The sequence below is a fragment of the Hippoglossus stenolepis genome, chromosome 17 (assembly GCF_022539355.2).
Source record: "Hippoglossus stenolepis isolate QCI-W04-F060 chromosome 17, HSTE1.2, whole genome shotgun sequence".
NCBI classification, from domain to species: domain Eukaryota; kingdom Metazoa; phylum Chordata; class Actinopteri; order Pleuronectiformes; family Pleuronectidae; genus Hippoglossus; species Hippoglossus stenolepis.
The window spans coordinates 1,654,433-1,791,932 of record NC_061499.1 but is presented as its reverse complement, the minus strand read 5'-3'; the positions used below and the strand labels follow the sequence as shown (position 1 = coordinate 1,791,932).

Genomic DNA, 137,500 nt, shown 5'->3' with positions numbered 1-137,500 from the left:
TCACTGCCTCGTTCTCACTCCCACAGCAGCAGCAGAGTTCCAGAGAACTTTCTAATTAGTGTTGGGGCGAGCTGTCTGAAATCACAGAGGTGTCATAAGGTTGAGAGTAATTAAATTGGACCAGAGAATTTCAGCAACAGCTCTGTTTGCTCTTCAAACCTCCTGAATACCAACGTGCAGCCGCAGAAGCTAAACTCTGAGCTGAGTCCCTCGTTAACCTCGTTAACGAGCAGCGGCTCTAACGTCAGACAGGACGTCAGCTCGTCAGCAGCAGGGACCTTCAGCTTCTCACCTGAGGAGACGTCACGGCTCTGAAAACACCTTCGATTAGATGCACAGAGACGTTTACTGCCTCTGTGGGACGTCTGCAAATCCTCATCTGTGAGATTTTAAAACAAAAGAGTGAAACATTCAATTTGAATATGAACTCAAGACTGAAGTGATTCAGCTCCCGTCCCTGTAGCGATCTGCTGTGTGTTGTTCTGACACGTGTAATAATCCAGAAACACTTCACATCACAGAGACGGACTCACACTCTCATGATTCACTTTGTTCTCAGGCCTGCAAACATCACACAGGCGCTGAAGTAGCATCTCGTCTGAGTGTAAAACCATCCAAATCTAATTACTATCAAACTCACATCTCTGAAGATGAATACAGGGCATTTTTAACAGTTTTAAATGAGCAGATAAAATAATAATAATACAGAATAAATGAGCGAATAGTGAGCTGGGACCAGGCAAGCTTTATTGGTATTAAAGTTAACGAACACACGGCTGCAGATAAAAACTTCACTCCTGCAAAGTGATGGAAACAAACAGGTATCCAGTCAAAGAAAGCAAAGATGTAAACTCGAATGTTCTCTACTCGTTACAGCGTGAACACGTATTTACACCCAGGTCACAGTCCGGAGAAACGTGTGTGCGTTGAACCACGGAGGCGAACGATTAGAAAACTTCGTCCGCTGCGTCGGAGCTCAGCGTCTCGGCTGCGATTTGTCTCGGGAAGAAGTCGGCTACGTGAACGAGTCTCTGCGTCGTGTGAGCTCACGACACAGAGCTCAGCTTTGGCAAATGTAAATAAACACCAGCGGAAGCTGTCGGCTGCTAAAGGACTTTTCTACTTTTCATTTTCACAGAGCAGATATTCATAAAAGATGCTAACATCGCAGTCGCTTTGCTACGCGGTTTTCTTTTGTACCACAGGCTGTGAGCGTAACGGTCCCCCGCGGGACTAGAAACGGCTACAAACGGCGCCCTCTGCTGGGTACGATCCATAATACGCTTATAAAACAAGAGCAAAATAAAAGCTTAAGTTCGTCACTGTGCAACATTCGAACTTCGATGGGAGTCAAACTGAGAAACGTGTTAGCGACATGGTTTTTCTTTTCTGTGTAAAAAAACTAAATAATATGACACGTTTGTACGTTTGACTCGTGGCTGTTGTTCATCGTTTGGCCAAAGAGCTTTAATCCTAAATAAGGGAAAAACGTCCTACTAGTCTATCGGAGAGTAAAACAAAATGGACGACACGGCGGCCCCTAAAAGTGAAGCCAAATCATCAGAACAGGTCATAAACTCCGCCTCCTCCATGTCAGTTAGAAACCGGGTGAAACGTCGTGATTGACAGGTGAGACTTACTCTGACTCCACATGACGTCAGAAGTCCAAGATGGCGGCGCCTTCGTCCAAGATGTTTTAGCTATCGTGTGGAGACACGTCGTCCATCTTTGTGTTGGTGCAACGTTTGAGGAAACGTCTGTTTATTTATGAGGTTGAATTAAAATAAGACAAAGTTACTGATTGTTAACACGATTTGTTGGATGATTTTTGGAGCTTCGTTTAACACAAAAACACATTTGATACGTTTTCTGATATTTCCTCTTTTCTAAATATTTGTAAATCTGGATGCAGTAGAAGGTGGAATCTTGTTCTGGTGAGAGGAAGCGAAGCTACATCACATTAATAATCGATTAAAACAGGCAGTAAATTGGAATTCAAGGCCATCTGCTCCTCAGGTTTTCAGTTTGCTCCCCATGGAAGCTCATGTTTATCAAAGTGCAGCGTCTTCACCTCAAGTCCTCGACACACACACACCTTCCATGTGTTTATGAAACCGGGAACAGATCCATTTCTAATCGGTCGCTCCAGGAAGCACGACAATAAGCAATAAACCGGGAAATGTTCGTTGTCAGGAATCATGTCGAGATGATGAGGAAAAACATTTCCACCAGCGTGCTTTCATTTTCTGATTCAAATGGATTTAAGCAGAATCTGAATCCCGGCTCTCAGACGTCTGCTCCCTCTCATCTGCTCGCATCATTATCATTATATACACACCTCTCGTCTCCATGGCAACAGCACCAAAAGTCCAAGGCATCCGTTCGGATCGCACCACCGGTGACGGCGCTCCTCGTTCGGTCGGAGGCTCGATGCTCTTCTCTTTTAAAAAATCTGAAAAGTCTCCCGTCGGTGACGTCCTCGTGTTTCATTCCACGAAATGTTGAACATTACATCCCGAAGCTTCGCCCTCGAAATACAAACAGCTTAGAAAAGTCTTGAGCTAAAACACCTAAAACTTACGGTAATATTTACAGTACAGTACAGGACGGGAGCGAGGTTTTCATTAACGTGGAATTCAGCCAGTGTCGGAGAGAGGGAAGAAGAAGAAGAAGAGTTTCTCTACAGCTGGAGTATAAATCTCTATTTGAATTCACGGTTTCTCTGCGGACACACGAGTCGTGGCTGAAGGTCACGGTTACAAAGTCAAACAGTGTGAGCAATACTTATATAATACATAATATAATCGAGATATTATCTATCACTGTGGCAAGTTTACTTTGAAACTCAGATTTCCATGGACAAGGTTTGGGAAGAGAAGCAACAAGTTCTGAGAATAAAACCGTTTCTTTCCTCTAGCGTGTTTTTTGAATTCCTCCGTAAAACTAATGTTCATAAGTTAAATCACATAGAGATCGGACTGTGGGACACTTCATTGAATCATTTATGTAGAAAGTCCCTAAGCTTCCCGAACGTGTCCATGGAAAAACAAACCTACGATAAACGATCCCTTGTCATGTTCTCGAGCTTCTGACAGAAGAGCAGGTGAAGTGTCTTCCGTCCTCGGTTCTGTCCCGTCTGTGAATGGACAGAGTTTGGACATGACTTCATGTTTGTGTCTCACGCTGTTTCCCGTGGATCACGACCCTGATGGTGAACGTTCCCGTCACGAAACCTAAGAAGCTGCGTCGCTGCTCATTACTCCGTCCCCCTCAGAGCGTTAAAGGGTCCGTTGAATGTCCGTCTCCATCTCGGTGAGTCAGACCTCCGCCCACCTGACTCTCCTCCCCTCTCTCCTCCTCTCCCCCTCCTTCATGCACTTACCCTCCTCCCACACTTAGAGGGAACATGATGTGTGTGTGTGTGTGTGTGTGTTGTCTTGTGATGTTTGATCAATCTAGGCCCCCCCCCCACCCCTTTGTGTATTCCCTTCCCTGCGTATGGAGCCTAGCACGGCGAGGCGCTCATTCGCATGTGCGTGTGATAGCGGGGGGGAGGCACGGCCGAGGGTGGCGCCCCCATGGGCAGGGACTGGGGCGGGGGCCCACTGGGGTGGGGGTGCGGGTGGCCGTGGGCGTGGCCGTGGGCGTGGGAGGACCTGGGTAGGGTGGAGGCCGGGCGCAGGGGGTGTGGATAGGAGGAGGAGGTGGAGGAGGAGGAGGCCGGCTGGAGCTGGTAGCTGGCGGCCGACGAAGGCCCGGAGGAGGAGGGCGTCGGGTGGGAGGTGCTGCCGCCCTTGGGAGGCGCCTGGGGGGGCGGGGTCTGGTTGAGCTGGATGGAGATGTCGGAGGAGACGTCGGAGGCGCTGCGGCCGCGCTGCGGGGGAGGCCAGGAGTCCGGGTGGAGGAACTGGCCGCTGTAGTCGCTGCAGTCGGACATGCGGGGGCGGTAGAGGGCGGGGTGGGGCCTGTACAGCTCCTCCTCGGCGTAACGCTTCATGAAGAGGTAGACGGACATGACTCCTGCGCCCTGGACACATGGAGACACATGGAGACACACGGAGACACAGAGACACAGAGACACAGATTCATGAGATCAACTCGTCCACATGAGAAACATCGGTACCAGCGTTTGTTTGCTGATCGGAAAACTTTGATTTGACCCAATAAACAATGTAGAAAAGATGTGTATTTATGTTCTGAATTGAAGTTCTTTATTTATGTTGTATTTGTGTTTTCTTTGTATTCATAGTTTTTATATAGTTGTAGTTGTTTGGATGTTATAGCGCTTAAAACCTGTAGAGACATTTTTTATTTAATTGTTTTTAAAGTTGTTCTTTTATCTCTTTTCTATGATTTGCTCACTTCATATGCACTTATATTAATCTACTACTATTATTATTATTATTATTTATATTATGTAGTAGATTGTTAAAGTGTAAAACATCTCCTAGTCATACTGGTTTTATAACGACATCTTAGATCAGCTGATATTTCAGTATTGCATATTCTTACTCCCTAATATCTGAATCAACATCGTTCACTACAGAACCAAATTGTTCGGTTCTAATTCTGTTTAAGATTTCAAATGATAAAAGTCTGATTCTTTCTACAAACTACAGTAGTTCCATGTTTCTCCCTCACACACTGTGCAGCAAGATGTTAAAAAGACCGAAAAACCCTCTGGATCCAAAAGGAGTTTAACAAATATTTTAATAAGTTCATAAACTTTTTCTGAACCAGAGGAGGTTTGTTCTCCCTCGTGTTCTTCGTCGGTTTTATTACTCAGCTGATGAATTAAATGGTGTTTGGCTGTTTTCCTCCGGTGCTTTATTTCTCTCTCATGTTATGATTTTATGTTCTTTCGCATATTGGATGAATCTGAAGAAGCAGCAGAGGTGGATGATGAAGACAAATCGCCCACAGGGGCCATTAGGTTCTTAAACTGTGTCGAGTATAAAAGTGATATTATTAACATCCCGGTCGTAAACAGCTCTGGTTATAGTTTCTGACAGAGTCAAATGAATAATTAGGTTCCGAGGGCGTCTGCGGGAAAAGTGCAAGGACGAGATTTCATCCATGAAAACTGAACATCGGTTTTATCACGAGAATCCAAACGAACTGGAGAAACAACAGAGTCAGCTCGATCCCTCAGTGTGTGTCTGTGTGTGTGTGTGTGAGTCTGTGTGTGTGTGTGTGTGTGAGTCTGTGTGTGTGTGTGTGTGTGTGTGAGAGTGTGTGTGTTCGAATAAATTCACAATATTTTGCAGAGTTGACAAAAAGGGTTGTGCTGCTCCTGGGAAATGAACAATTATCAAAAATGTATTCATGTTTTCACCCCCGCATCCGCAGAGCGTTCACAGCTCATTCACTATTCATGCAAAACATCATCGCTACAACAGCCCTGAAAGTTGAGACTTGTGTGTGTGTGTGTGTGTGTGTGTGTGTGTGTGTGTGTGTGTCTGTGTGTGTGTGTGTGTGTGTCTGTGTGTGTGTGTGTGAGAGAGACGGAGGGAAACAAGACGTTTAAATCATAATGTTCTTTATCAAAATGTTTTACAGCGAGGAGACAAAACCAGGGAGGAAAGAGCGACGAGAAGAGGATGAGAAAACAGAGGGAATCAAGGAGGGAGACAGATGATTAGAGAAGGAAAAGATGAGAAGATAGAAGTGTAGAGGACATAAGAAGAGGACGCCTGTGAAAGACAATGAAGAGAGGATGAAAATTACAGAGAACAGAGGAGAAGATGAGTGGAGAAAGAAAAACAGAGAAAAGAGGAGATGAGAAGAACAGAGGAGGAGAAACAGTGGATGAGGAGAAGAGAAGAAAGAAGTAGATTTGAGTGAGAGAGAGAAGAGGAGAGAAGAGGAAGATGACGACAGGGAAGAGGAGGAAAAGACAAAGCGGAGATAAGGTGAAAGGACAGAAGGGAGGAAGAGGAGGAGGAGGAGGAGGAAGAGGAGGAGGAGGAAGAGGAGGAAGAGGAGGAGAGGAGACAATTAACGAACCAGAGATAAAAGACGAAAGAAGAGGAGACAAGATTAAAGTAGAGGACAGAAAGAGAGAGAGAGAGAAGAGACAAGTGGAGAAGAGAGGGATGAAAGAGAAGAAGAGGAAGATCGAGAAGGAGGAGTGGAGGAGTGGAGGAGTGGAGGAGTGGAGCCCCCACATCCCCAGTGAAGAACACTGTGCTGCGACGGAGCTGCTGCCCTCAAGTATTCAAGCTATTAACATTTATGAATATTGATGCAGGATGACGGCTCCTACGCAGTGTGTGTGTGTGTGTGTGTGTGTGTGTGTGTGTGTGTGTGTGTGTGTGTGTGTGTGTGTGTGTGTGTGTGTGTGTTACCAGCAGTTTTTGTGTGTGTGTGTGTGTGTACCAGCAGTTTGTGTGTAGCTGCACATGCTCGAGTGTATTTAGCTAAATTGCGATTGGTCGTCATCCAAACCAGATTCTGAACAATCTGTATGAGTGTGTGTGTGTGTGTGTGTGTGTGTGTGTGTGTGTGTGTGTGTGTGTGTGTGTGTGTGTGTGTGTGTGTGTGTGTTGCACATTTAGTTCTTTATCAGCATCAGTAAATGTAAAGCTTCAGCACATGTTAGTACTGAGAACTGCTCAGGGACTGCAGTGTGTGTGTGTGTGTGTGTGTGTGTGTGTGTGTGTGTGTGTGTGTGTGTATTTCTTCAACATGCATATTCAGTGTGAAAACTTGTATGTGTATTTGCATGCACACTTCTGTCTGCGTGCACGTCGACATAGTGTTATATACAAGCAGTGCACCCACATGTTCGTGCATGATTACGTGCGTGTGTGTGTGTGTGTGTGTGTGTGTGTGTGTGTGTGTGCTGTGTGTGTGTGTGTGTGTGTGTGTGTGTGTGTGTGTGTGTGTGTGTGTGTGCGTGTGTGTGTGTGTGTGTGTGCGTGCACCTCTTTGAGCAGGAAGGAGGAGGCAGCGAAGGCGAACGACCAGCCGTAGCGGTAGTGGAAGAACTGCTCTGGTTCTCTGGGTCGGTTCATCACCTCGTCATTGATGCTGGAGATGTACAAGACCAGACCCACCACCAGACTGAGGCCTGTGGACACACACACAGACACACACATGAACAGACACACACTCTTATTAGCACAAACAGAGGTTCTCCAGTGATGCTTTCACACATGAACTCAGGTGGATGTTCACACAGCTCTGGACTCTCCCTGGAGTTTGTCCTTCACACTTGACGGACGCAGCAGGAGATCCTTCAGCTCAGACGTGTTCACATCAACACAGAAACGTTGAGGTGAGTCGAGGAGCAGCAGGAGGAACGTTGAGGTGAGTCGAGGAGCAGCAGGAGGAACGTTGAGGTGAGTCGAGGAGCAGCAGGAGGAGGCTCAGGAGGAGGCTCAGAGACTCTGAGTTATCACCAGGGGGCAGGAGGAACTCCACAGAGACTCCAGAGCCTCTCACTCATTTACGTTCTCACACACAGATATTTCTTTATTTTATTTCCATCCATCAATGTGGAACAATACAAACTGCAAACAACTAGAGAATCAGGAGTAATTACTCTACAATTATAATCCCATCTGAATAGGCCTTCAGTGTGTGTGTGTGTGTGTGTGTGTGTGTGTGTGTGTGTGTGTGTGTGTGTGTGTGTGTGTGTACGTGCACATGCTCTGTAGCTGGCAGAGCTAATGATAACGTGTCCTGGTTGTTCTGTAAATAGGCCGAGAAAGCCCCAACAACAGACTGTGGTAAAGAGATAAACAAGGACACACACACTACACACACACACACACACACACACACACACACACACACACACACAGTGAATCCTCAGTATGAGTGTGTCAGAGCTTCCTCCCCTGTCGACAGACACCCGCTGCAGCTGACCTCCAAAATCCTGCAGCACAGAACCTGACTCACTAAACACAGGAAAGATGCTTCGTACTTTGACTGTCGACACGATACGAACAGGAATAAAACACACACCGGCCGACATGGAGTTTTTACAATGTGTCCGGCTGGATTTCAGCCTCTGCTCCGGGGCGTCCCAGAGGCTGCAGGGAGGTGCTCCTCCTCTTAACTGTAACTCCACCTCTGGGTCAGTCGGCCGGTGACGCTCCTGGTTCCTCCTGCAGGTTCCCAGAGCTGCAGGTTCCCAGAGCTGCAGGTTCCCAGAGCTGCAGGTTCCCAGAGCTGCAGGTTCCCAGAGCTGCAGGTTCCCAGAGCTGCAGGTCAAACTCAGACTGTTTCTGTGTTCTGGACTATTCCTAGCTGAACTGGGAATCGAACCTTGAACCACGGCAACCGTTTAAACCACTGCAATCACTGGTGTGAGGTCTTCAAACTGAGTGAACATTTTAAAAACGCTCAGTAGTTGAAGTCTTAAAGCAAAACGCCACTTGATCAGAAGTAATCTACAGGAAAATGTAACCAAGCAAGCGATGCTTTGACAAACAGAAGGAAACAGACGAGCATCTGATCTCAGATCTGTTGTGTGCTGCACGCCGAGCAGAGCGGGAGACGCTCGGTCCTGAAGAACCAGGCAGAGGGAAGCTGCAGGTTCAAGTTTTCACTTTGCTGCTCCGTGTCCCCACACGAGCAAACACGTGAAATGATCGTTAACATATTAAAAAAACTGCTGTAAAATAGAAATGTTGGAATAACAGGAGTAATATTTCCTCAAATTGCAAAACAAAAATTGAATTCATAAACATAAGATGAAATAGTTTTCTTCCAATATCACTGCAGTTTAAATACTGTATTTTCTTACTAGTCCTTTGAATTGATTTTGTGGCCTCTCTGTTAAAGACGTGAAGATTAAGAGAAGCTTCGATGCATCTGGTAACTTTTTCTCTTTCCTCAATCCAGTGTCATCAATCCTTACTTTTATATAAAATATAAATATGACAACTGGTGAAAGATTTTAACTCAGAATTAAATACAAAACCATCACGAAAGGATCACAAAAGATGCAGTTCCCTCATTTGGCCATCAGATGGGGGTGTTGTGTCTGAATGCTCAGACGCTGCATGTGCGTGAACGTGCACACACACACACACACACACACACACACACACACACACACACACACACACACACACACACACACACAAACAGCTGCTGCACATCCTCCATGTTGTGACCTCAAGGCAACGTGCGACTCACAGACACACACAGAACCGACTCAGACGAGGTTTTGGTGCAAAGTGTGTTGTTGCCTTTGAAAAACTCACTTTTAACAAAAACACACACAACGTCTGTGACCAACATCCAGTTTAAGTGTTGTCAAAATCACATCCATGGATTTCTGGGCTCAGTTGTGTCTTCGATCGGACAGAAGACGCTTTTCATTCTTCTCAGCTGGAGACAGACAAAGACTCGTTGAAATGACTTCTCCAGTCGGGACATTGAAGTTCTCTCCGTCCCTTTGTGAGCTGCAGGCGGCAAATTGATTCTATTGTGTTGTTTCTTTTAAGTGAAATTTATAACTTTTTACTTCTGTTTTGACATTTTTTCAATAAGCTTGTGAAGATAAAAATCTTTAAATAAACAAATAAGTAGTTTTCACATAAACAAACAAACCAAGATGGATGAAAACATAATGACCCTGTGGTTGTTATAATATAAAGTGTGATTAAAATAAAACGTTTTCTAAATCACATCAGGACAGAGGATCTTTGTGTTTGTTGTGTGTGTGTGTGTGTGTGTAGTTGTGTGTGTGTGTAGTTGTGTGTGTGTGTAGTTGTGTGTGTGTACGTGCGTGTGTTTTACTGCACTTTGGCTCTGAGACATTTCTCTGACATCATGTTTGTCCCTAGTGTCCAGTCAGCAGTCCTCCACGCTACGCTAGCATCTGTCAGCTAGAGAATGAGAACCAGGAGGGTGATGTCATCCTGAACGAGGCCCAGAAAACTCCCAGCAGCCACTTCACCCGCTGAGCGCCGGAGGAAACAGGAAACGTCTCAACGTGAGGACGAGACGCCGCCGCTCCGACTGGCGAAGGTCTTAAATATGTGAACGTTTTAAAATCAGAAGCTTTCTTAAGAGAAATGTTTTGTCTTCCTCTGTAACGTCTCTGTGTGTTTTAGTTCTTCCTCATTGATATTAACCTGTTGTGATGAAACTAGAAACTAGACAAACACCTCGGGCAGGATTAGACATGTTATATCTCAAACGATATCTTACGTCTTCTTTAGCTGCGACTGAAGCTGCCTTTGCACCGAGCAGCCGAATGTCTGAATGGACGATATCATTCGGCTAAATGCACGAATCTCTCCTCTTTTGAATAAACTATAAAAGCATTAATGTGATCAAACCTTTTCTCCAGTAACAGCTGCAGCTGCGACGCTGGAGCAGAATCTGACTTTGCTCTGAAGGTTTGTGTCGTTTTCCTTCAGATCTAAAAAGTGTCGTCCTGAAGAAAAGCAGCTGCTCATTACGGATCTTCTGACTCAAACCTCGAACTACAACAGAGACGACTTCCAGACCTTTTGGTTGAAACTCTTTCCTCCTGCAGCAGAATCTCAGACCCAAGCTGTCCTGCAGCCTCCTGCAGCACTGAGCAATTATGTGAATTAAATCCAGTTGGATGTTCAGTCACCGGCGAGAACAAGGAGACGTCTGACGAGCCGTCAGCCGGGAGAAGAGAAGCTTTCATCCACTGAGCTGAAGTTTTATCATTAACCTTGAAGAACGTCGACTTTTAACAAGCTCACTTCTTCTTCTTCTTCTGCTCGGATGATTTTTAACTTCTGATCAGTCTTATTGCTTGTTTCTACAGTCCTGATGAATTATGGGTAAAGGTGTGACTGGGAAAAAAGGCTTTGAAAGCTTGAATAACCCAGAATCCGACGTGTGATTGGTGTTTGAGCAGAGAGCAACAGGTTCCTGCCTCCAGCGGGAAATCACTATCTCTGAGAAGTGGGTGTTGTAAACTCGCCCCTGGAATAACAAGGTACAACAGGAGCGTAGATTTCAGAAGAAAGATTCAGAAAGTACGTGCACCAGTTTTCAGATCCACATTCACGAGGTTTTAAATCTGGAAAACCAACTGATGCACTGGGAGATGAATCTGAAAATGTGATTGAGAAACACTGGGGTTCGTAAATCGTTAAAAGAAATAATGTTTTCAAATGAGAAGAGCGCACTCTTGAATAAAGATAAGAAACTGCTAACACAATGTTTCTGTTTCTCCGACAGCTGTGCACCGACTGTCGTCTCCCAGGCTCCGTCAGAACGACGCCGTGAGGACGGAGAAGAATTGGAAAATATGGAATCAAACCATGACAGGAAACGAGTCTGTGGTAGTTCAACAAAAGTATGAAGTGTTCTGCAAGATGTGATTTGTCTGCAGACGACTCCATCTCCAGACTGAGGAAGGTTTTTACCACGTTCAACTTTCAACAGAGATCGTGAAACAGCTTGAAGCTCGGCCTCTGACTAACGAGTCCGTACCTGACAGGATGAAGAAGATTCCAGATACGAAGGCGAGGATGGTGCGCTGAGGCCGGATGTGTCCGATGTTGCTGATGACGAAGGCGGTGAAGACGAAGAGCAGAGAGACCATCGGGAAGGGAGTGGCGGTTCGGACCATTTCTGCAGGAGGAGGAGGACGCGATGAAAGTCGTGCATGTACGGATATAAACCACAAATTCAAGTATATTAAAGTTTTTAAAATGTGAGGATGCACGTGACTTACTGAGGATGTTGGCCGTGTTTTCTGTGGTGATCTCGATCTCTGGCTCGGTGAAATATTCTGACGCCACACATCGGCCCTTCTCCGGACCTGAGAGGGAAACAGAACGACGGAGGTTATTCAGGTCGTCTTCAGGTCACGGACCACAAGAAAATGTTAGTTGGAAAACAGATAGAGGGAGACGAGAGGTGGAGAGAGAGAGAGAGAGAGAGAGAGAGAGAGAGAGAGAGAGAGAGAGGAGGACAAGAGGAGAGGGAGAGAGAGAGACAAACAGAGAAACAGAGAATGGAAGAAAGAGAAAAGACGGAGGTTCAGGAGCAAACAAGGTCTGAGCCGAGAGAGAGAAGGGAGAGCTGAATACAGACACAACATTAACCTCAACACACACACACACACACACACACACACACACTCAGTTGTTTTGTTATTTGGAAGTCGTACATCAAATTTCAACCTGAGGATTGAACCCACAACCTCCACGTTTCCCCAGCTTGAGCCATTTGGTCTGACCCCTCACTTCGGGCGTCTCACCTCAGTTTTCTTACAGACTCAGCTGCTCAGTTTGAGCTAATACCAAGTTTGAATGGTGGACGATGCTAAGTTATGTTTCTGTGGTTGTTTTAATGTGTTTATATCGTTAAAGCTTGTGACAGGTGATCTGCTGTAAAGCCGTTTGGTGCACGGTGATATTTAAAGGATAAATCACAGGGTAATAAGTTTGGATTAGTTTAAATAAACCTTTGTTCAGGTTTTCTTGGTCTTTCAGTTCGAGCACATTGTGTTTTCACGACTTTAATCTGAGTCTAAACAAGATTCTCTTCAGGCTAAGTGGCTTAAAGGAGGTTGGATCATAAACGGCTACGACAAACGTTCATGTTGGAAGTTGGAGTTGGAGGAGTTTTTGTAGCTTGAGGGTTGCAGGCTTCCTACTTGTGTTCAAAACTCAATATCCAGAAAGAGAGCGAGTCAAAATCTCTCAGAAATCGAGCTCAGCCGCCTCCGAGCGCCCTCAGGGAACAAGACTCTGAATTACTTCAGGCCGACTCTCCGCCTCTCCAGTAGGTTTGCAAGTCCGGCATCCAAAGTAAAAAATCATTGAAATGTTCCAGGAAACGAGGGTCAAGCGTCCGAGCACAGAGCTCAGGGTGTGAGAGAAGCTCGGCAGACTGGAAACAGCCCGACGGCCTGTCGGGCTGTTTCCAGTCTCAGCTTCCACCGACACAGAGGCTGTCGGGAGCAGCGTGTGCGTCCACATCAAGCTGCCACACGGACCGCGGCTTAAAGAGAAGCATATGGTGGATCAGATATGATGTAGAGAAGAATATGTAGGAGTGCTGCTGCAGTGTCCGAGCAGCAACACAACACACACACACACACACACACACACACACACACACACACACACACACACACACACGCACACACACGCACACACACGTTCCAAATGCCACCAGCCTCTTCCTCCTCTGACCTTTTGTACCAGGCGTCAGACAACAGGGAAACACAAATATGGCCGCCTCCCTGGAGCCAGACCATCATGACCCGACACACAGAGACAGCCAGAGCAACAAGGACAGTCAGTATCCGTGGTGTCCACCCCACTGAGTGTGCACGGGTGTGTGCACGGGTGTGTGCATGAGTGTGTGTGTGCAGGAGTGTGTGCACGGGTGTGTGCATGAGTGTGTGTGTGCAGGAGTGTGTGCACGGGTGTGTGCATGAGTGTGTGTGTGCAGGAGTGTGTGCAGAAGTGTGCAAGTGTGTGCGTGAGAATGTGCATTAGCGTGTGCAGGAGCGTGTGCAGGTGCAGGAGTGTGTGCGTGAGCGTGTGCGTGAGCGTGTGCGTGAGCGTGTGCGTGAGCGTGTGCGTGAGCGTGTGCGTGAGTGTGTGCGTGAGTGTGTGCGTGAGTGAACAGTTGAGGCAGCAGCCTGATCTCTAAAAGCAGAACCGAGGAAGACTTGACCCACTTCTTACTTTAGATTTGTGGATTTAAACATTTAAAACACAAACAACAAACTTTGGCACAAATTGGCATCGATGGAATTTAAATTATCTTCTGAACAACACGCTAGGGAACAGACGTGTACCCGACCTGCCACGAAGCAGACCCTCCACAGGCCGGAGTGCAGCGCCATCTTGACCTCGGTGGTCTGGTTCTGCTGCAGGATGATTCCCTCCTCCATCAGCAGCCAGTAGTCCGTCGACACGGCGACGCCCACCAGCAGCAGGCCGCAGGCGCCGAACACCGAGGAGAGCAGCGTCAGAGCCCTCGTGCTGAAGGAACTCATCTGGGGAGGAGAGGAAGACAGTCGGGTTTCAGCAGGAGGCAGCCGGGTGAGGAAGAGGAGGAGAGAGATGAAGTTAATTAAAGAGAGACATGTCTACTTCAACCTACTGTCTCCAAAGATGAAGAAGAAACGAACGCTACCATCTGTGCTGGTAGATTTTTATATGTCCTTACATTTACATGGCATGTTTTATTTTTTAAAAAGGTTTCTGTTGTAGAAGAAAGAAAAGTGGAAAACAGAAGAAAGATATTCAGAAGTACTGACTTTATTTATTTAAGAAGTCGGAAAAATTGATTAGCTGAATATGCACGATCAGAGTGTGGGGGGGGGGGTAAACTTTGATTTGAATCCGTCTTGACTTTCATTGACTGCACCAGTTAAATATGTATGTGATACTGAACAGGAGGGAAGATGGAGGAGGAGAGAAACAACCTCGTATGAACTGGATCAAGTGAAAAATACCAAAACTGAGTTTAATACCAACACCAGTTATCATCATCATCTTCATCATCTTCATCACCACAGAGGACGAGAAGATAAATATTCATAGTATAAGTATTTGAACTTCCAATCACAGGTTATAGAAATCTTTCCTTTTGAGATTCACGACGTTAATGATTCGATTTCACCAAAGAACAGTGAGGATCTTTGAAAAGGACGAAAGCTTCTTGTTTCAGCTCGTGACCCTGAGACAGAGGAAGAACTCAAACTGATTCTCACTGTGTCTGGGAGGTTAAAAATAAATAAATTTAAATCTGCAGCAAAGTTCTGGTTCTTCACGTCATGAACAAACGTCTCATGATCTCCTGCTGGTTTCCAGTTTGTCTGGATTGCAGGTAACGTGCAGTGCAGTCAGGCGCTCACTAGGTGGCAGAAGTGCTGCCCCTGCTGTGCATGATTTCAGCTGCTGACACACTGAGACACACAAACACACACACACACACACACACACACACACACACACACACACACACACACACACACACACACACACACACACACAGACTCGATCCGTGCAAACCAACATCTGTAAAAACCCAAACGCTGCTGCTCACACAGATTTTGACCCTGAAGGGAAACGAAGCTCGTTCCCAGTTTCTGAGAAGAAGTGAACGACTCAGTTTCAGCCTCAGTGCAAACCAGACATTAAAGCTGCAGTGGATCCGTGTGTATAGAGTTTAATAAGAAGGACATCAAGGTCAGGACGCCTCCTGCATCAGCGCCGTCCTCCTCGGGTCTTCTGGGTCGCCCACCTCAGCAGAGACACCCCCCGGGCAGACCCAGAACTCTGGAGGGACCCATCTGTCCCGGGATCTCCTCAGGGAACAACAGGAGGAGGCAGAACGTCGTCTGGAGCCTCCTGCTGACCTTGCTGCCGCCACCACGACCTCTGATAAGTCAAACAGACAGATGGACGGACTCAGTGTGAGAAGAGCCAGATGTTGGGAGACGTCCAGAGGCCCGAGCGCTGCAGGTCATCGGTGACGTAACTCCACAAGCAGTTGTGTAACAGGAATTTTAGGACAGATTCCGACCGCCTGTTCTGCGTTAACACGTTTTCTCAGTTTACTTTTCAATAAATATGCAAAGTTCATTTTCGCTTCTCGGAAAAATGATGTTTACAGTTAAACTGAGTATTTTTCATGTGGCACTAATAATAAATTGCATCCAAAACCGGAGGTGGAAGGCGGCTCAGCGCCTTTTAAAATGTTATTTACACGTCCGATAAAGACGAAGCAGATAAGACGGCGGCGTGGAGCGAAATTAAGTCTGCAGACAAGATCAGAGCTGAACAGATAGGAGGCAAAAAGGAAGTGGCTGTCAGGCGCCGAGTGACCTCATCGCTGAGGCGAGACGCTGCGGAGCACATTCAGCCGTGTCAGGGAGGATTCGCTCATTCAGACATGAGTCACCTGTTACAAATACACGGTTTAAAACGCTGCCTCGCCTCGGGTGAACCAATCAGAGATCCCCCCTGCGGGGAGACGATGGCAGATACACACGAACTGTATGAGGCGGTGCTGATGTGGATACAGAGGTTGAAAACACAGACATGAACAAAGACAGCTTCAGCTCTTTAAAGGTCGTTAGTTGAACCAAATATTCATACTTCAGCAGCCGGAGCGACTTGTATCACATCTTTTCAGGCAACACTCAAATGTTAAAGCAGAGCTCAAAACCTCCAGGTAGCATATGGAACGTGCAGCAGATCAAACCGGAGGAGAAAGTCACGTGACTCTCTCCGCTCTGCAGAGTCAAACACGATGACATCACGAGAGACGTCCAGCACTTAAGACGTCAGCGCCTCGCGTCCCCTGAACAAGACGGAGGTGACTTGTGCTTGCCTTGTGTAAATAAGCATCCGTCTCAGTGATGGAGCTGCCAGGTCCAACACGAGAGGCCGTCAGACGCTGCTGAGTCAAAACACACAAATCCATCGTGGGCTCGGAGAGAGAGGAGCGAGGAGCGAGGAGCGAGGAGCGAGGAGCGAGCACCTGCAGGACGCAGATAAACCGTCTCGCCCGGAGGCCTCTCACCGGGCTGCGTTCAGGCCGTGTCACATCCTGTTGACTTGAACATAGATAATGTAGAGACTTCCAGACTCTACGGAGGGAAGCAGGCGGCTGCTGTGTTTGGTGAATTGTGAGATTTAACTGCTGTTCATCTTTAGAATGAGGAGAAGAAGAATATTTCACGGTAGAAGTGACGCTCAGAGGAAAAAGGTTTAAAACCTGATGAGGAAACTGTTTCTATAATCTACGTTCCAACAAGAAAACACAGAAACACTTTGTCTCAGGAAACAAGAATCTAAACCCAGAGGAAAACAAACAGGACTTTCTGATAAATTCACATTAAAATCATACAATAAATTATTCATACAATCTAAAGGGTAATATTTATAAAGGTACACTATTGGTTTAAAGGTAGATAAAAACATCAGGTATAAATTCCAGTCACAAGCCGACACTTTACTTTCCAGTCACTGATCCTGGTCCAGTGGAGAAATGTTGTTCTTCTTCAGCAAAGTTCTGCTACAATCAGATTAATAAACCTGGATTGAGACGTAAATGTAGAACAAGATCTGTTGTGACGGGTCAGTGCACAACACACACACAAACAAACACAAACAAACACAAACAAACACACACACACACACATACACTCACACGTTTGTTACGATATCTGGCAACAAATGGGCTGTGATGAGTTTTTCTATGTAGTTTAAGCCCCGAGACTATAACCACAATTCCCAGGTTTGCACCAGCCGCTAACTAACTGTGTGTGCGTGTGTGCGTGTGTGTGTGTGTGTGTGTGTGCATGTGCGTGTGTGTGTCTTTGTGTGTGTGTGCAGGGACAACCCAGGAGAAGGGGCGATGTAATAAATTACAGATGAATGGAGCAGTGGTGCTTAAGAACAAACAGTCAGAGGTAATGATGTGGGAGGAAGGACTGAGGGATGATGAAATAAGAAAATAGAACGTGAAGAAGAGACGGAGGAAAGATAGGATGTTCCAGAAAGGAGAAGAAGAAGAAAGGAATGAAGGAAGGAAGGTGAAGGAGAGTAGATAGCAGATTGAAAGCACAGGTCAGAGGCAGGAAATGAGGGAGGAGGAGGGAAACAGATAAAAGACAGAAGAAAATTAAAGAGGGAGAAGAAGTGAAAGAGAGGGGAAGCAGAGGTATGAAGGAATGGAGAGAGAGAGAGAGAGAGAGAGAGAGAGTGATATAGATAAGAAAACCAAAGGAGGGAGGAGAGGAGGAGGGGGGAATGGGAGGATGAAGAAAGCCTCGTCAGGAGCCTGATTAAAGAAGATAATGACTATTTCAGTGCTGACAGAGATGAAGGTGGAATTTTCTTTTCAAATGAAGAAGAGCTCCTGTTATCAAAAGAACAACTGAAACTCTCCTTCTGTCCAACACCACGTGTTTCACTTTCATTCATCCTCCTGGTGGAGCAGGCGTCATGTATCTCCGTGTCCCATCTGCTAACACGGAGGAGGCGGGGTTTACGACACGTCACTCTCAGTTACGTCGTCTTTGTTTAAAATATCAAGAATATAGACCAGGGAGCTGTCCACCGCTGTGGTGCTGAAACCCTCACTGATCTTTGAATTCACACGATAATGTGGTGAATCCTGTTGTTGTGTTGATGTGTTCGGTTCCATCAGCATCTAGTGTCCTTGTGTCCTGGGAGAGGATCCTCACATGTGACTCTCTGAGCTTCATTCACGGCTCAGAGAGTTTCTCTGTAGTTTGACTCTTGTCGAGTTAAGAAAAAGAGGAAGTTGCTCCTTGTTAACGTCTATGAGACAAACTGCGATCGGTGAATATGGACTAAACTATTAAAAAGCACTGTTCAGTGTTGCTGTAGCTTCTCGTCTCCTACCAGCTGTTTGTATTCATGTAAGGGAGGAAACAGATTTGGCGAGTTCAGAGGTCAGAGGTCACCTGCATCGTGTCCTAGAAGACACAGAGAGGTTCTTTCTTCTTGTTTAAGGGCCTCTTTGTTTCACACGTCTGTTTCCATTTGATTTGTCTGAGTTCTCGCTGTCGCCCGTCACCTGAATGTTTGTGCCTCTGTGTAAAGTCGTGGTGTCGTTGTTGTGATGACACCAGAGGCCTCGTTCCTCTAAAAGTAAAAACTGAACATCGCAGAGATTTAAATTTAATCCACCGGCTTGATGCTTCGTTACAAAACAACCGGCTCCTCTGCACAATTTTAATTTCTGCTTGGATTCATTATTCATTTTGTTTAATTCTACCGGAGACGTGGAAGTCCAGCTTAATGAATGGGTGTGCGTTGCTAATTAAGGCATCAAAGGAGGCTCGTCGGTGTAGGAGTGATAATAAGTTCCCTTTATCAGGAGCTTTGTACACATGAATTAATCCAGGAAATAGGCCATTTACTTAATAAAGAGCCCATTGTGCTGGATAGTCAGGGATGGTTTCTATCCACTAGCAACAAGCCTCTTTACTGGTGGTGATTGTGTTGTGTTTGTGTTGCTGATTGTGCGTTTGACGTTATGAATAAAACCACATTTTCAGTCCTGAAACACAAACAGGAAAAAGCAGTAGAAAACGTTTCTCTCCATCTATTTATCTATCTATCATTTTCTATAACAAAAACCTAAAGCAGTGACACTGTTCTGAAGCCGATTAATCTCTGTTGTCTTCTAGGAAACAGGATTTCAGTCTTGGCTCCAAACGAGGTGAAGAGATTAAAGAAAGGATTGAGAGGGGGCATCAGATGAAACAGAGATGAAAGACTCTGCGGCATCGACGGGTCAATATGGAGCCGAGCAAAGCAACTGCTGAGCTCCGCGAAACTCCACGTCCCATGGTGCCGGGCGGGACTCCACAGATGGCGTTCCCAGGTTAGCTAGCTATCGTTAGGGTGGGGGGTGTGGGGGGGTTGTTTTCTGTTGAGAAGGCAATATGTCCCTCTGTCAGCAGCGAGAGGATCGAGCCAACTGGCAGGAGAAGAGATGGATATTTAAATGTGGGAAGAACGGAGGATAAGGAGGAGCAGGAAGGACAGAGGGAAGAGATACAGAAGGAAACAGAAGAGGAAGGAAGGTCACATCCATCTGTGGGCGAGGACACATGAGAAATGGTCAGAGGGATTATGTTAAGTACAGGGCGAATAATAAAAGGAAGTTAAGTCGGGACGAAATGAGGAAATAAAGAGAAAGGGGGGCGGAGAACGAGGAGCGAGGGAGGACGGAGGAGCTTTTCGAGGAAAAGACGTTTTTGCTCCTAAAAAGGACAAAAAAAACTTATCTGTTAAAAATAGCGTCAAATTTTCTGGAGATGAGACATTTTGAGGAACAATGTTTAACCACGTTCAAGAAGGTTCTCGTTCCTCAAAGCAGCACTTAAGAGGATGAAGGCCTTCAAACAAACCCTCGTGTTGTAGACTGTAGAACCACTGCTGCACTCATAAAGATAATTAGCTTATGTGGCGGGTAAGAAAACACACACACACACACGCACACACACACACACACACACACACACACACACACACACACACACACACACACAGTGAGGAAACAGAGGGAGAGGCTGATGATGTGCTGAGGAAAGAAGATAAAGGAGAGGGAACAGCTGGGAAGAAGAGGAAACGCAGGAAAGACCTTGGCCCAAAAACTGATGGAAGTCCTTGTACCACACACACACACACACACACACACATACACACACACACACACGCTGGCAGGCAGTGTTACGTGTGACACATCCTACACGCGTGTGCATGTGCAGAGCAGCATTCACCCAAAAAAAAAGAAACAAACATACACGTGTCCGTTCACTCAGTTCAAATGTTGTGTAATTTGAACATGAGGTCACATTCATCATCGACGGGCCTGAAGGTGAATCGACCTTAATGTGCACGAGACACTGATGATTCAGCCCAACGAGCCAACAGAAGAAGAAGAAGAAGAAGAAGAAGAAGAAGAAGACTTGACTTTGAATACTTTAATTATGACATTTGTCAAATAAAACCTAATTATCAACTATGTGAACAGAAAGGATAACTCCTTTCATGCACACACACACATCATACACCAACACTAGAGTTAAATGTTTCCTGCTAAAATTTAAAACCAGAGACTGGTTGTCCCCAGTGAGCACAGGACCTGTCCAACACCCACACAGCCCTGAAACCTCCAAATTGCCCGTCAGTGTGAATACGATGTTCTATCTTCAGCCGAGCTGCCACCAAACCCTCAGACAGCGCAGTGGATCAATCCAGCCTCCCCAGCCATTTGTTCTTGCGACTTATCAATCGCTATTTTGCATTAAGATAAAATTCATCAAAACCATTGTGTGTTTTCCTTGCTGTGTACCGGTCCAAACACAAAGTGGCAGAGAAAACCTCTCTAAACCCCCACCCACTCCGCAGCTGTTCAAATGCCCGCTAATCGGGGACAGGACACTTAAGTGTTCTGGTCTCTGGCAGTGAGCAGAAGGACACCCTCAGTGCTTGGGTCAGGTGAGCTCTGTATCTGTTTGTAGCTAGAGCTCCATGTATAATCCTCCATTGATGTCTGCCATCCGTTTCTCCACAGGAGGTTTTACAGGACCCGCCAACTGCCACTAGGAAGAGTCTGAGTCAAACACCTCAGTCCATCTCGACTCCTGACTCCTGCAAAGGCGGTTCAGACCTTCCACAGCTGCAGTACAGCTGTTTCTCCAGAGGTGTTAAGCGCCCAGTGCTGGAGTCTGAGGTTAGCAGTTGGCCGCTCTCTCTCTCCACTCCCCACAGCAGGACTCACATCAGGATAGGAAACCTGTACCCTTTACTTTTGTCCACTGGTCAGCCTGACTTTGGCTCTGGGCGAAGGTCCGAGGCTGGGGCAGTGACTGCCACCTGTCCACGAGCTCCAGCACTCTGTGGATCTTATCCCCACCGCCAGCCTCTCAATGGATGTCCGTGTCAGGTGGCCCAGCTTACTATACCTGCCTCCCTGAACTTGTTTTACCGTATTGATGTTAGACCGAGTCAGCCAGGAACCCATTGTCAAACAGTGGCTCTCAAGAGCCACATCCAGGCGTGGGGTCAGGAGGCCTAGTGAGCTGAGAGTCCTCAGGCATCTATCACCGAGGTATATAACAACTGAGTCCAGTCATTTGTGCTGAGGAGGTTCATCAGAACAGCTGCTTATCATCCGAGGCCCGGTTCCAGAGCAGCAGGCGTGCACAGCCGACACACATGGGAGCCGACAGCAGCCTCTGGGCTGCCTGCAGTCTAAACAGCTGTCCGGAGATGATGTCCGTTAACCCATGTCCCCTCTGCCACAGGGAGGTACAAACGGACGCCGCACCAGTGATGACCTGACAAAAGAGTCCACCAGCAGCCTCTGCAGTTGTTCCATGAGTCCGGTGGAGGGTAAGCACCTGAGTCTGTGCCACAGGATGCTGCAACCAGGTTATTGACTATCAGAGTTCTTCCTGTAGGACAGCTGGGTAGCAACCATTTCCATTTAGACAACTTTGCTTGCCCTTCCCCAGCACTCCTCCCAGTTCTGCCTCTTATTTCTTTACTGCCTAGATGTACTCGAGGACTTTCAACCTCTTATTCCCATGTCAGGTTACCAGGAGACGGGGTATTCTCCTCGTCCACTGACCAATCACACAGGCCCTCTTTTCCCAGTTCACCTTGCTGTTGTAGCCTTCCATATACTGCCAGACTGCCTCTAATTCTGGATGTCCCCTGACCCTGGACAGGACGTTCGTCATCAGCATAAGCGATACTATTATAGGGCGCAGCTCAGGCAGACGAGGCCTGTCAGCCGAGCCCTGAGCCGACACAGGAGAGGTTATGGCCACGCGTACAGCTGGCCTGAGATGGGGCATCCCTGCCTGATCCTCTTAACTGGTACGGTCTGCTCAGCCTCCCCACCTTCACCACACAACACGATCATTATATAATAATTTCACCCAGGACAGAAAGTGCTCCCGACACCAAAGCCTGCAGTGGCAACAGGAATGACCTCGACACGATCAAGCTTTCTGGTCAATGGAAATAATGCCAATATTAATATTATATGTTGTACACACAAAAAATGTCTCTCATTAAAACAAATTGTCCTTCATTGACCTACCTGGTAACAATACGATTGGTCAGCACCAATAAATACTTCCATAAAACCTTAAACCTATTCGCTAACACCTTAGATAAACCTTATAGTCACTACATAAAGAGCGGTCTCAGTTTTCAGTAGGTTAGATCCCCTTTTTTGGCAGGAGGATATGACAGCCCGTCTGCAGGAGGCTGGAAAAGTCCTTTCCCAACGACTCCTTCAAAACATCAGCAGGTCCTGTCCATAATACCCAGAAATGTTGTAAAATCTGCGGTAATCCGTCCAAACCTGGTGCCTTGCCTGCAGCCATCTGTGCCACTGCAGTGGTCAGCTCCTCAGAGTGATGTCGAGCTCAGGTGTCTCGTTCACCTGGACTCAGCTGTGGAGTCCTGCAGCAACTCGGCAACAGCTTCCCCACATTCCTCTGCCCAAACAGGTGGATAGAAGTCACCGTGTCTCTCATCTCGGCTGGTTCCGATGTAGGTTCCCACCCGCAGCCGGAGACACCATCTGCTTCCTGGGCCACGGACTCTCAGGTTAAAAAAGAAAGTGGTAGGTCGTCTATGTCTCTTAATTGTTTGAACGGGCTCGACCAGAGCTCCTTTGGCCTTCTCCTGGAGAAAGGAGTTCAGTTGTTGCCTTTCACTAGTAATTGCTCCGTGTTGGTAGCTCCTCTCCAGCTCCTTTATATCTGCCTCGAGCTGCTCCATTGCTCTTTTAATGTTTTCTGTAGAGTAGAGGTGTACTGCTGGAGAAGACCTGATTGACCTTGCGACCTCCACCACTGACTCAGGAGGAAACGACTCTTTCTTGGATCCCCAGTTGGCCCAGAACAGTTTAAAATTCCCACAGAAATTAAAATCCTTTAAGAGCTTAACATTAAAATGCCAGAAGGATCCAGGCTTTCTAGCAGGAGATAAAGCAGCTCTACTAAAACTAAATGATGGTCTGTGAAACCAACCGGTGGATTTGACAGTTTGTCACACGGGTGATAAAGGGCGATATGTAAATCTGTCCAGCCGGCAGCAGTGACCCTGCCGTCTGTTATTTTGATCAGGTATACTGCCTGGTTGAAGGATGTTTCCTCCTCACGCGTCCACTAGATCTGCCTCTTTTACCGTCTGGCCCAGAAAAGACGAGACTGAGGATGGAGCTCTGTCTGTTCTGTCTAAAGTGACGTCCTGCAGCAGTTCAATCCCCATTATTACACACTCCTTGACCAACACTACCAACTTGTTTTTAATACTGTAAAAGTAACCGTTCAGGACCTTGGTTTGTGCATACACGTTGATCAAATAAAATAATATTGTGTATTTCACTCTATAATCAGAAACCTGCCTGCCAGATCTCTGTGATAAAATGTTCATATTTAATGAATGAGAAAATAAAACAGCGACTCCAGCGCCAGGTTAGAGCCATGGCTGAGTACTGCCCCCACCATACTCCCCAGTCTGTCTCATTCAGGCAATCGCTGTGGGTCTCCTAAAAAGAGAACATCCAGCTTTTTCTCTTAAAAGTTCTGATACTAGAAACCTTGTGATACTTCTACCCCGTTCATATTTAGTGAAGCTGCCTAATGCCAGTGAGGATAAAGAATACAGCGTAAAGACAAACAGGTATACACAACAGATAGAAAACACCCAGTGTTGAATGATCATGGTCAATTTTATTTACAACTTTCATTCTCTTAGATCTTCATTACATAGAGACCTTTTGCCGATCACGTGCTTCCTGAGCCTGTACCTTCTTCCATCCAGGAGGTCTGTCCTACCACTTTCTGGAGGGTGCTCACTGTCTGGATGAACTTTTATATCTGGGAAGTAATCAGTTACCTCACTGATCTGCCAAGGAGTCATCAAACTCGTTCAACTCCTTTAACGAATATAAATCAGTGCTTAGGAGAGCTGTCTGTTACAGAAACATTATCAGATTCGTATTCTTCTCGACGTCCATCTCACTGACCTGACTGCTGTCTATTTCAGCCTGTACGGCTCTGCCTGCTGTGGGACCCTGCGTCTCCTGCTCACGTTGGCAAACTCACCTTTCTATTGCTACCGTTTGTCACTTCTCTCCCACCCTTACCAAGGACTCAGTCCCTCAACTCGGCCTCTGAGACAGGCCCAGCCGAGAAACCCTGCGCCCCAGCAGCGACCCCGCACCGGACCCATCGCAGCCGCCCGGCAGCCGCGGACCCGCCACCGCCGAACCCCAGCACCCGGACCCGCCACCACCGACCCCCATCACCGGACCCGCCGCAGCCGGCCCAGCAGCCGGACCCGCCACCGCCGGAACCCAGCACCCGACGACCGCCCGCCCCCGCCCGGCAGCGCCGACCCCAGCACCCGGACCCGCCACCGCCGGACCCACCGCAGCAGGCCCGGCAGCCGCCGGACCCGCCACCGCGACCCCAGCACCGGACCGCCACCGCCGCCCCCCACCCCAGCACCCGGACCCGCACCGCCGACCCACAGACTCGCGCCACCGGACCCCAGCACCCGGACTCGCCACCACCGACCCCAGCACCGGACTCGCCACCACCGGACCCACCGCAGCCACAGCCGGACCAGCAGCCTCAGAGGACGGCAGAACCGGCCGACCGTCCCCACGCAGGCAGTCACCCGGCGCTGCCCTCCTCCTTCCGCCCAGCGGCCCCGCCCTTCTTCCGTGCGGGCACGTAACTTTATGTCCACTTTCCACATAAACATTTCATGCTTCCTGAGCTCGCGTACACCATATAAACTGTCCTCTGTCGAACCCGGAAGACACGTCAGTGTCTGCGACTCAGCGTCAGAAACATAAACACTTGTCTCCGCAGAGACTGGACATGCTTCAGCTTCAGGTCTCTACATCCCAGACCCACCGCCCGAACCCACTCGCAAACCTCCCGAAGCGCCTCAGCCTCGCTCCAGAGCTTCATTGGGATGAACGGAGGACTCCGGACACGGTGATCGGGTGAAGCTACCGCTAGCGGGGAGACCTGAAGAAACTCCTCCTCTACTGTTACCCCGCTTTCAATGAGCTCAGTTACAGAGTCCGGATCTTTAAAGAATATCACCAGCGCTTTATTCATGCGGAAGCGTAGAGATGTTCCCGTGTCCTACCTGCTCCCCCGGCTAACAGCACCTGCTCCACTGTGGAGCTGAGCTGTGGCACCAGCCTGACGCCATGTCTCAGGACATCGGCGGCGTCCCTGGGACGCCATCCGCCACGAGACACGGAAACACACGAAACTACACTAAACGTACACTAACACTACACAAACACCACAAACAATGATCATACAATAAACACACAGTAAGATAACTGCAAAGTTGATCACACTCTTCACCTTCGCCTTCACCACTCACTTCACCATAGAAGAAGAAGAAGAAGAAGAAGAAGAAGAAGAAGAAGCAGCTGCAGTCTTCACCTCCGATGATATAATGTTTAAACCACGAGGACGTTCAATTGGTGCATTTGAACTAGTGTGGAGTACTGTAGTACTCTGTAGTACTGGGGAGATGTGGAGTACTGCGTGATGTTACCATGGCAACCACAGGAAGCGCTTCATTCATTTCCTCCATTCAAACAGAAAAACTACTACACCCCCACACCTGAAAACACGTCCACGTTAGACGCCGTCTACAAACCAATCAGAGTCCGGTACAGGTAGACTCCGCCCACGTAGGTGATGACCACAGGACGTACGTCAGACAAAATTCTTTAGTCCCTAAGTTACAAAGTGAAACCAGAACGAACAGATCAGATGAAACTATGGAACAAACACGTGAAGCTTCAGAGTCTCAGAGTCTCAAACATCAGATTTGAGGACATTAACTTTATGAAGCTGACAACCCCGCGTTGCTTCAGTGAATCCCGTGAAGAAGAGACGGAATGAAAACATCCTCCCTTGTCCCCGTTTGTTGGATTAACTGTGTCGAGGCAACAAAGACACAGGCAGAAGACACAGGACTTGAAGTGAGATGTGAGGGGGAGGCTAGGAGAGCGGGCGGTCTTCCAGCCTCCGAGTGAGTCCGACCAACCACAGCAGAGAAACTCTTGTTCTCAGATGTGGTCGGATGAGATGAACTAGTTCTGATTCTGCTCTTCAGCCTCAGAAGTCATTTCCAACACTTCATGATTCTGCTTCTTCACTGGAGGAATGAACTGCTACAGAGAACCTCCTCCTCTGTGGTGAAGGTTTGGACAAACAAGCAAACACAGAAACACCGCGGCCCAACTTCACACTGAGAACCTTCCTGCTGCTTATCAGCTGATCTTTAATCATGAGATTCACTGAGGGGACGGCAGCGTGGACTTGTTATCTGAGGACAAATGTCTCCGAGGCACCTTGAGTGACCCTGGTGGGAAATGAAGCACTCACCCTTCCATCGTCGGTGACTCACAGCTCATCAATCAGCCGCTCAAACAACTTCACTTATCGCGTCGCTCGTTTCCTTTGACCTCCGACGGCCGCACGCCAACCGACGGACACTTCTCACGTCTGGAAGTATTTTAGATCACCGGACTTTCTCACCTGCTGCGTTCTGGCTTGAATCGTCTCACTAAGACTCAGGAGGAACTTTAATTCAGGGAAAGTCTCAGTAAACCAATCCCTGATTCTACCTGAGGTTGTGGAATACTACATTTCACAAGACGTATCCATGTGCAGTTGAACAGATTAAATCCAGACTGTGTCTTCTCTTCTGAGGAGGACTGACAGAGGACTGACGGGAAAAGGCCGCAGTAAGAAGACGTACATCCTGAATGATGTGGAGAGTTTAGATGGATGAAACTTTTTCTTTTGAGCATCTTCTATGGTTTCATTAAGGTCCTGGTGGAAAGTGTTTCTAAGGGTTCACCCTTCACCTCATTCGACATTAAACACACAACAGATCGTCTGCTAGAAGCTTCATCAAAGTCCTGTCCTCCTCTTCGTCACTTTAAATCTACTGAGAAAATACAAATCTTCATGGATCAACTGCAAGAACCAAAACGTTTAGACAAACTTAAATGATTCAAGGTGATTAAATTACAATTTATGCTGCATTTTCAAAATCAACCAAGCTTCGATTCTTCAGTCAGCTCGAGTCCAGACTTCGTCACCTCATCTCATGATGGTTCGGTTCATGTCTCACACAAAACGCTCGTTACTCAGAGAAACCTGACGTTGTTATCGATTACGCACACAACTGCTACACAACGCTGGTCCCCGGTTTGTTAGTGTTGAACGTATCACGTGTCCAAACTCAACACCGCACCTGATTGGGCCTAAACAAGTGTGAAGAGGACGAGATGAACGGGTCCAGATGTTCCACAGACAGACAGACGTGACAGATGTGTCATCATGACGTCTATACTTTAATTCTCTATAACAAATAAATATATCACAGAGTTATTTTGTGTTGCAGTGAACTTCATGGTCCCGTCCTCGTTTTATTCAGAGGGAGGGAACAGCTCTGCAGATTCCTCCGTCTGTAACACACTCACTTTAATGACCAGAACACAGAGGAAAGAATGAGATGCTCCCTCCGTCTACAACACACACACACACACACACACACACACACACACACACACACACACACACACACACACACACACACACACACACAACACAATACATGTGTACTAAGAGGGATGTAGAGGGGGGAGAGAGAGAGAGATGGACCCAATAAGAAGTGCTGCAGTCTGCTGGAACAGAATCACAGGATGGGTTCCCAAGAAGGAGTTTTCACAGCATGCACACACACACACACACACACACACACACAAACACACACATGCACACACACACAATCACATCATCCTTACACAGTTTGGCTCGCCCTCCTCCCTCCTCCTCCCTCCCCCCTCCTCCCTCCTCTCTCCTCCACGCACCGCTGGCTTCACTGTTCTCTCCTCCAGACTCAACTCTGACTGTTGCAGGCTCCTGCTTCTTAATGCGCCACACTGATCCCAGAGCAGCAGCAGCATCCCTCCGCTCACAGGCGAGGAAGCAGCCGCGCGCTCACCAGCAGCCGTCAGCACACCTCCTCTCTCCTCTCTCCTCCACCGAGACGTGAGGCTCCTCGCTCACACAGCATCCTTGGCTTTTTGGTTTTTCGGTCGGAGGACGAGGGAGGATGATATTTCATGTCAACACACATGCATGAGCATCATCTTTCTTCCCTGCAGCTGAATCAGAAAGTCCTGACGTGCGCAGCCAGAGCAGCGGAGCTCGGATAGTGCGAGAGAGGCTTTAGAGCTGGTGTTGTGAGGGTGAGGAGGTGAGAGTTGGGGGGAAGGATGGAGGGATGATGGGAGGGATGATGGGAGGGATGATGGGAGGGATGGAGGCGCAGTTTAAATGGAAGCAGCAGAAGCTTTACTCACCCTGCGGAGCGGAGAGCTGCTCGGACGGTGCAAAGCGAGATCTGTGCGCACTGGGAGTCTGGACACCCAATTTGCAGGTTTCCTCTTCTCTCTCCCTCCCTCCCTCCCTCTCTCACTCTCTGTCTTACTCCTGCTTCCCCTTCTTCTCCTCTCGGTTCTCCCCCCTATCTCGCACTCCTCCTTCCCTCTCCTCCTTTACTTCGCTCTGCTCTTTCAGCACTGCGGAGAATCGCTTGAATGGGCTTCACTGTAGTTTGGGTAAAGGGAGGTGGGACTGGTGTGTGTGGAGGGGAGGCAGGGGGAGGGAGGAGGGAGGGAGGGAGGGAGGGAGGAGGGCTACAGTGATGTAGGCTGGAGGGAGAAGAAGACACTCGTGCACGCACACATGCACGAGGTCAGCGTGGCACAGGAGCGTGTTTGGCTGAATTGAGGACGCATTATATCACGCTGGCTGACAGCTCGACTGATGCAAACACACAGCAACTATTAACGTCCTGCACGTCCCTAATGAAGGAAACACACAAACGTGGGTCTGTTGTGAACGTTCACACAAATATAATAAATAACCGAGGGACATGATTGACAGCCGAGAACACGCCAGAGAAAATACATGAAGCCTCGTGGTTTCATTTGGATTCTGTTTCCACATGAAGGAGCTGAAGAATGAAAACTGTCCAGATGAAATACATGTTTAGATACAGCAACGAATTCCCTGCATGACGATGATATGACAAAATGTTACGTGTTTATTCTTACATGATATTTTTGGAATGAATTTAGAAATGTAGTCAGTTTCACTGCACATCACACGGAACTCGCTGAATTTAACAAACATCAGTTTGTCAGTAGTTCCACTTACAGCATGAAATGAAGATGATGAGAAGCTTGGTCAGAATTAGCATCATCGAACATATTAATAATCTCAACATGCGTCGGACATGTCGTCTCAGTCGCTTGAGGAGAGACGGTGATGTTGAGGTGGAATAAGACAAACTGGTCGATGGAGGACTTCCTGTTTGCGTCAGCAGCTCGTTCCTCTCGTACGGTCGTTAGCTTTTGAGTTACTTTACTTACGCTGTGATCGCTAGCTCGTTAGCTTCGTCACCGAGAGGGATCCGCCCACTGCCTCCTCCCTTATTCAGGAATACTAGGACACATGTGTCAGCTGCGTTTTCCTGAGCTTTTAAATTAAGACGCACAGATCTTCAAATGTACTCGTGCTATCATCCGTAAAGTTTTTACCGTCCACGCAGACAGTCAGCCCTCACACTTTCATCTCTCTCGCTCTCAACTTGTGTTTTACTCTGAATTCTGTGGGAAACACCGCTTCGTCATTCCAATGCAAAAAAAAAGTTATCTGTTGTACTTTTTAAAAGTATATTTAATAGTGTTGAGAAGTTTCCATCAGAAGTCGTCACGTCATTAACTTGCTGCGCCGCCGTGTGACTCGTGTCAGGACGAGAAAATTACTGATGATAGAAAACGGAGGGAAATGAAAGTGAAGGAGCCAAAGCTCAATTACCAACCGTGTGCAACTCCCCCCCCCGCCCCCCCGGCCCCCAGACCCTCAGCATGTGGCAGTTAGTGATTAATTTAACATTTATGTGCTGAGGCTGTCTGAGAAACTGACGCCTGATATAAACAGAACATTACGGAGACACTTGATTCAAAGGCTCCACAGTATTTTGTCTCCAATCATTGAAAGTGAAGCCGGCGGAGGCCTGACAGCACTTAACCCCCCCGTCTGACAGCGGCGTCGCACGACTCCCAGCTGAAGTGATTCAGGCTGATCGCACTCGACAGATCCATTTCCTAAAAATAAGTTAATATACCACAAATATATTTTTTGTTAGGGATTTGTAATTGGTGCCGATCAGCTGGAGGAAGACGAGCAGACATAAGAAGAAGCAGCAACTTTAACTTTAAACTTTAAATCTAACGACTGAATCAACATCAGCGACTTTAGAGAACTTAACGTTTTGGGCTTTAACTTTATATTAAGAACATTAAGAGTCAGAGAGGGACGCCACATATCTGCATGTGTGTGTGTGTGTGTGTGTGTGTGTGTGTGTGTGTGTGTGTGTGTGTGTGTGTGTGTGTGTGTGTGAAAGCATGGGCAACAAAGGAATTCATCCCACCTGCCAACACTAACCACACACACACACACACACACACAGTTAATATTTGCTTGGTTAGTTTGTGAATCTGTTAAAACTGGTAAATTTGAATTGACCCAAATGAAGAATTATAATCAATAATTACATCTCAGCACATATTTATGTCACTCGTCACCTTAAAGTCAATCAAGCTTCACCAAATTTCACGTCCTGAGAAATAGCCAAGTTAAAGTGATGAGACTGATTCCTGCATCGTCTCCTAATCCACACAAACATTTATTAGATTCTTTCCTTCCACCACGTTTTGGTTTTGTGTTGAACGTGAAAGCAGCTTTAAAGAGCGAGAGCGAGGAGAAGCTGAGACTTCGACACATGAAGCAGCTGCAGCACGTTCACGCTTTCATTGAGAAGCGACGCCTCTACACTGATGCTTAAGATCTACAAGAGGAACATTCGCTGAGGGACGGAGACAGTCAGAGAGACACACAACAAGAAAACACAACGCACAGCAGCTCAAATCCAAAGACGGGTTCATGACCTGCTCAGCGACGAGGGTTCTATGGACATTGTTGTTGACTTTGATTTGATTTTTAAAAGTGTTTATTTCTCTTTAACCGTTGATTTGTTGGTGTTTTCAGAATCGTCATGTTTGACCTTCTGTCCGAATTGTCCTTCGTGACACCGTCTCTATGGAAATGGTGTTTGTCTTTGCAACCATCTACTTACGGAGTCCCACAGGGTTCAATCACAAGCCCCATTTAATTCTCTACTCATTAAAACGCAGAGATATGTTTACATGAGTTGATAGAATATTCCATTTACCACATGACCATTACTGCTCGTTTACACCCAGGACACGAGTTGTCAAGGGAACTGTCGTATGTCGATGTAAATGTTGTGAAAACCCCAAAAGGAGATTACGACGTTAACATACTTACTATAATGTGACTAAGGTTGGAGTTCCCCACATGCTAGGATGATATAATTTAGGTTAATGTAATAAGAAAATACTTTTCTGCGTCTTATTCAGACTGAATCTGGTTCATTTCAGAATCTTGGTGTCGATGTAAATATGTCAAATATGTATTTTCAGTATAAATATAAAACACTTGTGACGAGGCCCAGAAGAGCGAAGGGTTAAGGAACCTCCGGCTTTTTCTGGAGTAACGTGTGACTCATAACACATAGTACCAGCGAGGGAGCACATGACCTATTTCACTGGTTATTCCCCAGTCAGACCAACTGGTCTTCAGTCAAAGAAAAAATAACTACTGGTGCAGAGTCTGTCGCAGTTTCACAGTTTCACAGCTGCTCTGAATCCAAAGTCTCTGGGTCTGAACATCGTTGGAGACATTTTGGATTATGTGAGAACACAAATCAACTGTTGATATTCTATTACAGCTCTTTGGTAAAGTGACACTTCCACAAATATGTAATTATCGTTAAATAGATCTGATCCCAGAATTAGTGCCTCACATCCCTTGATGCTTGTTCTATTGTTTTTCTGAAACAGCTTCACTGATGCTGGAGAATCTCTGAACTTATTTCCCTCCAATAATGTAAAATGCTGCCTTATTACTTTGCTCAGGCGTTTCTGTTGTACAGTTAAAGATGTTGCTGATGGCAACAGTAAATATCACAGGATCAATACCAACGTCCCTTCAGAGAGGCAGCGGTCTTTTTCAAAAGACAAACCCATAATCGATAATCATACAAAGGGCAGCGTTCAGGGGACGAGGATGTGAATCTTAAAATGGCTGCTGCCACGAATCAATACGTGAATTGATCCGATTCTAATAAAATCACAGAAGTTCCACGAGCGGGGGAAATAAACGTGTGAGCATCTGCAGGAGAGGTTTCACAGTGAGATGAAACATTCAAATAATAACATCTCAACATCTCAACATCTCAACATCTGCTTCCCCTCCAGAGAAAGATGAGACATGAGGATGAGTTCTTCTCCTCGGAGCCTCGGAGCAGCAGCAGCTCCCTGAGGACTCGGGAACTTCTGCCTCGGGCCTCCTCTAGGATCCAAACTCTCCTGGCACCAGGGTGAGGAGTGACCCACACAGGGAGTTCTGTCCTTTCTGTTTCCCCTGATGACCCTGAAACACAACACTGTCTCCAAGGTTTTTTTATTCACACATAGAAACATCGCGATTATTGTAATAAAACAGAAATGCGAAACAGTAAAACTCAGCATGGAGGAGAAATGTGAAAGTAAAAGCCGCACGATGCTGAGTCCACATAGATCCTCCCCCTTCAACGTGCTCGTCTTATTCCTTTGGGGTCCCGCTCGCCCCCTCGCCCCTCGCTCTATTTTTAGCTCGCTGCCAGGGAAATCCAATACACCAGCAGAGCTATTTTTAGCCGCCTGTACATTGATCTACACATGTGAGCAACTGCATCCAAATGAGGGATTTCTACATCAATGGACTGCAGACGCTGCTGGGGTTTTAATGAGGGACGGCTGGAAACTCAGTCGGCACTTCGCTGGCGTGAGATCAGCAGCGAAGCTTTAAACTGAGCCGTGCAGCGGTATTATTCATTTAGAAAGAATAAGAGTTCACACAGATTCATTTGTCATTTTCGTGTTTGCACAAAGTAAAATATTAACTTTTACATTTGACTGGTTTGAAACCATCTGTTTAACGTCTTCTCTCGTTTTCTTTTGCTTCGTGCGTTTTCATATTTATTTATTCACTCATGTTTCACGTCGTATCGTCTTAAACGTCTCGTTTCGCCGTCTGAAGACATGAGAGAGAGAGAGTCTCCAGTGGAAGACGGAATCAAAAGCACAGAGAAACAACAACAAAGAATCAAGCACGTTCTCCATTTGGATTTATTAATAATTCATCTTCACGTGAACGAGGCATCACTGACACGTTGGGGCCTGAAGACATGTTCGCAAATGTCACACGAAGCTACGTGCACGCTCCTGTACGCTCAGACGTCCAGGATGTGACAGCTGCATGATGTTTGTATGAGCTGGATAAATATGCAGTGTTTCTGTGTTTGTGTTTGCATGTGAACACGCTGCAGTATTTGTTTTTCACGTGTGTGTGTGTGTGTGTGTGTGTGTGTGTGTGTGTGTGTGTGTGTGTGTGTGTGTGTGTGTGTGTGTGTGTGTGTGTGTGTGTAGCTCCATGTCTGTGTGTCGGACCGTGGGGGATCCGACTGTGTCACACGTTTCCCAGAATGCCGTGAGACAAAGGTCAAGGAACATTTGAGTGATGAGAGTTCTTCCTGTTGCACGAGACAAACTGAGTCATGCGGCTGCGGCCGGTGACGATATTTGTCTTCGAACCTTTTCACGGGTTCGATTCCGTCGATGCAGAATCACGGTTCGAAAACCTTAAAGCTCATTTTAAAGTCAACAGAAGATCAAGTGTCTTGAGAAGCTCGGGACAGAACTGAGAACTCCTCGGATCCAAAGAGCTTTTTGCCCTTTTACACTAATTGTTTGGGTTTTTACAGATTTTCTTCTTCTCGAGTTTCCGGCTCCGCAGGAAGCGTCCCTCTGCTGAGGAGCTCAGATTAATCCAGTTTGATTTCTGCAGGAACAACATGTGGCGACTAACTGCTCGTGATCGAGTAACTCCAGAAAATCCAGATCATTTTCTCTTTGGATGGAAACAGAAATCGTGAGGAAACAAGATAACATCCTTTTTACACGAGGTGTTTTTTCTGCTTTAAAACACCTGGTTCAGGTTTATTCTTCGACTTGAACAGAGAATATGTAAGAAACATCAACAACACATAAACAGAACTTGTAAAAATAGCCCTGGTGTCTCTGTGTGTAGGAGGAGAGACGCAGAGTAAACAGTAGTAAACCTGGTGGGAAACCTCCACCTTTCGCTTCGGTGGAAGCTTGTTTTGAATATTTTCGAAGTCATTATCCGCCGGTTGCTGTGACAACGGTGATTTCAGAGAAATTCCAGCAGGAAAATAACGGTGGGGGGGGGGGGAAAGGTGAAGGATGGAGGGAGAGAGAGAGATTATAAAAAAATTGTGTTTAAATCAGAGGAGAGGTCGACAGTGAGCGAACGAGGGAGTGATGTGATAAGGGAGGAGAGGAAGGGAGGTAGAGGAGAGGTGGTGGGAGACGGAGGGATGAAGAAGGGAGGTAAAAAGGGAAACAGGAGTAAAGAGGGAGAGAAAGAAAAGGAAGGTGAGGGATTGAAAGAGGAGAAACGAGGGATACATTTGGAGGGAGGGTAGAGAGAGAGAGAGAGGGAGATAGAGGTGAAGCGAGGGAAGGAAACCAGGAACAGATGAAGAATGAAATGAAGACGAGGTGACGAGGAGCAGAGAGAAGAGCAGCGGGGAGGGAAACGAGAAATCTTCAACAAAACACCGAGATGAAAACACGAGTCGAATACGAACAGAGAAATTAATTATGCTTATTAGACATGACTCAGTCTGACAGACGGAGAGAAGAAGAAGACGAAGAAAGAGACAGAGCGAGGGACAGACAAATAAAAATAAAGAGGAGAATGAGTTTCTTTTGGAAACGACTCTCGAGCTGTTAAAGATCCACTTTGAAAACATGACGTCTTTCAGAGGTTCTGTGTGTTTGAGCTTTGATTCAGGACATTTGATCAGATGTAAACATTTCACTTTCCTGTCTCGTTCTTCATCTGAAGCTTAAACACACAGAACAAGGAGACGCTGAAGGAGGCTTCACATGTATCTGCTCTGGTGCTGCACTTTGTGAAAGACAAACTGGGGTTTAAGCTGCAGGATAGAAAAAGAGGATCAGGAGGGCGGGGGTGGAGGAGGGTAGTGGGGCGGGGGCGGGGGGTGACGGAGGCAGATTGACTGAAGGAGAAACAGGGATTTTGCTGCTTCGACAGTCTGGAACTGGAAGGTCAGCTGTTTCAAAAGGACAGTCAGGAAAAAACGATAACAGCGAATAACAGGGAGGCACGGGGGCGGGGGGGGCACGGGGGGAGGCACGGGGGCTGAGGTGGGACGTATGCAGATTATATCTCAATATGATGACACATGAAAATCAAACTGTGATCTGATTAGTGTCATTACATAAAGATATTAACACAAATCCCACAAATACCAAATCATCCTTCAGACTTACCGTGCAGTTTGTATTATTTCCATTATGATACCAACTGTGCACGTTGGGGGGGTGCTCTTCATCCTGAACCATTTAGTAAATGACTTTTATTTTACAATTAGCCTGACTCGCTCCAGTTAAGTCTGTATCTTCTGGATAACGAGGAACATCCTTCAGAGGACAAGGTGTCATGAGATCCTGGGACCGATGGAGCAGGATCCACCCTCTGGATTCTACGTTGTTTGGGGATGAAAGGAAACATCGGTCGCTGGAGTTTGAAGGAGCCTTCGAAATGAGACTTCCTGGTTGCGTCACTGTGACGGAATCAGTCCTCAAACGCAGCCTCTGAAGGACGTAACCTCTGAGTCAGAGGTCGTGGTCCACCCGGCTCACGAAGGAGGCCGACGTCCGATCGTCAGAGAACTCCCTCGATCGCGTCCCCAGCTCTGGAGCCTCCGTCTCTCGGGATGAAAGGATCCATTTGCCTTTGAAATGAGACCGTCTGGTCCCACTGCTGCGATGGGTCTTCACAGGCAACTCTTCAGGAGCTGCTTATACACAGACAGAGGGGACAAGGCTGGAGGGGACAAGGACGAAGGGGACAAGGCCGGAGGGGACAAGGTTGGAGGGGACAAGGACGGAAGGTCAGACTGAGCGAGTGTGCATAGATCCACACCTAAGGCCCGACTGTCCTTGAACAACCTGCGTGTGAATTATCGTTGTTTTGCTGCGTGAGCCGTCAATACTGAATTGTTCGTCTCTGCATCAATTATGATTGTTGGTGTGGAGCGAGGGAGAGGAGGGGAGAGGAGGGGAGAGGAGGGGAGAGGAGGGAGGATGAAGGAGAGGTGAATGAGAGGAGAGAGAGACACGGGAGGTGGGAGAGGACGGAGAGAACGATATGAATGGAAGTGAGCAGAGAGGGAAAGTAAAGACGGAGACGAGGAGGAGGCTGAACGTGTGAAACTCTTCATTTGAGTTGTGTCAATTTGATCTATTTGACGAACGCATGTTGTGGCATCGAACGTTGACGCGTGACGACGTCGGTGTGTTTCTGCTCCAGTGTCACAGGAAAACCTTCTATTCTCCGAAGAGTTTAGACGAAGGAAATCAGCCGGCGAGATCGGCTTAGTCACAGGAACACAAACATCATAAACACGATGTCAACACGATTTAGCGCTGACGTTAAAAGGCAGCACAGAATAACGCGAGGAGACAGGGAGGCAGAGAGGAAGAGAGGGGGGGGAGAGAGAGGGAGGAAGACACAGAGGAGAAGTGGATTTAAGCGGAGAGGGAAATTAGTCGTCTGCAGGGGGTGTGGAGGATTTCAAAGAGGCATTATGTCTTGGCTCAGGCTTTTCTCTTTCTCTTAATCCGTCCAACTTCCATTTACTGTATCGCAGCAGGGAAAGTCTCTGCAGAGGAGAGGATCCTCGTGATTTATTCCCACTGTGGCGCCGGTGCCTCTTATCGCAGAAGTTTGGAGCCGCAACGATAAAGCAGCGAGAACAACGATAAACGGGAGGAAGGACGAGACGCTGCCGGTGAAGACGTCGCCCACAGTCACAGTGCGTCGCATGTGAGAGACCGAGAACTGACGTGGACTTGGGGGGGGGGGGATGTGGTTTCATGAGCAGCAGTGGAAGCTGCACACGCTTCGGGCTGCTTCCGTCCGAGAGCTCACAAACACTTGAAGTGAAATATGGCAGCGATCAGACCGGAGGCTGAGATGAAGCTGGCTCACGTGGTCGCGGTTACGTAAGACACTGCCCCCTGCTGGTGCTTTCAATCCCCGGGGGAGTGGTAGCATCAGCTGTAAAAGGCCCAATGGCAGTGGTTGTGGGCGTGGCTATTTTCTGGAACCACGCTTTATTTTATTACCTTCCACCGACGAGGTCATGTTTTCACTCCGGTCGAAGCAATATTACACAAAAACAACAGATTAGATTCTCATGAAACTCTATAAATCTCTATAATGACCAACAGGGGGCGACTCCACTGGTAGTTTCTATAGAAGTCTATCATATAACTGTATATATATATAGATATAGATATAGATAAAGACTTATAGATATAGATTTGCTCACCTAAAACAGGAAAGTACGAAATATGATAAAGATAAAAAGGTCTAAATGGACATTAGCTTATTCTAATTAATAATGTTTCTGATACAGAAGAAGCATCTTTATCAACAGTGGTTTCACTAAGTCTTTTCAGTCTCAAGGTTAAATCGACCAAATGTCCATCTGTGCAAAACACGTACGACTCAAAATCCCACGGAAGCAAAAACAAGGAACCAGATGTCTGTGTTTTTATTTACATTAAATTATTTCCATGTAAAGAGAAGACGGATAAACAGCGTCCTGCTGCTTCCTGTGAGAGGACGCCGGCGGCCATGTTGAGCTGGCAGACGCTGCCAAAGCCTGGAGGGACCTGGAGCTCTGAGCTGACTCGTCACACACACACACACACACACACACACACACACACACACACACACACACACACACACACACACACACACACACACTTCTGCCTCACCAACAATGAACTGTTGGACAACAGCGACCAAGTGTGGACCACTGTTTCTGGGCATTTTATTAAAAATATTTGTGTTTGTGTATATGTGTGTGTGTGTGTGTGTTTGTGTGTGTGTGTGTGTGTGTGTGTGTGTGTCTGTGAGTGTGTTCAGGGTTCTGATGCTTCTGACCCATTTAGGGCGTCGTGCTCAGCCACATGAGAGACTGAATGTCTGAGTGGATGAATGTTTTCGCCCTCGGCCGCTCGGCTCTGGCACATCTGTGACAGACGCTGGACTCCAGGCTCGACCTCCAGTGTGTGTGTGTGTGTGTGTGTGTGTGTGTGTGTGTGTGTGTGTGTGTGTGTGTGTGTGTGTGTGTGTGTGTGTGTGTGTGTTGGAAATCTGAACTTGTGTGACTCCCTCAACTTGTTTAAATGTTAAATGCATATATTTATATATTTGGATATCATGTCACTGACCTTTTGAATTAATGGCTTTTCCAGACTTTGTTTGAACACCTCATGTAGGGCAGTGTGTGTGTGTGTGTGTGTGTGTGTGTGTGTGTGTGTGTGTGTGTGTGTGTGTGTGTGTGTGTGTGTGTGTGTGTGTGTGTGTGTGTGTGTGTGTGTGTGTCAGTCAGACTCAAAGATCATCTTCATTCAAACTTCTCAAGAACCAAAGTATCAAGGGAATCGTGACATAAAGGTGCAGTTGCACTAAAACACCACCAGCTGGCAGCAAACGTCAGACAACAACACATTATATATAATTACATCCCGTAATTCATTTGTAATATCAAGATCACTTTATTTTCATATTGAGGTGAGTTCATTTTCTCATTAATCACTTTAAACCTTAACTCCTTATTTTCTTTACTTTCCTCTCTTGATGTTTTCTTTGCTAAACGTGAATAAAGAGTAAAGAGTTGAACTGGATGATGATGAAGAGGGTTTTTAAATGTATAATATTACTGTTCTAATATCTAATATCATTTTGACATCATCTTTTCATTAAATTCTTTCCCCTTGACTCTTTCCTCAGGATGTTTACACATCATCGTTTCTGTTTCTCTGGTTCAGACTAAAGACGAGAGACGAACACGTCCCTCGTCTTCATCAATCACTGCGTCCTCTGTTGGTTTTAATTTCATATTTTACATCACGACAAACAGGAACATTTCACCTCCTGTCACACACACACACACACACACACACACACACACAAAGCCCCCCCCCACACATGAACCAGGTCCCTTTGTTCTCAGCCGTCTGGTAACGACCCCGTTACGAAACTCAAGCTCATTAACTCGTCTGTTATTGAACATGTCTGTGTTGCAGCAGCGTCACGTGCACGGACGTGACCTCTCACAGGAAGTCACAGGATGACGAGTCGAGCAGAGACGCTGCTATAATGTGATCGTGGCTCAGATTGTGACTGAGGAGAAGAGAGATGCTGAAATGATTTCGCACAATCTCTGCTCTGCTCAGTGCCATCGATTAAACGCTGCTTCTGCATCCTCACATCTTTTTAATCTTTCATTACAACGTTTGCCGGTGGAGGAGTTTTGGAAGAATCAATAATTTTGTGCCAAGACTGTTCGTCTGTCTGTGATTATTTGTCTCACATGTCCACTCATATTGAATTGAATTCATTTTAAGGGACAAACAGAAAAACAGTTTGTTTCCCAACATTTAATATTTTCTTCTTTCTTTAGTTTTTAAGACTGAAAAATGACAGAATCCTTCAAAATGGAAAAGGGACACAAATGGCCGAACCACAGGCCGTAAATAAAGATGGACGACATGACAGCTCCCCAAAGTGATGCCAGGGTGTCTCCACTGCCCCCTGGTGGCACAAGCACAACAACACACAATAACCATAATCCAGAAATCCTTCCAGAAGACGAACCTTCATCACATCTAGTGTCCCTCAGCTCAGTCTCTGTCTGTCTGTGTGATCGTCCTCTTGAAGCAGCTGAGTCACAGTGGAAACATCAGATCTGCTGCCTTCACCTGATGTTGTGCAAATTACATTAAATCAAAAGTCCTGTGAACCTCAGTCACAGATGAAATATGGTTCAACAAACCCAGAAGCAGCTCTGACTGCACATCTGGACGTGTGCTGATGCTGATGTGGACAGGGTCACATGTTCAGTCCACAGAGTCCAGACCTTTAAAGAAGAGGCCGCCGCTCAGTGGTCACAGTGATGTGGTTTATCAGGTCAGGAGGAAACACGGAGTTAGTCACTGAGTCAGGTGACAGGGTTCCCTCCTCTTCTTCTCTGACTGGAATAAAGAAGAACCATCTGTGCATCTGTCACCCTCTAGTGGAGCAAATGTCAAAGTGCATCCTGGGTCTCAACATATGAACTTATACAATAGAGATATGAATATGCTTCATCTGATGAACTGAGATTCTACTTTTCAGTGTTGATTCCGGATCTGATCAGATTCTCTGCAGCAGGAAACTCTGAAGGACTCTGGAATCAATACAGAAGAAAAATAAAGGCGAGAACAAACAGAGAAGAGACAAGAAGAGATAAGATAAGATAAGATAAGATAAGATAAGATAAGATAAGATAAGATAAGAATAAGATATACATATATATTATCTTCCTGTTTTTCTCTCGCTCTGTGATTAGAAATGGATTATTCCTGGTTCATGTGCAGCAGATCTCAGGCCAGCGAACCCCATCAGCCGCACGATACTTCAATCAATGTTAAATCAGCTCATAGCTTTCACAGGAGCTGGGGGGGGGGGGTCGGAGGTCAAACGCAGCTCGGTGCAGTCGGAGGTTCTGGATCCGTGGGGGGTTATTGCCCCATATCTCACAATGATCGTAATGTTAAACCTGCACTTGATATATTTATGGATCAATAGAAACGACTGTGGGAGTTTGGGTGTCTGCATTTTATTCTTTATTGTTTATTGTCCTGTATAATATAATATATATATAAGAATATAATCCTGTTTGTGCTTTAAATAGACTTTGAACATACAACTGATGTAAAGAAGAACATACCACCAGTATTTATCAAAGTGGAAAAGTTAGTATGGTACTTTACTTTTACTTAAGGACATTTCTATCTATTTATTTGTATTTTTCCTGAAGTCAAATGTTGGATTACTTCCTCCACTGCTGCTCTCCTGGATGTCAAGTGTGACATGTTCCCTTTAATTTAAATTAAAATAATAAAAGTCGTTATGAAGGAACATTTACATGCTGCAAACACAGGTTCTTCATATCAATGTGTCTCAATAATAAGTCGTTGACAGATTAAAATAAGTTTAAACTATTAAATACTGTAGGTGAATTAGAAGAAGAGATGGAGAGGAGCGAATGAACGAGTCCCCAAAGGAAAAGAATCCTCAGCTTCACAGGTTCGATGACACGGAGCCAAGAACACGGAGAAACTGACGAAGTTAACAACTTCCAAAATGAGACGTTCGCTGTTTAATGAATGTAACACCTGCCACTGCCGACAGCCACGGAAACCAAACCTCAAACAGGTCTAATTTTAAGGTAAATGATGCAGCTGCAAACATCTGGGAGTTAAAAGAGAAGAAGTGAATGTGAAGAAGAACCTGAAACTAAACGTGAGAAGGAGGTGAAACCTGGATCTGTCTTCAGCACCACGGACAGCGCCGAGTCACTGTTTTTATTATAGGAAAGAACCAAAGTTTTCTGAAAACAACAAATTACTGATAACTAATTATCTTCTGGTTGCACAAAGTCACAGGAAACTCATTTGACGACTTGATTAAAACGTATTTGTTGACGTGTGAAGCAGATTGAGACGATCAGAGCCGTTTCCTCACGAAACCACATTTAAATTCCTCTGGATTTTTATTCAGAAGCAAAATACACAGATTCGTTAATATCACTTTTCTTTGAAGATGTTAAAAGAAGGCGTCACGTTTCATTTCATCTCAGCTGACGACTGAATTCAGTTTACACAGCGACGACTCGTTCATTTGACCTTGAAGCTCTGTTGGATTTAGGATCTCGTTTCTCACGAGTCGTCACACAACCTGCTGACGTCTCCTCGCCGTGCGTCTCTGTCTGTTGTGTCCCACACGTCTGTTGTGTCCCACACGTCTGTTGTGTCCCACACGTCTCACCAGCAACACGTCTCGTGCTCTGGTGTCGCTGACGCTCAGTGAGCGAGGTCTTGTTTCTGATGCAGGTTATTCACAGAAGAGTCAGAACCACAACAAATAGAATTCAAATTGAGTTGCAGAGAAGAATTCAGTGTTTTGCAGTGATATACAAAATTATGAATAAAATAAGATAAAAAACTATAATCAAACTAATAGAATGAAAACATTTTAAAAGGATAAAAACAAAATGGTACAAAACTTTGTGGAAAAAGACGATTTTATACAAACTTATATTACGAAAATAAAAAAATCTGAGATGCAGGTTGTGAAAAGGTATAAAATATAAAACAAGGTGAAGTTTCCAGCTCTTTCATCGGTCAAAGGACAAAAGTCCAACCTGACGTCTCGGTTGTCCGGCAGCAAAGAGAGAAGGACCGATAAACAGAAGCTTAGAGGACGAAGACAAAGAGCAGTAGAAGAAAAGGGTTTGAACACGTGTGGAGAGGAAACACACGTCTTAATCTCTCGTTTCCTTTATCTCTCCTTTCCTTCCCCTCTCCTCGTCTTTCCTCTTCACTTTGTCACAGCCTCTCTATCAATCAGAGGAACCTCCTCTCGCTTCCCTGAGGTTCTCCTCGTCCTTCTTCAATATCATTATTTCCTTCTTTGTGTATCTATGTATCTCACTCAGCCTCTAATTGGCCGGATTTCCTCCTCACTTCGTCTTTATCAGCGGTGGAAACAAGGAGCCGCGTGTTTTCTTTGGGTTTTCTCTGCGGCACCAAACCAGAACCGATGGGAACCTGAATGTATCTTCACCTGGAACATCGTGTGTCCACAGACGTTCACATTCTCACAGGAATAAAGAGCTCAGAGCTCGAGTGTTTCCAGAGGAACCTTGTCAGGAGTTCTCTCTTCTCTCCCCCAGTTTGAGACAAAAGTGAGGATCAGATTCTACCTGTCGTCACATCCGGATCACAGAGTCTGAGATATCAGGAGACTCTGGTGCCGACACAGTGGAAAGGTTGTAGAGTTTGAATCAGAGCTGCATAAAGATTTATTTCTGGGATTCAGGGGGAAGTAGATGTTTGATGGTAAAGCAAAACTATGCAGGTTTCTTTTTTAACCTCAACGACGCTGACACACCTTCTTTATCCGATATGTTCCTGACTTTTCAGTTTAGTCTGAAAATCTCAGGTGTGAAAGGTTCATCAGACCAGGATCCAGATGTGGTCTGGGTCCGGATCAAACTTCGGACTAATTGCAGGAAGTTGAGACAGCATGAAACAATAGAAGTAGAAAAATAAGAGTTAACTTCCAGTGTAAAACTTTACTTTCTTTCGGGGGTTTAAATAATAACGATTCTATAGGAAATGCTCGTATAAACTCAACAAGAACAATATCTTTACAGTGAAAATGTCTCCGACCTGCAGAAGCAAAGTGATATGTTAATTAGACTGATTTAATCTCGAGCTATAACTCAATTTAATATTTAGATTTCTCCCTCCGCACTTTAATATTCAAATAAATGATCACCTGCGGTTTCCACGGGCTGCGAGAGAGGGGAAATGAAATCCGGAGGAGGCAGCAGAGTTACTCAAGAGTTATGGTTTTTAATGAAACTCTAACGACTGTAATGTTTGAATTTATCGCTTAATATCGCTTTGAATCAATTGAAGGAACGAACCCAGAGGGGTGGTCAACAGAATTACAGCAGCGGCAGGGAAAGGTAAGCAAAGGGGACCCAGCAAATCTGTATTTTTATTATGTGCAGAAATGCACGATGGGGAATATGTTCCCGATATTTATGAGATTCAGCGTCATCGCCAACACTATATGAATTTTGATGTCCATCAGCGTCGGCCTGAAATGAGCTGGAGCTCCAGTAAGTTGGATTTTCATCCAGAGCCTGAACAGAAAGTTTCACCTCAGCGTCGCCAAAGTTTCCAGCGACACAGAAAGTTTAGTTTTTAGATTAAAGTGATGACATCAGCATTTCCCTTATTGTTTAAAGCAGAATGTTTTATTTTGACATGTTTCATATGGACAGAATGAATCTGTGCTGGAAAATATGACGTCACCAACACTTCACTGTTATTCTGGGGGAATTATTGCTGGAATTTCTATTGGAATATGATTATTTGTAGTTTTCTGAATGTATCTTTATTTATTCTTTCACTTTTTACAACGTCTACACAGTGATTCTCACTTTTTAATTTCCTGGTATGATCATAGTTAGCATAAATAGACAAGTAGACAAAACACAAGCAAACTAGGGAGGAGCTGCACCAACTTTCACACACTCATAAATATCTGTTCCCTAAATATGACGTTTTCATCAAGATCCTTAAATTATTGTCTGAGAAATGAATGAAAATGTTGAAAAACAGTTGTATGATGATCCGTCCAGTAGATTTTGTGTAATTCTGCTAAAAAAACAGACGAATGCAGATGGAATCATAAATTCATTATTGGAGGTTATTAAGAAAACTTCACTTTAATGATACAAACACACAAAACTACAAACAGACAAACACGTGCTGTTAAAATGAAGTTTTCTTAATTTCCTTTGTGTAATTGTGTTGTTTTCAGTTGTGTTGAACGTTCAACCACATCGTACAAATCTCCCAAAGACCTGAACAGTTCCAGGGAGGAGGACCCCCACCACCACCACATGCTGTGTCTCTCCTCCTCAGCTGTCAGGACAGAAAACACAACATGTTGGCTCTGACACACTTTTCACAGGAAGTAGGACACAGTGGAGACGAGGACAGGACTTCTGGAGCTTTCAGACGCAGCGAGTCTCGTTTGTCACCTGATCCCACTCGTCTCCTCAGAGTGTAAACGTGGCCGAGCGGCTCCTCACACATGAATTATTCACACGCTCACACGGACTCGGAGGAGGAGGACAGGTACTTTTACAAAATGCTGCGTCACTGTATCTTTAAACTTCTGTATTTAAACTCGTCGGCAGAAAACCTGGAGCCGGGTTTCAACCTGACAGGTTCAGATGAGACACAGACCCATTTACATATGAATCCAATTAGCACAATAATCTGCATAACAAACTCATTAGCTTGAAATAAGCAATAATCAAATTAAGACATGTGGAGTTACATTATGTTGACGGACTGTATATATATACTGTATATGTGTATATATATATATATATATATATACGTCTTAATCCCATTATAATGTTTTATTGGAGTTTTCATATCATCAACAACTGAGTGTTGACGTGTTGTATGATGTCATGTTGACTCATAATCAGACTCTGTAACATGTAAACGTGAATATGGATGAAATATTCTAATAGAAACTCATGTAAACATTAATAATATAACGTCTTATCCAAAGTATTCGAGCCACAGAACCACTGGGTTGGTTTCTGGAGCCGATCGGGGTTGAATATATTCAAATAGAAACTTTTGACAATAACAACCAGGAGCAGGATTTATTTAGAAAAGCTTGAGGGAAACAAGTGCAGACTCAGGTTGAGAGGTGAGAACTTTGATGAACCTGGATTTATTTTAGGAAACGAAAATGCAGACAATACAATTCATGAACAAGAATAAGTAACAAAGATGTATTATTTATGTGCATGCAGTGAAGATGTTTGTGTTTGTGGAGACACTCGTGCTGCTGTGCAGGATCGATGCTCTGCAGGGCCGTCGCCTGGAGGTGGAACAGGAGCACATGAATAATTTGTCTGAGCAGAAACTACAACAAAGTAAAAACTCTTTTAAATAAAATATGATAAACATGAAAAAACCAAGTGAGTCGGTGGAGTTGCAGATTTATCTATTGATCCCTGAGGATGTTGAACTGTACGAGCGTGAACAGAAAACGAGGGTCAGTGAGCGACGAGGAGAAAAGGGTGAAAACCTAAACTTACATTAAAACTATTTAAAGCTGTTTAAAGTTTCTAACTTTCTCTTTTTTTAATTGTTCAAACAGTGAACATCTTTGCTGCTGCAGGGGAATCCTATAGATCTCCCCCAGAGACAAAGAATTGACTGAATAACACATTGTTACAGTAAAGACCACTTTCTTATCTACAGTAAAGATTTTACACCAAACCGGAGGAAACATCCGATATCTCTGCTCGACGGAGGAGATCTAATTCCTCGGAGCAGGAACGTGCGGCGATGAAGCAGCAAAACAAACAACATGTTGGAAGATGCATCTCCGATGACCTCGTGCACCTCGGCGCCGCTGCTGCAGGAGAACGAGGGCGCCGCCATAAATCAACCGATATCACCGAACAGCCAAAGTGAACAGAAGAGCAGAAATACAACTTCTGGTTCTTTTGCCTGTTTAGATCGAATGTTACTGGTTGAATGTGAGAGTCCAGCCCCCCCGACTGTCAGCTGTGAAAACTGCTTTTAACTGTCTAATGGGCAGAAGGTGATTCAACTGGGATGTGATGGGACCAGTCGACAGGTTATCACAGAAACCAGCTGCTGGTGATTAAACATCTGCAGAAACAATCTGTGAACTTGTTGTTCTTTCTTGATTCTTTATAATAAATATGTTTGTTGTGTGTCAGTGACATCATGTGTTTTTAGAAATCTCCTGTTACCTGCGTTGCCCCTGGATACGGGGAGCGAACTCCTCGTCTCCCATCATGCACTGCTTCGTATTCCAGGCACACAGGGAGAGAGAGAGAGAGAGAGAGAGAGAGAGAGAGAGAGAGAGAGAGAGAGAGAGAGAGAGAGGGAGAGAGAGAGAGAGAGAGAGAGAGACAGAGAGATAGACTCAAGAAACACAAGATTGAATAGATACACTTACATGAGCACAAAGAGACAAACATGCACACAGGAGGTTACATGAACATGGTCACACACACACACACACACACACACACACACACACACACACACACACACACACACACACACACACAGTTTGAATGAAAGTTTAATTAAATATCAGATCTGACAGTTGCAAAGAGTGTTAATTGAAAACTGTGATGATCAGACAGAGTCTTTGTAATATTCTTCTTCTTCGCTGCACAAATTAAAAAAGGGAAACACGGACACATTAAAACCATCCACTCCGATAATATCACCGATACTGTGAGTGTGTGTATATAAATTCATCAGATCAAAGTTGTCCTGAATTATTTAGCACCTCTGGAAACGTTCTAAGTTTGTGCGTCTGAAGAACATTTGCCTGCTCAGCATGAGTCGGTGACCGTCAGCAGGTCAGTGAGGAGACAAGGTTTTCAACCTATCGATAAAAAGCATATTATCCTTTTCTGTGCAGCAGCAGGTGAGCAGCAGGAGAGGGGGTTCGAGTGTGTGCAGACATTTCCATGATGAGAGTCTGAGGACGTGCACAGAAAATAAAACTATAGATCATGAACACGGGCACGAGGCGACTGCATCTGCAAACAGCTGGCGACAGTATATAATGCAGCATATGCTGTTTCCATCAAGCAGCTAATGAAAGTGTGTGTTGTTATTGTGATTGCACCTATTAAGAGAAGACGGCAGTTTATTAAGCCCTTTGGGGACATTCAGGGAGAGGAGGATGGAAGGAGGAGATGAGAGGTGAAGGGGCCTCGTGTACTGTTTCACACCAATTAATCATTAGCACAATAATTATGATTAAAGAGAACACGTTCTGTCTGCAGCTCCAGCAGCAGAGCACCGAACACATCACTGGATAGAACACGTGGGTTCTAACACATCTAGTAATCCTGCAGCGAGTCTGAAGGATCATGTTTGCTCGACATTACATTTGTAAACGGAAAAAGAACGAAGCCTTCTGTCCGTTCTGTTTATTTCATACGTGTCTGCTGAAAGTCAACAGATGCAGATTCAACAGCAGCAGCACCAGTGAGTCATCTGGACTGTGTCTCCTCAAGGAAAAGTGCACGCAACTAACTGTCAGAGCTCTGAGGTGTGAAGACGAGCAGCTTCTGCTTCTGCACGAACAATAAAACCTTGTTGAAACAAACGAGTGGATTCAGTCGACAGTGGTTTGACCTGTTTGTGACGTATGAGACAATTGAAGCTCCTGGTGAGTGATTCTCTCTTGCAGCGTTAACCCGGTTAAATGGGTGAATAAATGAAAAGTAAGTTCTGTGACACAAACCAACGCTCACACAGCCAGCGTGAGAAATGACAGATCTACTATAATGTTAATGTGACGGAAATCTAAATTCAAACAACCTGCACAACTGCATTAATCTTCGAAATCTTCTTAATCAAGTTTTCATGCATGTAAATGATGTCCCCTTCATCCCATTGAACGATTGGTCGGCTGTTTCTTCTTCTGTGTGACGCAGACGTGCACTGGAACATGCGTTGCAAGGAACATGCGTGTGCACAGGAACATGCGTGTGCACAGGAACATGCGTGTGCACAGGAACATGCGTGTGCACAGGAACATGCGTGTGCACAGGAACATGCGTGTGCACAGGAGAGCACAACACGGAGGATTCATCTCGATTCCTCCCAAATGTCATTATAATGTCTTCATAAGCGTAAAACCTGGAGTTCCATCTGTCTCTATGAAATAAACGGAAGGGGCTGATGCTGGAGGTCAGCTGTGCATGTGTGTGACCGTGCACGTGTCCTCAGAGAACTGAACCTGGACTCACCTCGTTGAATCAATACGACCCCGAGCTTCCCCCCATAAATCAGACACATGCTCGCCGGCTAATGGACGACGCCCTGGGAGGTATTTCATACATCACGGTATACAGCGTGAGCCTGCACGTGTGTGTGTGTGTGTGTGTGTGTGTGTGTGTGTGTGTGTGTGTGTGTGTGTGTGTGTGTGTGTGTGTGTGTGTGTGTGTGTGTGTGTGTGTGTGTGAAGAGTGATTCTTCTGCAGCAGCGTCCACCTGATCATTCCTCACTTTAACTGACTCTGGGGTAAACGACCCTCCAGGCAGTGATGGCTGATGGGAAAAAAGCCTTTTTTATGAGTGTGATCAGTGAGAGATGCCGGAGAGGAGGCTTGATAGACACTGAGGAAAAACCCACGTGTGTGTGAGTGAGTGTGTACATTGTGTGTAATGTATTGTCGGGTTCGACTCATTCACACCAACAGGAACATGTGGGGACATCCAGGCGAGGGGCGGAGCCTGTAGAGCAGCAGGGGCGGAGCCTGTAGAGCAGCAGGAGGCGGCAGAGGCCGGACATGACGTATAAACTCTGCTGTGGAAAGATCAGTGTTGTTGTTTACAGCTCATCCACACCGGCGTCGGCCCTCATCACCAGAAGATCTGGAACCTCCTCGTGTTTCCAAGTTGACGTGTTCGTCTTCTACGTGTACGGCTCCTCTTCTTCATCCTGAGATGTTTGTGTTCTTCCAGTTTCACGTCACGTGTTAGAAACCTCATCAACACGTCCACTCGCTCACTGGGAAGCTTCAGGACATTGTCCTGCTGTTTCCTCACATGGACTCACAAGGACATGCTCCAGAGGTTTGTCCTTCAGAACTGACGAGGAGACGTTCAGGAGAATACCCAGAGTTCAGTGCTCGCCTGAAAGCAGCTTCTAAATCCAACCGGCTGCAGCACTGGGTCTTCGTGTCCCATTAGAAAGGAAGAACTCAAGTAAACCTGTACTCAACTGTAATCTGTATGTTGTGAACCGTCTCCTCTGACATGTATGTAAATGACACGTTGTTCTCTTTGTGTCCAAACATCCACTAGTGCCGGCAGTGGATGGATTACCACATGTTGGCATTTACCGCTGCTGCAGTTCAGAATGACGGCGGCACCGGGTCCATTAAGCAGTTTAACGGCGGCTCGTAAATGTGACAGCTCGTCCTCGATGAACTGTGACCCCGACATTCTGCCTCCCGTCACGTGGTCCGCTCGGAGGCCTGGGTTCATGTGTTGACACGCGTGTGCACAAGGTGAGAGACATGGAGAGGAGGCATTAATCACAGCGTGCACATGTATGACAGCAGAAACACTGTGTGTGTGTGTGTGTGTGCGCGTGCTCTGTGGTAAATTCTCATTTAGAGTCAACATGTTTAACTCCAGAACCTCGTCTAATTATAGGAATGTGAAACGGCAGGCGGAGGGAGCATTAGAGGGAAAGTCCTGCTGTGAGAGGCTGTGTGGTGTGTGTGTGTGTGTGTGTGTGTGTGTGTGTACGTGTGAGTGTGTGGCCGCAATATGAAGCAGGGAGGAGAGAGAGGAAGTGTGTTTGTGTATGTGAGTGAGATTTATCCACATCTGCAGCGCTGCTAATACACACCTCGCTCAGCGGAGGCCTGTTGTTGTCAGACATGACAAGCGGCTCTATCTCGCCCTGCAGACACAAGAAGAAGCCACCGCCGGCTCCTCTCTCCTTCCCTCTACCTTTCTTTCTCTCTCTCTTTCTCTCTCTCCGTCTTTATTCTATCCGTCTCCACCCGGCCCGCCCCTCCTCTCTCTGCCGTCTTTACTTTGTTCTTTTTCAGCCTTTTGTCCCAAATCTTTTCCGTTTATTCTTCGTCTGTGTTATTTCAGCAGCCGGAGTCTTATCTTCCTGATGTTTTTTTTTTTTTAATTTTATTTTAATTTGCAGCCTCATCATCATTTCTGTTCCTCGCACCATATTTTAGGGAGACGGCAATAGTCAAAATTTGATTTATCACGGTTAATCACGTATAGTGGGTGTAATTCTGGATTTTTCTTTCATTTCATAAAAATACTCTCATCACAGATTAAGGACGAAACAGAAAAATGTCTTTGAATCTAATTAAGCAGATCACGTATCAAAGCACAGCCTCTTCATCTCAGTACAACTCAACCAGAACGACTCAACCAGCCAAATAACAAACGCATGAGTTTTGTTTCAGTTCTTTATTAAAATCTTCTTTTTAATTCTGTCCTGGTCGCAGTACAACACAGCATTGTCATCATGTGTGTACATGTGTGTGTATCTTTGCAGGTGTGTGAGTCTGTGTGTGTCTGTGTGTGTGTGTGTGTGTGTGGGGTGACAATACGGTGTCGCACAGGCAGCCATCATCGCGTACAGTCACTCAGTACAGCAGTATTAATACAAGGCCTTGAGACATTGTGTGGGGGTGTACAGGCAGAAACTGTGGCTGTGGTCCCACTGCCGGCTCAAACTGGACCAGGGCTCAGGGTCGGTACGCTTCACACACTTCAACATTAACTTCACTTTGCCTCAACAGGCGGGGGTCTCCGTCTTAGGCAGTGTTGTTTCTGACCTATGAGGATGACAGCTGACCCTTTAGGGAGAAGGTCCCGACGGTTTCAGTTGTTCTGGGACACAATTATCAAAAGAAAGCCCTGGTTCGGCCATTTTTGGCCTAAGTGGCAACCACACTGTTGAGCAGATTGACCCCTGCCCCCCCCCCCCCGACATGTGTCATATTAGTTTTTTTATCAGTTTTGTAAAATTAAGAAAGAAACTGTGTGTTTGTTGTGTATAAGTCTTTTGTTGAACAGCACAGCAGCTTGGCAGATACAACACACTATGTACGTATATCAAAGTTCTTATATATACCATATGGGTTGGTTGGCAGGGGTAGCTGTGCATGTCTTTTAATCGTAATACAGCTACTGAGAAATGACAAAAAAGCCTGTGCTGCTCTCTACGTTGTGTTTCAAAGAGGTCGCTGTACACTGCGGTATAAACGCCGGGGGTTCGATTCCCCGGGAACAGGGTCGAGAACGTGACCCCCGAACACACAAGTGAGAGTTGTGGTAAAAGCTGCTGTATCCATAAAAGTTTAATTAGTCATTAATCTGTAGCCCAAACCAAAAAGAAAGGCCCCTCTGGGTAGACGAACACACCACGACTGCTACAGTGACACGGTCATAAGACACTCGCGCACCCCTCCACGATGTCACTCCGCTGAACTCTGAGCGCTAGCTACAGTCGATAGCTAATGGAGGCGGATGGTCGGTCTTAAGAGAAAACACAGTTACATACTGGTCTCTGTTTTCGCTGGGGGTGTAGGGGGCTGGGCAGGAGGTTTGAGACAAGAAGACACAGACAAACAGACAAAAAAGACATTTTCATTGAGATAATATCGTAAATTTAGTAGACAAACTTATATAACATAGATCTTAGCGTCTTGAAATATACTTTCATATGTATTTAGATATGCTCTTTTTTTTTTTTAGATGAAATAAATATATCCACAGATACTCTTCTTTTTTTTTTAAAAACAGACCAGCTTTACATTTGCAGACGCGCACACAACACAATGGATAGACATGAGGAGAAAGAGGCGAGGGGGGGTCGGTGACTCGCTGGAGGAGCTCCGTGTTCACACCGCTAGCAGCTGCTGCGCTAACACACAATCAGCCGTTTACACTTGTTGACAGGTTCTGTTCCGGGAACAGGTTTGACACTGAGAAAGGCACGAGTCCAAATGGTTCAACTGGGGCCCCCCTTCAATACAAAAGTTATTTTTTTTCTCAACAGACTTGCGTTGCTGGCGGTGTGAAAGCACAGAAACACGTCACACTCACTTCACGCTGTTCCTGGTTTGTTTGACCAAGCTGTCGACAACTGGTTGGAATTAGCAAAGCACTGAACTGTCTCCGGTTTGGCTCAAGACGATTTGAACTGAAGAGTTTCCCTGTTGCCAGTGACTTTGAGGGAATATGAGTTCATAACACGTCATATATCAGAATTGTAATGTACTTGGAATGAGAAACAAATAAAACAAATATCCCCAAATGTCAAGATTCTAAACAACAATTTTCTCTAACGCTACCCACCGCCACAAAGATATATATATATATATATATATGATATATATATGTCGATTTTTTTTCTTAAAGAAAGTCGGACAAAACTCTACACAACAAGTTTAATGTTAAAAACTAAGGTTCTCTTTTGTTTTCTTCCGCTGAAGTAAGTTATGGCTCAGATGCAGATCCAGGCAAATAACGTGAGCTGACCAGTGGCGATGGGAAAGTTGGCTCAGGCTGAAAACCACTTTGTGCCAGTGGCTCTGGCCTCTGCACTAAAACTCCACTGACGTCCAGGCTCCTGATGCTGGATTCGAGTGATGGTGGTCACAACTGGCTACTTGGACTCGAGCTAAGTGCTTGACATCGGAGTGTAACTGCTGGTGTCAGCTCGGTGATGGATTAAAAAGCTGTAGCTCTTGGTTACGCATTTACAAGGCGAGAAATCCTTGGGGTGCTGCTGTGGCTTTCATACGCCATCAGTCAGATTCAGCTCTACTTCTTTAAGCTGCCTCATCCGTGAGTTAGCATCCGACACAGGCACAGTCTCAACACAGCACTCACACCAGATCTATTGTTGCATCAAACTAATTCCTTCCCATACGATCACACTGTCTTGCTAGCACGAGGCTAACGGCAGGCATTATACTGAAAATACACACTTTCATATTCATACTTTACACAAACCATATGGCAGGAGCAATTAGCATAAGGCTCAAAGTATTTGTTTCCCTGCAACTTCTTACACCTTGCCCAACAGCGGTAGCTCCACCGAGCGCGTCAGTCGCAATGAAATCAAACAGATATAAAAATCTATTTCTAACTGAACCCCTTCGCAGATTTAATCCTCCAGCAGCTACTGACCCTGCTCGGTTTGCAAACTGCCGACTGTGGAAGTCAACTCCGTTCCTCGCCACCAGAGATGCAACAATTCCAATCTTCAAGTGTCTTGATTGTTGTTGCAGCACACTTGTTGGCTTGACTTTACATTCAGTCAAACACGGGGAGGGAACACACTCCGCCTCCGTTGTCGTAGTTAGGTAGTTGAGAGAACTTTTCGTGTGCACCCAGGTTTGAGTCGTATGGCACAGTGCTAACATTGTATCAACGTAATACATGTCGTGATATATAGAACACCTTCAATAACAACAACAACTACAACACAGAGGTCAAATAAAGGTTTTAAAGTCAAAACATGTGAACGGAGGGTGAAAAATGTATTGCTCAAGAAATAGAATAGATGAGTTGACTTATTGGGTGGGTGTTGTGCACGTGAGTTTGTGTGTGCACCTTTATGTGTGTATTTGCATGTGCACATTTTTGGGAGATGACGGATTGCTCTGCGAGATAAAAAGGAAACACAGCAGCTGTCGTTGTACAGATTGATGTGGAGCTCTACTTAGGTTTGGCACTCAGCTTTTCATTAAGCCAGTAGAATATCAGTCACAGTTGACTTACCCTGTCGTCAAGAATACAAACACAGAAAAGCACAGACACACAGAATAATCACATCAAGGAGAGGAGCCAAGAGGGGAGAGCAGGGAAGGAGATGAGAAGATAGACGTGTGAATAAGGTGGGAAATGAGGTAAAGCAGAGAAAAAACTGAAAGACGGAGAAGATAAGGGGAGGAGAGAAAACGAGGGAAAGGATGGGGGGGGACGAAAGAGAGGAGAAGAAGAGAACGTGCATGGGCAACACAAAACAGACAAAGTGGTAATCGCCCTCTTCTCCCTCTAGACAAGAAGGTGTTGATCATACAAAACAAAAGTGCCTTGGGCGGGCATCACAGTTCTGCGGGGGTGTAAACAGTTTGTTAAGGAAAAATGAAAGTGGGGGTAAGCGATTTGTTTAAGCGAAAAAATACCAACACTGTTGTGTGTTAAAGGCTTCCGAGAGCAGCAGGCATACAGTACTACAAAGTTCCTGAGCCCTCAGTAAGCATTAAGAATCCTCTGAATACAAACTACTGCTCCGCTTCAGCATCCAAAGCAAAGGGCTGTCTCTCAGTTGCACCACTTTAATGTCTGAGTTACTTTAAGTGTGTCGGTTTACCCAGTTCGGAATACGCTGTTGCGGCGGTTGAAGTCTTTCACATACTCGCAGGAATGAAAGATAACTACAGTAAGCACGAGACTGCTCCTGTCTCCCGTTGACCGACCCGTTGGGTGAGTTTGGCTTTCTGGTTTGTTTGTGCAGAACTTTAGGAAAGGGCTCAGTGCGTGTACTGTACCAACTTGGCAGGGTAGCCAGGTTTGCTGATTCTGATCCAGATCACCAGAGTGTCCTTCTTATGACTTTTAATACCTTGTTGAAACTTCAGACCTCACTCTCCACGCTGGAGAAATGGGCCGAGCCCCTTCGGGAGCAAAGGCTCTTGGCTTTAAGTGGTAAGTGAGGAGACTGAGGAAACCTCTGGGGCTGGGGTACAGAGCGCAATCTCTGGTACTGCAGTTTGGCACTTGCCGAAGCCATGGAGGAGGACTGGAGTGCCCCCGGGGTGGAGGAGACCACGGAGGGGGAGGATACAGAAGAGGACGAGGTAGGGGGAGGAGCATGGATCGGGTGAGATGAGGACGGAGGAGCTGGGAGGGCAGGGAGTGGGGGTGGCAAGTTAGGTAAGAGGGTTGGGGGCGGGGACTGTTGCCTTCCTCGATCCCTATCCGCTCTCTGTGTCCGCTGCTGGATGATGAGGTTCGACTGACTGCCAGACTTAGATGGATTCTGTGAGCGGTCTGGCTTGGAGGATGAGGAGGAGTCGTGTTTGGGCTTCAGGGGGCCACCGAAACTCTGGCAATGGCGGTACAACTCCTCCTGGCTTCTTGAGGTTACACGGGCCCATTTGGATGAGTGGGGGTGCGGGTGATGTCGCGGTGAGTGACAGGAGGAATAAGCTGCGCGCCCTCTGCCCTTGTCCTTTGACTTGCGTTTACTCTTCTTCTCATCCTGTATGTGGAGTTTATCCACTGACCAGTATCGCCGAGGAGGGGGTGGGGTAAGAGGAGGAGGGGGCCAGTGTGATCCCGATCCCCAACTTCTTTCACCTCCATCTCCTCCTCCTCCTCCTCCTCCTCCACCACTGGACCCCCACCCAATCTCTGCTGTTCCCCACCTCTCTCCCCGCTCCAGGAACAGGTCATCTCTGCTGTTGATGCTGCCGACTTTATCCCTGGAGGGGTAGGTGCTAAAAAACCAACCTCCCCCTCCGATCCCTCCGACGGCCCTTCCTTCATGATCCTCCCAGTACCTCTCAAACTTTCCAAACTCTCCAGAAGAACCATCATCATCAGAATATATCCCGACGACCTTATCACGTTCCCGCTCCTCATCGGACATCGTCCTTCCACCTCTGCGCCGCTTCCCACGCCCCCCGGCTTTCCTCCTCTCCTGCTCAGAATCTTCTTCCTCATCCTCTCCATCGGACTCCCACTCGTGAAAGGACAACCCCTCTTTGGAAGGCATCTCACTTCTCCCGTCCCTTCCCAACAGAGGCCTTCTCTCCCCTTCGACTCCTACTCCTTCCCTGTCAGAACTTTTACTCTTCCTCCTTTTAGAGGAGACAGGCAACAAAGGCAGGAAGGCAGATGGAATAGTGTCAGAGGATGGGTTGACCCCTCCCCAGAACTTTACAGATGTCGAAGGCTTAGTGCTGGAGCCCTGGTAGTGCTTGCTGTTCCTTCGCCGTAGGACCTTTTCCTTTCCTCTGCTGTCCTCTGCTTCATCCCTCTCTTTCTCTTCCCTTCTCTCTTCGTCGCCTGGGATATTCCATCCATAGCTTCTGATGGAGCTTTCACTCTTTTTCCGAAAGGACTCCCTTCTCAGAGATGGGTATGATGGGTAGTCTAGTGTCCCTGATTTTAGTTCCTCTCTTTTTTCAGGATCTCCTCCCTCCTGCTCAGACCTCTTTCTCTCTCTCTTCCTTATTTTATCATCTTTCTTCTTCTTCTTCTTTGCTTTACGCCGCTTCCGCTCCCTTTCTCTTTCCCTATCTTCCCTCTTCTTCTTCTTTCGGCCCTTCTTCCTCCTCTTCCTTTCACGCTCCCTCTCTTTGTGTTGCCTCTTCTCTTCCCTTCCCACTCCTCCTTCTCCCCGGACAGTTATCGCTCCCCTCGCTCGCTCCCTGTCTCCCCATGATGCCCACCACTCCTGTAATTGGGCGAGCTGGCTGCCAGTTCTCTCTCTGCCATAATCTCGCTGAGGACGTGGCTTCCGTGGAGGGATCGGCGGAGGTGGCGGGCTGCACGGCAAAGAGCGTGATGACATGCGCCGTGAACGAATCTTCCTCCGTGAGCCCAGGAGAAGGCTGGACTCCTCCGTAAGCAGGTCGGAGTCATAATCGTCATCCACCGTAAGCTCTCGATCACCTGCGCGATACCGGAAACTCAGTGAGGAGTTGTAGGAGCTGTCACTGGAGCAAACGGAGGGAGAATTGGACCGGGAGAGAGAAGCAGAGGATGAGGAAGATGATGAGGAGGATGTGGAGGAAGAGGAAGAGGACGAGGCACTGGAGCAGGAGGAGTAGACACGGCATGGGGAGGAGGGGCTGGTAGGGGTGTGTGTTGGGGAGGAAAGGGGGACAGGTAATGGAGGAGGAGGTGGAGGACGCCGGCCTCTTCTACCAGCTCCATCACTTGCTCCGTACCTGCCACCTCCTCGCCTCCCGAGTGGGAGGATATTCTCATACAGGGGACCTCCTGAGCTTTTTCTTCTTGCCTGAGCTAAGCTTCCTCGTCGCCAGAAGGGAGGCCTTCGAGGAGAAGATGGGAGAGGTGGAGGAGGCTTGGAGATTAAGTGTGTTGGGCCTTGTGGGGGGCCTTGTGGGGGGCCTTTAAGAGGCGGCCGTGGCATCCCTGAGGCTTTGGGGCCTCGTGGATTAGCTTTGGGAGTGTGTTGGGGGCCCCCTGCCTGTTGGTCAGAGTTAGTCCCTAGCCCCTCTGGATCTATAGGACCATAGTAGCGCTTATATTCATCTAGCCCTGTGTCACCTGCTGCCCCTGCTCCACCTGCAACTCCCCCTTGCAAGCTCCAGTGCTGCCCAAGATTCTGCTGATACTGCTGCTGGGCCTGGAGTTCAGTGATGCCACCGGCTATTCCCCCAATGCCCACTCCACCACCGCTGCCCGCGCTCATTACTTTCTCCGGCTTTGGCCTGTTCCAGCGATCCACGACAGCAAGTCTGCGGTCATGGCGAGGTAAGAAGGTGGAGCAAGGCATGGGGCCTTCCAATAAGGGGCTGTTTGAGGGGCCCAGAGCCATCGCTGAGTGTCCTGTGGTTGGAGGTGACCCGGGGAGCATGGTGGTATAGGTCTGCCCTTGTTGCTGCAGCTGCTGGTGGTGCTTCTGCTGCTGTTGTTGATGCTGCACCATAGCAATGGCCGTCGTGTTGTTTATCGTGGCTGTCACAAGATGCTGCTGGGCCCCAGCAGGCATGGTGGTCACAGTGTGATACTGGGGCAAAGAGCCTTTGCTGCCTCCTGGTGTGGTCTCATCCTCAAACTGGCAGCAACTGTACATTCCCTGTGTGGAGAGATGAAGAGAGATTGTAATTAGAGCAGCAGGCTGCCAAGTGTGATAAGGAAGAACTGTGTGTATATGTCAGAGCGTCGCTGAAACAGAAAGCCTGACGGATTTGGAAAAAAGAAACTTATAGAGCAGCTGTGATCACATGCCCACACAAAGCAACTACATGCTAGCTTCAAAAACATTCCTGTAAAATCACCTCTCTTCATAACCCTAAATTATGAAAATTAATTCTAAAGACGACTATTTTACGAATTCCCTTAATTAAAAATTGTAAGAAAATGTAAATCCAGAATTATCTTCACCTGGTTAAACTAAAATCCGCTTGATTTAAGAAAAGTTAGTGGTTTTAACATTTTACTTTTAAAGACAATGGATAATTGGAGTCATTCTTTTTAAATGTGTCCTGATGAAAAACAAAAGCAATCGTGTGCTGAAGCAACGATGCAGCTGCTTTAAATCCCAGGATCCAGTTAAACCAGCGACGGGCTCATGCATCAAGAGAAGCTTTCGCTCGTCTGAGCTACAACTTGTGTAGTTTTATGCGTCTCCTATATCCTCTTTCTTTTCTTTATCTTTGTTCAGTTCCGTGCGTAACCACCGACTGTGTAACTTTAGCAGCTTAACACATTTCACAGAAACAGATTGCATTTCGGGGGAATCACTCTGGGTGGTTTCCTTCCACCTCGGGTTCCCTGTGACACCATATCTCCTTTAAAGGCTGACAACAGGAAGTGCAGACCATTAAATATTAATGAGAGTTTCTGGAGAATCTTTGGTCGGAGCTTACCAAGATACCTGGACTGTCAATTTCCACACTATCAAACCAAACAAAGCTCTGAGCAAACAAGGCATCAACACAATTGCAGAGGGAGATCTGTGCAGTAAGTATATATTCCTGCAGAGGAGTTCGAACAACGGGGGGAGGGGAGCAAAAGCAGTAAAACCTATTTTGTCGTTGTACAAGTTGCACGAACTGTGGCAGATGCTGCATTTGAAGAGGATCACCTCATTTTCATCGAACCTTACCACGACAAAAACAAGCTTAACGTGTTCCCAGTCCGCTCGTTTCCCAGAGAGAGAATTAAGAGTAAAATGTTTGTTTCATCTTAACTAAACTAAAAGAACAATCTTTATGTGAGCTGCTCTTTTTGTGTTGCGCCTGTGAAGAGACACACGAACGCATTGTCCTAAAAAGTGACATATATACAAAGCCTGTACATGTATACACACATTTAACCAACAACCGCCCAGCAGCTCAAACCCCGTGATGCTGTTTCCCTGATGTCAGGATCCGTCTCCGTCCTCATTAACATCAAATTGTACATGTTCAGTCTGACTCGGGGAAACGAGGACAGACACTCATTTCCTCGTGTCTTGGTGCCGTTATTTGTTGCCACTTGAGGTGAAATAAGATTCTCACTCTCACTTGGTTTTAATGAACTGCTCCAAACACCCTTTAAACACCAGTCTGGCTTTTTCCCATCCGGGCAGCAGCAGTCAACAAAGCTCCACATGAATAAACCATGGGATGAAACGTGGAAATCACGACCTCCTGGCAACATCTTTTTAAATTTTGAATCCTGTGCAGAATTAATCAAATATAAATCTGTGTCAGTTGAGCGACTCGTTCTCTGGATGCTCTTTCTTCTGCTTTTGTATCGTTGCACCTCTCTGCAGATAGATGGCGCTCCATCTGCGGCGCTGAGGGGGGGGGCCATGCAAATTACATACACTCCTAATCCTCGTATGTGGAGATAATGTATAATATCCAGCGATATCTTTCACATCTTAATGACAGAAAGTAGAAGTCTGTGTTTCCCCAGCGGGACGCGGACCTGACGGGGACACTGTGATATTCAGGACACATGACTCAGCAGTCCCAGCGGCAGCAGTGATATCACAGGCCCCAGAGCACAGGGCGCAGCGCACTGTGAAATTGGAACCTGGCTGAGTAAGTGACTGGGTTAGAGCAAAACCACAGAGGCCGGCTGCAGAGGCTTTACAGCTGGGGCAGCGTCTACGGCGGGAGATAGAGGCGAACTGGCCCTTTGCATGGAGCCGATGCTTTGACTCTCAGAATGAGGAATGCTACAGATAAGAGCGGAGTTTGCTCAAGTAAGAAAACATGCTCTGACTGTGTGCAGAGAGGTGAAGTGGTTCTCCAACGGCTCTGCTGGAAAACCCAACAGGGAACATCGGCAAAGATAATGGAGAATACGTCACAGTGGCGTGACTCGGCCATTTTGAAAGCTCCGTCAAATGCGTAATTCCAGGATCAATTGCACTTCAGTGACAAACTGTTTGTCCAAGAGGTAACGGTGGAGGAAGGAGTTACTCTCTTTGGAAGACGAGCACGGCTCCACCCAAGGTGAGGATTTGTTTAAACACGTCGTTTTGGCTAAACCGGATTGTGAGTGGCATCGTCATCGTCATCACTGCCATCAGACGCAGCACCACAGAGCAGCGTGTATCCATCACATTGCAGAGGTCAGCGTACGGGGTTAATAAAAGCCTCCTGATACAGTGTGAAGTCTGAACGGAAGATGTTTCTGTGGAAAAGCAATAATCCTGCAGGTTAAATGAGTCTTGATTGAGTTCCAACGAGTCTCCTCACGCGCAGGAGGCGTAAAGTCACAGGTGAGAGACGGAATGTTATTTCCTCTCCCTCTTTTTTTCTAAATGCAATTAGAACTTCTTTCCGCTGTGCATAAATTAGCAATTTTCTCTGCTTTGTCAGACGGGAGGAGATAATAAATCACATGTTGTCACGGCGACACGGCGGCGTCACCTTTACAACCAGTGGCACTTACACGCCGCGGCGTTCCATCACCGCGTCGTCTGACAAACGAGAGCAGCTCTTCCTGTCCGTCACTGATATTTCCTTCCTTCACCTCCCTCCGCCCCCAATCAACACCTACTTTACTCCTCTTTCCAAACCCACAGCTTTCTCCTCAGTCGGCCTTTACTTCCTCTTCTAATCTCAAAGTTTCCATCCACGTCTTCCTCACTTCCCCCATGTGTTTATTTCTAATCCCTTTGTTGATGCCTCCTCCTCTGACCTTGTTCCCTTCTGTCCAGTTGTTTCATCCCCCATCTCCTCTCATTACTTTCTTCTTTCTTATCCACTCACTCCCTCGCTCCTCTTCACCCCCGACCCCCTGTTCGTCTTCCTCAGGTTCTGTACTAAATATTTCCAGGACCCTGAGCTGAAGGACAGAAAGTGGATTGGCTCTGAAATAGCTGTGCGACAGCTAAGTGATCACTCCGCCTCGGACCCAGTGGGCTCCCCTGGTTTGCTGCCAAAGATAAACAGGAGTGATGTTCCTCCTTCTTCTTTTATCTCCTCGTCCCTGCTGAGAGCCAGAAACAAGTCACAGAGTGGCCCCTGCTTTAGTGAAATCCATATCTTGATTGTGTCTCGGTTCATCTTTGACTCTTATTTTTTTCAAGTGGACCTCATCTGCTGCAATGAGTAAGATCTTCACTTTTTTAAATTGCACGCAGGAACAAGGGATCCATCACAACATCTGCTCCTGCATAAATCATTCAGTCCTCGAGCTCTGGATTAGGAACCTGGAGCTTGTTTCGCTGATTAGTTCAAACTTCTCAGGTGGAGAGCGCGGTGAAAATCAGAGAAATCAGCTGCTGTAGTGGGTGAAAATGGAAATTAAAAAAATTGTCAAGCCTCAGAGTTTAGTCGCTTTTGGTTTTCTCTCCATCTGGCATTACTTTTTTAATGTTTTATATCTGGTAGAGAGAGAGAAGTGATAGAATAGATTATGTTTCTCCATCCGTCTTGAGGATAAATGGACCCAACACAAAGAAAAGCTGGTGTTTTATGTATTTTATGCAGCGGTTACACAAGGGCACCCGTGTTTCCAAATGATGTATGTTCTAATTTGAAGTTTTGCCATCTGGGATCCAGCTCAGTGAGAAATCGCTTCACAAACGAATGCACGAGATAATTCACCTCCTGACCTCAGAGCTGCATTCGATGCAGCTTATTACAGTTTCCATAATGAGAGGACATTGTTTGCAATTACCTCTGTTGTGTTTTCACCCCCGCCCGGTTATTTGTTAGCAAGAACGCACAAAAGCAACCGAACGGATTTACACAAAACTTGGTGGAAGGATGTGGTTTGGTGACAGACTGAAAAGTTCAAACTTTACTGCAAGTTCTTTACCGTTAAATAAAAAGATAATGCAGATTATAGTTATTTGTGTCTCGTCTCTCTTGTTTCATTTATTATCTTTTAATAGTTTTGTTGTTTTATATTGCACCTGCATTCAAGAAATAAGCGACAAAACATTAAATTATTTTTCCTGTTCCCTCTAATATTATTATTTGGCAACTTAACTTTCTTATTAACATGTTTCTGACCAACTCTTTATTAAGACTATTTCATTATTCTTCTCTTCTGCTAACCCACTACACTGGGACCTCGTCGAGGTGTACTGGGGACGAGGGGTCTCTGCTGCAGTGTCTCACCCTGCTGAGAGCCAGGAGGAAGTCCATCCCACCGGACCGCTTCACACAGTGCCGTAGCTTCCAGTACACCAGATGCTCCCAGGCAAACACCAAGAGGCTGAGGCCCATGGCCACGAGCAGCATGTAGAAGACCCCCGCCATGTTGTCGATGTCCAGTTTACTGCTCATCACCTGCAGGGGAGAGGAGATGGATGGGTGCAGACAGGAGGGACGTAGAGAGGGAGAGAGAGTTAAAGGAGGTGAAGGGAGAGAGGAGATGATAGAGTAAAAGCAGAAGAGGTAAAGAGGAAGCGTGATGGAGGGAGGGGCAGAGATGAGACAGATTTATTACTAACGAGAGCCAATTTGTCTCCCAGACAGCAGATAAAAAGTTAATTACAGCCAACAGGACAATGGAGACTCCTCTGCTGTCACATGATGTCAGAGTAGCCATCTGTGAGATTCTGGAGCCTGTGCACTCAGGACGCTGAAGCAGAGACCACAACATGCCAGTCACCCCAAATTATCAGGCTCCCATCAAACAAAGAGCTTTTCAGGCGGTTTAATTTATTCACTTTCAACATTCACAGCTCTCATCCAAAGCCAGGCTGCGTTTACTGCTGAATGAATAATCGTTCATATCAGAGGTCGTGGCTCCCGAGGGGGCATCTGCTCCCAGTGACAGCACAGACAGTTCTATTCAGAGCCGAGGCATCTTTCTGTTTGTGCTGTCGGGCGAAGTCAGAACAATATAATTTAACATTGGATTGTGAGGTTCGAATCTGAAGCCACGACAGGAAACGCCCACTGAATGCAGGGTGACATCTAAAAGGCAGAATGTCCAGAAGTGTGGACAGAACTCAACCCGCTGAGTGTGGACGCGTCATCACTGAGGACAATAACTAATGTCAAACGTCACAGAAAGACAGGCTAGCAAACTTTCTCCAATACAAACAAACACAAATCAAATGTAAGTTACGTTTGTGCAAAGAGGCAGAGACATTTGGTTTCAGACATTTCCTGTAGTTATTGTTTGCGAAGCAGCGGCAGGTTGTCGGGTCCGACTCGTTCACGACAACAGGAACATGTGGGGAACATTCACGTCTTCGTCTTCTACGTGAACGCCTCCTCTTCCTCATCCTCAATAGTGAGCATCTTGATATAACTTACAGATATAAACTGTTCCCTCGAGTTTGGTTCGATACTGAAATACTTTTTACGACAAACCAGGAAAAACTCTGGATAACATATCCTATTGATCAATGAGGTCGAAGGTCAGAGTGAGTCGTCAGGATAGAATTAATTGAATCTATTATGAATAACACAGATTCACACCTGCACATTGCTGCAGTAGAATCCGCTCCACGGACACTGAACTCTCCTGCTCGTCCCTCCGAGTCGTCCAACAGAATTAAGGTCAGACCACGTTTAGGTTCTTTCCAAAAATAGTGCAGCAGGATGAACGTGTGACAGGCTGATGGAGAAAGAAGTGTAAGAAACCGTACCTCGATCTTATCGTTGTGGCAGATCCCCGACAGCCAGAGACGCTCCAACATATCAATCTCATCTGGAAGAGAGAAAAGTGGAGGGAGAACGAGAAGGTTAGAAAAGAGGAGAAGCCGGGAGAAAATTAAATCAGGAGATAAGAGAGAGGGGGGGAAGAAGAGAAGCAGGTGTGGAGTTCAGAGGAAAGAGAAGGTGGTTCGACAGGGAGGGTGAAGGAGGGAAGGAGGAGAGGCTCCGTGGAGAATGAGTTGAAACACTGAGCACTGGAGGAGGAAAGAGGGTGTTTAGACCCCGAGGGAGAGAGAAGGAGGAGGGAGGAGGAGGAGGAGGAGGAGGAGGAGGAGGAGGAGGAGGAGGAGGAGGAGGAATCGGGTGTATTGTGTGATGGCAAAAAAAAAAAAGGGACAGATGATGAAATGCGACGCGGACGAGAGAAATGAGGAGAGAAACTGAGCTCGTGTGATGTTTTTAAAAAAGAAAATGAAACTGAAGAAAAAGATAAGATGCAGTTTAATTGAATAAAGATCAGATGAAACCAAATGAGAGTTTTTGGGCCCAGGGTGCGATAAACTGAGGAGATGTTTAAAATTACAAACAATTAACAACATCTACGCTGCAAATAAGTGCAGCAAGTACTTAAAGACTTAAAGTACAAATAATGTTCTCAAGTAAAAGTTAACTTTTGAGCTTTCAAATATACTTCAAGTATAAAAGTAATACTTGCAGAGTGAAACGTCTACTACGTCATTAACTGGGTCTATTGTGACTTCTGTTAAATACAAGAATAAAATCTTTTAATCTTTTAAAAATCCTCCTCCATCCAAACACGATTCAGGAGATTAACATCCGTTTATGAACTTTGTCATCTGTGTTCCTTATGATTTTTATTTCATTTTTGGATGTTGTGTGTATCCTCTGCATGAAGTTTTACTCTTTACTTTCCAAAACCACTATTTTGAAATCCAATCCCAGTTGAGTTTTCTGTTATAATTTGAGTTGGTACCAGATTTGAATTATCATCTTCTTATAGAGTTAAATGTGTTTGTACAGTAATAAAACAAAAGTACTTGATGACATCCAACCACTGCTACAACTCATGAGCAGGGAAATGTGAAGTCTGACTGGGGATTGAAAGAAAACACGATTAAACCGACGGAGAAGTAATGAAAATGAAAAGGTGCAAGACGAGAAATAAATTAAAGAGGTTTTCAGTGAACGTTCTCAAATGGAAAAGAGCAACAGGGAATTGGAGGCAGAGGAGCCTTTGATGAGGCCTGTGAACGGTCTGGTGTCTGCGTCGGGCCACAACAAGAGCAGAGCAGATGAAAGAGAGCAACGCACACAAACACACACACTGTCAGAAACACACACACACACACACACACACGTTGGTAACACACACTCTGAGCTGCAGCCTAACGGGACCCTCAGCGCTGGCCACTGATGCTTTAATCAAAAAGAATGAGGCAGTGGGAAGGAAAAGGAGGATCAAGTGTACAGAGAGACAGATGCAGACAGATGTGCACACACACACACACACACACACACACACACACACACACACACACACACACGCACGCACACACACACACACACAGCCAGAGACTGTACAGACGAAGATGTCCCCGTCAAAGGAAGTCCCAAATCCCACAGCTCACAGTTACAATATTAATCGACCTCCGGGTTAATTAACGCCGTCTGGAAGCGCCCGCCGCGCTGATTAAGCCGCCGTGACTCGGCCATGTTGACTCGAACATCAAATTCACTCACACAGACGCTCAGATCTCCGGCGTGCATTGTGCATGTGCCACATCTCGCCTCCCCAGCAGCCGTGTGATGGGATTCAAACGCTCCCTGACGGCTGAATCAAACCAGGCTGGACCGGGGGCGACCCTGTCCGCTCGCACGCCGCTCGCTGCTCAAATCCGGACAATGGAGGCTGATGTGCAGGATCTGATTCAGGGAGTTTCAACGAGTTCTCTGCTGATTCCTCGCCCCCCCCGTCTCCTCCTGCTCTGTATCTGCCTGTAGATACGTTAATCATGGAGGTCAGCGGCGCACAGAGCTGCTCCTGGAGGAGAAATCCTCCCCACAAAGAGCCGACAGACGGACGGACCTCCTCCCTCACCTGCTCCGAGCAGGAGGTGTCGGACTCCTCTGCACACGTGAGAGTTGCACCAGAGGTTCAAACAGAAAAGTTTAACTGTGATTTGTGAACAATCCAACTCCAACATCCTCCTGTGAGAGACGTGGGTCCGATTCAAGGCCTTTTGGTTTTCAATCCTCTCAGAGACATTGAGCAAAACGTCTCCTTGATTCAATCTGAGCAGAAAAATGCATCAAGGGAAATGGAATAACGTCTTCAGCTGGAATTCCTCCACAAGAAGAAAGATCGATGAAGATTAAAAAAGGTTTATATGAAAACTTTTATCATTATTATTTTTGACTGACTTTAACTCTGTAGAAGAGGATGTGTTTCTTTTCTTTTTTTTAATATTTCCACTAATTATTCGGAATCATTCTTGAATCTAAATGAAATATTTGAGGACGTGTGTTTGTGTGTGATTTGATCCAAATGAACATCTGGGTCTCGTGAGTTCCAAAGGAGGGAGGTGTTGAAGTTGTTATTGAATCTGTGCAACTCTCTTTCTGAAAGTTACTCATATTTATGAAGATTATTAATAATAATTTGGTCCAACAGAACCGTCTCATCTTTTCTTCTTCTCTCTCTTCTCCCCAGGAAGATAAGTGATGAGGTGACCTCGTTAGCACAACATCCTGAAATCAGTGTTATTCAGAGGAACGTTTACAAACCAGCAGAATTTAATGATTCAAAGGAAAAAATGATGCAGATATTTTTCTACAAATAAAAAGACCTGCCCTTGTATTCTGTCTTTTATTGGCTGTTGGATGTTGATCCTGAAACAACCGGCAGCTTCAGTTTGAATGTGGAACTAAGCCAAACATGAAAATCACAGAAATTGTTCTTAGAAATATTCTATTCTCCGTCTGTAAAACTCGGATCAACATCCTGGTCTCTGCAGACTCAAAGTCATCTGAACAGAAAGAGAATATAAAATAAAAAGAAATTAATTTCCCGAAGGTGTGATGCTGCTGCTCTGGTATGTACCTTTGTGCCAAAAGCTGTTTCACATTCACATTTTCTTTTTATCATTCTTTTACGTGCGAGGTGTTTCTATCGGCCTCGCTCAGTCGGCATGAATCAGCGCGAGGGGAAGCGGACCCTGGAAACGCGGCGCTGTGGGAGTTGAACCCGGCAGCTGCAGCGTCGGCAGTGGAACAGATTCCTGCTCCTGGAATCCTCCGTCACTTTGAGGACGGTTTCTTTCTCTCTGTCGAAGTCAAGTGGGACTTGACACCCGACGGTTTGTCTCTCGTCAGACAGACGTGGATCCAGCAGGCTCCTGTCTTTATGTTCCAGCAAACAGGAGGTCAGCGGCGCTTCACTGACACCGATCGACAGCCGTCGGATCTGAACGCTTTCAATCTGCTGCTGTTGCCGTGGTGACCAAAGTCCGATTCCGTTTTTTAATGTTTGTGAAGATGATCGTGGAAATCACAGATCTACACTGACGTTGGAAAATCACCTGAGATAAAAACTTTAGACGTCTTTTAAGAAACTGAAGCAGAATAAAGGCCCGTCTGTGATTTATGTCCATTTCTCCTTCTTTCTCTGTTCATCCTTTAAAACCACATTCATTCATACCAACGGTTTCTATTTGATTTAAAGGTGAAGTAACTCCACACTTGTCCGTGTGTCCGTCAGCCTCCAGCGTTTCTGTGCAGCCTGATAATCACCAACAGGCTGAATGAGTCTCCAGAGGACGACTGACCAGCCCTGAGCTCACAGAGGGAAACTGCTGCTCCGGTAAAGAGGCGAATTAAAGGGGATGATTCCAGGACCTGTGGAGCGCCACAGGGCACGCGTGGAGGATAATGGGCTCGAGTGATGTCACCAGGTTACCGCGGTGTTGACTTCCTGCCTGATCGATATATAACCAGCATATTCAGCCACATGAGGATTATTCAAACTGAATGTTGCAGCAGGTCCTGAAACGTGTTCACAGCTCAGAATGAACAACGAGATCTTTATAAACTATATAAACCTGATTTCCTTCACGACCAATGTCAGAATAACAACTTCACATCAATGCGTGGGTTGATTATCATCCTTCAAAATATATACAAAGCTTTAATATTTGTGTTTTTAAATACAATATTGGTTTGACCTACTTTTTGTTATAAGCTCTGGTGTTTAGGCCACAGAAGCAAAAATTTATTTTATTTTTAAAAATCCATCGTCAGTTTGTAACTTCTTCACTTGATGGTTGATAAAAATAATCCCAAACCTTTTGAACGTTAGACTCTGTCAGACCTGTGATCATCTGACTTCTGAAGTGTTATTTTTAGAAAACAACAGAACAACAGAACAAGTTATGAGGGAAAATGTGCTTTGACGTCACAGTGACCTTTAACCTTTGACCACCAGAATCTAATCAGGTCATTTATGAGTTTTCTGTCAAATTTGAAGAAAAGGCCTGAAGGTGTTTGTGGGACATCGAGTCCACGAGGATCTGAAAACTTGACGCCTCCGGCAAAGACTCGGCAGCATGGCGGCGCGGTGGTGTGTAGATAATGGAAGTGTGTGATAGATATGAGATAAGGTGTGTGTCCGTGCGCGTGTGTGTGTGTGTGAACAAAGGAATGTGTGTTAACAGAAATCACACCTCCCTTCCTTCTCCCTTTAATGTTCTGTAATGATCCTCCTCTTCTTTCATTCCTCACCCGTCCATCACACCTTCCCCTCATCCTCACCCCTTCTTCTCTCTCTCTCTCTCTCGTCCTCAGCTCCTCGTCCCCCCCCGAGGCCACAGAAACTGTGATGTACACATAATTTACCAAATGGTTTTCACCATTCAAAAACTGTTAATGACTGTTTTCCACAAGTGTCCATCTCTAGTAGAAACAGCGCTGGGATCTGCTGCTCTAACGAGGACGTGCACGGCCACTTGAGCCGGCAGCTGTTTGACGGAGAAGTGCCGATCTGAAGTTTCACATTTCACACTCAAAAGAGGGAAAGAGACACTGGATGCAGGAGAGTTTCCATCCATGCATTCGTACTGGTTTGAGGGTGCTGACTTCTTACCGTCTCCGACCAGCTGCAGCAGGGCCAGGTCCAGTGGTCGTTTCCAACGGGAGTTCTTGTTCAGCGCGATGCCGTAGCCTGTGGTGGCGAACACCTTGCCCGAGCCGATGGTCATCACCTGGGGGAACACAACACAAACCCCTTAAACCCCGAACACACAAACACACACAGACACACACGAGTCCCTGGAGTCAGATCCACGGACACAGACGGACTTTGAGCAAACGAGAATCTGCTTGATTTATTCCTCGGTAATTTATTTTGTCACATAAATGCAAATCATTTGGCTCAGGCGCTAATATCGGCTTCCCCCGAAAATCCCAGAGCTGCAGTGTGGGGTATTGTTTCAGTGGAGGAATTAATATAGATCCACATCAATTGTAATAATTACTGCAGCAGCGGCTGTGGTATGAGGCTGCTGGGAGCTGCGGCCTCCCACAGAGCTTATTACACATGATCACTGGGCAGGACGCTCGCTCCCTATCCAATACCAACTTATAAATAAATCAGCAGCAGCACCGTCCAAAAGTGACAATATTAACTGGCTACCGGCCGCGAGGGACAAATCTAAATGCATCAGCTGCGTTTGATTTATTTAATGCAGTCGCAGCTGTTGTGCATGTTCTCGTTTGGTGCGCTCGTCGTGCGTCTCTCTGAAGAAGATGTCGCCCACTGAGGATGTTGTAGTTTTGCTGCACACAGTAGCTCCAGGCTAACAAGCCCTCAGCTATGTCTGCCTCTCTGTGTGTGTGTGTGTGTGTGTTGCTGAGCAATGATTGAAATCCATTCCTCACCTTGCAGCCCTCGTCCTTCCTGGCCATATAGTTCAGCACTGCGGCGTCATAAATGAAGGCATCCAGTTTCCTGCAGGGGAAAATTACCACACGGAAAATGGAAATCAGTGACCTGGAGCCGAACGACAACACGCCGAAATGCAACCAGTGAGGAAAATGACAGAGATGATGGATAAAGCGAAGCTGAGACAGTGGCTGTGTGAAAAGAAAACACACGGCGGAAGCAGAACGGGCTTCTTCCTCGACATGGTTTAACACCATCGTTCAACAATCACACACAGAGAGAGAGATCCATCATCGTGGAGGTAAATCTGTCAATTCTCCTCCTGCCACAGCCTCGACAGAGCAGAATACTGAGTGCACCTCTCTTCTCTCCGTCTGCAGCTGCTTCCAGAGGCACGTTTATACAGAATCGCTCGTATTCTCAAATTCCACCAAGCTACTTATTTGGGGAAATGACTGGGGAACGCTGTAAACCTCAAAACATCGATCCAGGTCGGAATAAAAACACGTAAAAGCACCGGCTCGTATCACGGCTCGTATCTCCAGAACCTCTCCACAGCTTCAGGTTTTCATCCTGAGATACTTGTATTATTTAGTTTTTTTACTATCATATAACATCGAGATTCCCCGATATTCAATTTAACCAGTAAATAGAACATAAACACAGAATTAGCCGAGTTAAAGTCGAGTGATTTCATCCTATGAAACACATTTTATCTTCTAGCCACAACATGTTGGTAATAACATGGGACCAAGATGGCCGCCCTGTAGAGAAGAAGTTATAATGTACATGAAAGAGCTGCAGGTCGATTTCACAACCACATTTCAAGGTGAAGCAGATATTAAATAAATGATAAAAAGTCCCTTAAAGTCTTTTAACAGCAAAGTGTGGCAGATATAGAATAATCAGGATCACGTACGACACTTAACAAAACAGTTAACACAACATGTGTGTAAACATCTGGGATGAGTCTGCTACTTGTTAACGAACTCTTTAAGAAGAGGAATCGTCAGTGATGAAATATATCATCACCAATTATATCATGTGATTTGAAAGTATAAACCGTCGGTCCTAACTATACTTTAAACATTTCAGAGAGAATCAAGGAAGTCACTGATTGAAAAGTGATCAACACATTGACGTGTAAAAACAAATCTTCCTTCTCTCATTGGAGCAGAAGCAGAAAAGGAGCGATTGTGTAAAATCCAGTTCATCGTGACAGAGCTCAGTTCAAAGTGATGATGCAGATCTGAGGATCTAATGATGGGATGTAGCGACACCTGCTCCTCTACTTCACACCCATTTATATTCTCACTCCTGAAGCTGCAGTGGAAAGTCTTCCCCCGGAGCAGAGGAAAGGAGAGAGGTGAAGAGGAGGGTAGACGGTGGAGGAGGAGGGTGACGGCTAGAGGAGAGAAAAGGGTGGGGAGGGTTACAGATAATGAGGGGAGGGAGGAGGGGGAGAGTGCAAAGCAGAAGTAAAAGTTGGAGGCGCTGGGAGCAAGGAGTTAACGAGGGAGGAGGAACAGAGCAGAAAGACGACAGGAAAGAAAAAGGGATTAGGGAGAGAAGGATGTGGAGACAGTCAATGAGACAAAGACAGGTGGGAGACAGGGGGCTTTCGGCACCTCGACAGCCAAATCAAACACGGATCTTCATCCCACTTTGCTTCGACGGCACAAACGGATGATTCCCCCGTAAATAACGTGGGGATGAGAGGCGGAGGCAGCGATAACCACAGAGAGATAAACAGCAGATAATGAGCGAGATGGTGGAGAGGCTGGGGGAGTGATGTAAGAGGAACACGAAGGATGAGTGAGGATAATGTGAAAGAATAAATAAGAAGAGTTTTAATAACACGCTGCGTCGAATGTGCAGAGGACTGCGGCCGCCGCTCGTCGACGAGCCAAACGTGTGAATATGTGTCTCAACTCTTATCTGCATAGACTAACACCCCCACGCCTCCCCCCCCCGAGCGGGTGTGTACTTTACGGCGCTGCGTTGTGTGTTTTGTGGCCCCGCAGGCGGACAGTAACCTCCCCTCCTGTCGAAGACGAGCGGCCCCTGAGTGGCAGCCCATGCTGACATGGCGGGATTCTCTCCCCGCACTGCGGCTGCTGCTGCTAGCATGTATTATTCAAAACGACTTCGCTTCACTCCCACTTCTTCTTCTCTCCTCGTGTTTGGTAGCCATGATCCTGATGGGGCGCCGCAGATAACGCCAATTAGCCGAAGCCCCCGAGGCGAAGCGGAGCCGCGCCGGAGTCAGGCGAGGGTCCTGTAATTGAAACGTGGCATGGACCGCGGCGCTCCCCCCAAATTAAATATGAAAACACATGTATGTGTGGAGAAGTGGAGAACGGTTGGTTTCCATTATGAAGCCGCTCTTAAAGTGAGAGCGGTTGTCAAGCCGCCGCCGCTCCGACTCGTGGATTAAAGGAGAAACTTTAAAGGAGGATTATAAGAGTTTATTTTTAAATGAAACCGTCTCGACGCTTCAGTCACAACTTGCTTCAGTCGTGTGTGAAAGGGAGAGAGTCAGAGAACGAGGAAGGAGGAGAAGCGATGGAATATCAAAGGTGATAAGAGAAGAAGAAGAAGATGGAGGTAACGCAACCTGCCGATAAACCCAACAAAGAAGAAGAAGAAGAAGAAGAAGAAGAAGCGATGGAAACGTCTGCTCTCGGATTTCTCCTCTGCTCCTCATAACTATCATGTGAACGTTTTAAAATCTTTAATAATTGTGTATTTTTACGCTTTATAGAGTTAAACCAATGTTGCATCATACTTGTGTTTTTTACTTCCTCCAAGGACGGTTGTGTTCTAGTTGTATTTGTCTGTTTGTTCGCAGGATTACGCAGAAACCCACTAAACCCAGTGGATAGAACCAACTTTGTGAGATGGATGCATTTGTGAAATTTGCTGCAGATCTTTAATAATTGTGTATTTGGACTGTTGAGGTACGAGCTTGACTGAGGGACAATTTAGTAAAGACAATGTATTTAGTGGAGGGTTGGGGGGGTTAGGGGGGTCAGGGTCTGGCAACTTCCAAAAGATGGAACTTTTCTCCATCTATCGTTGGTTTAGTTTAAAATATCAGAACGTTTTAAAAGTAGAGATACACAGTAAGACTTAGCAAAAAGTTAGAAGTAGATACCTCAGCTCCTCTTATCAGGAATTATAAAACTATAAAACTGGAGCTTCTGTCCTCCTGGTTTATCACCTAAGCTCTTTTCAAAGGACCTAATTATCTGAACTCGTCTCCTCTCCTCTCCTCCTCTCTCCTCCTCACCCGGTCTTGAGGTTTTCGATGGCCTCCTCCACTCCCTTCTGGTTGTTGCGGATCATGTACTGGTGCATGTTGGGGTAGTTGGAGCGGATGTTCTCCTCCGTGCTGCCGTTCGGCACCGTGCCGAAGCGCAGGGGCGGGTACTGCTCCGTCGGCTGCTGGAACTGCACCGGAAGAAAAGACAGGAGGGAGGAGGTGAGAGTGATGGAAGGAAGGGGGGATGTTTAAGAGAGGTGAAGGACAAAGGGGGAGACACAAAGTCGTCCCCCTCTCAAAGACTGAGGTCGCTCGGTCGCAGTTTTCTGAACAGAGGAGGATAAAACAGATTTTAAAAAGTGTCACAGCAGCAGGATTCAGTTTTGTAGATTCTGCTGAAGCTGCACCGAGAAACAACTGAAGAGAGAGAGAGAGAGAGAGAGAGAGAGAGAGAGAGAGAGAGAGAGAGAGAGAGAGAGGAGAGAGAGAGAGAGAGAGAGAGAGAGAGAGAGAGAGAGACAGAGAGAGAGAGAGAGAGAGAGAGAGAGAGAGAGAGAGAGAGAGAGAGAGAGAGACAGAGAGAGAGAGAGAGAGAGGGAGAGAGAGAGAGAGAGAGAGAGAGAGAGAGAGGAGAGAGAGAGAGGAGGGAGGGAGAGAGAGAGAGAGAGAGAGAGAGAGAGAGAGAGAGAGAGAGAGAGAGACAGAGAGGAGAGACAGAGAGAGAGGGAGAGAGAGACAGAGAGAGAGAGAGAGAGAGAGAGAGAGAGAGAGAGAGAGACAGAGAGACAGAGAGAGGAGAGAGAGAAGAGAGAAGAGGAGACAGAGAGAGAGAGAGAGAGAGAGAGAGAGAGAGAGAGAGAGAGAGAGAGAGAGGGAGAGAGAGAGAGAGAGGGAGAGAGAGAGAGAGAGAGAGAGAGAGAGAGAGAGAGAGAGGAGAGAGAGAGAGAGAGAGAGAGAGAGAGAGAGAGAGAGAGAGAGACAGAGAGAGAGAGAGAACATTTACAGTATTTCACCTTTTTCTTCAACTCAAGCTTTTCTGATGGACAGAGACATGAAACAAAGACGTCTGTAGGACGACCACATTTTTCTTTGCTGACTCATCTGTTTCTATTTCCTTTCCAGGACGATTTAAAGCCTTTAAAGTTTTACATTATGAAAACATCACCGTGACAACAGCCTCGCACTGAACCAGATGGGTCCTGATCTACTGAGATGTTTTACTGAGATGTTTTCGATTATTGGTTTTAATTCTGTGGAAATAAAGATAAATAAAAATCCTTTTAAGAAACCACCTGTGTCTCTCTGGATTCTCCATCTGGCCAACAACCTGTTCATGACTCAATCCATCCCTCCCTCCCTCCCTCCATCCATCCCTCCATCCACCCACGCATCCATCCCTCCATCCATCCCTCCATCCATCCACCCACGCATCCCTCCATCCCTCCATCCCTCCATCCCCCTCCTACCTTCTTGTCTGACAGTCCTGACACCGTGTCGATGTACTCCTCCTGGATCATGAAGGCAGCCAGGTTGGCCGTGTAGGACGCCAGGAAGATGACAGCGAAGAAAGCCCAGACCAGCACCTGAGGAGGAGGAGCGAGGAGGAGGAAGGTTAGTCCCACAGGTGTGCAGGTCTTTGAAGATGCCACTGACGCTGTTTCCACTGCTGTGACATCTCACTGCTCCGTCTCGCCTGGAGGGACGAGTCCTATTCGTCAGCTTTTGTCCTTGTCTCACTGGAATGACGAGCGTCCCCACGTCCCACCCTCACCCCCTCCTGTCTCCATATTTTACCAACATCTTCATCTTTGTCGCACCCCCTCACCGACCACACCCCAGGTGGACATGTCTCTGCCTGCCTGTCCCATCGAGTCAGAACCTGTCGATGGCTCCAACGCCACCAGCTCGCATCCGTCACACACGACCCGTGACTTCTAACGCTATGTAGCCTCCATGTGAAGGTGTGAACGTCCATCTCAGTCCTGCAACTGTCAGATATCAAACCTCGATTTCTTTTTCTCAAGGCTGTGATAACAAGCTCTTTTAAATAGATCAGATCTTCGTATCAGGACCTTAACGTGAAGCTGTGTCTTCGGTGAAAGGATCTGAAACCACTTCCTGCTGCTGGACACACACAAGTTGACCAGAAGCACAGATAAAATAACCTCTTAAAGGATTAAGGACTTGGCATCAAGAAACGTGGATGTTCACAAGTGCTGCTTTAATCGGTGTAAAGACGCTGCAGCGTTGACTTTCAGCCAAGAGGCGAGAACGAGAGACGTTGGATTAAAGTCTCAGGAATGTGCACTTGGTGTTTACTCCCCAAAACTTTATTTGCATAATTGTCTTAATGAACATTATGAAGAATGTGAACTCTTAGCTCTGGCTAGTGAGGGACAGTTATAAACATCTTCTCAGTGAGCGGGACGGGAGAGGTGAGGGACGGACACCTCGCCTCCAGCGGCTCCCGGGGGCCCATGTTCAGCCTTTTCAAACTTTAATGTTTCACATCAATAAAAGATGGTCGTCGGTTGTCCAGAGGTGCATGCTGGGACAGTGCCTGATCCTCGTACGCAGGTAAACTGGACAAATAAATGTAGCTGATGATCGCCCATTAAATATTCAAGTGATGTTCTTGATGCTTGTGATTGGCTCTGCATATTTTATGAAGTGATGCTGCTGGAAAAACCTAGAAATAATACAAATGATGATGTTTCCTGCTCCTCTCTGACCCTCGGAGCCTCTCGAGAAGCTAACGAGCTGCTCAGATGATTGGAGCTGTCGTCAACAGGCAAATAAAGACTTGAGTTTTTCGACCCCCGTGGTTTCTTTAACTCCGAAGTCGAGAGGGCAAAGTGCCTTCAACTCGTGTCTCTGTTCATGCCACGAGTGCAGAGAGGAACAGCAGGTATTAAGAAGACCTCCGTGGTGAAACAAGGGACTGAACGCTCACACTGATTGCATCTGTAAAACTTGTTAGCTTTCTTTTTGTGTGTCTTTATTATTTAGTTCAGGGGTGTGTGTGTGTGTGTGTGTGTGTGTGTGAAAACACAGTGGAAATTAAAAAGTTGCTCCAATCAATTAACTCTTCACACAAACTAAAAACTAATGAGCTGCAGAAAACAAGCATTGAGCTGGAGAGTCAACAGAAACCTGGATGCAGTTATAGTAAAACTGAAATATCATAAAAGTGTTTTAATGTCCGAGGCAGGTGTCACTGCACAGAGGGAAAACAATAAATTGAAATGTTGTATTTAAATTTAAATGAGATCAAATATTTTATGCAACTTAAACAACTGAAAGTGTCCGACACCTGGAGATTTAAATAAAAGATCAAATTATTGATGTTAAGTTGTTGTTGAATGTGTCCACCAGTGAATCACATGAGAGTTTACATCCACATCTGTCCAGACTCAAATAATACTGCGCACAGTGAATAATACTTCATAAAAGATAAAGTGTATTTTGACATCATTACCCTGTTTTCACTTGGATTTTCACTAAACTTGTTGAGTATCAGTTTATCTCCAGATGTTTAACTTTAGGAGCAAAGGTCAAAGTCAAGGTCGACGAATGCTTCTCCTGAGATCTCTGTGCAAATCATACAGGAAACATCATGTGCGGTTCAAAAAGCCTTTTATACTAAAACAGCAGCGTCTTCAAACTTCTACGTTTGAGTGTCTCTAAAACATCGGAGTAGTGTGGACACCATCTGTTTCTGAATGAAAACACGGCGGTGAGGACGGAGCCTCGGCCACTGGGGGACTCGGGGGTTTACCATGATCTTGCTGGTGGTTCCTCTGGGATTCTCCACAGGCACAGAGTTGTTGAAGACCAGCGCCCACAGCAGCCACACCGACTTCCCGATGGTGAACTTCGATCCTCCCGACTCTGAGACAGACAAGTTCAAGTTTTACACACGTTTCATTTCTCCTTGTTGTTGTGGTTACAGCAGGAAGATGAAACCAGGCAACAAGGGCACTGGGATGAAGATGAGAACATGTGCAGAGCTGCAGCACGTGGAACCAAATCAACACATCCACATGTGAGGGGTTAACCTCACACCAGTCCAGTTGTTCCTCATGGACCTGGTTCTGTGCACGAGGCAGATGTTTTTGTACAGTGTTTATTTATTGTGATTGAAGGATCAAACTGTCGCTCAGTGAACTGGGAGACGGGCTGAACAAAGACTCAAGTCCACGCCCCCGTGGTGGGAACAGAATCAGGAGTAATGAAGATGAAATGTGGAGATTCTTCTCGTACTCACTGCAGACGGAGAGAATATTATCCTCCTGCAGTGAAAGGACAGTTCAACTCTATGCCGACGATGAAAAGATTCAGGGGAAATTAATCTATTAAGACTAATAGCAGAATTAATTTAGCTAAAAAAAAACGTAATTTAGAAAATTGAGGAGTAAAAAGGCGAATGGGAAGAAACAGTGAGCGACACTTAGCGTAGTGCTGGTGGTCGTGCAGAGTTTCTAATTACCACGACGACTCTGGGAGGAAGCTGAGAGAAAAACCCAAACACAGACACAGGAAGAACATGCAAGCTCGGTCACCGGGAATCGAACCGGCGAGGCCGACCAATCCTGATTGTTTCCAACGGTTATTGAAACCTGGAGCTGAAGAAACAAAGTCTTCGCTAAACTTGGATTCAGGACAACGAAGAGGACGCTCAGCAGAGGGTCTGAGTGTATTTGTAAAAGAACAGTTTTTGATTTTAATCAGATTGACTTTGACACGGCTTGTGAAAAGGGACCCGGCTACTTGCTGGAGCCGCCGTGTTTATTCTGTTGATTTCTATTGTCCTGATTGACCCGAGCCACTTGACCACCCCGGAGCGCACGCCGGGTCGTTTGGACTCCGAGCAATCAACCAGCAGCCAATCAAGGGAATTCAGGATAATGGGGAGGGAAATAAAATATTCCATTTCTCAACCAGCACAAGACATAAACATATAAAACCATTAAAACAACAGAGAGTTATCAAACCGTTTATTAGAAATATGATGCTGATATAAAATGTTCTTATCCCTGAGAAGCTATAACCTGTTAAGAGTTCATTTAAACATTGTGGGCTAATTAAGGTCATAAATTAAGATGATATGGATTCATGTATTTTCTTTTGAGACCTGCAGCAGGTTATGAGTTTCTCCGGTTTCCAAAAGCTGAGAAACTGATATTAAATAGTTTTATAAAGTCCTGAAAGAAACGAATAGAAAAAGAAGATTAAAAATGAAATGCAGATGTTTTCTAAATTAAAAAGCTGTGATGAACAATCTTCAACGTGTCCCAACAAATCAGTTTAATTCACACTGCGTCGACTTATTAGGAAACAATGAATAAATCGTGTAAACGGTTATTTAGAGTGAATTCTGCTGAAACAGTTCAATAAACGACAAAGTGTAGAAACGTCAAAGTCTCCGTCCGTCTCATGAGACAGAGAAAGACTGTGGGTGTCGGGGGTGTGCACTGATTGTTTTGACTTGTGTTCCATCAAAAACAAAAAAACACAAAGTGGGACACTTTGCATAATTTGAGCAAATCGCTCCCCTCAAATCAGCCCCCCCCCCCCTCGTTTGCATATCTGACAAAGTGACGAGGCGGTGATAACGCTGTGAAACGAGCAGCGGCGGCTGATTGGCGTCTGCAGACACTGGAGTGATTTCATCTCTTACTCTTGGCGCTCTGCAGGCTGCGGTTGTATCCCACGGGGCTGAAGAACTCGAAGATGAAGACGGTGACAGCCACCACCGACAGGCACATCACAAACATCATCACCCACACCGCTGGGCTGTAGGGCTCTGCAACACACACGCACACAGACACACACACACACACACGATATCAGACAAAGTTTCAGAAGTTGTCATCTGTGAAGAACAACTTTGTTAAAGGGAAAACAGTCATCTGAAAGAAAATCTTTAATGCACGAACTCAGAACTTGTTGAAATGAGAGTCTGTGATTGTTCCTTTGCTCAGTTTTCAGTGAAAACATTTTCTCAGGGTGTTTTCCCACCTGGAAGTGAAACAGGACAACACATATGTAACAAGTCAGTTCATCCGCTCGCTGATCTGCTCTGAACCAGCGACCAGGAGACGATTCTACGCAGGTTGCATAGCAACAGAACTTGACACGGCTCCGACAGCGACTTGTGAACTGTCACCTCTCACTGTGAAACCACATTAACATCACCGGAGCTGCAGCAACAAGTTGATCTGCAGCTCCGAAGATCTTTTTATGTTCTAATACCACAAAAAGTTTAGAATCCCCAACTTCTTTCAGCAGAGTTAAATTCTTGTGAAGAGCCAAACTGTTGGTGCATTAATATGAGGACAACACCCTGACGCAGAGAGAGCTGCAGGTCCACTGGAAACCAGCAGGATACTGGGAACACGCTCAGCTGCTGGTTTCACTGTGTTCACGTCAGATCAGATCCAGAGTAAATGTGAGAGCTGTCAGAAAGAGACGAGTTAAACCAGGAGGAGGCGACAGGAATGTTCGTATCCGGAGATATGGAGATCAAGGTTTGTGGGACAGCGGAAAATTGACCTGACAAACATTTGAACATCTACTTGTTGTTGTAATTTGACAGTTAAAACAAACGATAGCACCGACACAGTTGTTATGCACAGAGACGTGACGTGGAAATTAATGTTATTTACTTTTTATAAAAACATGCTTTAGTTGTTAGTTTGCAGGATCTGCGTTCAGGAATCTGTCTCGCTCCTTCACGGCGAAGCAGCTTCGTCCTGGAGGTGAAATAAATCTTTGGGTTGAAAACAGGAGGAAACGGTCTCTGCCCATCACATCCGTCTAACGGCTGCTGGCCTAAGTGCAGTGAGTGTTTTCCAAATTAGTGATTTAGGATTTCCTGCCGCCACACCGACACCAGAAGAAGCGGCAGCTGCAACGCTAATAAAACACCGGCAGCGGGCTGAGCTGCTGGATCCACTCATCAGCACCTTTGTCTCTTTTAGTGCGACATCCAGTGAGAGAGTGTGAATCAGGCTGAGCTGTGAAGTGACGGCTCCGCAGAGCAACAGGCTGAGTTTCTGTTGGAGGCTTTCAGCTGCAGAGACGAGCAGGAACCCTACTGACGGGGGGGAATGTGCCTGAAAGGTGGAGCTGTCACTCTGAGGCCGCTTCTACCCGACACTTCGTTCTGCTCAGGAGGATTTCACAGGGGAAGGAGAATTCAGAATCATGGGGTCGATGTTTTTTTATTAGATTCTTGGAAGAAAGTTGAAGAAATTGATTCGTGCCTGATGAGAAATCATTCAACACATCTTTGGGATGCTTGTGATGGATACATTCAGAGTCTGTGCACGTTCTAATTAATAAAGTTGGTTGTAATTCACCTAGAGGGCAGTAGTGAGGCGGACCTCAATGAATAGAAGTGACTGGAGCTAAATGGCCAAATTAATTATTCTACCAACAAACAGGACACACCTCTTTTATATGATATTCCATAAGGTTAATATTTTAAAATAAACATGTTCATACAACCATTTTAAAGTATTATCTAAAAAAAAATATATATATATATATATATATTTATATATATTCATATAAACCATCAGAGGCAAAATCCAAATAAATAAATACAACTTTGACGCGGACATTTACGATCTCACACGTGTGCCCCGACAGGAAGTTTGAGGAACACACGTGGACTTCAGCTGAAACATGTGAGACACCATGAACATGTGACACACCTGAACATGTGAAACACCTGAACATGTGACAGACTTGAACATGTGACACACCTGAACATGTGGTCTACCCGTCCACCTCTGGACCTGTTGACACCTCATCGGCTCATTTTCTTTTCCATCAACAGTTGGAGTCTGTGTGTGATTCTGCCTCCCAGTAGAAACACTGTGTGTTGGAGCTAATCCAGCCACACACTGTGTTTCCCTGTGGCTCAATCAGAATGATCTTGGCAGAGGGGGAGTGTGAACGATCACGTGACGCACTGCGAAACACTGAAGGTCACGTTTGATTTATCTCCCGCTGGCTGTTGATTCTAAAGAGCCGTCAGTCCTCAGTTCAGATATGAGGAGCTTCATTGAAGTCACTTCACTTCCACGCGTCCTCCTGGTCGGTCCTGTTGTTTGTCTCCCAGCGGTTTGTCCTGTTCTATCTGTCCTGGACCAGAGCAGATCTTTTTAAAAAACCCTTTAAAACCAGAGGAGAGTCAGAGGGAGACAACACATCTGGGATCTGGTCCTGGATCAGGTCCAGTGGAGCACGAGGGGCCGAGGTCGAGGTTAATGAGCTCTACATGAGCTCCTCCTCGGGGGCGTTGAAGCTGCAGTTGCTCCGTAAAGTGACGGTTTGAATTTTAATTCTTCTGGACAACACGTTCCCAGCGGGTCTGGAGATTCACACCAGTGACCACACGAAGAAAAGAGCTCGTTAACACACTAAACCAAGAGAAACACCAAGTTCCTGTAACTATCAATACCTGAAGGTAGAAATACAAAGGTTTAGCCACCAGTGGGGGGTTGATTGCAAATGCTGCTTAGACTGATCATTGCATCTAATTGAATAAAAAACAGTTGAGGGTTAACTCATGTTTCGGGGACTGAAATCTATGAGTGAGTGTAACTTGGCCTGTTGGGCGTCGGTGAATAAACACACTCGACTCATTTGTAGTTGGAGACGTGTGTTAAAAGCTGGATTCCAGTCGTGTGATGTCGATGTGACAGGTATCTGTGAGGGAGGAGTCGTCGCTGTGACAAGAGGCTTCACACGGTCGTGATAATTAACAACCCCTCAGGTTTCTTCTTTACAGAGAGGTTACAGTCAAACACTGATCAGAGACGAGTGGGAAGAACTCTTCTGTGAGGGTTTAATCCACTTTCCTTCTGTCCTTTAAACCTCCTGCTCGTCTCTCTGAGGTGCTAATGGTGCTAATGGTGCTAATGGTGCTAATGGCTGCTCTGTCCGTCTTGTTTCTGTCTCCTGTCCCTGATCACAGTTTCACAGCGAGGCAGCAGAGGAAGGATCATAAAAATGCTTGTGTCCTTATTCTGACCCCCTCTGCTGCCGTCTCTGGCATCGAGTGTCTGCTGAATATTAATCACTGCAGCATGAGCGAAGAAAAGCATCAAATAAAAATCACAAGACAGTGAGGTTCCATGGATCTTTGGAGCCGTGTAACAACCAGAGATCCTCCATCGATAAGATGAAGATCTACTTCCTGTTAGCACACGTGCCCCGTGTTCCTGAACAGATCATTTCTGATTCAGAGCTCGTTGTTCTTTAAAACATTCGTTACAGAACTGAAATGTATGGGAGTGGCCTTGAAGCCGCTTTACGCAGCTCTTCTGTTGAAGTACAAAACTCTCCCTTACACACAGAAGTATTCACATGGCGGCACACGGACACATCCTCTGCAAAATGCTGAATGGGGAAACTTCTCAGAGGCTTTTAACAGACGCCAAGGTCAAAGGAGTCCATTCAGAATGAAGAATAGATTCACTCTGCAAAGAAAAATGTAAGAATATCACAGTGATGTTTTAATGACTGCAGCATTCAGTCCAAGATTCGTGAACAAAATGTTACTTTTCTCTAGTCTTGGATTTTGAGACATTTGCTTGATAGTAATGAAAACTTCACTTATGTATTTTTATGCATTTAAAGTTCAGGTGCTTTTATTCGACCGTAGACGTTCTCCAGTTTGAAGTCAACCTGCCACAGGGGTTTTTCCTACATTTAATTTAATTCCATATTTTTGTTTCCATTGAAGAAGAGTCTTGAGGGCAGAGACGGACCAGACAGATTCATCAAGCGTCTGTCGAGTGGCGGAACAAGTTAAATGTCACCGAATATAAAGTGTGAAGATAAAAAAAAAGACTGAGACCAAACACATTCAGACAGTCACGGGAAACGTTTCCAAACCTGAAGCTGAAGAGGATGGGACTGAAAACAAGAGACTTTAGAAGGAAAACTGCTGATTGTCTTTAAAGGAAATAGGTTTTAGTTCCTCCTGGTGTTTACGTTTTATTAATTCTATATAAAATGATATCACATATTTGTACAAGTCTGTGTCTGACTCTGAGATGATGATTTCTTTACAGTCTCAAACCACTTTGATTTCCTCACTTGATCGTTTCTCCTCATCCACTCTTACTCTTCTCTGGCCGTGGTTATCTTTGTCTTTTCCCCACAAACCCAGATTACGCAGTATTGACGTGCACACACACACACACACACACACACACACACACACACACACACACACACACACACACACACAAACAGACACAGCTACAGTCGGCCCTGTGGTCCGGCGCTCTTTAGATTAAATGGTCTTAGGAGTTCGGCGTCTCCGTCCAACCGTGACGTGTTGGAGATTGTGTCCTAAATCTCCTGTGACAGATGGATGGATGTACTACGACCGCAGCTGTGTAAGTAAAAGCTGAAAGAGATCCTCGAAGATCAGGAGCGAGAGATGAAGTCTGTGAAGGAAAATGAACCGAGAGTCAAGTCTCCCCGAGAAAACGTGTCTCAGAAAGAAATCAATTCCATTAAATACGAGAAAATCCAGGGACTCAGCTATAATCACAGGTGGTGCATCTGAGGTTGTTCTGGCAAGAAAATAATTTATTAACAAGAAATAAATTATCACTGTTCTTGGGAAGAAGAAGAAAAAAGACTTAATTCATTTTCTTATAAGAAAATCACGTCTGTTTATAGACAAAGTGAGACGCATCTTTATTTACAGTAAATGTGTCTGTACTTTAGATATGAACAGCCAGCAGGGGGCTAGCTACATATTTATCTGTGAACATATTTCATGATTTAATCTTCGAAATGTATAATATAAATGTTATTTAGATTTTCAAGAGTTCAGACGTGGTTTTAACGTCCGTCTGGAGAAAGTTCGTCACTTGTGATCAGGTCGAGTTCACGAAGACTGAACGATGTTGGTTTACAGTGAGTCGGAGTCAGGAGGCGACAACACGCTGCAGATCCAAGAAGAGAGATTCAAGTAATATATCAATCCTCCGTGTTCATACTGTGACATGAACCACGATGAGGTCTCCTGGACGTGAACTCCGGGTCTGAGCAGGTTCAGCAGGTCGTTCGGTCTCAGTTTGTTTCTGCAGCCGAGTCCGAGCACTGAGCTGTTTTCACAGGTTCACAGCACAGATGGAGACGCTGCTCTGTGCTAACGAGTCTGTTTGGTTGGGTTAGCGTCTCATGTGCACAACACACACACACACACACACACACACACACACACACACACACACACACACACACACACACACACACACACACACACACACACACACACACACACACACACACACACAGACACACACGCTGAGATTAAAACAACAGAACATATCTGAAGTAGCTCTATCGCTCTCTCTATCAAAGCCCAACTCTCTCTCTCTCTCTCTCTCTCTCTCTGTCTCTCTTCTTCTCATCTCTCCATCTCTTCACGCTGGAAAATGTCTGGAATTAATCTAAGAGGATTAGTAAATTAAGAGGCACCATCTCAGCGGAGGCCAACTTTGACTGAGGCACGTACTTCATTTAGAAACACATATAATAAAAGAGAAGGAGCACATTGAGAGCTCATTTGCAAACAGAGAATAAATTCTGCATCGGCAGCTTTGCTTTTAAGATGCGAAGCCACGGGTGTGAACTTTTACAAGTGGGAGACAAAAGCGTGTCAGAAATGAGGGCCACTTACATAACGGAGGATCGGTTACAACACACTGGGTTACGTAAGATCTCAGGCTGCTGTCGCACATTAGTCCCTCGTGTTCTCCTCAGATCACAGGAGGAAGAGGATCGAGGCTCGTTCACACCTGGTTGGGTTCAGAGCTTCAGACTCTTCAGTCTGAACCTGAACATCAGGTGTGAAAGGTTCCTCAGAGCAGAAGAGGTGTTCTGGGTCTGGATCAAACTGAACCAGGGTTCTGTTGGTTTGCAGTGAAACAGTAGAAGAAGAAGAAGAAGAAGAAGAAGAAGAAGAAGAAGAAGAAGCTGCAGTCTTCACCTCCAATGATATAATGTTTGAACCACGAGGACGTTGATTTGGTGCATTTGAACTAGTGGAGTACTGGAGTACTGTAGAGTACTGTAGAGTACTGTGGAGTACTGTGGAGTACTGTGGAGTACTGTGGAGTACTGGTGCTGATGCTGGGAGTAATACCATCATGATGTTACCATGGCAACCAGATGAAGCTTCATTCATTTCCTCCATTCAAACAGAAAGAATACTACCCCCACTGCCCACACGCCCACGTCAGACGCCGTCTACAAACCAATCAGAGTCCGGTATAGGTAGACTCCGCCCACGTAGGTGATGACCACAGGACGTATGTCAGACAGAATCGTTTGGTCCCTAAATTACAACATGAAACTAAAACTAACAGATCAGAAGAAACCATGTTTTTTCTGGCTCAGTCTGAAAAGTGAACGAAGTCTTAGTTCGGTTTGTTTTTTGCTGATTGCACCAAAACCTGTGAGAAGAAAAATAACATCACAACGATGATAAAAGATAAAAATGAGAAATTCCCCTTTGGCTTGTTTTAAAAAACACGAACACAGAAAGTAGGACACGGGAAGAGAAGAGAATGTAAACACACAAGTATTTTACATCTGAAACAAACGCACCTCCACTTGTAACCTGATCTAAATCAACCTGGATCCTCTGTATATCTTTATATTTCATTTATTGACTCGTTATAAAGCTCATGTTGCACTTTGGACATTTTGAACCTCACAGATTATTGATCTTTTTCCTTGTGTGGTAAAGTTCCTGTGTCTTTTCAGAGAAGTGTATCTGAATCTCTTTCTTTATGTGTGATGCAGCATAATTAGATATTTTAAAGATAATAGACTTACACATCTGTTTTCTCTATTAGTGCACGTGAAGGATGAAGAGTCGTGTGCCTGATCCAAGGTTTTCAGATTCAACAAACTCAGGAGCTGCAGATATGATGTCAGGTTTTACTTTTGTTTCAGCCTCTGCTGAGTTCATCTGTGATTCAAGCTGTTACACAAACAAAGCTCAGATTGTGTGTTTCACACCGTGCGACACACAGTGCGACACACTGTGGATCCGGGGAGAGTCGCCTGTGGGTTCTCGGCTCTTTGTAGACGAACTTAGCGGCTCTTAGAATAATCACGAATCAAGAGTTCAAGGGGAAAACAGGAGATTTGACACAGTGAGGAGAACATCAGAGTTCACAGGAAGTGTTATCTCCAGACCTATTGTTGGATTTACTGACTTTTTATCTGTCGCTTCACGTAAACAGGAATGTAACAACAACTCACCGAGGAAGGCAGACGGCGATACGGTGCCGTTGCTCCGGGAAACCATGACGCTGATGCCGGTCTCCACAAACGGTACAGAGAACTCCACGACCTCCGACCTCTCCTCGTTGATGGTGAGCGAGCCGATGGCCATGTCGGCCCTGTTGGACACCACCTGGAAAACAGGACGTCTGAGGTTAGAGCGCTCGTGTGTGAGTCGAGGAGCTTAAAGCAGAAACCAGACACAGCAGTTGTTATGAAGTCGGGAGCAAAACGCCTTCAACAAAGCATCATCCGAACACGGAGCTGTTTGGAGAAGAAGAATCTTCCAAACCAGGCTGCGGCGCTGGCGGCTGTAATGAGGCCCTGGTGGTCAGGGGGTGAAGGAGCCCGGTCGTGTTTCACCTGGCAGGGACCAGAGGTTTCTCCACTGTAGCCGAGGAGCCCTGGAGGTTAGAGGAGCTGGCTCCCGACCAGCAGTTCATTAATCTGAGTCCTGGCCTGGTCCCAGACGTCTGTGAGAGACAAAGGGCTCGGCGTCCCCTCGCCACTGAGACGCCTCGCTCCAGACTCTGAAAGTCACAATCCTTTAAAGTCACTTTCCTCCGTCGATTTCTCCAGCGCTCACCGGGACATCGTGGCGTCTCCGTGCTGCACAGTTACCGCCTGTCAGTCAAAGGGTGCATCCTTCAGAGGACGCCGAGGAGGACCGGCGACTGAAGCTGAGCCAAAATGAGCCGGTCTGGTCTAGAGAGGCGCTCAGTGATCGGTGTGAAACTCCAGCATCGCACATCTCGCTGCTTTCCGGTGCCATTACCTCTTTGACAGTTTGTCACTGAAGCGCAATGCATCCTGGGATAGGTTGACCTTGTTTCCTGGAGATGGGAGGAGGCGTCAGTCGGAGCCTTTCCAGTGAGACAGGCCCTGGATTGAGACACAGCTCATGAGTTTGTGTTTCCTGTTGATGAGTTGAAGGTGAACCTGCAGCCGTCGGTTCACTGTGTCCGGACGAGCATCAACAGAATCCTTCTATCAGCCTCGAGCAACATAATCTCTGGACCATCGTGGATTAGTCGTCACCGTCTTAACACACCGGAGTTTGTCTTGGGAGACAAAACAGATTAAAACTAAAAACAGTGGAAAAGCAGCATTAGAGGTCAGTGTTGAAGGACGTCATGAACGTGGCGGAAACAAATAAGTGAGTGAGTGATGTTTTCTCCATTTTCTATGTGATCATTTCATTTTTTATATTCTATTTAATTTCAAATGTATTTTAAACGTCCACATGTTCTCTTGTTTACCTCTTTTCTTTTATCCTCTGCTGCTGCAACAGGTGAATTCCCCCAGAGGAGAATCAATAAATCTCATTTGATCTTATCTTGTGCACCAGTTAATGTCCCAGTGTGTTGAACTGGATCAGTGAACAAAACAACCAATATGAATTCAGTCTGATCATCAGTGTAACTTCAAACTTCCTTGATAGGATCTCATCAACATTCAATAATTCATTTAGGTGTAAATCACATTACTTTTCCTGTGTAATGCAGTAGCTGTTGTATCAGGTTTGAATGTTCCCGCTGTGACCTGAGATATTGAAGTTGTGAGAGTTTTGCTGCATCAGGCTGCAGAGTTTCTTATTCTGGTGCATCACCATGAAATGACATCATAATTTAATTACATACCATAATTAAATACGACTTCATGTTCCCGGTGATGGATGACCTGCCCAGGCAAGTGTCGAGTCTTTGAATATCACATAATTATTCTTATCCTAATGAATCACGGTACCAAACCATAATGTGATCATGAAATTAATAGGAATTAATGGCTGCTGTGGGGGGAGAAAACAGCTCAGTCGAGTTTCTCTGGAAAAACATGACAAACTTTAAAGTCGATTATTTGTCTCTGAAGACTTTAGAGACACTTTAGAGACACTTTGTTAAACCGCTCGTACGACGTGATAAGATGCTTCAGTAAAGATCAGTCGACGATAATTATTCAATTTTAATTCATCCAGGTCATTTAAATATTGGAACGCAGCTGAACCCGACACCGTCAAACTTCTTCCTCCGTGTTTCTCGTACACACGCAAACTGCGTTTCGAGAAACTCTGTGTAAAACATGACGTCACAGTTTACTCCACACAAGCCAACTGCTGGAACTACAACAATGGCGGCTGTATTCCGGTTTCTCTGCTACGTCTAATTACATCTACGTCTGCATCGCCCCCCACTTGGACCACAGCGTTTTCCTCTGGTTTATCATCTTTTAACTTATCGCCACCTACTGACTTTTTCCAAAAGGGGAGGAGGGTATCTGCAGCAGTAGACGAGTCACGGAGTCAACACCTGTGACACAGAGCGTGCGTCATCACCGCTCCGCAGACGTCACGTTGGGGAAATGTGAATGGTTCAGGAAACGACTGATTCAGAGTCATTCACGTGACGAAGGACAAACGGACCAAAGCTGAATGTATTGTGCGGGTTTAGGTTTTCAAGGGACGCACGAGGACACAGATGAAGTGTGAGGAAGTCGCGCTCGCAGTCGGTGGCCTTGGTGAAATGAACAGGATGTGAGGAGATTAGAATACAAGAGAAAAAACAGCTCATGGTAGAAATGGTTTAAATAAAGAAAATCAGGTAGAGCAACAGGAAACAGCCGAGGACAAGACGTCTGCTGCCGTGATGAAGCAGCGTAATGAGTCACTGACAAGCAGGAGGCAGCTGGGGGGGGGCCTTGTAAACAACATCAGGACCATCAGCAGACAGTGATACTATAACACAAACACACACAGATGAACTCACACAGACACACACATTGTTTCACGCGGTGCATGTGACCCCGTTGATCCTTTAAAGATGGATTTAATAAAACACACATTTAAATGTTCAGCGTCTCTTTATCTCCTCAAGACGTGAGGAAACTAAAACGTCTTCGCTGTAGAAGGCTGAAGCTAAAAGTGGACGTCAAAGACAGAAGCTTAAGACCACACACATACACACACACACACACACATGCACACAGACACACACACACACACACTGTGATAATTTGCATTCCCTGTCTAAATCCATGTTAAACCACCTTGATTAATCCATCCACCAGAGGGAGATTGGCATAATGGAAACAGCGAGTGTCTGGCAACACACAGACACACACAGACACACACACACACACACACACACACACACACTTGTGTACAAGCAGAGCCTGTGTTGTCGTCCCTCTCTCAGTTTCTCCAGCACTAATCTTCCCGACAGCCTCGCTCCATATTTTCTCTCGTCTTCTTCGATTCGGGTCCAATCCTCTCGCTGGGTCGCGTTTTAAAGGATTTGAGGAAGGATAAAAAACGATTTCACGGGAGCTCTTGAATCAAACCCCGTTTTTGTAAACACAAAAAAAGAAGGGGGGGGGGGGACGGAATAAGAAAATGTACAGGGAAAATGGAGAATTAAAAACACAGCTACACTGTCTGACAGACACACAAAGACGGGGTCACGGTGTGTTTGTGATTCCAGCTGCTGAACTTTAGAATAAACTCCCAGAGCGAACGCACACTGTCGTCTGCTTGCGACACACAACTGAGCGTTCTGCTTTGCTCCCTCACCCGTGTCGCTGTCGCTGGGATGTTTGTTTGCCGTGTGAGTTCTGTGCTGGTTCTAAATGTCCCGCTGAATGTTCCCTCGTAGGGAAAAACCCACAGGAAATCAAATATCACTAATGGAAATACACAAAGAGGGAACAACGTTTTCCTGGAAATCAGCTCCTTGGTCAAGTGGTTCGTTTTTTACATTTGTAAAAAGTATAAATCTGTTTGTGATGGAGGTTCCAGGTTCCGGCCTAATGAAACTGTGGGTAACCATGGCAACTGTTCACCACTAATAAAGTTTCATTCATGGGCAACAATTTGTATAAAGGGACCAAAATATGAGAGCAATGACTAACTGCTAGAAATACACTGGACTCACTTCGGCAGCAACAATCATTTGAAATGTTCAAATATAAATATATTTATATAAATTCATTTCTACATGTTCTTATACTTCTACCTGCTCTCTAGCAATAACCCAAGTGTAATAACTCGTATTGTCTTTGTCTCACAGGTTTTTCTATCTAAATACTTAATTAGCGTCATATTTCCACATATTTGGACCCTTTGTCTTATATTTCCCTGTTAATTAAAAAAAAACTACCTGTAACTGAACCACATCAAAGTCAACACACTTAACTATAAGCTGATTATAGAAAATCATTCAGATCCCTTTTACTGTTCTATACAATTAGACTGAAAAAGGTTTTTAAAGAACGAGCTCCAATGAGCTTGTTGCTTGGCAGCAGGACGACCCCTCACCTGGATGAATGTCACAGTGGAACGTGGTTTTAAGTGTTTTAAAGAGTTTTGAAGTGTTTTAAGTGTTTTAAAGTGTTTTGAAGTGTTTTGAAGTGTTTTAAAGCTGCAGAGACATGGTCATTATTATAATTATGATTTCAATATGACAGTAAACATTGACAACCTAACCTCTCCGACCATGCCGTTCCACTCCCCGTCGATGTTCTTCCCATGCCGGCCGTTGGTCACCAGGTAAAGGTCGTAGCTGAAGCCCACGATCTTGGCCAGGCGCTTCAGGACGTCGATGCAGAAGCCCTTGCAGCAGTGCTTCATGGGCCCGGCGCTGTCCACCACCAGGCTGCACGGGAGAGGGGAGAAAACACACAAACACAGATGACCTGGGGCTCGTTGTGAGGTGCGGAGATATTTCATCCAGGACGCCGTGACCCCCCCCCCCCCGACAGGCTGCTTGGCTGTCGTAGAAATTGAAAACGAAGCTGAGTGTTGCCGAGGGAGAGAGAAAACAGACAGACAAGCAGCTGAGAGACGCAGGACACTGAGGGAGGAAGGTATGAATTATTGGCGAGGGGCTGAGGGCGGATCGATACTGACGGTTTGGGCTGTTGTGTTCGGAGAGGCAACGCCCGACGGGTCAGACGGCTCGGGGGGGAAAGTGCTGCATTATTAAAACAGAGCGAGATTCCGTTTTGTGCAACCGGGACGACGGCTGAGAGAAACAAAACTCTGCTGAAGGACTCAGGATTCCTCTTTCCTCAGAGACGCCATCCAGCAAACACTTCAGCGCGTTTACTCAGGGACCGGCTGAGTGGCTGCAGTGTCCTCTATCAGGTCCTCATCCCGAGTGCTCGTCTGATTGTCTCTGCAGCACTTAGCTCTGCTCCGAAGCCACAAGCACATCGGACAAATTATAACTGAGCAGGAATTAAAAAGAGGTGGTGTCATGTCAAATGTTCGGAGGGAAGGGCTGAGATGTGTCAGGTGTCACAGACGAATTATATGTTCTGAAAATAAACCAGATTCGGAATGAGCAACAATTGAATTAAGACGTATTCTGACCTTAGTTACATGATGTTTGAATTTGAAAGAAATCACCGACCCTGATAATGATTGTGTGAAGTTATCAGGCTTCGCTCTTTAACATGTAAAAGGGAATATTAATGAAAACACTAAAATCTAAATAATGTCCAAATTAAAACTGAAATCGTATGGATCAGCGGAAGTTGCTTTAAACACGACATATATACATATTTTTAATGCCGTATATATTTACTGATAAGGGAACAATTCCAAACAAAGGTTTATTTACACATGAAGCACGTTTCTGTCATTAATGAGCTTTTACTTCCGCTTTGGTCTCCACCAGCCAAATTGGCTCCAGTGTGATAAATAGCTTGTTGCTAACTTTATTAGCCTGACATTTGCTAAAATACAGAAGGTTTATAAAAACTTGCTGTAAACACTGAGTCACTGAATTCATTGTCAGTGGTAAAATTGCTTATCGATTATACTTGTTTAATGAATACTACTTTATATGAGAGATGTGGTCGTCCAGCCTTTTGTCCCCCGTCTCTCTATTACATCGTTCGGGCGGTTAGTTGTAAACGATCTTTTTTAAAAACCCCAAAGCTCATTAAGTTTGATGGGATGTTAGAAATCTGACATTTATAAAGTGTGACATGTGTAATGTGGCTCTAATCTGAGCTGTGAAGCAGTAAAACACAATTAGCTTCAGGTGCCTGGTTCTGCCCCAGTGGTTTTATACGTGTTCGTTTTCAGCTTTGAACAAACCAACCGTGAGATTGTGGAGGAAAATAAAAGCTCAACCGTCTCCTCCACTGTAGTGAAGTAACACGAGAGGAGGTAATCTGTGTAGAGACGGAAAATCAATTAAGATAGAGACAAATACGAGAGAGGAAAAGATCCTTCAAGGGAGAAACAACCGGGGTCAGAGCAGGTTTATGAACGAGAGGAGAAACTTCTCCTCCAGCCAATAAAATTGATGGAGGATGAACTCGTTATCTTCCCATTGGCCGGGTCATGAGCCGGCAGGAGGGAGGCTTATCAGGGACAGACCAGCAGCCGAGGACACACACACACACACACACACACAGAGACACACACACAGAGACACACACAGACACTTACAGACACACACGTTCCTGCTATCTTCGGGCGCATGTATGAATATGCAACTTGCTGTAAATCACATTAAATCACTTCACATGTGCTGTGATTCACATTGTTTGTTCTGATTCGGCTGCTGTTTACAATCTGGATTGATTAAAAGACAATGAACCTTATTTTCCTTTGTGGTTTTTAATGAACAGTTAAAATTGTTTCTCTAATTTCCGAGCTGTGATGTGACTTCCCAGTGAATCTACCGCTGCTGTGATGCAACGTAATCTTCCTCTGTGGGATAACGAGGTTACTTTGTGAAGTTTGAATCTATTGCTCCCAGAAGGAAAGTCTTAGTTTAAGTCTGCTCCGTGTACACAGCACACGAGATGGTAAAGATTTACTGTCTCGTTCCCGGTCGCTTGGCCAGACACTTCAATTTTACAAGAGATCAGAGCGTGGAGGCCTTTTGGTTTCAGTCCGTCCACCGAGTTTCCTACTGATGGTTTATAGAAAATAACGATTGAGAGGAAGAAACGAGACGTCGAGATCCGAAATCACTCGTTAAATAGGGAACACGCTCAAAGTGCTTCAGTTCATTATCGGACAGAGAAACGAGACATAAATATAATTTTGTTCCACACTAATAAAACTGCAGGTCAGCGTGTCCTGTCCACGTCCCTTTAATAGTTTTAAAAATCATTTTAAACACATTAACTTCTCTCAGTGCATCGAGTCTGACCTGAATGAGAAAGTGGAATTTTCCTTTTATAACCATAATGGGAACTTTGATTAAATATGCTTATATGCAAACATTAGTCTGGAGAAGGATTTCATTGTTTTAAGAGCGAGGATTTAATTTAATTCTACATGCTGCATCGTGATATTAAAGTCTTCCTCCAGATGTGACAGCTGTGTTTGACATCCAGAGGTTGCGGCGGTGGTGGTGTTACCTGGAGTTGACGGGCATGCGGCAGGGCACCGAGTCCCGGATGCAGGAGCTGGTTCCCGGGTCGGCCGGCTCCACGATGACGAAGGGCCTCTCCTCCAGGGTGACCACTCGCAGGTGCTGGGCGTCATCCAGAGGCTTCAGGAAGGAGCCGTAACGAGACCAGGGGTGGTAACGCAGCCGCAGGTGTCCGTTCTCCCACCAGCCGACCTGGAAACACACCCAACACGTCAGGTGCTCGGCTCGCTGGCAACTCTTCTCCCAGATTCGGCCCACGTCCCACACCCGGTCTACATACCACACAGAATGATGGATCCGCTCCCGTTTGCCAGATCTGGGCCACAAGCAAGCCACAGAAATACTGAACGACAACCGAAGGTGGCCCCGATTAGTTTGGTGCCACCACATCTGCTCACCAACAAGTCGGTGTTGTATTGTCCCATTTGCTAATGTTCGTTTTGACCCCTCAACCTTCCAGGGTAACACCTTCACTTTAAAAGGATTCTCTGTAATATCACAACATGCTCCAGTATCATCTTAGAAACACTGAGAAGTCTCCACGGACCCTCCTCCTCTCACGTCCTACTTATTCAAGTCCTCCCCCCCGTGAGGACGTCGGTGTAACAGTTTTCCAAACTGAAGATAAAACCGTCAGTCACCTGTTGACCTGTGTTTGGTCTCATGTCTGGATCCTGACCTCGGTGTGTGTGTAGAGAGACTCGAGGGACGACGTCACAAATCACAGAACAACAAGGACGTGACAACCGTGAAGACAAGTTGGTGAAGTGTGTTCCACGTGTTCCACAGGTTCCTTCCATGGACTTAATGTACATGATGACTGTGGGAGTCAAACCCATCCTCCACAGCTCTGAGCTCGAGACAGAGAGGTGTGTGGAGGACGTCGTGGGTTGTGAGGGAAATGTAACACAACCGTGAAGTGTGTCTCTGTGCGATGAGCGTTTAACTGAGATAATTAATTTTCAACTGTGAAGATGGTGTTTTGAAGACGAGACGTTTACAGCGTCACCTGTTTGTATCAACAAATCTGTTCCCATTGACGGTGGATGTTTCTGGATGGAGGTGAAACCACAACACAGCGAACGTGTCGGCGTATATTAAATCATATTAAAGCTGCGGTGACATATATTTACACGTTATGTTCTGTATACCAATTCTCCAGTCGAGGCTGCTGGGATTCGTGAAAAACACACGTCTCACTTTGCATAGTCCATGCAGATTATTATATCAATTACTTTTTTAATATATAAACCAGAATTACTGCCTTGTGGCTGTATGCCTCAGATAACCAGTGAGGTTTAAGGCTACAGACTGTATTTCAGTAGTGTTTCATAGTCTTTAGCTGAAATGTAAATGTAAATCTTCTGTATATGACTTGATAAGAAGTATATGATCTTATTTTCTTACCCCTCAGTGTAAACAGCAAGAGGCTAAAGTCATGTGATGCGGTCGGTAACACTGAGCGTCCACCTGGCAGCGACTAGGTGCAAATATTTAGTCACAACTAATCTCCTCCAAACAGATGTTGAAACTGGATCCAGCTTTTTCTCCACGGGAGAGCACTTCCCATAATGCACTGTGAGCACACACGCGTCCTCAGAGCGCGATGGAAAAGACACAAAATGAGAGATAAACACATAATGGTCTATGTTGTACAAGCAGCAAAGGGGGGCACAGAAACACAGATATAATAGCTGCAGCAGCAACACGTCCACATCCTGCAGCATCAACACATCAACATCTGGAGCAGAGAGAGAAACACGAGGTCGACGTGAACGGCAAATTTACAGCAGCTGGAAATCTGGACTAGTCTCACTCATTGTGTCTGTGTCTGTGTTTCACTGTGTCTGTGTCTGTGTTTCACTGTGTCTGTGTCTGTGTTTCACTGTGTCTGTGCCCTCGTCTCTCGTCCTCCCTGCTGCACTCACAATACTAGACAAGCAGTCCGTTACACAACGTGATCATTTGCTCATTTGTCCTGCAGCTCAGCCCTCCAACGTGTTTTACATTAACTGAAGTAAATGCTCTTTAAACACAAAAGATTATATGCATGCACACACACACACACACACAACCACACACAGACACACACACACACACTCACGCAGGGGCTGGATCCCTGAATCAGAGCATGATTTGGTATTTTGTGATTCTCTGTTTCCATGGAGCTCAGACAGACCTCGAGTCTTTTATCAAAATGTCGTGAGACTCGATGAAAGCACCAACATTATAAATCCTATTCACAGACACTGGCGAGAGCAAAGCAGACCAGTGTTTCCAGCAGGATTTACAGCAGCAGCAGCAGCAGCAGCAGCAGCCCACAGGGTGGAGACCACAGTCAAACACCAGGTTGGGATCCCAGACTAACATCCTGGGATCACAGGCTCCAAGCTGAGGAGGAGGAGGAGCGAGGGGGCGCCGGGCTCGGAGGGAAGCCGGGCTCCTCTGGCGTCCCCACTGCTGCCTGAGTGACAGGTGGCTCACAGCCCTGCAGCCGGGACAACAGCACCGTCGGAGGGGCGTCAGGCAGAAACACCCAGCAGGGGGTCCCGCCTGCGCTCACATCTACCAACAATAGTGTCTATAAAAACATCTATTGACCGTCCTGCGAACATGTGGCAGGAGGAGAAAAGCTCCAGGAACACAAAGATGTATTTTTCACATTTACTGAAGTTACATCGGAGACGTGAATGAGTCATTTCTCTCTCTTTGTGTCCATCGCTGACATTTCCGTTACAATCCATAGTGTGGATCGATACTGGGACCTGCTGCCCAGCTCCTGTCGATCATCTGACACCGACGAGCACAGAACCATACGACAGCTGCTTCTCACAACCCCCGGACGACGGAGGGATCTTTGATTTGCTCTGCTCCGCCACGGAAGCTGTGACGCCTCATTGTAACTCAGCTCCTCTTCTGTTTATTGCAAAACAAATCAGCGCAGCAGCTACGGAGGTGAGGCTCATCACTACCTGAGCACCAGAGGACCTTTTCATACAAATACCAAACACTCAGTGACCAGAATAGCAATCGAAAAACAAGAACAGTTCCAGGCTGGGAAAAAAGATGAATCACTGTTTGAGTGGATCTGCTTCTGAAAGGCGGCAGAACACACTCAGTCATTAGAAATGTCCAATAAATCATCTTAATAACAAGAACCGGGGGTTAGTTCTCTGTGAATATGAATAAATCTGTGCAAACAGAACAGATAAGGTCCATGTTTGTGTTAGATTCTGCTCATCTGATCCAGGTTCACGTTGTAGTTGTGTTGGTACGAACCAGCCGGCGTCACAGTCAACAGTCACAGGCACTGTCGCATTTTCTTCAATTTAAAAAATAATTAAATTCTGTTGTGTGAGTATCTGTAGAAATAGAGAAAACCAAACAACGCACTCACATTTTATAGATTGTTATTATTATTGTGTATTTCAGAGGTGACGTCTGTAACCTTCAGAATCGTGTTGTGTAAATCTAGTTTTTCTCATTATTATTATGGTTCAGGTCGTGACTCCTGCTAAACAATTCAAACTTATAATATTTAACCTCGTCAGTTCCCCCGAACGCTCAGACGTCCAAGCACTCGACCCTGATATTGAAGATTCAGGCGGAGAAGGAGCAGAAAGAATAAGAAATACAGCCACTTCTCTCCCTGTTGTAAACTCTACGGGAGTGGCAGCCATTTTATGGAGGGCGCAGCACCAGTGGGGGGGGGGGCACTCGTCCGTGGGACTCCGGGATTCACGACCACGTTTAGGTGATTTCTGGCTCCGCGAGAACAAAACAGCTGTAAATCGTACGAGCTGCAGCACAAGAAGCTGCAGACGTCTGGAAGTGGAACGTCTGAACGGAGCCAGAGGAAAATGAGCTTTCATTTCATGTTCCGTCAAAAGAGTCTGATACGCTTTGACGTGTGTTATTGTTCTTATTCAATATGAAAACAGAAGAATAAAGTGGGAGAGAGAGATTTGGACAAATTGTCATAATAGTAAATAGGGGTAAATATTCCCATTAATTACAAATCAACATCCTGCCGACACTTTAATAAGGTGACGTGAGTTTCTCAGGTTAATATACTTCTTAGATAAAGTCTGATCTCTGCTGAATATGCATATAGTCAATCACTAATTAATATATTTATTGTATTTTATGAATTGAAGGTTAAAATATTGATCACAGGAGTGAACGAAGCTGGGTTACCCTTCAAATCCATCACCAATCAGAAATTCATAAAGCAAATGTTAAATATCAGCATGAAAAACACAGGAGGGGAAAATAGGAGTTGAGTTTGAACTCTTTGCTGATAAAACATTGTTCTACATCTAATTCAAACCAGTCTGTTGCAGGACGTGTGTTTTTAAAGCCGGCTCCTTCATGAAGAACGACCTGAAACATAGAAGCTGATTAACATCTCCATCAAACACCCCCCGCTGATGTACTGTGATCATTCCGTGTTGTTGGGGTTGTAACTCTCTTACTGCGCCTTTGAAAAGAGCTGAAGCGGGATCGGGCTTTGTGTGTTCAAGGATTCCAGCGCTCCTGTCATGTTGATTAAAAAACGTACTCGTGCTTTTTCTCGTCTCGCTCTCTGATCCGCTGCGTGCAGCTTCTCTGTTCGGGTTCACAGAACAAACACGTGTACTTTAACGTGTCATTGCATCATGTAACGGCTAATTTCATAAAACCCACAGAATGAGATGTTCACAGAAGGGATGTGAAAGATTAAAAAAACCACGAAAATCAAACAGGAGAAGAGCCTTTTCATTTATAATGAATCTGAACTGAAGAGGAAACACAGAAAACATTTCTTCAGTGATAACAAAGCTAATGAATTAATGCTTAAAACAATAGAAGCATCAGCATCAGTCAACCTGTGGTTCAGTTTCCTCAAGAGTTCTTGGAAATATCCACATCTGAAAACGATTCACCACAGTGTAATTTAGAAGTTTAGTATGTCATTTCTCAGAGTTGAGTCTGAAGCACAGTTTTAATTAGGAGGTTTTTAATAAGGTGCAGTGAGTAATACTTCAACACGAAGACTTCTGCATGTGTGTGATGCTGGAAACGTTAGTTTCTTCATCTTAAACACCTTCATCTTCATCAGTTTGTGTTATGAACTTCATCACTGGGAGAGGTCAGCGAGTCCACCTCCTCCGGACGGACGTGTGAGCTTTGCCCTTAGATCGATTTCACTTGGTCTGTTTCTGTCAGAGACGATTTCCCACTGGAGTTCAATTCAGTTTCATCTGTACAGAACCAAATCATAACCTATATGATCTAAAGGCACTTTACATCGTGAGCTGGAGCCTTTTAAAATGACAGAATCCAACAGATCCCACAACGAACAAACACGTCTCATTCCTAAACCACGGGTATTGATTTGAACCTCCCAGTGCAGGGCCTTAATGGGCTGCTTGTTTGGCCTGTGGTGATGCTGGTTACAGTTTTCTATCTGAAGCTAACCCACAGCGAACAGACCTGCTGCTGGACTCAGTCCACAGAACCTGAGGACACAAGCTGCTGCTGCCTGCCGGGCCCGAAGCTGACGGACACTAAAACTATTTCAGAGCTTAAATCTTTGGATTTTATTGAAATTCATCGCCTTTGTTTTCCAAGGATAAAAGCTCTCAAATAGTTTGTATGTTGTGTTTGTTTTATCTCCACAGGCCGAGAAGTAAAACTGTACGTGGAGATGAAGTTTTGTAAAGAACTTGAGGTCATTTGAAAACAAAGCAGAGGTTTTAAAACGGCAGCTTAGGTCTTGAAGGATTAAGGTCCTGGCGTCCACACACTTTTGGCCACGTAGCGTCTAATAAACCAGGGGCACAGAACCTCTACGGATGGAGTCACCTTGTCCTTACATCCTACTTAATGCACGCTAATCCCCCCCCCCCTTTGTTCAGCGCTCGCACACAGAAGCTGAAAGCGCTGAAGCACTGGACCTGCAGGGGAGAAGTTCAGCTCTGACAGGAAGGTGGAGAACGACAGAACTGTTAGAAATCCACGGCTTCACACTGTCGTCAAAGGCTGATTTGTTCCTTTTGGTTCTCGTCCTTAAAACGAGGGGGGGGGGGGGGGGGGCCTTCAGTCTGCATTCACAGGTAAACATATTGAGCTGTAGAAGGTCAGGAGCAAAATGGAGCTCAGCGGGGGTGGGGAGGTTTACAAAGGGAGACTGGAGGAAGTGAACGTGCCCTCGGAGGGACGACCTTACATCTGGTGGAGTTACTGTACGAACTACACACGGACCCGGACGGGGACGACACTGGACTGAGAGGTAGTTCTGGCTAACAAGGCTGAAAACGAGTGGAGGGTGGAATGAGATTTGGGTGAGAGAAAGTAGAGAGAGAGAGAGTGCGACGGCAGAAAGGTGAAGCGCAGCAGAGATGACTCCGCATGTGTTTGATGGGCCGTGAAATTGCGGTTTTGCCGGCTCGCTGCGATAATTAGCGGCGAGAGTGCGCGGCACAGCTGAGTACTGACCTCCTCCCATCCCCTCCCGTTGGTGTAGGAGATGACGTCGAGCAGCGGGTTGGACAGGTAGCCGTCGCTGTTGAAGGAGTAGTCCCGCCCCCCGATGGAGATGTTGGTGAAGTACCTGTGAGAGGAGACAGGGAGGGTGGAGGACATGAGTGCGTCTGTGGAACAAGGAACTCGTTGTGAAGCTGCTGTGCTTGTTATTCAGAGACGATCACATGTTTTTAATTGAGCTGCTCATTCATCCTTCTAATTTTCTGTTTTCCACGAAGCCAGTTGAGCAGGAAGATCATTCCGAGTCCCACATATCTGACTGTTGACCGTCAAACACCAGCGGAAACAGATGTGGCCAATTATTCAGACGTCTGACGGAGATTCAACAATACTTCTGCTTCATGCTTCACTTTGCATTCAGCTCCGGTTTCAGTGCACTTGTTGTAAATCACTTTATCCAAAAAGGTAAATGCTAAACACGTGTAATGTAGGAAGCAGAGCTGAGGGTCGTGTCTTAGGGTCGGGACCAGGACACATCCAGGTTCTGGATTTACGGGTTTCAGTCTGAATGTTTTAAAGATACTGGATGAAACACAACACATACAACTGTTCACACGTGTTACTCGAGCAATTACTGCTCCCACCATCACACACATTTCGGGACGAGTGAAGACAAAAGCAAAGTGTCGGAGCGCGGAGGCGACGGAGGAGATTCACGTTTGATGTTTTTTAATGAAACATCCACCTTAAAAGCATCGGGAGGAAAAACAGCACATGAAAGGTGATGAAACACACGGACGACCTCAGCGAGTGGAAACCTCCACGGCATCTTAAATAACGTCTCATCAACTGGAGTCGGACTTCAAACAGAGAAATGTGCACTTCCACAGACCTGTGATCGTGTGGAGCAAAACGTACATGTTGTTAAAGTTATAATGTCTCAGGTTCTTTATCAAAAAGACTAAAAGTCCTGTTTCTCACTGATAAATTCAAGAGATTTGATATCATCTTATCCAAAAGGATAAAACAGACTAAATCTGCTGTTTTACATATTTCTCTCTATTATATTTGTATTATTTTACTCCTTTAGTTTACTTTGACATTTTTAAACTGCTTTTTCATTTTGTTTACCTCCTTTGAATCTGCTCTTTTTAATCTATCCTTGTTTTAAATTGTGCTTTTTCATTTAAAATGGATTTTGTTTTCATTTTGTAACATCACGGTTTGTGTTCATGTGTCTGATCAGGTTTTAATTTGTTATTTGATGACATAAGAAATGGCAGCGTTCATATCTTTATACTTTGGATTCATTTCTGGATCGTGGCAGGAAATGGAGACGTGTCGTCCATCTTTATTCCCGGTCGACGCTCTACACACTGAGCGGCTCATTCACGGAGTTCAGCTCGATAAGTGAAGTTATTACATGTGTGAAGAACGAGAGAAGAAAGAGCCGCGGACGCGAATCCAAGGATGAATCGTCGTTGGGAAAGTTAATCAGCTCGGCGAGTCTTTAAGATGCTGCTACATGATCCGGAAAAATACTTTACAATTACAGCGACGGTGACCGGACTTTACCGTGAAAGAGCCTCACAACAAAACATTCCATTTACCGTGGAGACGTGAGCCCATAATCCTCACGGGCCCACGAGGGGATTACTCCGGTCAGAGGGCGAAATGTGGCTCCGCTCTTAAATCGACTTTACATTATGCATCGAATTCAGGCGGGAGCAGAAATAATGAGAAACAGCAACAGGCTGCAAATCAGGATTTTATATGCATATCCCACATATCATATTCTGTTTCATAATAATAATACGAGTGTGAGCTTATTCCTGCCATTCTACATCGTATTCAGTGTTTGGAATTATAAATATATATTTAAAAAAAATAACCTCTGCAGTCTGAATATGGACGTTTCCATCTGAGGGGCTGTGCAGAAGGTTTTTCTCGGGGGTCAAAGAGTGAAATGAGATTCGCCTCCTGCAGCAGCCGACTGAGGAGTCGCACTCCAGCGCCTCCTGGGTTCGCTCCGACTCGTCCTCCCAAAGGAGGAAGGGCTGCGCTCTTCGTCAGCCTCTTCACATTTAGAGGAGCGGTCACTTCACTAAGTGGTGGACGGGAAAAACTGATTTTCCTCACAATATGCTAATGAGCTCCTGGCGAGAGGATTCACTGCGTTGTCTGATGTGCAGAGAAGCAGGATCTCTGTGTGTGGGGGGGTATCTAGTCGGTATCTAGTGGCCGAAGATGCATGTCGTATGTCTAAAGATAAAAATCTGTAAAGTCACAAATGTATTATTAAATATCTCATAAAAACGGTTTGTTTTGGTCACAGAACAAACTGCAGAGGATGATCTAATCCTGAGGTTTCAGGAAGTGATCCAGTGGAGATGTGTTGGGCAGATGAAGGGATGTGAGTCAAGAAAGAAAGAAGGAAATCCTGATGCTGAAGGTCCAGGAAACAACAGTGACTCAGAGAAAACCTATTTCAACCATCAGATCAGGCATCTGTTTGTTGTGTTGCTCCGGATGCACAGAATCTCTAATTTCCCACTTTAATCTCAGAGAAATTCCTCCTACATTCATGACTTAAATGTTGGAAATGGTTGAACGTCCTCGTCTCCCGTCTCCATCTAACGTCTCTAAATCTCTGAGGACACTAGAGTTCATGTCCGTCCGTGTAATGACCGGACAGAGTTCGGTCTCTAAAAAGAAAACCTGCCTGATGCCGCCGGACGTCTGCGAGGACTCAAGTCTGTTTCAACCAGTTTTACCCCAGAGACACAAAATCGGCCTTTAAGCTCCGACTGGCAACAAGTCAGAAGTGACCGAGTCCCGTCTGCAGCGGCGTGTGGGCTCCAATCCCAACTTCTCTTTCTATCACCTCCTCCTTCCTTTCTTCTCAACCATCCCTCTCTGCGTCCTCCTCACACCCTCCCATCTCGAATGGAAGATAAAGAGCAGGGCGGTGAAGGAGCAGCCAGTTGGTATTGATTTACTGTTGATATCATGGATTTAATCTGGTCCCTAAACCTAAACTGTGATTGAACACATACAGGCGCTGAGCTACGGCAGCTCAGAAGGTCATTCTTGTGATAACTGTGGAAGAAATCTCGTCGGTAGATGAAATGATTTCAAACACCCGGAGTGTGACTGACGGCTAGTACCGTCCAATGGGTGCATTGCTCTCAGGCAGGCTCCACCCCCCAAAACATGGTTACCTGAAATATGGTTTTTTCAAGGTGAAGCTGAAAAATCGCTGTGATTTCATATCTTTCACGCCCGAGGAGAAGCTGGAGTGAGCGACCGGGGATGGAGACGTCTGGGATACGTGACACAGGCTGAGCTCAGTGGAACCCAGCGGATCAACGGAGGGATTCTGATTCACTTCATCACATTAATATCCACTGATTTCTACTTGGGAAAGGATGAGGGGTATTTATGTTTGTCCCGACTCGATCACACCGAGTGAAGCGTGTTCCCGACTCTCAATCCGACGCTGCAGCCGCTGCTACGAGCAGTTAACTTCCACGACAGTCAAAGAAATCAGTGAGTCACTTCGGGAGCTATAATTTCTTTACAACAATCTGTCAATCTAATCCATCTCTTCACACCGTGTTTGTGGCTATTTTCTTCCGAGCTGTTATTCTGGGATGTAGCTATTTCTTTCTGCTTGGTGCACAAAACAATGGCTCCTAAAGCCCCTTTATGCAGCTGTGATTGGTGGATTGTTATTCCCGCTGGGCGCACGTCGATGAGGGATGGGGGCTGTCGCTATTGACAAAGCATCGCTTTGCTGCAGTGTTCAGAAAGAGACGTTCCTGCAGGAGGAGCCTTTCAGCCGCCGGGCGCCGCCGGGCGCCGCACAATGAAGACGTCCACGAGCCGCAGAAAGGTCAAACAACTACGTGTTCGCTCTTTAGCAAAACTGGCATTAATTTCACAGAGGATGTCACAGATGATTAGTCTTAAGTTTTCCCCTGTGACCCGGGAGGTGGAGCGGGAGACGAGCGAGAGAGGAGTAGAACCAGAGGGTGAGAGAGAGGGAGAGAGAGAGAGAGAGAGAGAGAGAGACGCAGGGGGCTGACAGTCTGTTTCATACCCACACAACAGCAGAGTTGATTTAATCATTGAATTCGTTACTGAGACCATGCATCGCACAGAGGGAGCTCCCAGTGGAATTAGTTCCTCTTTTATTACTTCACAGGTGAATCACAGGTGAAGAGAAAGAGAAGATGAAGGGGAGGAAAAAGCAACAGAGAGGATTTAGCCACAGGAAGAGAAACGGACAGTTTGTCCTTTTTTCTGAAATCGCTTGAACGCAACGGAAAAAACAATTCTGCTGAAACACGTTGATCCAACTTCTCCAAAGTTTTACTCAGAACAACATCTGCTCCGGCTCTCAGGGGTCCGGAGAAAATCCTGTCCCCATGATGAGGTGACTGACACACACACACACACACACACACACACACACACACACACACACACACACACACACACACACACACACACACACACACACACACACACACACACAGCTGGACTCACAGTTCAGTGTCTCCACCTGTTTCTCTTTTAGACACATAATCATTTTCAGCACGAATTATAATCTTCATATTGGATTTCCCAGCTATGAGGAAGTCGTGGGTCGAACCCTCCCGGAGACAGATTGTGTCCAATGTAAATAAAGATGGACGACTATCCAGAGTATCCTGGACACAGGCGTCGCCACCTTGACCTTCTGAAGTCGTTCTGAGTCAGTGGAGCCACGTCCCACTAATTCACGGGCTCCACCAATCGTGAGTCAGTCTCAGCTGTCAATCATGCGTCAGCCGGGTTTATTACGGCGAGGGCCACGGACGTTTCTTCTTTATTTATTGACGTTCTATCGGGACGTGAGGAGGATTTAGCACTGGGACTTTAGAGAAACTGGGAAGGACAACGATTTCTTTTCTTCTAATCAGATGAAATGTATTTAAAAAGAGGAGCTGCAGCAGAGGGAAACAGCCTCTGTGCACTAATGGGTCACAGTCCTGCCTTAATAAGCACCAGACATCTCAGCTGCTTTTCCATCAGTGGAAACATTCCTGCCCCTTCGCCGCCTGTTAGGAGAAAGCTTTCTGCGTAACCATGACGACGCACCGAGAGAGCTGGACGGGAGTTGAACAGAAAGAGATGAAGAGACGGAGAGATGGAGGAAGAGATGGAGGAAGAGATGGAGGAAGAGATGGAGGAAGTTGTCCATGATTCATTTCATTGTAGTGTAATGACAACAGAGACCTTGAATCTCGATCAAGAGCCACTTCACGCTTCACGTAATGAATTTAACATTAATTCTAAATCTCTCCTCATCTGATCGCTCACTTTTATTTTCCAGGACGTGGGTGTCACATTAAAGTTGTATTATGCGTCTCTGTGTGTGAGACAAGAGGAAACTGAATAAATAACTAACGAGATGGAAATACAGTTAAATTCTGTACAAAAGTGGGAACCGACCTCTTTCAAAAAAACATTTTATACTGTGCGTCCACAAACATGAGGTTCCTCCTTCATCCAAACTAAGAACGAAGATGATCAGCTGCTCCTCCTCAGTTTGTCTTTTATCGTTACATATTTGAAGCTGCAGAATAAAACCATAATTTGATTAAGGCGAGGTATGAAACCAAAGATCTACATGATTTCAACAGATGGAAAATGGCAATAACTGTTTAAATCAAATTCTACAACAAGCAGCAGATCCGATTTGCAGTTTGGGAACATGTGACGTCACAACGTCCGAAGTGAACGAGCAGCGTTTCCACTGAAGCCTCCAACACGAGCGCTCTCTCCGATATCAACTCATCACTTTCCATGGCTGCCGTGGGTTTGAGTCCCGTCCTCTGGAACCAGCCGCACCAGCAGAGCTGTCTCTGCTCGTGTACTGAGGAGAATAATGTGTGTGTTTCATGCTACTGACCATGCACACACACACACACACACACACACAGACACACACAGTATAAGACGGAGAGGCCTTTGGTGGAATCTCAACACAAATGAAAGGCTTGTGACCGTGGGCACCAGAGGGAGGCGGCCGCCTGTCAGAGATGTAAAGGCGATGATGACTCCCGAGCGACTCGTGCACTCGGCTCTGGAGGAGACCGGAGGAGCCGTGGATCTGTGATGTGGGGTTTAGCCGCGCCGCCGTGTGTGGCTCTTTAATATTCACAAATCATGACAGGATCCATTGTGAGACATTTTAAGTTGTCAAGGGGGCCGTCACTCTGTAGGACTCGGAATTTCAAACAGCGAGGGGGGGGGGTGATGTGTTGGGCGGCTTCAGGCTGAAGCCGGCGGGTACGAATCCATCCATCATGGATCCGCTGCTAACCAGGCTGCTCCTGTTCCTGATGCTCATAGAGAATGCATGGACATGAAAGCTAGCAGCCTGCACATCCCATAGTTCAGCACTGAAGCTCTTGGTGGCTTCAACTGTGATGATACGAAGTAACGTTGGATTTGCATATAATTACAGAAAGTGTCTGTTTAAGCCCACATCACATGACCCAGAGTTTCATCTGTGGCTACAACCAGAGAATCACGACAAGTAACTCGGGTACAGGAGACGTGGAAGTGCCCGAAACCTGCATTCTGTTGAATGACCAGAAGGGGGCGACTCCACTGGTTGTTTATTTAGAGGTCTATGTGAAAATAACGTCAGTAAACAGGGTCTATGGTCTCGATCTGTGGTTTCAAGTCTTCTTCAATACTTCATGATGCTCATTTTCTAAATTATGGTCCATTTTAATATCAAATATGCTGTGATTGGTCTGAACTCTCCAAAAGAACAGACCTCCTCTTTTGGTCGGACTACATTTTGGTTCCTTGGTCTGAAGCTTGGTCCGAGGAACCTTTCACACCTGATATTCAGGTTCAGATTAAAGTCTCCAGCGTTTTAACAAAACAGAAAGAAGGATGAGCAGAAATGAAGCATCGCTCACGAAAGAAAAGGGCGAAAATATAATAAAGCGGATCAAAAATACAAAAAATACTATAATAGAGATGCTGATTGAAATACCGACGTCTCTGGTCTGTAGCTAAATAATTATTTCATGCTTTGGACAGGATAAAGAAAATCCTGCTGACAAATAAGAAATTATTCATCTGGCCGCAGGCTTTGATTCCTGAGAAGTGAAGGAAAGAGTTGAGTTGAAAACCGGCTCAGATTCAGTGGAAGCTTTCGCCTCAGAAAGACGTTTCATTACACGTCTGATCCCGACCTCAGATTCTCCTCTTCTGTCTCTACTCCATTTATTTCCTCTCCTCTCTTTTCTCTCCCTGCACATCTTCTAATTCCCTCCTTCGCTCTTTTTCAATCTGTGTCCCCCCCGCCCTCCTTGAATCTCTCTGATCTCTCCCTCTTCCCTCCGTCCGAGTCCATCAGTCTCCGTCGTTCGTCCCATCTCCCTGTCGTCCCATGCGGGGTTGCCATGGTGATGTGTGCAGCTTGGCGTTACATGTGTGAGAGGCAGAACGTTGGAGTGCAGCTGTGTCCGTGGACAAATATGGCGACGGCGAGGGGAAGAGGAGGAAAGAGGGACGCGGCGTAACAACAGATGTTGGTAGTGAAATATTAAAGGCCCCTTTTTGCATCATGATCTGTTGGAAACAGTCGATCAGTCTCGTGTTGACGGAGTTGAGATCCAGTGACGACGTGCTCCGACTGGTGAAGAGCATCCTCGTCTGTGACGGGCAGCCGCTGAGTGAATCTCTCCTCTGTCACCTGAGAGAGACGATGCCACAACTTCCACGATAACCGACACTGCTCACGTTAAAGAACGACCCCAGAGGTCGTGTGTTGGTGAGCGTCATCGACACAGCATCAGATATCTCAGAAAAACAACCTGCTTCCGCTCCCTCTCTTCTCCATGACGACCGTCCATTGAACCACTCGTCCAACATGTGATCTGTGGAGAGGCAGGTGGAGACGGTTGCTATGTGCGTCACCAAGAGACGTGATGATGTCCAGCGGCGAGGAGTGAGACCCGTGTGGAGACGTCCATGATCTGAGTCCTGCTCGCTAGTGGATCCAGTTGATTGGTGGGCGTCAACCTTCACAGCAAGAAGGTTCCCAGTTTGAATCCCCGGGTTCTTCTGGGAGTTTGTTTGTTCTCCTCGTGTCTGTGTGGATTTTCTCTGGACTCCCCCGCTCCGAAGACGTACAGGTTGAATAGTAGTTTGTCTCTGTAGTCTTTAAATTTAAATCCTCACAAAACATATCTATGAACAGTAAATATTTCTCTATAAAATAGTTTAATACCTGAAAAAGCAGCAATGAAAGTTAAATACAAAACCAAAAAAAGGTTTTGATTAAATCTAAACTGTGATTGGTTCACAGAAATTAAAGCCTTATTTTGAAACTGAGCTCCGCCCACCGGCAAAGTCATTAGAGAAACATGGATAAAAAATATCTCCTCACAAATAGTGTGAAAAAAAAGATCAAATTATCAAAGTTAACCAATCAACGAAGTAAAATATTCATAATGTAATGATGCAACAAGTGAATTATGTAACAACGTGCTTCAGATATGGACCTAGAATAAAAAAAAGAAAGGATGAGGGGGAGAGAATGATGACAGGAAGTAGAGACGACCTCAGGGACGACTGTACAGAAAGAGAGAGACAGGGAAGGAGGTGAGGAGAGACGAAGGGAGGACGGCAGACGGAGGAAAAGAGAAAAGACGACGGACGGGAAAAGCTGAGGGCCAAAAAAAAAAAAAAGAGAGGAAACTGTTGAAGCTCGAAAATGTGATGAGAGCGAGACGGAGGAAACAAGAAAGTGATGAAGGGGCCGAGAGGAGAAGAGAAACAATTAGAGCGAGGGAGCGCTGAGTGGAGGAGAGCAGCTATTTCAACATCAGACAAGAAGCAGGAATTTAATGTTCCTTTCACGGGATCCATTTGCATGTTTATGAGCAGCAGCTCCACACACACACACAGACACACACAGACACACACAGACACACACAGACACACACACACTTGTATTAGCTCCACACTGACGTGACGGCCTTCATTAGCACTCGGAGGACGGGTCGCAGCCAGGAGGCCGGCGCACGGCGTCACATGTGCCTGTGAGTTTCACGGAGTCGACAGATTTCACGGCATTGCAGCAGGCAGGTGAATCCCGCAGCGATTACATGACGTCTCAGGTAACGTGGTGGTTTTGCAGAGGAGGCGGTCGGGAGGCGGCTGCAGGCGGCACGGGGTCGGGGGACATGTTGTGAAGAGAGGATGACAGAAAGAGGCGAGCTGCGTCCCTCCCGCCGGGAGGCAGACGGAGGTCCGACAGGGATAATGAAGAGTTTCTAGTTGGATTGAATTCTAACTGTCTATAATCTACACCAGGTTTAAGAGTCAGACTCAGTAGTGGATTTGGATCCATAAAGATGTTATTGTCTGGATTTCCCTGTGCCCGTTCACACAAGTTCTCTACTGCTGGTTTGTCGTCCTCCACACAACAACACTGACGAGAAGACGCAGGTGAAGACGTCAACTCGGACGGACAAGGACATTCCAGAGCTTTTGGTGATGAGGGCCGACGCCGGTGTGGACGTGCGTTCACGTCTGAAACCGTCGTTTGGGATGTTCTCTGTGTCACCTTCAACCATAGAGTGAAATCTCCTGCAGTCTCTTAAGGGAAGATTATGTTTGAATGTAGGACAGCGCCTCAGAGAGTGAGCGTGTGTGTTCGGCGCCGTGCGTCCTGCTACTAATACATCTCCACGCCTTCACGAGTCAACGAACACGCAGGAATCTTTGACTTCCCCTGTCTCGTCCAATTCCTCCGTCCCTCTCGTTTGCTCCTCTCACTCCCTTTATCCCACCTTCCTTTCTTCCTCCCTGCCACCGCGCATTATGCGTCCAAATCCAATTATCCAATTTACATGCAAAGCGACACATCAGATGCCTTTGTGACTGCGGAGGAGCCGAGATACGAGACGAAGATGGGCAGGGGAGCGGAGCGGATAGGTGGATGGATGGAGAGAGGGAAGGGAGGAGGGGGGGGGGGTTGATTTAATAAGCAGGAAGGGAGGAATGAAAAATGAGAGGGATGGAGAAGTGGATGAGGAGCACGTGAAGGAGGAGAGAGGGGATTTGTGTGTGAATGTGAGAGACGAGGGGAAGTAGAGATTGATGAGAGGACGAAGGACTGGATGAGTGAATAATTGAGTGAGTGATGGACAGAATGACAAATAACCAGTTAACTCACTGTGCTAATGATTGAATCAATCCATACTTTAAATTATCCATCCATCCATCCGTCCATCTCACTATCCATCCGTCCATCTATCTATCTATCTATCCATCCATATATCTATCTATCTATCTATCCATCCATCCATATATCCATATATCCATCCATCCAGCTTGCAGGTCCCTGTTATAATGGAGGTTTTCCAGGAAGTAGGAAGTGAAGCTTTCCCGATCAAAGGAAGAGTAAATGAGTAATCCTCACAGCAGTGAAATGCTTCTATGGAATATGGAAGAAATGAAGTTCTCTCTAAAAAAGGCCTGAACTCCGGAGTCAGACTCCCGGAGTCTTGTGTCGGCTGATCTTTAAAACACGTTTATTCAGGCCAGGAGGATTCTGTCTGATCTGCAGAAAGGAAACAACTCGCTGAGTGGGAAGAGGAGGACGGACGTCAGCGTTCAGTGACTCCTTCAACGTACCTGTGGCATTGAGTGAGCCTCTCTCATAATGAATGAATCAGCTCCTGAATGAAGCATATCGCCACAAAGGAGCTCAGCTCTTACAGACACATTAATTGAGTTTTGAACTAAAATGAGCAGGAGGAAAGTGGAGAGGATAATGGGAAGAGATAAGGTTTTACAGAGAAGAAGACGGAGGAGAAACTCTGCAGAGCCCAGAGCAGGAGAGAGTGTTTCTTAAAACATGTAACTAACAGACATCTGGGCCTTTTGTGTGTTTTAATCAGTATTAATATATATATATAGATTAAAAACTCAGTCTAAGCAACAACAAGTGTGACGGATCATGAAAAGGCAGATAAATAAATGATGATTATCATGTTAAATGAAATGTATTCCCATCTTTGTGCCAGAACTTGTGCTTCATTATGTGTGGCATGTTCAGGTTGATCATTTTAATAAGTGATCTCAAATATTTACATTTACTGTCCACTGCTGCAGCTCCTCTTTTCAGCCTCTGTCTCAAACACGTGAATCATGTGACATCACAAAGCAGGGGAACGATTCAGACGAGAGGTTTCAGGAGCCTCAGTGATTTCTGTGCAGGAGAGGAGCTGTTTAACTTTACGACAATCTACGACACACTGGAGGAATGAAACCCTCGAAAAACATCGTATGTCTCTTTAACTGTATCTGTGGACGCTCGGGACAGACTGAGACAGCGAGCGGGAGGAAGACTGAGACGCTCGTCTTCTGGACGCTCGTCACATCGCTGGTCAGAGCGGATGAGGGGGAAAGAAAAGCATTAGAGCCGCCATTAGCCCTGGCAGAGCCATTAACAAAGTCCTGGCATAACTACACCGTAAAGTCAACCCTCCTTTTTAAAAACCCCCCCGAGCGCATATTACAGAGCTCCTTCTTGGCCTGCCCCTCCGTTGGCTCTTATGGGTCTCAATGAATGATCCTGATCGCCGAGGACACGAGTCGTGGAACTTTGAGCTCATGTAGGTTTGAGAGGCGACGGCTCGACGTGACGGGTCGGCGCCCGCAGAGAGAGAGAGAGAGAGAGAGAGAGAGAGAGAGAGATGAACATCAGAAGACATCAGCAGCATCAGGTTCTTCTACTGATGCCCGATCATCCGAGGACGAATCAGTGAAGTCAACAGAAGGAGGACGGAGAGAGACGACAGTGGCCTCAGGTGGGAGGAGCTCAGCAGAGCTGCAGAAACACTGGAGATCATCAACGCACTGAGCTTTGTGCGTCTCTTAAAGACCAGAAGGGAACTTCTTAGTCGAGGAGGACGACAAACCAACGACCAGAAAGAAGCAAATACAGTAAATCATCGACTGTAAATAAAGACGGATCCTGGATCTGCTCACCGATGCAACAAGCTTCCCACACACTCTGATACACACACATAAGACTTGAATATCAGAGTCAAGTTGATGCCAGAAGATGGAGGTCAAGACTCCACATGTCAGAGGGACAGTTCACCCATATAGAGAATAGAAGTGAATGGAAGAGGAGAAGAGAGGGAAGTCCACAGACGGGAGGAAGAGGAGCAGAGAGGGAAGTCCACAGACGGGAGGAAGAGGAGAAGAGAGGGAAGTCCACAGACGGGAGGAAGAGGAGAAGAGAGGGAAGTCCACAGACGGGAGGAAGAGGAGCAGAGAGGGAAGTCCACAGACGGGAGGAAGAGGAGCAGACACGTTGACGAGCAGAGGGAAGGTGGGAAAGAGAAAAAGAGCGAGAGCGAGATAATGACAGACGAGTACAAACTCCATCACAGGATCTAGACTCTTTGATTATTCCCTGTTTTTAAAGGTAATTGTTTTATTTAATAGAAGAAGCTGAAAGTGAGCGTTTCATGAATCAGCTCTGGTGAAACGTGGGCGGGTTTAACCTTTAAAACGATGTGGAGGAAATAAAAACAATACAAATGGTGTTTTGTTCTTTTTGTCAGTAGAAATCACTTAATTAAATTGATATGATTTAAAGCGACCGGCTGTGTAATCGACTGATTCAGTCTGAGTCAGAGTTCGAACAGCAGAACAAACCCACAGCATTTTAATCACCGATATCTTCAGATGTGATTTTACTTTTCACTCTCAATAAATATCTCTGTCAGCTGGACTGTGGGTTAAATAATAATCTAATTATTCCAACACGTTACAGGGAAAATCACGGTTTACACATCAAATGATGAAGTTAGATATCTGTGATTCTCCGTCGGGGAAGCTGGTGTGAAAGGAGCAGAGGTGGGAGGAGTCAGCAGATGTTGAGTGGTTGTCCAGAACAGAAACACATCTGCCTACGAGTGGACGGGACAAAAAGACAAACCGGTCAAATGGAACAACAGAGTTTTTAACGTGTTCGGACCTGAGGGGCAGAATAAAATCTCACTGACAGAACTCCTACATTTACTAAATCTTTTATTTATCGGCCGGTGAAGCAGGTAGAGACATGAAATAAAACCGTTTGATAGCTTTAACATTTGTCTTTCAGTGGAAACCTTTTGCCTTTGCCCTAAAGTTCATGAGCATTTTATGAAAAACCAATAAATCTAGCAAACTTGCCAAGAACTCCCCTCTTCTCCTCTCATCTCCGTCTCGGTCGGCAGGAACACCGTCGGGTCTCAATCATCTTCATCGTTGTTTTCATCGTTGGTTTTTATCAATCAAACTCTGCTCTACTCAGCTGTCGTCTGAACGCTTCTATGAATATGTTTTGCAGACTAAGAGTGTTGAAAACTAACTGGATTCATGATTTTCTGGATGAAACTCTGAATAAAAGAGATGGTTTCATGTGGATGGAGCTCTGAGAGGGGAACAGAGGATTTCCAGGTTTGTCCTGAATGGATTTGGCCGCTGACGATCACCCCCGTGGCGAGGGAATTAAAAAAAGAGAGACAGAGCGGGCGGTGTGACACTCCTCCACTCCAGATGAGCAGTCGCTCCCCCCCGAGGCCTGGAGGCGACTGGCTGAGCTTCAGTCTGACTCTCGTCCTCCACCTCCTCCTCCGGCCTCATCTCCCTCCTGCTCTTCTGTTTCCATTCTCTCTTCATTCCCTCCTCTTCCTCCTCTGCTTCCATTTCTTTAACTCCTCGCCTCCTCCTGACCCGGCGCTGTCTGTGCCGCTCCGCTCTCCTCACTGCCAGAATAATAATGCAATGCAGTGCTTCTATATTTGAAATACAACTAAAACAGTCAAATAAGAAGACGTTCTTCATTTTCCTCATCCCTGTCATTCGACTGGCCTTCATCCTGGACGTCCCACTCTTGTCCTCCTGTGTCCCCGTCTTCTTCCCTCCTCCTGACATCCTTCTTTGTCCGTGCACACTTTTACTTATCCGGTTACGATGCTGTCCATGTCTCAGATGTCTGAAGGCATTAAATCCTCCCTCGTCCCGTCTCCTTCCTCCGAACGTCTGACGAGCGAAGTGGTTCTGATCGATCTCATCGCGGAGCGACTCTTTACCTGGATCCACCTGCTCAGAGTGTGAATGATCAACTTCTTCTGAACAGTCGTTACAGGGAGAAATGCATGAACTGCACGAGGTGTGTTCAACTTTAGAATGTGATAAAGTTACTAACGGGGACTTTTCACTGTAGGAAAGTAAAACAAAAGACAATTAACTACTCGTATTTGCTTCTATGAGTTTGGTAGGATTTTTTTGGGGTCGTACTTTTTGCTTTACAGCCCTGGAGAGAATGGACAGTGAAGAAAGACGGACGATGTGTCTCCACTTCCTCAGAAATAAAGTCTAAATGTCTCAGCTGTCAATCGTGACATTTAAGCTGCAAGACGCTCTCGTAGGAGACGTGTTCAAGTCTTAACAGAGGACGAGGACGATGCCTGATCAGGTTTAGTTCTTACAACCGTTGCTCCATTCGAACCTTTAGAAAATAGAATATTCTGACGTCTTTTCAGATTCCCAACGAGCTTTGTTTTGGTGAATTGTCCCATTAGTGCCGTGGTTTGGTTTCTGGTTCGACTCGAGCTCCACTGTGCTCGTTTCCCTGCAGCCGCTCACACCGAGCTGCTCCGCTCTTGTTTGTAATCCGATGGCTGGAAGCTGCGGAATTATTTCCAAGCAAATCACCAGCAGCACCATCATCATTATCTCCGTCCTTGTCTCCCGTCCTCTTCATCTTCCGTTCACTCTTTCTCTCCGGTCCCGTCCCTCCGACGCTCCTCCAGCTCCGCTTGCCAAACTTCCATCTCACACATTTCCTGTCCTTTCAGTCCGCTCACACGTTCCCTCCTTTCCCCACTGTCTGTGCATCCCCACACTGGGAACGTCTGAACGTGAGCAGCTGCTTGTTCACAGGGATTTGGGCTTTTTCCTGCCGTCATGCAGCCGCTGGTGAGATTTTGTCCTTTGTCTGTCTCAGCTGTCAGGACACACAATGTTTCAGAAAGACTGACTCATGGAGAGGAAGCAAAACAGCTGTAAAATGTGTATTGTCTCATCTGCCTTTTCAAACGTCTCGTTTACGGGACGTCTGTGTTGGCCGTTAAACACTTTACGAGCTGCGGTGTACGACCGTGTGGAGAGTCTTCATATCTCTGAACCACAAAGTCCATCAATCCGGAAGATAATGAACGATATCTATATATCTATGTATGATTCTTCATCCAGGAGAGATGTGCTTCACTCTCACTCGTAAACTGAAGAGCGCCGCTCGGCACGAGAGCAGCTCCAGTTAATCAACAGCATGTTGAGTTGCATTTGGAAACGGAGACACAATCCGACAATCATTTAAAACATAGGGATGATAACGGAAAATCACAAACTGCTTCAAACTCAAACTTAAAAGAATAAACCACTGAAAGTCTTTTGTCCTATGTCCAAGTTTTAACGTTCACAGGTGAGATTTTCTACACGTGAGTTAATGTTGAAACTACAAATATTTAGTGAACAAGTGTCCAATTAGTTTTGAAACTTAAAAGTAAATAGTCTGAATAAACACTTTTCTAGTCTTGACAACCATGAAATGCCGACTGGAGAAGCCAGGAATCGAATCGTTGCTCTTTACAAATAGTTGACGACCCGCTCTACCTCCTGACACACAGCTCTTCAGATTTGGAACTTACTAGACTTGATTCTTCTTAAATGGGATTTAACCAGATGTAAGAATTCACAAAAACAAAAGATGTTAACCTGTGAAAAAGGTGGAGATTTATTTCTGTCGGAGCCCTTTTTGGATCCGTGCTCAGCCCCTCGGGGGTGAAAACCCGCTCACGTGTTACAGGTGTCATTCACGCCGCCGCCGCCACTCGCCCGGAGTCCCAGGGGCCCGGCCGCCTGTCAGCATGACGGACAGCCCTGCTGCTGATTGAGAGCGTCCGGACGGCGGATGGCGACGGCAGGAAATGTTTAGCCGAGTCTAAGATGAACCTCCTCACTTCATTAAAGAGCGCAGGCAGGCGACCTGTGGTAACCATCCATCTGCAGTCAGAGAAGATTCCTCCGACACGCCGTCAATCTCTCACATCTGCACCGGTCGGGTTTCTGCTGTAATTTAGACTTTGTTGTGCCTGGTCTCCGTCACCGCACCTCATCCGTTCACTCCAGGAGCATTTCACATTTCACTCAAGGGCTTTTTAATACACAGCTCCCTTCGTTCTGCTCGTGGCCGTGAAGGAGTCGAGGAGGCTAGACCTTCAAACATCCTTTAACCGTAGAGTATTCAGAACGTTTTCAGTTCAGGGCAGGAGCAGTTTGTTCCCACGTTTCCAACTCTTTACATGTTGTTGACTATTCACTAAACATCCATTCACTCTCACATTCTACACATGTCTTTAGACTGCGTGAGGAAGTTAGGGTACCTGAAGAGAACTCACGACATGTCCACACTCCCTCAGCCAAACCAGGATTCAAACCCAGAACCTCCTCACTGTGAGGAGACTAAGTACTAAGTATGAAATAATATCATATACATCAAAATACCTTTGTCTGTCTTTACATTCATGACGAACATGGAAACCCCAGCAGTGTTCTGTCTACAGGACTTGAACGCACCACGATGTTTTGTACGTTACGTTTGGTCGGAGCTGAAACTAGCGACAACGACAATGAAGCCACGACATTTGTTTTCGACTTTATCATCAATACATCCAATGATGAATAATGCAAAGAGCTGCAGCATTAGAGGAACCCTAGAGAAGCAGCAGGTCTCCACCATGTTTCACCTCTCGTGCGAGGCCAGTGTGACTCAGCTCCGTGGATCTGCTCTGAATGTGGAAGCTTCATTAAAGCCGCCTGTTTACTCGTCCTGCTCGGCTGTTTGCTCGCTCACTCTGCTGCACGTCGGACGCCATCCAAATTCAGAGTCCCCCCCCATGTCCCCCCCTCTCACCTGATCCTGTCGTGCACTCGGTGGGTCTGGTTCCCGTCACTCTGGCAGTTGCCTGCGTATTGCGAGCGGCTGGTGGCCCCCTGGTCCCTCCGCAGAGCCATGGCCCCGTGGGTGAGCACGGAGACGCCTTTGGCAATACGCCTGCGGGATTAGAGACAGAACAATGTGAGACGGAGACACCGGGACACTTTCAAAAAGGTCTTTTCTGACACTGCTAAGGTCCAGTGGGGGGAAAAACTAAAGTCTGTGTGGAAGAAAGTTTGAATAACTTCTTCTCCACTGACCATGAAAACGCATCAAGGCTCAGACAGAATAACACCGAACTCACAGGAGGAAACGAACCCACTCCTCCAGAACTTAAAGATGACCTCGGCCAAATGTAAAAAGAAAACCCAACGTGGCAATTTAAAATTATATGTGACTTCCACAGAATGAGAAGTAATTACATCTTCACTGACTGAGACACTGTGGAATCGCACAGCTTCTGTAAATGAGGCTGTTGGGTGGAAGCTCTCGTCTGCACCGGTGAAGAATCCAGACTTACAGTGAAACACAAACAATCCCCACCGGCTCCACACTGGACTCACAAGGTCTTTTCCCTCCTAATGGTAAAATACATCGTCTTACTGAGAGTTAGAGAATATGAATTTGATCTACACCCAGTTCAGAACCAGGCAGTTCAGCCGAGAAGCAAGTGGAAGATCTGCGAGGGCAGAGTCACGTTCGGTTCCATCGATATTAGATCCAGATTTAAGAGAGAAGGCTTCTTCTGTGCTCGTGGTTTTAGTTGAGACTGAGAACTGAGCATTAATATACCTGCAGAGCTCCGAGGCCACGTGCACGTGCATGGATATGAATTATTAGTCAGCTGGTGACCGAGCAGCTGATGAATGAGCCACAGATGATGGAGCACCTGAAACAAGCAGGACTCCAGTTTCTACATTTGTTGATGAATACATATGAGCAGAGGCTGTTTCTTTCTCTCAGGACGATTTAATAATAGATCAAACTTTGATCTGCAGGAAGAGAGAGAGCTGCTTTTTAGTGTGGACGTAAATTCCACTCTGATTTGTCTCTCGCTGCTTTAAAGCAAACACCAAACGCTTCAAACATTATTATACATGATGGGGAAATTTACCGCGTGGAATAAACCTTTAAGAGCAACAATATGTTCCCGCAGATACGATTTGTTCTGGTGGGTCTAAAGATCCCAAATTCATAATCAGCAGAGCCTTGTTTTCATAATTCAACACATCGGCACTTCAAACACGCTGCTTCACCAGGACGTGGAGGAGCAGCGACTGGTGAAGAGCCTCTGTTCACTAAACCGAGCCGTCACTGACACCGTCCTCTCGACAGGAAACCACTCATCTTCATGTTCAGGACGAGGAAACAGGATTTCCATGGTTACGGCCGCCAGAGAGGTGATGTTGTCATTGGACTCTGACGTTTAACTGTTAGCAGGATGAAGCAAAAATAACAAAACTGATTTTATAGATTTACTTTGTGGACATAGGTGTGTTTTTCATGTGATCGTGTTTTCCACTCGTGCACTTGTGGGACACGTCTCTGCCTCCGAAGGTTTGGACGAAGGAAGAACTCATCAGCTCGGTCGTGAGCTAATATCTATAAACAGGTGAGCATTTGGTTCCCGTCCAGTTAATGATGATTTATCAGATCTCGATGAGGTGATAAAAGGGCCTTGACCCATCAGATGTACGTGATCCGCCCCTTTAGCTTTATTATGTTTCTGTTTAACAGTAAATTCAGTTCGTGTGTCTGCTAACGTTTAATCGAGGATGACGAGGTTTGATTTCACATGTGCCTCGATGGAGCTGTTGGCTTCGACTCTGCTCCCCTCACAGTGAGGGGGGGGGGAACTACTGGTCCCAGTCGTTCTCTCGTGTCCAGCGAGGCTCGCTGAGGAATCCATCAGCAGCAGCTTTGCATAAAACCCTGCGGCAGCGAGCAACATGCGGCGACTGCGCGGTAATATACCGCGGAGATCACTATTACAATATGTAAATGTGGGAATTTGAGGGACACGGCTGGTGGATCCAATTTTTAAAAAGGCACCGTGAGCTGGTCAATAGTAAACAGTGCACTGGTGCATTCTGGGGATCCTGATCAGCTCGTTAGGTCCGGATGCATCACATGATCGATTCGGTTTCACCTGGTTTATCTCGTGAATTAAACATTACAAAATAAATCCATCAAAACGTACAGATGCAGTTATTTAACACTGGATCAATAATCCTTCATCGTCATTCACCTGCAGCAGCATTTTAAAGCTGCATGATTCATTTATATGAATTCTAATAGAGGACGAAAAGCAGCTCAGTCTAAATGATGCAAAAACAAGTTTCCTTTTGTTTTCTACTTTCTCTTTTCTATGAACATCCTCTCCCACCAGCTTCCTGCAGCATCACGTGACTGAGGCGGATTTAACAGTTAAAGTGGATGAGGAACTGCTCCGCTCACCTGGATTCACTCGCTCGCTCCATTTAGATTTGATTAGATGAGAAATGTAATGATCCCTGCGGTGAAATCAGGTCAACCCTGCAGCAGATAATACATCATGCACAGAGCAGGTGGTCGGGAAGTGTCACTGCGTCTCCGTACGTTAGTGCGCACGTGGAGAGAAGGTGTGTTCTTCCACTGAACCGAGATCAGCAGCTTCAAGGCTCATTCGGGTGAAATCACTATTCATCTGAGAGCAAAGAAAGAAAACTAGAAAATTAGGAATTTCACGATCCGACGTTCTTCTACACTTTGGCTTCAGGCTCTTTTCTGAGTAGTGAAGTTATACGAGACACGATTCAGTGGATGTTAAACACTTCGGCCGATGTCGAGGCGAATGCTTCGGTCACAGAAGGAACATCATCATTCTGAACCTGCTGCAGAAAGCTGCAGAAGTCCGACACTTCAAACCACCGCACGTCCCGCTCCCCTGCTCGTACCTGCGTGGCTCGTCCCTCCAGCCCTGCGGCCGGATGGCGAACAAGGCCTTGGGCAGCCCCTCCAGGCCCAGGCCGGACAGGGCGGGTCCCACGGCGAACCACATGTGACTGGGCCCGGCCTGACCCGCCGCCAAGGCTGCACGGAAAATCAGCCCGGCCTCCTCCAGGGAACAGTACAGCAGACGCACCTGGAGGACGGGGAACGGAGGGGGAGGAGAGAAACGTGAGGAATTATTCAATCAAGCAAAGAGGGAGGAAAGGGGGAGGGAGAGAAACACAATGGAAGTGACATGTGAGGATGGATGTGGAGCGAAAGAAGCAAAAAGTGAATTCCCATCCCATGTATCATCCCCCCCGTTAGGTCCCGTTTGTTCCCGTCATGCCCCCTCCATGGTTTTTCCCTCTGCAGTTATGGATGACGTTCATTTACACATCAATACATTTGGCGCAGTTATGCATTAATGCCGTCTCCTATTTATTTATTTGTCCTTACAGAAAGAGCTTGCACTTGAAAAATGGGGCTTCTCGCTCCGCTTACATTTCCCCTTTATACATTATTAAAAGCCGGGAATGGAATGAGGGGAGCGAGATTAAAAGGACAAAGATGTGTGTGTGTGTGTGTGTGTGTGTGTGTGTGTGTGTGTGTAGTCGGCGCTGAGGGCACTTCAGATGATTACACAGAGGAAGCACTTGAGGAGCATTTGCGCCACAGTTTTGTGAGACAATTGACGAGGCCATAAAACTGAAATTAGTCAAAACCGAATTGTGAAACACTTTCCCCTGACACTCCAGCAGCAGGCGAGTGGTCGTGTCACACGCTTCACATTCGCCATCGTCACTGGCGTCAGCGAGGCCGGCGAGATGACGGCGATTCCTCCCACTCGGCTGACAGGAGCCGGGATCAGGGTCGGCGTGAAGTGCACACTAACGCTCAATCCCTGTCGATCACGTCCTCGGAGCAGTCGGACTATATCCGTCCCTCTTGACGTGTAGCTCCAGCATTTCATCAGCCTCAAGTGTCTTCGTCTTCTCTCGTCCTCGGGAGCAGGAGTTCAGAGTTCCCTGCCGTCGGCCCTCTCTGAGAAAGAGCCGCCATTTGTTGTAATTTCACGCCATCGATCACGGCGTTAGTGTCTCGTCTTTCAATCGCTCAAACGTGGGACGTCTCATTTTTGGAAGAAAACATTTCATTCAGATCCGCCTGCGACTTCATTTTTTATCGTGACAGAGCTCAACCGCATCAATGCACAGATTGAAATGAGCCAAACGGTGAATACACACACACACACACACACACACACACACACACACACACACACACACACACACACACACACACACACACACACACACACACACACACACACACACACAAACACTTGTGCATTTAGACGAGAAGCAGGAATGTATTTAATTAGATTTCATGCCACTGATTACATTTTTAGACCCAGTGTCGGTGTTTTATTTTCACAATGGAAGACTCATTTCCCCCCCGACAGGAAGGTGAATGTTTTTACTTTATGTCTGAGGCTCAGAGAACCGCGATTAAAAGTCAATAAAAAGTCAAGTAATTGCCCGTAACAAAACTTAATGCAATCAACAGCTGTTTAATAACTTTAAGATTTTCTTATAATATTCTTACACGGATTAAACAACTTTTTAAAAAGGGTCGATCGCAGTGAGGAACCAATAAATAACTTCCTCCCCATCAAGCGTTTCAACTTGGACGACTAAAGATGGACGACATCCCAAACCTTTGATTAGAGAAATTAACTTTTTCATAGCCAAGATATTTAACTTCCGTTATATTCATGTAATCATATCTGGGGACGTGAAGAAGTCGGAGCCTGAACCCAAAACTCGAATGTGCTGCTGTCCAGGACGGTTTGAAACACCAGGTGATGAGACTCAGATATGTAACAGCTGATTCACGGTGTGGTCCGGCGTGATTTGCATTTCACTGCAGGATCCAGCTGAAACAAGCTGATCCAAACACATCAGAAGCTTTGAGGCTGGATGCTTATGAAAAATGAATGAACGGAATAAAATCCCTGACACCGGGAGTTCCTGTTGCCGCGCTGCTTGATTTGTCGTCCGTTTGTTCTCCTCTAATGATAAAGTTAATTGACTCAGACGTGCAGAAGAAGAGACAACACACCTGCTGACTGGTAAACAGGCGCGTCAGCTGATGTCGGCGCAACGCTAATGGGCAAAGGCAAGCTTTGAAGTGAAATGAATGGCCCCGGCATCACCACAGCCCCCCCCCACTCCTTCTGAGATGCACAACAGAGACGTAGCATCAGTCACTTTGTGTTTGGCTGCAGCAGGAAGGTGTCGGGTCGGTGAGGCCGACGTGTGCAGGGGGACGGCTTTCATTTCATTAAATAAACACAGATCGTTCAGATTCTGTTTGTTTGTGAGACTCGTGTAAATGTGTAAATGTGTGAAGCGGAAGAAAGAGACACGGAGACGTAAAGAAAACCTCCGGGCGGGAAACACTTCTCTTTACACTCACATCACGAGACGGAGACGCATCTAACCAGTGATCCCAACATCAGGAGTGTGGATTTTAGCTCAAACTCCCAGTGCAGGTTTCGTCCAGTCCACAAACACTGTTCAGTGCTCAACCTGCAGCGTCATGTGACCACAGCCACATTGTGAACCTGCTCCCGGTGGAACCTTGTGGATTATGCAGGAGTTGGCACGGAGGCCTAATGGCAGGTTTTCAGAGAGGCCAGTTTCCAGGTGGGAACGACCGCACAGAATAATATAAAAGCCAGGCAGTGATACGGTGGAGGAGAATTCACTGGTGCTCGAGCTGCACTCCTGAAAACCTGAGAAACAGCGAGCCAAGGTTTCCTGGTTCATCTTCAGCAAAGGGAGAATAATGAGTCTTCGGTTTGATACTGAAAGAAATTCAAGTGTCAATTATCCCAGCTGCCGATTATGACGTTTCAGCCCAATTTCATATTATCAAATCCAATTAAAGGCAAACTGGTCAGAAACATGAACACGTGAACATGCGTCGCAACTTTAAAATGACAGAAATCATCTTTGAGAATCATTTCTTTTGACTTTTAAGTGTGGACCATGTCCCGTCCGCGAACATGGAGGAGGCAGAATGTACGACCTACTGCGGCGAACCACCAGGGGGCTATTGAGATCAAGCAGCATTCGGACGTATTTTCATTTTCGGTAGCGGATCAGTGCGATTTGCAAATCGTGTAATGAGTGAGATGTTAACATGAACTTTAAGGACCTGTGCTAATATTTTATTAATATACAAACATAAAAAAATGTTGATGGACAGCACAGGAAGTACAGAGGGAAACATGTCAGTGGAGAAGCTGCGTCCTTGGAGACATTCGGGGAAATTTAATAATAATCCAGGATCCACTGAACATTTCCAGTCCGAGTCGGAGCTCTGACAGAAAATCAATACGTTTGAAAAATCAAGACTTTTATGTTATGAAGGACGTCTGTTACAAAGAGAACAGGCAGCATGAAAATGAATGTGGGGGGGGGGAGTCACAGTGACCCAGGATACTGTCACTAAAGCTGCTTTGACACGTGCACGTCCTCCGGAGAAAAGACGGAGGACGTGGAGAAAGTCTGTAGAAAGTCGGGAGAAGTCGATGAGAGAACACAGATCCTCTGCTGGAGGGGGTCGAAGACGTCACTTCCTGTCCCTGCCTGCTGCACCCGGCTGCCCCCCCCTCTCACCTGAACAATGACGAGGATCTGATGCTGTCGTGAACGAGTCTGTGCAGAAAACCACAAGTCTGGAGAACTGGATCCGTGGTCATGTCTGAAAACGTCTTTAATATGTTCATCTGCACATCAGAGGGATGATTCATGTGTCCGCGTCTTCGATTGTCTTTTGTCTTTCTTGACCGGTGTAAACACCTCGAAAAGAACAGAAGCTGTGAAGCGTCACTGTCGATGCTGGAGAACCCAGAGAGAAAACCCAGCAAACACGGGAAGAGCACGAAAAGTTGTTTTGCAAAAACGTATGTTGCAGATAAGTTTCTCTTTCAGTCGGCGACAGGAAGCTAGCTGCGTCTCTCAAGGTGAAACTGGCAGCTGATGGCAGGAGGTCGGAGCAGCAATGAAGGAGAGAATCGGTTTTTTTTAAAAACTACATTCACCATCTGTTTCTTCAAGGCTTGTGGAACCTTCACAGATGTCGGTTCAGGAAGTGAACGGCTCATCTCGCTGAGCCGTTGGATTTTGCAGTTTCGAGAAAACTGCGATTAAAAGACTTTTGTTTTCACCCCTGGACATTCAGTCACAAATCAACATGTCCCCCCCACTCACCTGGGCTTCGTGGTCTTTGAGCAGCCGCTTGGTTCGCGCCCCGCCGGGGTCGTCCGTCACGTTCAGGATCACCACGCTGTTCTTCTCCCAGCCGATGAACGAGCCGTCCGTCATGCCCTCCACCATGGCCAGGAAGTCCTCGTAGCCATGGTGACGGGTGGTCACCACGGAGAAGGCGGTCCAGTCGTACTCCTCCAGCACCTCGAAGATGACCTCCAGCTGCAGCGCGGTGGAGCAGGTGAACTGGAGGTAGATGGAGCCGGTCTCCTGAAAGAGACGAGCGCAGAGGGAGGAGGAGACAGCTTCAAAATATGGACAAAGAACAGAACCTTCAAAATAAAACCCAGGTTGAAGTCAGGCATATCGTTGCTTTAAGGTTATTAAAGAATCCAGGTAAACTCTGGTCTCCGGCAGTTACACAGGTTCATTAAACACTTCACTTCTCTCACCTAACCTTGGTCTGTGTGAAGAAGAGAAAACACCAGACTAGAGCAGCACGTCTCTGTTTGGTGAAGATTGAGCCAATTACCTGATTATCGTGTGATATCACGGTGGATCACTCACAACCCATCGTTTTATTGTGTTCATGGTCTGTGCGTGTGGGGAATACACTGAACTGCCAACTACACAAAAGGTGACGTTACTATTCAAACTGTTGTTGTGCTGTTGCTAAGGGACTGTGTAGTGATCCCGCTGGTTACGTGTATGCTCGAGTACAAAGACGTTAATATTAGCACATGAACAGGTTCTTAGTGTTCATGCGATGTTCATTTAACTCTTCGGCCGCATTAAATATGAACATCTGACAAATAGGTCCAGTTTAAACACGAGCACAGAACACACAAGTTTAAAAGTGGTTATATGACCAACAGGGCCTGTTAGTGTGTTCCCCGAATCTGAACCATCACCTGAACCAATCGTCTTCTCAGCTTTGCACCAGTTTACTGTTCTAACCGAACGCGACACAGATGTAATGTTGTTGACCGAAATAACAGGACCAGGAAATATCCTTGTTTAGAAATGAAAAATGTTCTACCAGAGATTAATTTGTTGCATGAATCCACACTGACCTCACGCTCACTTTATTCCTCTTGCACCAGTTCCTGCAGCAGAGCTGAACACTGCTGTTTGCTCACTGCTTGTTTCATCAGTTCTCACTCAGAGATCCTGGACTGTGGGACGGACACTGTTCATCTCACTGATCTGTGAAATACAATCAGCTGATTCTTCAGCTCCGAACACAGCGTCTGTGGAGAAGGACCTCGGTGTCTGAGTGAGACTTTCTGTGCCCGTGAAAGACAAACCAAAGTCCTTCCTCTCTGCTGCTCCAGTCACATTGAATCTGAACAGATGAGCTGCCTGAAAGACGACTTCATTTCTATTGGCTTCTCCTCCATTGTGCTTTTCTTAAAACCTGAACAGAGGATCAGGACGGAAGAATCCATAAAGGTGAAGAGTTGGAGAGAACGTGAGCTGACAAACGGAGACAGAGCCGACGTCCAGATCTCCGTGTCCTGTTCCGACACCGTCCAGAGTTTAGAGCTGGGTTAGATGTTTACCATGAATTATTCAGCCCATTCTGAACATAACACGTATTCAAATGAACTGACTCTGGATCTGTTGAACGATCAAAGACGAGGCTCGGCGGGACTCTCCTCAGGTTACGCTGCACTCGACTGGGTCAGATATCAAACCAGCATCAGGCCCCAGTTACATTGCGAGCTTGTCTGTTTTTCTTCTCCCAGCTGAGAGCGGAGCGTGTAGCATGAGACGTGAGACAAAATGTTCGTTCCCCCTTCGGAGGCTGGAGCTAAAAAGGAAAATACTCCACTTGTCACGTGAGCACTGAACAGAAACCGTGAGCGTCCCAAGTCACGGCTCTAGAAGCAGTGTTGACACGAGGTTGATTGATTCTTGGCGAGTATCAGGAAACAAGCACGACTCCGTTTCCCAAAGGCAATTAAGAGCTGATTAGAGTTTAGTTGTACAAATACTTCTCAACTACTCTGGAAGCTGAAGTGCTTGTTTGCAAACCCCAACAGGGCGGGTCAAAGGAGCGGAGCTTTTCCAGCTAGCTCATTCAATCACAGCAAGAGGCGCTAAATTCTCTGCTAGCTGTCTTTCATAATTCAAACTAACCTGGAGCTCGTTATATATTCACAACGTTAATGTGTCCGAATTCTGAAGCAGAATCAGAGGAAGCTCAGCTAAGAACCTGACAGCAGGGATCACAGTGGCAGGACTGGAAGAAGCCACGGCCCACGGAATGGAACCAGTGCTGGGACCAACATGTATCTGAGCGTCCTGGGTTCATCTAACAGGATATGACGGTAAACAACTGCTTCATGGCCACGTTACGGCAACTCTCAGAGGACATTGGGTCTCAAATACAGAAACCAGGCATTAAAACTGTGTAGTTATACAGAAATTATACTAAAAAGACAGTATGCTGTGTATTTGTTCAGCTAACTGTCACATATAGTCCGTCCAAGTCAAGCTTAAGTTAAGATAAGATGTTGTTGATCCACAGGAGAGAAACTACTTTAAATAAACCTGGGACGGACGAGTGCTGGTTAGATAAAAGAAGTATATTTGTTTAGTTAAAGGTTTGTTTGTTAGTCAAGTTGAAAGATAGCAAACTGCTTTTATGACCAAGAGGAAAAGAATATGTATATATTTTTATATGGCCCAAGAGCAGCTTCACGTCTTTACAGAACAAATGTATATTATACTTATATTTACATGTAAAACTCTACTTTATTCTGTTATTGTGGAGTCAGGATTAACAGAGCTGTAATGAAATGTCATCAAATGGACTTCCCTGAGTCTAACGAGTGCAAACGCAGCTCTGCTCCTCGCGCCGCTTGAACTCAGACGCCCCACAAACACAGCTGCCGGTGAGGACGGCGTGTTCTGGTGCTGACGTCTCACAGTGCGTTAAATCAACTGATACCACAGCTGATGTTACAGTCGTGTAGAATTACAATAACCTCATTGTACTGTCAAGAAGATCCACTTAAAACTAATTATTAAATATCTCCCCTGTCAGCGCTAAACTGCTTTTGTTAGCCTGATGTACTTATCGCTGTCCGTCAGTGACACATCACCATTCGTCACACACAAATGAGCCAGTTGGAGAGAAGACACCCGATAATTTAGTCTGCAGCGATGAGGGGGGGGGGGGGCGAGAACCATAACAAACAAGGTGACGCAGCAGAAACACGAGGCCAAAAAGACTAAAACAAGCAAAACACACGAGGATTTCATCATGAAACCTCTTGTTTTAGTTGTGATATCTACGGATTCTCTCACAACGCACAATGAAAGCTGATCCTCTGAGTTTAGCAGCACTGAGCAAATTACAACTGCTTCATAATGTTTTGTGAAATGTTTATAATTCTGAAAGAAAGAGCCGTATCCTTCCCGGGGCCTCGGAGTGTGGAACGGATCAGATTCTTCACTCGGCTCCATTTTCTGGTATCACAGCCACGAGACAGCGACTCTGTCACATCCCTAATACTCGGGGGTCAGGGGAATATAAAGAGCTGAGGTGCACATCTCTGTGAAGAGTGCCATCAGCGCTCGCTGCTTTGGGGTTGTTTTACGGCCGGCGACTTTCTGCTTCGCTCTCAGTGCGCTCATCAAACCTGGTTTCCTCAGCAGGCAGCTTGCTTTCGGCAAGAAAGCTGCGAAAACCCTCCGTGCACTTCCCTCCCACTCACAAAGTTAGAGGAGCACTTTCAGCTAATGTGGCCGACAGGAGTGAGATGAGACCGAAACGCAGCCGACGGGAAAACTTCAGAGTCGCAGGAAGCACGAGGCTGAAAACAACTGCAAACTGCGCCGGTTGGTTAAATACGTTGCTATAAAGCTAATGTTGTGTTTACAGCAGTGATGCTTTAATTTTGTCGGAGATATTCAACACAGAAAAGTGTGTTTACTGCTTGAAATTACAAATCAAGTCAAAATATATGAATATTGAATATTTAGAATAGAATTAAGAATTAAAACTTCAATCATCAACGCTAAGTCTCTAAATACTGAGACAGAAGTAAATCAATGCCCAGTTTAAGTGATTTAAATCATAATCTAATTTATGCCATCATATCCCATAATGAGCAGCTGCATCGTAAACATTTCAGTTATTTAAATCTAAATGAAAGGAAGCCCAGGTTTGAGTAAAGGTGAAGAGGTCGTTCTTCACTCACTGTATCTCTCTGTATCTCCCCCCCCTGCACAGACGGCTTCTCCCTCACTCCAAATGGAATAAAAAATGATGATGCAACGTTAAGTAACGCGTTTCTACCTGTGGCTCTCGTCCCAGGCTGGCCCCTCCCCCTACAGCGACCACGGGAACCCCCGTCTGGGCGGAGACAAACTCCAGCATGGGGGCCAGAGGGGCCCGGTTGGGCGGCGGCGGTCGCTCCTCCTCGAACACCAGACCCTGGACGTGGGACAAAAGGTGGCACATTGAAACCAGTCACATCACAGAGGACATTACATCATCTTCACTGTTGCATAAGCTCCTCATCAGGTTTTTATTCATCAAGGCTGCGTTTCTTTTATTCTCGCGCACGAAGCCTGGAGAACAAATTAGAGGCAGGGTGGAATTCACTGGAACAATGAGTTCATGTGCTGTTCACAGTCTGCAGGTCGACGCCTCACATTCCAGCGACGACTTTTCTGTTCCAGCAAATATCATGAGTGCTGAAGAAGCCAGACATTTCCAAAGCATTTTAAAGGTTTAATGAAATAACTAAAACAACTTCTGGAGGCTTTTTTTCTTCGCTGCTCTGCCTGGCGATCAATGCACAGAGAGATAACATCTGAATTAAGCCCCTGCAGTGGCCTGGCATCCTGTCAGGAGGAGAGTGTGTGTTGTTCCTGCACAGCTTAAGTTGCTTCACACCACAGAAACAACAGATAAGCTCCTGGCTTACGGGCCAGCCGGGCTCCAGCCGGGCTCCAGCCGGGCTCCAGCCGGGCTCCAGCCGGGCTCCTGCCGGGCTCAGTCACAGGTGCGGCTGGTGCATTACATGCTGATGCAAAAAATCAATGTTCTGCAGAAATGTTCAGGGCCACCATGTTCTTCTGTTTGTGCTGGGTTTCATGAAAAAGTTAAACCTCGACATCGCTTATGAATTCAGGTAAATGGATGATTGACATCACTCCATGTAATGAAAGGAAGGGGGCTGCAGTGATTGGCGGCCGGCTTGATGACTTAAAGGGGACATAGCATGCCCATTTTACCACAAGTTGATATGGTTCCTTGGGGTCTTAATGAAATGTCTGTAACATACTTTGGTCAAAATACCACAAGGATCATATAAAACAGCTTTTTACCCTGTATAAAACAGCCCTCCACAGAGCGACCTGTTTTGACTGCCTGTTCCTTTAAATGCTAATGAGCCAGCTCCCCCCCCCCATGATTTTAAACGATATAAATTACATATTTTATATGATATAAATTATCAAATATGCATCCCATACTTTGTATTCCCCTTGTTGTCCTGGAGTTTTAATTTTCCCAATCACATAATTAAATGTCCCCTCTGCCCCCCACTACAAGCACACAAGGACAGAGAGAGAGAGAGAAAGAGAGGTGGGGGGGCTATGAAGACCATCATTTACCCCCGAACCCAGACATTCAACGGGTACAACAACAAGCGGAGAAAGCAGAATCGCGGGCTGACCTTATATATACAGTCTATGGGGCTGACCAGCGGAGAAATGCTCGTCCCTGTGAACAGCCAGGCGGCTGCGTGCTGGAGAACGGCGCTGCGCTGCCTCGCAGCGCCTCCGCGTCCGTGTACCCGGCGAACTACTGTACCCGGCGGAACTACTGTACCCGGCGGAACTACTGTAACCCGGCGGAACTACTGTACCGGCGGAACTACGAACCTGTAACCCGGCATACAGTAGAGCTGAACACTGCGGAAGTCTTCCACACAGCTGGCAGTGGAAGAACACAGTGGTGGCAGCGCAGCGCCGTTCTTCTCCAGCGCGCAGCCGCCTGGCTGTTCACACGGGACGAGCATTTCTCCGCTGGTCAGCCCCATAGACTGTATATATAAGGTCAGCCCGCGATTCTGCTTTCTCCGCTTGTTGTTGTACCCGTTGAATGTCGGGCTCGGGGTTACAGTAGCGCTGAACACTGCGGAAGTCCTCCACACTGCTGCTGTGTGGCGCTGACACAAATTCCAGCTCACGCACGGGAGAGCGAGCGGTCGCCCCGAGCAGCTGCTGCAGCCTCCCAGTCCCAACGATCCAGACAAATGCCACATGTGAGTGAATCGCGGGCTGACCAGCGGAGAAATGCTCGTCCCAGGTGAACAGCCCGGCTGCGTGCTTGGGAACGGCGCTGCGCTGCCTCGCAGCCTCCGGTGTAAACCCGGAAGTAACGAGTGTGGGGGACGGGACGGGAGGACGGGGGGTGGCCAAGACCATGTAGGAGACTTCCAGTGTATTGTTACGACACAAAACCCAGGAAGCGCAATCGAGTCGCTCAAGCATGACGTTTCTGACTTAGAGGAACTATAACAAAACGCGCGAGTGTTTTTTCCCCAGAGTTTTTGGGTTGGTAGACATGAGCCAGATACCCTCATTAACCTGTAGAAGCACTAACAAAGTGGAATTTGCATGCTATGTCCCCTTTAATGCTTGTTTTCTTGTAGAGATTCAAGGAAGCAAATTGAAGCTAAGTGCAGCTGACGGCTCAATTCTCACAGGGAAGCATCTGATATGCAAACAGACGCGACCTGGAAATAAGATAACAAACGATACTGGAAAGAGTTAAAACCTGATTTGATTGGAGACGTTTATAACAAGTTCCTTTTTACTGTTACTGGACAAGAGAGGAACAGATACATGGAAATCTACAGATGAATGAGTGAAGAGATGAATGAAGGATGTAGTGTAGATTATTACCTGCATCAGTATGATCATAGCAGCTCTCAGAGGGGGTGAAAGACTCAGCTCCGGATTAGAGTCATACTATGAATGAATGAGGGATTTAATGGTTAAACAAACAAACTCCACAATGAACAAGGAATGAATGAATGAACAGTGTTTGTGATCTTTGAAGGAGAGTGTGTTTTGTTTCTGTGTGAGTTCAGACTCCTGCACAGAATCATGTGTGAGAAGTTATTCAAACTGCATCAGGGAAGTTCACTGACCGTCTAAGAGACTGATTGAGTTGAGTCCATTGGAGTTTGGGGGCGTTCCCTTCAAAATGAATTGTGTGAACAGTTTCTAATGAGTCATCGGGGGTGTTTATAGACCTTCTCCAAAAAAAGCCCCTTGCACAGAATCTACTTAGTTACTCTGCATGAGAAAGATTCTCCTCTGCTGCCCAACGAGCCTGAGCCTGAACTTCTGGAGTCAGAGGAGCCGCGTGAAATCAAAAGTCTGAATCAGTCGAACCAGACGTTACACAGACTTTACTCTGATACAGCTCAAAGTCTGTGTAACGTCCAGATGAGCTGATGTCAAAACACATCAGATTGGGACATTGTTGGATGTGTGTGTACCTGCAGTGGCGTGGTGTGTGTGTGTACATGCAGTAGTGATGTGTGTGTGTGTACCTGCAGTGGCGTGGTGTGTGTGTGTGTGTGTGTACCTGCAGTGGCGTGGTGGCCAGCAGCTCACACAGCTGCAGCAGCAGGCTGCCCGGGCTGCTCTCGTTCACGGCCAGGTAGATGACGTTGGCCTGACCCGATGGCGTCATCACCGTCTCCCCCACCAGAGCCGCCAGCGACAGGGATGACAGGGAGGAGGAATACGAGGCCATCGCAGCCACTCCTGTCAACGAAGCTGTATCCGTTACTCCCCTTCCTCCTCCCCCTCCTACCCCTCCTCCTCCTCCTCCTCCTCCTCCTCCTCCTCCCGGACCGTTCCCCAGACCGGGTCCCAGCCCCGGCCCCGGCTCGACGACCCCCGTGCCTCCCACCACCGCCGTCTCCGGGAGCAGGGAGGAGCCCGAGTGGACCACGGCGATGTTGACACCACCCGAGTCCCTCTCTCTCTCCCGGGGCCGGAGCAGCAGGGGGGGCGAGGGGCGTGCGGGCCCCGTGCAGGCCAGGACAGCCAATAGCAGTGAGAGGGCAGGCCTTGGGGCCACCATGGGGTAAGGGCAGGACCAGTGGCAGCTGTCGGATGGGGTCTGACAGGTACGACCAGGTGAGGGTTCAGGGATTCGGGGACAGCGGGTGACGTCTGTGGGGGGGGGAGGGAGAAGGGAGGACAGGTGGAGGGAGGGTCACAGTGCTTCACCTGATGAAGAGAGGAGACCCTGGAGGAGACAGAGAGGAGAAACATCGTTAAGTTCCACATCATCTACAGGAGTACTATCTGGAGTGGGCCCGTTGATTCAGGTGCTGCTACGACGCAATACACAATGTGAGGAAACGACACATGATCCTCGTGTTTACTGCTCCTGCAAATCTGCAAATAGGCAAAAGGATTTGATCTGAGCCGACGCTGCAGACGCTTAACGCTGTTTGCGTCCCTGTTAATGAAAACCTGCTGACATTGGGGATTAAACAGGACAACAGCAAAAGATCCCAGATAAGGATTTGTCACCGTGCAGATCCCAAACTGCGGAGTGATTATCGTTTATCACCAAACACAACCGGCGAATCAAAATGAGGATTAGTGCTTTAAATACGTGGATCATATTGTGAAAACAAGACGGGAAGATGTTGACGTTTTTCACCGTGCACCAGCAAACTATGAAAGATCTAAACTAACAGTGTTACTATAGCACGATGATGAATGTCCACGTGTTTGTACAAAGCAGTAAAGTGCTCCCTACTGTCACTCGGGGGCACTTTCTGCACTTAACGATTCCTTGTACAATAGATATCTACACAAACCAAAGCTACAACATGTAGCACAGACTGTAGCACCACTAATGTGCTGCAGGATTCCAACGCAGCGAAGGGAAGCAGTTTGCAGGTCAGAACATTTCCTCTAGAGTTTTCAAATCTAACAAATGTAGGTTTTTCCCACAATGCAGCACAGACTGAGGTCTGAGCTGCAGCATGCGTGGACGAGCCCAGAGGAGGAGGCGAGAGCAGGAGGGAACGAGTGGCCGAGAACAGGCGGAGCAAGGAGGCAGAGAAAGACCTGCAGGTGCTGGAGGGGTAGAAGGTGAAGGGAGGGAGGGAGGTCTAGATAGACGAGTGCAGATCCAAGTGGGAGGACAGATGCGGTTTGTGTGTGAGGGAGAATAAAACCGTGCAAAATGAGATCTGCATATGCATGAGAACAGAAAAGAGAAAGAGGAGTGGGTGGGAGGAATAAACAATACATAGGATTCACATTCATCTGCATAAAAGTTCAACTGCCCCCGATTTGGAAAGAGCTTGTTTTCTGACGTCTGTGCAACGTACATGAAGAGGATGAAATGTTTCATAAGAGTTAACACGACTTCATGTACTTTGAGCTGTAAGTGATCTGTGCGATAACAGATTATAAACATCACAGTCGTGACACTTACAGTCGCTTTCAGTATAAATGTCTGACTGTTATTTGAAGGTTTACGTCCTGCTCTCTGGATCTGGGTCATAAAAATCCTCCTTGTCGAGTTCCTCATTAACCGGGCATCATATTTGTGTTGTGGCCTGGAGGTTTACACACACTCACACATGTGGGAGCTGCTGGGGGTTCAACCTCTGGGGAGTCAGCACAGAGGCTGGAGGAGTGAGGAAGTGCTTTGTCACTCAGACTTAGTGTTACAGTAATAACACTGTGTTCAACTGGACTGAAGATATTCAGAAACAAACACAGTCTAATGATGTGTTATTAGTGTCCCTGAGCAAGGCACTAAAGCCCTTTTCTCCTGAATGTGAGACTGTGCAGCCTGACGACATAAAATTCATCTTCAGGACTTTTTACAAATGTATGTTTTAGTTGGTGGTTGCCTCAGTTACCATATTAAGTGGTCACTGAAATTGTATTTGAACTACATACATCAAAGATTTAACACACACACACACAAGTAGCAGTGTAGATTGTGTTGGGACAACAAGACAACACATGCATGCAGTCAAAGTTAGAGATAATAAAAGTTAAATAAAATATCACACAGTTAAAAACAACCTAATATCAAAGTGCTATGATCAGCAGATTCAGTCCAGCAGTCACTGCATGGATCGTACTGAAGAGTCAGTGTAAAGTAAAGTGACTTTATTAAGGGCTGTGGGTTCTTTGGTCTGGTGGTTGCAGTGTGTAATGACCGGTAGCGCCCCCCTGAGGGCAGAAGGTCAAACACGAATCACACAGCCGGTGATTGTAAAGCATGAATGAAAACAGCTGATGCGAGCTTGACTCTGCCCGAACTAACAAAGAGCTGCGTGTGTGAGTTTCTGTGTCAACTCACAATGTTTCCGGTTTGCAAAATGTTTAATTCAGCCGACCGAGGAAAACTACAACTACAAAAAACTACAAAAGAAACTAACCAGGAAACAGCACCGATCAAGATCAAAGGATGAGGAAATCAATGGCAACAGGTGAGACACGTCAGTGAAGGAGCAGGAAATCACAGGAACAGGAAACAAAGACAGGAAGAGACACACAACCTAAGTTACTTCAAAGTAAAACAGGAAACAACGAAGTCAAAGTGCAAACAACGGCGATATCAACAAAAAACAATCTCAAGGAAATCACTAAAGTCTTTAAATACAAACCAAGTCCAAGCATCTAAAGATACTAAACAACCAAACCAGACCAAAGTCCTGATGTCAAATCCGATCCAACGTTCAGAACAGAGGCAGAATCCGGACAGAGACACGTTGTGTGTTAGAAAAGATTCAGCAGAGAATTAGAATAAGCACCAATAAATAACTTTATCTAAATGCAACGTTCACACGGACACTAGGGGGAGTTGAGATATTTGATCTGAATAACTCTTTAATTAGTCGTCCCATATAAGCTCCATCGTCTGAATCTGTCATTGTCTTGTTTTGTATTTCGTCTAATTCAGAAACATTTTAGACTGAGACTGTGTAAAGAGCCACGTGTTTGAGACAGAGGCTGAAGGGAGGAGCTGCAGCGATGGAGCGTGAGGAGCAGCGTGATGTGTTCCCTGAACATTGGAGCATGAAAACATTCTAAAGTAATAACACAAAGCTTTAGTTGATTACAAAAGAAAGAAAAGAGACACGTCCAGAAAACCACACAGGGGAGAAAAGCTTTTGATTTTCATCCTCACATCTTTCTGTGACATGTCTGGAATGAAATGTTTATCTTTATCTAAAACTATAACCTGTGCTCCTCATAACAGAAGTTCCATCAGAACACGATGAAGAGTCCTCAGACACATCCTGAGCTGCAGGTCTCAGATTCTCACCCTCTTCATATTGAACACGCACGATGAGAAGGATGCACAATGAGAAGGATGCACCATGAGAAGGATGCACAATGAGAAGGATGCACGATGAGAACGATGCTCAATGAGAAGGATGCACAATGAGAAGGATGCACAATGAGAAGGATGCACAATGAGAAGGATGCTCAATGAGAAGGATGCACAATGAGAAGGATGCACAATGAGAAGGATGCACAATGAGAAGGATGCACAATGAGAAGGATGCTCGATGAGAAGGATGCACCATGAGAAGGATGCACCATGAGAAGGATGCTCAATGAGAAGGATGCTCAATGAGAAGGATGCACCATGAGAAGGATGCACGATGAGAAGGATGCACCATGAGAAGGATGCACCATGAGAAGGATGCTCAATGAGAAGGATGCTCAATGAGAAGGATGCACACATGAGAAGGATGCACAATGAGAAGGATGCACAATGAGAAGGATGCACAATGAGAAGGATGCACGATGA

At 46.2% G+C, this 137,500-nt stretch overlaps 3 protein-coding genes across 3 annotated transcripts; all 3 read right to left on the bottom strand.

Moving 5' to 3' along the window:
- Positions 1 to 730: 730 nt before the first annotated feature.
- cacng7a (calcium channel, voltage-dependent, gamma subunit 7a) lies at positions 731 to 29,182 on the bottom strand. Its single transcript, XM_035182670.2, has 6 exons — positions 28,909 to 29,182; positions 13,771 to 13,966; positions 11,684 to 11,770; positions 11,440 to 11,580; positions 6,927 to 7,072; positions 731 to 4,027 (listed from the first exon to the last, which is right to left on the bottom strand). Exons 2-6 carry the CDS (start codon positions 13,964 to 13,966, stop codon positions 3,506 to 3,508), a joined length of 1,092 nt encoding a protein of 363 aa, XP_035038561.1. The 5' UTR covers positions 28,909 to 29,182; the 3' UTR covers positions 731 to 3,505.
- Positions 29,183 to 52,657: 23,475 nt separating this feature from the next.
- LOC118124573 (serine/arginine repetitive matrix protein 2-like) lies at positions 52,658 to 101,446 on the bottom strand. Its single transcript, XM_035182556.2, has 13 exons — positions 101,335 to 101,446; positions 94,841 to 95,046; positions 91,941 to 92,109; positions 87,443 to 87,596; positions 79,812 to 79,937; positions 77,910 to 78,022; positions 75,598 to 75,714; positions 74,159 to 74,319; positions 70,863 to 70,932; positions 70,069 to 70,186; positions 64,901 to 64,962; positions 63,417 to 63,587; positions 52,658 to 58,921 (listed from the first exon to the last, which is right to left on the bottom strand). Exons 2-13 carry the CDS (start codon positions 94,855 to 94,857, stop codon positions 55,724 to 55,726), a joined length of 4,476 nt encoding a protein of 1,491 aa, XP_035038447.2. The 5' UTR covers positions 94,858 to 95,046; positions 101,335 to 101,446; the 3' UTR covers positions 52,658 to 55,723.
- LOC124855032 (glutamate receptor ionotropic, NMDA 2D-like) lies at positions 97,232 to 133,447 on the bottom strand. Its single transcript, XM_047344227.1, has 7 exons — positions 133,277 to 133,447; positions 129,965 to 130,102; positions 125,659 to 125,925; positions 121,342 to 121,529; positions 118,382 to 118,522; positions 101,335 to 101,449; positions 97,232 to 97,342 (listed from the first exon to the last, which is right to left on the bottom strand). Exons 1-7 carry the CDS (start codon positions 133,445 to 133,447, stop codon positions 97,232 to 97,234), a joined length of 1,131 nt encoding a protein of 376 aa, XP_047200183.1.
- Positions 133,448 to 137,500: the final 4,053 nt, after the last annotated feature.

Bases quoted from the DNA above. Each gene is read 5' to 3' on its own strand.
- cacng7a (XM_035182670.2), bottom strand. From the start codon at position 13,966: ATGAGTTCCTTCAGCACGAGGGCTCTGACGCTGCTCTCCTCGGTGTTC. The intron at 7,073-11,439 runs GTACGGACTCGT...GTGTGTCCACAG, and splicing joins AATCTTCTTCATCCTGTCAG to GCCTCAGTCTGGTGGTGGGT. The intron at 4,028-6,926 runs GTGCACGCACAC...CCATGTGTCCAG, and splicing joins CCTCCTTCCTGCTCAAAGAG to GGCGCAGGAGTCATGTCCGT.
- LOC118124573 (XM_035182556.2), bottom strand. The intron at 87,597-91,940 runs GTTAGGTTGTCA...CCTGTTTTCCAG, and splicing joins GGAACGGCATGGTCGGAGAG to GTGGTGTCCAACAGGGCCGA. The intron at 58,922-63,416 runs GTGAGACACTGC...CTCTCCACACAG, and splicing joins TCCTCCTGGCTCTCAGCAGG to GGAATGTACAGTTGCTGCCA.
- LOC124855032 (XM_047344227.1), bottom strand. From the start codon at position 133,447: ATGGCCTCGTATTCCTCCTCCCTGTCATCCCTGTCGCTGGCGGCTCTG. The intron at 130,103-133,276 runs GTACACACACAC...TCCCACGTCCAG, and splicing joins TGGCCACCACGCCACTGCAG to GGTCTGGTGTTCGAGGAGGA. The intron at 125,926-129,964 runs GTAGAAACGCGT...CGTCTCTTTCAG, and splicing joins GCCTGGGACGAGAGCCACAG to GAGACCGGCTCCATCTACCT.